At 46.6% G+C, this 117,779-nt stretch overlaps 2 protein-coding genes across 2 annotated transcripts; both read left to right on the top strand.

Annotated features, from left to right (window-relative positions):
* The first annotated feature begins 22,949 nt into the window (after positions 1-22,949).
* On the top strand, positions 22,950-92,323 carry LAMC1 (laminin subunit gamma 1). Its single transcript, XM_074151881.1, has 28 exons — positions 22,950-23,352; positions 66,840-67,144; positions 69,053-69,183; positions 70,928-71,094; positions 72,238-72,426; positions 74,435-74,552; positions 74,653-74,751; positions 74,856-74,992; positions 75,850-75,972; positions 76,060-76,249; positions 76,519-76,631; positions 77,937-78,158; positions 78,250-78,438; positions 79,848-80,093; positions 80,422-80,575; positions 81,023-81,165; positions 81,896-82,074; positions 82,236-82,392; positions 84,735-84,940; positions 85,355-85,434; positions 85,863-86,000; positions 86,181-86,325; positions 86,914-87,063; positions 87,476-87,590; positions 87,945-88,144; positions 88,374-88,532; positions 89,073-89,172; positions 89,275-92,323. The coding sequence occupies exons 1-28, from the start codon at positions 22,950-22,952 to the stop codon at positions 89,529-89,531; spliced, it is 4,815 nt and encodes a 1,604-aa protein (XP_074007982.1). The 3' UTR covers positions 89,532-92,323.
* A 5,894-nt stretch (positions 92,324-98,217) lies between these two features.
* On the top strand, positions 98,218-115,955 carry LAMC2 (laminin subunit gamma 2). The gene is made up of 23 exons (XM_074151882.1): positions 98,218-98,299; positions 102,665-102,853; positions 105,269-105,398; positions 106,342-106,440; positions 106,648-106,784; positions 107,138-107,260; positions 107,390-107,579; positions 107,932-108,044; positions 108,364-108,582; positions 109,460-109,639; positions 110,148-110,381; positions 110,627-110,763; positions 111,095-111,248; positions 111,355-111,560; positions 111,831-111,910; positions 112,370-112,507; positions 113,302-113,446; positions 113,697-113,846; positions 114,181-114,295; positions 114,383-114,582; positions 115,157-115,315; positions 115,404-115,503; positions 115,705-115,955. The coding sequence occupies exons 1-23, from the start codon at positions 98,218-98,220 to the stop codon at positions 115,953-115,955; spliced, it is 3,531 nt and encodes a 1,176-aa protein (XP_074007983.1).
* Positions 115,956-117,779: the final 1,824 nt, after the last annotated feature.

Here is a 117,779-nt window from a genome sequence, read left to right as displayed (position 1 = left end):
GTCACGCTTCATTCTTCCAAATAGATGCGAAAGAGAGCAGTTCTGTAATTAGAATTCATTGAAATTGCAGCCTGTGGATTCCAGGCATTCAAAGCTCAGCTGGCTGCTTTCTTGCAGAAGAATATCGATGCAGAAGGGATGAAAAGCCCTCCAGCGAGATGTGGTTTCCTCTGTACCTCTCAGACTAACACCTGGGAAGTGACTTTGGAGCAGGGGTGGATGACACTGGGTACCCGCATTACTCTCAAGGATTTTTTTACGGTCAGGCTGTGTTGTGCAGGAACACCTGCGGGAACAAGACGAGGGAAGCACTGCAGTTGACAACAGATGTGTGCGTATGAATAGTTTCAGGGATTCTTTTGGCCCAAACTCCCTTACCTCTCTTACAGCACGGCCACAGAAGCAGCTGTGCTGGCCTGGGGCAGCAGCAGGCAGCGTGTGCCTCACACACATGCTTTGTACCACAGGGCCTCAGCAGCACAGGAGGATGTCTGTGAGCACAGCTCGGCATGAAACCTGTTACATCAGTGAGCCTGGCGAGATTAACCTCCCCACTAATCCAACTGGGACGCTTATTTGGAGCTCATAATCGGAAATGTTGGTGTTCGAGTGAAGTTTAAAGCAAGTCCCACATTTTTTTGTATTTCTGATGAAGAGTTCTTAAAAACTAGGTAAGGGTGAAGCACTGTTTCTTTAACCAAAACTGCTGCAAGCCAAAAGGCACATGAAGGTCAGGTACCCAGCTATGAACTATAGAGATATCTTTGATATTATCACGTGTATCTGTATTCATCTCCAAACTTAAATCTGGGATTCATCTGGAGTGTGTATATTCTTCTGCATTGTCAATCCTTTCTGCTGATAAGACTCTTCTGTAGACTGAAGAACGGTCACTCAATGCCATCAGTACTGTGATTATTTTTCTTCTCCAGGAACAGCCTGTTACGGATCAGAAGGGATGGATGTTGGAAGATGTGCTGTAGTGTTAGCCACCTTCCCTTCCCACAGCTGAATTTACTGCATCCAGACAAAACTTGCTTTCCTTGGCTTGCCCCTCAAACATTGTGTTATCTCAGTTGTGTTACTGACGCAAAGCTGGAAACATGAAGCAGATGTCCGGTGGTTTTAAAGAGATTTATACTTAACTAATCTCAGTATCAAGCCTGCAGATCTTAAATATGATCTAACGTTAAAGCTAATTTCCTCTCTAACTATTACCGGTCTTCAAAAGAAATCAGTGTTTGAACAGGAGGCAGGAGAGATGGGTGCAAGATCAGCACAGACCAGAGCTCAAGGGGGGCCCTGCAGCGATAGGCTGTTCAGCTCTGCCTCAGTCTTTACGTGCGTGGAAACAGAACTGGAGATACTGGAAAAAATTCGGATGAACTCAGGTGAGCTGGCCTCCCTTTAGAGAGCAGCTCGGCTGGCGTTTCCATGACTGAGTCCTGCTGTTTCAGGTAAGGTTTGGTTCTGATCAGGTCTTCCCTTTGCCACAGTCTGCTTTCAACTACATCATTACTGTTAGCTTTTCCCTGCTTCTAATGTGGTAAGTTTTAGGAGGTGGAATAGGATACCAGGGGTTATCAAGTATATGTACCATGTGCTATGATGCTAGCTAAAAATCATTTTACTGGGGGTATTTTGATGTTAACTCCCAGCTAAAGAAGTTCCCTTTTTAGACTCAAGTTGATGTTTCTCAGGTAAATTTACGGAAATTATTCCAACTTGTAACTGTAAAGCTATTGTCTACATTTACTGGAAAAAAGACTGTGAAATATTACCTTAACGTTAATACCACCCAGGCTGGGATGTGAGGTCTCGCTGTACTCGGCACTGGTGAGGCCTCACCTCGAGTACTGTGTTCAGTTTTGGGCCCCTCGCTACAGGAAAGACATTGAAGTGCTGGAGCGTGTCCAGAGGAGAGCCACCAAGCTGGTGAGGGGTCTGGAGAACAAGTCCTATGAGGAGAGGCTGAGGGAACTGGGCATGTTTAGTTTGGAGAAGAGGAGGCTGAGGGGAGACCTCATTGCCCTCTACAACTACCTGAAAGGAAACTGTAGAGAGGCGGGGGTTGGCCTCTTCTCCCAAGGGAATAACGACAGGACCAGAGGAAATGGTCTGAAGTTGCGGCAGGGGAGGTTTAGATTAGATATTAGGAAGAATTACTTTACTGAGAGAGTGGTCAAGCACTGGAACAGCCTGCCCAGGGAGGTGGTGGAGTCACCATCCCTGGAGGTATTTAAGAAACGTGTAGACGTGGCTCTTCAGGGCATGCTCTAGTGCCCGGGATTGTTGGTTTGTGGTGGGGTGTTGTGTGTGGGGTTTAGTTGATGGATGCTGCTTGCTTTTTTTTTTTTTTTTTTTTTTTTTTTTGGGGGGGTGTTGTTGTTTGTTTGGTTTTGTGTTGTGTTTTTTTGTTTGTTTGTGTGTTTTTGTGTTTTTTTTTTTTTTTTTTTTTTTTTTTTTTTTTAATGTGGTTGGACTCGATGATCTCAAAGGTCCCTTCCAACCGCTAAGATTCTGTGATTCTGTGATTCTGTGATTCTGTGTGATTCTGGTTGTGGTACTATTGCAGTGCTGAATTTTGTAGCTCTCTAAGATGGCTGCGCTTTTTGGGTACAGCTCAACACCACAGCCCTGTTCATTAACAAAAAGATTAAATCTGCTTTCGTGTTGCTTGTTAGAATTGTTAAAAAATTAATTGGCGCTTAAGAGTACAGGCAGGTGTAATAACGTGTGCAATTGTGTAGGTCACATGCCTGCGTCAGGAGTTGGTGCTGGGGTGGATCTTGCAAGGATACCCGGCCCTGAGGACTGCGCAGGTCGCGGGCTGTGGAGGGGGAAGGTGACGTGGACTATTTAGCATCCACAAATTACAGCCAAGTTGGTTTTATCTATGTGCCTAGTGGTTTACATATTAAGGGGCATCGAGCATGAGAATACTGCTTAACAATATTCAGTCTGGGTTTTAACATCTAATCCATCAGGGCAAGTTGAGTGGGAAAGCAATAATCCTCACCTACGCTTCCCATGCCAGAAATGAACATCGCAGTCTAAACAAGGATTGGGATGCTAACGAGGAGCTTAAACAGCCTGGGTACAGAAAACTGAAGATTAACCTGAAATGACATGTACGTTTTCACACTAAAAGCTGAGATTTCGATGAGTTTCCTGAGTCAGTAAATTGATCTGTGCTTGTTTCAGAAAGCCAGCTTGTCAGGGCGCTCACATCTCTCGTGCAGCAAATTTAATTATCTGAAATTCAAGAAGAAAGAACTACCTGAGCTCCAGTAACCTCATCACCTGTGATGGTCAGAGAAGCCCTAGTGAGCGCAGACGCCCGAATCAGCAGCCTCGACACCACTGACTGTTCTCTGCTGTTCCGACCGAAGGTGTGTTAGTTTTATATCTTGGGGGTTTTGATACCACAAAGCTGTCATGAGGGGGCTTGGAAACAATCACGGTTTCTTCTGGTTTTCCAGTTCCAAGTGGAAAAGGAGAAGAGTAATAATGACAATAGTGTCAAAACCATAATATGAATCCCCCATGGCAGGGGGGTTGGAACTCGATGATCTTTAAGGTCCCTTCCAACTCTAACCATTCTAGGATTCTATGAAGGATAACACTTGGTTACCTGAATTTTCACCTTGCTTGGTTTAAAACTTCCCACATTAGCGATGCTACCAACAAGTTACAAAGCTGCCATTAAACGCACTTTTAATCTTAATTTCTGGACCTCCTGCTTGCCTGCCTGATTGCGTGCACCAGGCTGCATTAAACAAAACGGGAACGTCGTTCATGCAAACTTACTGCTTGGTTTCAACAGCCTGGTGGGCAGAACAGAAACCACAGAGGCAGAGATTGTGTATCTCCGTACAAGGGAGGTGAGAAGCACAGCACGGTCACTATTGTCTTTGAGGTGATATTTAGAGTCAGTCACGGAGGAAGGCTGAGACTCTGCCCTTTCTTGCTCTGTTAGAGTAAACGTGCAGAAGATTCATCCCCTCTACGCGGCAGCACGTCACATAACGTACTCCAGGGTGGGAATTGAAAAACGTCTCTAACTGTAGGGAGATTTCCATCAATGGAGAGAAATTCAACAGAACTACCTATGGGAAGGATAGAATAAAGAGTTGTATCGAAAGCTTGTGAAGATGACCTGAAATTGTGCCTTTTTTTGCTCACTCACCCTGAGCAAGTCATAGGCCGAGTAAAGGGACTGTCCGGGGAGTGCTCTTTGTTTACCAAATTGTCCAACTCTGAGCACTTTTTGAAATGGCCTTGAAAAAGCGATGGAGAAGGTGGGCGAAGGGATGGAGGAGGTCAACACTGAAGTTGGCTGAATAGATTATCAGTCAGTACACACATGAATTTGATGGTTGGACTAGATGATCTTAAAGGTCCCTTCCAACCTAGACAATTCTGTGATTCTATGATTCTACTCTGAGATCTTTACTTGGAGAAAGTTTAAAGGAGAACCAAGTGGTCAGTTGTGGCATCAGCATTAATGGTATCCCACTGATCTCAAGACCTCCATTCCAAGGAGGATGAGTCCTCTTGAAAGGAAAACTTTACTCTTAAGATGCTTCTTTATAGGGAGATTCTTTCTATGGAGTTACTTAAAAGCATTTGTGCTTGATCTGCAGAACCTGTGTTAAAAGTGTGCCCGTACTGAGTTTGTTCGTAAGGACACTGACCACATGAGCATTGCAGTTACCCAATTGATCTCTTTTCCTGCCTCTAAATCAAAAATGGGGTGAGGAATGCCAGCCAGAGGAAAGCTGATGTCACAGATAACAGCTTTATCGAGGTGGGTGGCTTAGCATGCAAGATAGTGGTGCCTTACCCATCTCTGGAAAAGAGATGAATAAGTGTTTAAAAACAGGAAAAAAAAAAAAGATGAAGAGATGAATGCTTCTAATCAGAAGCTCACCTGGAGCTTTGGCAGGAGAAAGACCTGAAAATGGCTGCCTAAAATAACTTTCTTGGTTCAAACACTGTCTGTTGAGTTTGTGGCTGTGGTGGTGTACGCAGCAGGAAGGCACGCTTCACTGGCACACATGAGCTCTAAGATTCACTGGTGTTTTCTGTCACCTCATTCCAAATCTCCCTCCTTGCCTGCTCCCTAGCCTCCTGGTGCTCTTCTCCTGAGATTGTCGAGAGCTCTGAAACCTGCTTGGTGTTTCCTTGTTCTCAGCAGTAACAGAAAGCTGCATTAAGGCATCCTTGAAATAAGATGAATTAAAAGTCCTCTCCAGCAGGTTTGCATGAGTCCCTGGTTTTTAAAAGCAGGTTGGGTTTAGAAGGATGAGGAGGTCACTTAAAGAAGCAAGAGATGCTGCCTTAGTGTTGGTGAAGCACATGCATTTTAACTGTATCTGTGCCTGGGCAGAAAAGGGGGGGCTAAAAGACTGAGGTACAAGAAACGGTTTCAGTTTACCGGTATTTCCGCTGGGAGGGTTTTTTTCACCGGTCAGCACAAGCCTTCATGATGCAGAAGAGCCAGATGTAGCAGGATGTATTTCAGTGACCCTTCTCCCCTGGAGGTAACGCACATTAAGATGGCACACCAGAGCTGAGGGGCAGCTGAAGGAGCACTTTCCCATTTTTGTCAGGACACTGAAGAGGATAAAAAATTAATGGAGTAAAAGATAAACTCGGGACCCGATGTAATTTGCAAGATGCCAGCCCGTATGATGGGGTAGGCATCAACCTGAACAAGGAAACGTGCGCAAGTGAGCGCGGGCATTTAGATAAATGATGCTTGGAGGCTTTAAATCTGCAAGGTGTGGTTTGCTGAAGCTTGGCTGGGAAGTTTGCTGTGGAAGTGTTAAGTGCAGTGATGATGTGGATGTTCCTATAAAGACACCTCCCCCTCCCCCCCCCCCCCCCCCGCTCCCCAAATCACACCTTTCAAGAGCCATCAGACCTGCCTACTTTAGAGGTGCTATTACTGCTTAACTTCATGCTGCTTTAAAATATGTGTATTTTATGTACACATATGTTTTATGAAACTGATTTTCCACTGTATTTCAGTTGCACAGTATTTTTGCCTTAGGTAGTAGCTAAAATATTATACTCAGCTGTGCAGAGTATATCCCATTAAAAACTCTGGAAAACATCCTTTTCCCTACCATTTGCGAAGAACCATTAATCAGGACTGCTTTTGAGCTACAGTTCATAAAGACAGAGGTGAATTATAACAGTATACAATACTAAGGTCCAATAATATTGTCTTTAGTTAACAGGGATAAGTTTACGGCCTCGTTGTCATGATTTCGGCTGGGATAGATTTAACTTTCTTACTAGCAGCTGGTGTAGTGCTATGTTTTGGATTTAAGATGCAAATAATGTTGATAATGCTTCTGGTTGTGCTAAGGAGCCCAGGCCTTTTCTGTTCCTCACACCACCCCACCAGCAAGTAGGTTGGGGGTGCACAAGAAGTTGAGAGGGGACAGAGCCGGGACAGCTGACACCGACTGACCAAAGGGGTATTCCGTACCATGCCATGGCTGCGTGGTGCTTAGTTGTGGGCTGGGGTTAAACCACAATACTGGTGTTCTCCTGGGAAAATGACTGTGTGGTCTCCACTGTAACAACTTCTAAAGCCACGTTTAAATTAACATGTTGCTGAAATAGAGTGTCCATAGAAAAAATCTTTTACCCATACAGGAAAGAGAGAGCACAGCTTCCTACTTGTGAGCAATCTGAAAAAAAAGCAAAAGTAAAGTTTCAAATATAAGAGCAATTTAAAAATCTTCTGCCCTATTCCATTTCCCATAGTTGGTTGCTTTTGCAAAGAGCTTTTTAGATATCAGGACTGTATTTTGGAATTCCAAGTTTTCCTCCCACGCTGCCAACTGCAAGGGGACACTCAGAACGACTATACTGGAAAATACATGAAGAACTGTTCTTTTTTTTTTTTCCTAGCTGCTGTTTTTGTGCACATCTAAGCTCCTGACCTATAGTCAGTGTCTGGTGTGTAACTTCCCTCTCTTCCTCTTACCTTCTACTAAAGGAATTAGTTGCTCGGTGTAGCCAACTGTTTTTTTGGGGAGACGAAGGGGAGTAAGCGTTGTCTCAACTGCATCAGCACTCTTTCCAAGGAAAGAAATTGCAAGAAAAAGAAAATTCTCAAGTATGTATGAGCAGAACTAATAATACTATATTTATTTGGTCCTGCAGCTTTGTGCCATCTGCCACTGTTACTGATGGCTCAAATTTCTCACCTACTGATGGAGAACAAAAAGTTAAAGGTCCAGTCCTGAAAAGATACGTAGTTGGTGGTACCTAGGAGTTTAGGAAGGCTCCCAAGGAAGAATAAAAAATATTCCTCTAGAGTTGGGGTTTTTTTTGATGATTATTTGATGCTTATTGTAAAGCATCTTAAAAGATAATTCCTCCTTTAACTGATTGCCCATTTTCATGCTGCTCTATGGATAATTCCAGTGCAAGAACCGCTTCAGTTGATTATTCCTTTTGACCTCGTATGCTCAGACCACCTGCTTGCCACATCCAAATCCTCAAAAATAAACTGTAGCTTCGTGAAATGTCAAGGCTCCGGGTTTTGACACATTTTGAAAACAAGTGCTGGAGTCTGAACACCGCTCTTCCAGCGTTAGCTGCCTTTATAACGTTTGTTTGACAAGCTAATACAGCTAGGGCCAAAACTGCTTTGATGGAGTTTAAGTATCATATGACCTAGATCCCCGTTTCATGGGTGGATGTATTGTAGTTTTAATTCTGTGCTTTCTTACACGGGACCTCTGCACGGATAAGTGACATTCCTGAAGACGTTTTCTACATCTGTTTTCTACTTGTCCACCACTTTTCAGCCCTTTGCTCTGTAGGCCCGATCAATTCTGGGATATGGTGGCAAGAAAGAATTTGAGGATTTAGGATGATCCAAACTCTGTGTGGTGGGAATCGTATAAGCATGGCCTGCCGGATGCTCTCAGAGCAAAAAACTTCTGTGAGAATCTCCCAGTGATGTAATATTTTCTAAGGCACCGTTATAAACTTTAATTTTTTATTTTTTTTAAATCTTCGAGTGACTCAGAAATCTGACACTGTGCAAAGTACGAGCTTTGCTGGCATGAAAGGAGCATCTGTAGTGGGTGGAAGGGTAAATTTTGACATTAGGAGTTCTCCTGATCCCACTGAAGATGAATTTAAGGAACCAAGGTGGAAGAAAGAATCGATAAATACCAGGTGCTGATCAGAGCTCAAAAGTCTCAGGACAACCAAAGACCATGGATATAAAAGTTAGGATTAAAACACAGTACATTAGCTAATACAAAGATACATTATGGTAGAAAGCAAAAAAATCTATTATACTGTGCCAGGTAACAAATAGAACATTTTGCCCAATACACTTCTGCCCTACTACCCCTCTTAAAATGTAATATATTTCTGGTTGTGGGTACTTCTGGTACATAATCACTCAAGTCACAATTAAGGAATTTATATGCTCATTTACATGAGAAAGGAGTTTTTTTTCTCCCCGATACTGCCAGATTTCCCATGTAATTCCAGGCAGAAGATCAGTTAATTTAATCAAATTAATTGTACATTCTTGATGTTCTGTGTGCATTGTGCAAAGCATCTGCATGTTAGCCCATGGTTAGGCAAGCAATGAAAATTGAAATTTTCTTTTTTTCTTTTTTCCCCTAAATTTTCAACTAGCTAATGATCCAGAAGGGTTACTGGAGATGTAGGCGTCCTATTTCTTCAGCAGTTCACGTAGCACAGTACATTTTCCAATATTCATCGGCTTCAACAGCTGCCAGTTCTTCTTTAATGCTACTTGGATAATGAATTAACTCCAAACACAGGATTTTATAATTCTCCAGATGTTTTTAAAGAAGTGGTGACCCACCGCTGCATGAATAGTTTCTCAGCTGGAGCTGACTGTTTCTCACAATTTTCATCATCATCCCAGTCCCTCCATATGACGTCAGTGAAGAACGTAAAGGATATCTTCATGTTACAGTATGATAGAGAGCAGGAAAAAGTTGTCTTTTTTTCTTTTTTTTAAACTCAGAAAAGTTTGCAGGTAATTTTCCTAATATGGAAAGACTACAAATAATATAATTAGATGAGAAAAAACTCTGGCATGGCTACCATTTATGCAGGCAAAGGAAAGAGTAGGGAGCACTCCAGGACAATAAAACTTACCTGTTCTGCAGAATGTAATCGGTAGCATACAAAAAATGCAAACCTTTCCTAAAGGCAAGAATTTGAGATTAGTAGCATTATTGGATGTTTCAAGCCAACTCCCAAATACATTGCTGCAGAGAGACAAGGCTGAAGGAAATGAGAACATTTAAGCACATTGCAAAAAATAACTGTGGAAGCAGAAGGAAAGGGCTACTAAACTCATAATACGAAAAGTAATCACAACAATGGAAACAGCTTGGTTCTGTTCTTAGGAGAAGCCAAATTAGAGGATTTCTAGTACATCCCTGACTGTGAAACAACGTTAGACTTTTAGATATTTGTAATCTCTTGGAATGCCCCCATGCTTATAAACAAATGAAGACAAAAAGCCATGGACTTTGCACAGATTTATGCAGGAAAGGCAGAATGTGTACTTTAAGACAAAGGTTTTCAAGTGCTATAGGTCTTGAGACCCATTTCATTTGAACCACCAGTCTCAAACTAGATAGAACAGACCCAAGTTATTCAACTAAGTTTTGCAGTTTTGCTAATTCTCTAGTTTGTAACCTGAGTCTCAAGGAGCCAGGAGAGAGCTTTGAACTGCTTGTTCACGCGCACACCACGCACCCATCCAAACTACTTGGATCAGTTGGGACAACAAACGAGCAGTAGCACTGGTGTTTACTGTGTGACCTTTTACAGCTGCCATAAAATGGTTTATCCTCCTCCCTCAGGGCTAATGCAGACATTTGGTTTGGCTAGTGGAGCTGGCAGGCTGCTCACAGGGCTAGCCAGAGACTCCGCAATGCTTCTGGAACGCCGTTCGGCTTTGCTTATCGTTTGGGCAAGGCAGCAGTCTGCCACAAAAGAGGAGAAAGGGAAGAGGGGTTAAAAAGCACCACACCTTTGTCTGTAGAGGCCAGTTCTTCTGGTGCACTCGGGTAGGAGAGATGCATTTGTATGAGCCCAACAGAACCCGGGCGGCTCTGCTATGCTGCTACAAGAAGATGAGGAAGGGCGATGAAAAAACAGATGGGTTAAGCCATGCTGACCACAAAGAACAAACCTGAAAATAGACACCAGTGTCTGGTAGCGATCAGGGAAGTGATGGTGCCTCTGTACTGGGCACTGGTGAGGCCTCACCTCGAGTGCTGTGTTCAGTTCTGGGCCCCTCACTACAGGAAGGACACTGAAGTGCTGGAGCGTGTCCAGAGGAGAGCCACCAAGCTGGGGAGGGGTCTAGAGAACGAGTCATATGAGGAGAGGCTGAGGGAACTGGGCATGTTTAGTTTGGAGAAGAGGAGGCTGAGGGGAGAAAAGTAGTCTAAACAATGCAAGTAGCTTACTTAGCTTTCCCACACTACATAACTTAGAGTTGCTTCCAGCTTCAATGGAGCCTTCATTTTCAGACTGAAACTTTCCAGGTTCAGCCCTGGTAAAGGTGACCTTCAAACTCCGTGTGGAGACACTTCAAAAGAGACCAATGGAGGAGGAGTTGCTGTAAACTTAAATATGGACTCAGGTCTGGTTTGTTTTGTTTCAAGTAAATGATCTTTGTCAGGAAAGCAAGTTTAAAACCAGAGCTGCACAGCTGACTACTTAGAAAGCTATCTCTGAAGAGGACTTAAAAATTACTGTAAATAAATAAGCCAACAAAAAGATGTGAACATATAGTGGCTGCAAAGACATGTGTGTATAAAAACATTTCTATTATTTCTGCATATGCTAATGCAAAGATTATTTCTAAAATGTCCCCAATTCTCACATCCAGCATTTTTACAGTGTTAAAAAGTTGGAGACAGTTCAAAGTGATCACAAAGTATCCAAGGCCAAAAATAGGTCTAACTAAAAGACTTCAGGGTAGTTAGCTTATCCAAGAGAAGGCTGGGAACTTAATCTTGAGTTGAAAGTGTTTACATAACAGAAGTCTCAAAAGAGAACATTAGTTGTCTTTCTAAGAAAAAAAAAATCTCTAATCACAACACCCTGTGCTGAGTAATGCTCGTTTTATCCCATGGAAAGATAACTTCCTTCACTGAGAGAGAGGCCCCTGGTGAAGTTCTGTTATATTAAATACACTATATAAGTCATTAGCCTACTGATTTTAACATGAGTCTTCATGGATCATCAGGATGCATATCATCATGGACAGCATTACGGACACACGAGACAGATCGCCAGAGAACTTACCTAACGAGTGTTCCAACAGAAGGTGTAATCGCATCTTCTGAACTGGTGATGAAATGCTCTGGTTTAGTCTTGCAGATCCCAATCAGTTGGTTTCCTTTGTCTTCAGTTTTTCCAAAAAGTATTACCCATTGCATCGCCGGCACCCTCTGCCTATATGTCTTCTGCTGCTCTGCTGTTGTATTAATCAGGTGATATCTCACTATTTCAGGACCAGTACAAAGGCAGGTTCTGCCTCTTGATGGCTCCAGGACCACACGTACCTAACCAGCATGCTTGTTTCATGCCATTCCTGGTCATCTTTCTTCAAATCAGCCATTTACTGGAGACTTCCACCTCCACAAGCTCCAGGAAATGTGAAAAAAGCAGGAAGGTATGGTGTACAGCTACAGAAATCATAACGTGCTTGGAGGAGTCTTGATGGCACCACACAGTGCCATAGTTTGAACGAGCATTATGGTTTGGGCTGGGACAACAACAAAATAGACAACTGGCTATCTGTCCTTATTGTGAAGACTGGAAATCTTTCTGTCCAGTTCCAAACAGCACAAAGGTAGCGAGCACGGCGTTGTCTTTGACACAGCCAATCTATCAGCTCATGTTTTTTTTTCTTTTCTGAATTGCTATATTCTACAACACATACTGAGTTTTCGTTACTCATGATATTCAGCTGAAGGGTATCAGCTGTTCTCAGCACACTTCATCAAGTTTTTTCTTTCTATTACAACCCTATTAAAATTGCCTTGTAATGTCTCAGTATAAACCTGTACGTGTCTTATCTACCAAAGAACATTGAATGTCTGTTGTTGTTGATAACACAAATCAGTTTATAGAGAACTACCATTGATGAGTCCCTAAATGCCCCAAATATATAGCCAAAAAAAATATTAATGGCATGTTAATGACATACATAACAATATGTATTGAAATGTTTTTTCCAGTGCCCTTCCAGCCACGCAGGACAGCAGGAGGCATCCTTACTGAGAGCAACTGCAAGTTACCTCTTGTTTTGTGCCACCAGGTCTGCTCCTCATCCCTTCACATTTTAGCTTCCCTGAAGCAGGAATCCAAGAGAAGCTTGTAAAATTATCTCATGTAATTTGTAGCGGGATGAACAATCGCTTCATTGAGCTAACTCCTGTTTATACTCTGGAACCTAAATAAATTGGCAATCCCGACCGCAGGATGTGAGGAGAATAACACAGTGGGAGAACATCTGCTGTCCCAACTGCGACCTGGAAGGAAACTTGACCACAAGTACTTGGGTTCAGTATGAGAAAGATGTTGTACGCTTCAGGGGACTAATGAAGTTGTGTGTCATCTGTTTGTGCAGCATTGTTCATTCTTTTTTCTCTGTTTGGAAAGCCAGATGTTGCTAAACTCAGACCTGGCCATGTGGCTTCCAGTGACTGAATAGTTGTTATTGCCTCTTGTCCTGAGAGATGGAATTTGGAATTTGTTAAAACGGTGGGCACCTGTAGTTGTCCACAGTTGGGCTGGAGATGAGTTGAAGACAAGAAAAGTCTTCCAAGCCTGACTTCTACAGGTTAACAAACCAGGAAAGTCTTCTGCAGCTTGGCTGCTTTGGGACTTAACAGCCTCAGATCCAGGCAGGGCAAGGAATGTCTGGAAGACATAAACACAAGGTGGGGAAAAAAAACCCAACAACCAACTTTAAATATTTTCCCAAATTAGGGCAAGCTGAAAAGAACTCTTAGTGATTATGTGGAAGCTTACCATGCTTTCAGGTACTGTGTGGGGAATTACGTTTTTATTTGCATAAATGAATGGGAAGGGAGTACCCTGGAGCGATATCCATCTGGCAAAACTCATTAAAACCAATTCGCCCATTATACAACCAACTTCGTTGTAAGAAGAAACACAGGCGGTTTGGCAAAATGAAAGCAAAGCTGAATGTGTCTGTGGGTTTGTAGAGGCCTCAAAGGAAGGTATAAAATTAATAAAAATGGTATCCGGTGGAGCCTGATAAAACAGTAACATTCAATGAGGCAGCCTTCCCTACTAATGTACACCTCCAGGGACACTTCTTAGTTTTAAGTATGGGAAAATGTGGGAGCGAAGAAACCTGTACAAAATTTCAGATACTATTTTAGAGCTTTGGGAGCTGCACTGAAGCGTTGATGGAAATGGTATGCTAGGTATGTATTACTATATAAAGATGTTTATGTTCTGGAGCCTTTTTGTTTTCTTAACCTTTGAAGTTAAGCAGTTCGTGTGGCAAAAACTCAGTTGCCACAAGCCAGTGGCTGATGGGGAGGTGTGAAATGTGTTTTGAGAATGACTGAAGCCAAAAAGTGGATCAACAAAAACTACATACTAAGTTAAAAAAACACTGGGCAGTCACAATGAAGTGCTATTTCAAAGAGCATTCGGTGATTTAAAATCATGTAAGAAATAACTTTTGAGAAGCGTCTTCTGGTATCTAAATTTCTAATGTCAATTTAATGCTAATTAAAATACAACAGCCTTTCACTGACAGGTATCTGAATCTTTGCAAGAAAAGAGGAGCAGGAGGGATTGACATTACTGTAAAGTTGTAGCCTATCCTCTGTACCGTCTCCTGGTGCTTATTGTAAGTTACCCCAAGGCAAACAATCAGAATTCATTGTTTAATAAATCAGCCCACTAAATCTTGATTTTAACTTCTTCATATGATTTTAAAATAACTTGCTTATAGCTGGAGGTAAATTAATGTATCAAAAATGAACTGTCAGATAAATGCTGCAGTTGATCTACTTGGATAAATGCTTTTAATGTAATTACATTCTCTGATTTAATTATTTTCCTGAGCTCTTCCAAAATGGAAGAAATTAATAACAATTGCAGAGACTAGAGATTCCCTATTCTTTAAAGATCTGACAAGTAAAAGAACAGGATGCAGGCTGTAGAATTTCTCATCCCTTTGCAATCACTGCATTTTCCTGAACACTTGACTTTGTCTTTCTGGTATCTCCATGAACTGAGCGTCAGGGATGAACACGTGGGTCGTATGTTGAGGCTCCCAGCAAGCAAAATGCGGCTTAGGGCTATGAAAACTATGGTTTTTCGTGCCTTATTTTCTTATTACTTTATTTTATTATTACTTATTTCGTTGTTATTTTAATACATTTTCAAATCTCCTCCTTAAGTAGCTCGCTACTGCTACTTGAAAAAGAAAAAAAAAATGAGAGATTTAGCAGGAAACAGTCTATTTATAAGGCATTTTAGACATTTTTCCATTGTTTATGGTACCCACTGATGAGTTTAAAAATGTCATTTCCTTCCCTATCTTATTTTTTCTCTTTGCTTTGATAATCCATAAGTAGCAGTGTGAGTGTTTACACAGCATTTTGCATGCTTCATGCAAAGGAGGACGAATTCTCTCATTATTCAAAAAATTATGGACAGAGAAGGAAACAGGAATTCAGTTGCCCCCAACGAATGAGGTTCCAACGCTCTGCCTTATGGATCAGGATTAATCCCTAGTCACTGCAAAATTAGGGTATCTGCCAGTCCTGTGATACCTATGGGCGACAGGACAACCAGGGAATGGTCTTGCACATTTATATTCTTCCCAGTTCCTCCTATGATTGCGAGATCATAAGACTTAGCATTCCCAAGAAGCTGTGATTTGCCCTCTGCTCCAGCTGAGGGCTTGGTAGGGTAGACGCAGCTCTGGCCACAACCTCTATCCTCCCCAGACTGTATCCTCTTTCCCACAAGACCCAACCTTCTGGGTCTTTGGAGAATCTTTTGTTGACTCAAAGAAAAGGGAAGGAAGAGTAGGATTTCAGAGCCTCGGGCATTTCTCCCAGCTCTTTGCAGCAGGAGTTGCAGGTGCCCTTCAGAAGCTGATTAGATCCCCTATCTACCTGCTATTTATTTGTTAACTACCAACAGAAGGCTTAGCAATTATACAAGAGGGAGGAGTCCTGACACTCTAGAGTCAGAGAAAGGAAAAGTAATACTAAGTCAGTAGTGGTACTGTGTTATCCCACTGAATGGGTCCATCTTCTGGCTACCTACTACTCAAACAGAGGTAAAGACATGCTGGAAAAGTTGAGTCTCAATAGACATGACAGACTGTGGGGGATGACAAGTTTGGTTTGATTTGATTTGCCCAAGCGCACTTAGCAGGAATAGTGACGTGTTAATAGATAGGTATTAGATGCTTTTATGGTCCGGAAGGAATGAGGATAACGTGTTTAAGTGCTCTGCCACGGAACAGGAAAAAAGTCACCACTACAGTGGTGATGCCAAGGTGGTGATGGAAGGTCAAACTGCTAGACCATGCGCCCTTTTCTGCTAAAATAAAATCAGCGTTCCTTATTTTACTGTAAACAAAGCTGGTAGCACTGTCAAACGTAGCATTTTCAACCTTGACTTTTCCGCTGTTTGTAATTTCACAAAATTGACTCTTTTTTTCCCACTGGAACTGCATATGGTACGTGTCTCATGATCATTGTGTTTGTTGAGGTTTTTATGTTCATTTTCAGCTGAGAGTGATTTGGATCAAACGAGAACATTCGGGAATACTACAGTGTGCAACTTAAATCACAGCCACTGTATGTATTTTTCACTGTGACACTGTTCTTTTGGAACAGTAGATCAAGGGATTGATGTTTGAGAAGGGAATGGCCTTGATGTCAAAAAGAAGCTTTTAGTGTTCTTGCAAACATCTACCTAAACACGGCTGAGTTACAAACCTCTGAAAATTGTAGTTCATGTATCCTTTGTAGCTTTGCAGAGACTTTGTAGAGCTTAATCGTTAGATTTTTCAGAAGACTCTGTTCATTCCAAGTATTTCTTTTTTTTTTTTGGCTACAGGGGCTGAACGGATTTTCCCTGAATTGCTTCTTTTGTCTATTTAGTCCTCGGTGACAGGAGGGCTTTGAGTACAGAGAATGTCTTTTCTGTCCTCTCAACAGGTCATCGTCTGACCATCAACAGACACGCAGGCAATGCAGGGGAGAATGCAGTGATCTGGGGGGGTGTGTGTGTGTGTATCAAGACTAGAGATGGGGCACGCTGACAGTTGGCCAAGAAGAGGCGTGGGTAAGTATCCCAAAGCTCTGAAGGTCAGACTCCTTGTAGCGCCTCACCATTCACTGCATGCTCCAATTCATGCGACGGGGAAGCAGCTCTGCCCCAACTCAGCTCCATGTGGGAGCAGAGACAAGTTGCTGAGGAGCTTCAGAGGGAGGAACAAGCAGTTGGGAGAGATCAGTGAATCTCCAGATCCCAAAATGATGTGCTGGAGTTGTCATCCTCCAGCTGGGCATCCAGGTGTAACTCTTCTGGCGTAACAACATATCAAACTGCAGCTTGCTAGTCGAGACAAACTACTCATGGCTCTCCATGGCCATCTTGTATGAGGAAAAGAAGGGTTTTACAAATGATAAAAGAGCAACACAATTTACTATTAATAAAATAATGATCATGGTAAGACTGATTGGCAGACTGTGCTACAACAAAACAGTTTGTGACCCTAAATGACAGTTAAGAATTAACTGAGAAGAAAATTTCAGCCATGTTGGCATTGGGCAAAAGAAGTTATCCAATTTTCTGTTGAAAACAATCTTGGGAATTCTGCTGGAAGTTCAGGAAGGATATTTGTTAAACAACTTCATGGTGGTCACACAGGTCAACCCCCTTCGTGGTGAGATACCCATGACCACCCCCAACACACACACTATTTTCTAGTATAGTATTTTATCAGGCTTGGAGGATAGTTCTGCTGGGAATGTTTTACAGTTAGTGTAAACAGCCCCAGCTCACGCATGGGAAGGATTTGCATAGCTATGCAAGTTGGTGAAGAACAGGGCTCAGACATTATCCAAATGGATCTGGATAAACAAGTCCTACTCTTTACAGAGAGAACTTCATCAGCCTGTCGGAAACCTAAATACTGCTGGAATTTTTTTGGTGGCAGAGCATCCATCAGCGGACCCTGTAGTGCAAGGATGAAGGTGGCACTGGGCCCGAGAGTACTTCTGGTGAATTTAATGTCTCTATACTATAGAGATAATACCATACAGAAATAAATTTAATCAATCCCTCTGGCCCACTTTCATCCATGCAGTGCACTGCTGGTGTACTGAGTGAGAATGGGAGTGCTAGAAGGGAAGAAAAGAAGTGCTGAGGAAAGTCTCATTTCCAAGAAGCCCACTGGGTGTTTCAAGGCTGAATGCACCCACCCATGCATGTCCCCTTCCCAACGCCCTCATCGGTGGGCTTTCCAAAGGCAGCTGTTCATGGTGGCATTGGACAGGCGAGTGGAGGTCTTAGAGAGGGGAAGGAAGCACAGTCAGGGCTGGCTCAGGTCCTTCTGATGTTGCTGCCATGGTCTAATGTAGGCTGCAACAAGCTGTTGCTATAATTCAGCACAGGACTACACCACAGAATAAAAAGAGGGAGTAAGGATAAAAGATAAAAATCTTATCTGCTAGGAATCAAAGATTATGAATTCATTTTGTATACGCCATCAGACATCCACTAACCAAAATGGTTTTTGGTTAAAAGGACGGGCTGTGTTTGAATCCACAACAGGAAGATGAAAAGCTGCACAGTCTTTTCATGTTTAATTTCTGTTTTAGCATATTTCTTCCCAACATTATAGTCTTAAGGAGAGAAAATGAGGATACATCCCAGATCCACTTCAGAAAAGAGATAAAATAATCGGCTTATGTCTTTCATTTCTCCTGGGTTTGCAGAAACTTGTAAGAAGCAGATTACCTCTCATGAGCACGTTGAGAGATACTTTTTTATTCACCTACCAGTAGTTGCTATATAGGATTATTTAGGATAATCTGCAAAAGAGCAACTAAGAAAGTCAAAATTAAATAAACCGTTTTACGAAACCCTTCCTGCTTTCATGGCTAGTAGCTCTCTTTTCAGTTTTATTTATGAGATTACAGTAACTTTCTGCTTCCATAAAATTGTAATAGGTATGAATATGTAGTAACTAGTATGGTCCTCTGATGTTTTCTGTACTGTTACTGGTAGAAACAGTAGAGAAAGATTGCGCTGAAACCTCAGACATTTGCCAAACTAATTCACGTTCTCTATCCTTGATTGCGGAAGGTCTTCTCTAAACAGGATGGCTTTCAACCACACCTTAATTTTAATACAGAAGTGCATTTCTTATGCATTTGTAACATTAGTCCTAAGCTGCATTTGTTGCATGGCATGTGGAAAGAGATCGTACGATCCTTAACCCAGCTCTACAGTTTCTGCCATCTCTGTTGAAATAAAATGTGAGATGCTTTAACTCTGCTACAGCTTTTCTCTCCCGTTTTAAGACATGCCTGGAGGCCATTGCCTGCAGAAATCAACCTTTTTCATCATTGCTGTTGATGCTGAGGCTGAAGCAGTGCCCAGCTGGGAAGAATGGAATTGAAATCCCCCCTTGCATAGCACACAGGCATCTTTGATCATTCCCCTTTGGACACTAGAAAGATGTGATGGATCAGCCAATCAAATTTGTAGTCATTTCTATGCTTTAGTGGAATCACAGAGATTATCCCAGCTGGGACTAAGTCAAAATATTTAATCCAACTGAGTAAAATAAAGTTTTAAAGCAAGATAAGAAAACAAGTAAGCCTAAAGCTTGGTTTTTATCTTCATAAAAAGAAACGGTTTAGAGCAGGTTTTTTTTCCTGCATTCCCCAATGCACCACTGCAGACTGCAGTGTGGTTTCTTTTTGCCTCCACCTGTAAAAGCATCTGAATCTTGTCACCCAGTCTTTCTGAATTTTTAGTCTTTTGCACCAACTCTTTGATGAATCTGCTGACTCGCTCACTTTCTTTTAAGTGTTTCTGGTTATTTGGTGGCCGGGGAGGGGATGTCTGCTGCGATTACTGTTGTTTTGATTGCATCCACTGAGAAAAAGCAGTGGGGCCCGCAGGAAGCCCCTGCGTGATGGAGGGCAGGGCAGAAAACTGCTGGAAACTTCTTCTTACGTTGCCCAAACCGGGCCAGATCGTGACAAGGGACATTTCCTAAGGTTGCTTGTGTGCCTCCTCCAGTGGCTGATGACTTTGTGAAGCCGATGGCGAGTATCGGGATTTTCTGTCCTTCATTTTTTTAGTGCAAACTAACATATATGTGCTGGTAGTGAAATATTTGGCTGTAAAACAATTTTCATTTGGGGATCTTCAAGCTATCCATTTACTTTTATTAGCAAACGCGGGCTGTTTTTCTCTGCGGAGGTTGCTTTTGCCAGCCTGTTTTAATAATTGAACCCACAGAGCAACCAAGCTCCGCTATCACAGTCTGAAACTTCTAAGCAGTTTTCCTTAGCGTATGCACTCAAATTTTGTCCGTGAACAAATGCTGATGCTAAAGCAGTATGGGAAGACTGACAGTTAAAGTTCTTGATGCCCCAAGACGCTTCTAAAAACGTTCTGGACCGCATGAGCCCCAAATGAGTCAAATATCTTAGTGTATAGGTGTGTTAGCGCTTGGTTTGAGCTGCTATAAAAGGATAGAGACTAACTGTGCTCTTAATTTGTTATTTACTTTTTTTTTTTTTTATCAAAAGGAAAGAAAATATTGCTTTTCTTTGTCTTTTTTTTTTTTTTTTTCCTAAAAGAGGTCTGTTGGAAGAGTGAGACTGCCGACCTCGGGAGTTCTGGCCTTCCACAAGCTGACAGAATTTCCTGTAAGAGTTGCTTTTATAAAGGCTGTTTCCTTTCAGGTTTTTATATTGCTTTTCCTTCTTTGCATTTCTTCTCTTTGTTCTTACTTTCTCCTGACTTGTTCTCATTTATTTAACCTGATCTGCATACTTCAAAAGAGAATTGAAATAGTAATGTGCCGATTTCTATGGTTAACCACCTCTTTATGAAACAGAAAGCAAATTTTCTTTCTTGAGACTTGATATCACTCTGATCAGCACAATTCGGGGCAGTGAGTGCTTAAAGACCTGCACCTGCTTTTGAAGCAGCAGCTATGTCATTTTTCCACTGTTTCATTACGCCTGTGTCGTCTAAGCCCAGCACAGTCACGAAGCTTATCCACAAATACTATTCTTATTTTCCAGATGGTTAATTGAAAGTTTCGTTGTTGTGCCCATCGTATCTATCTCACCGTCCTTCCTTCCTTTCAGGCCACTCCTGCCATGCAGGATGACTCACTCCGCTTCGTGGGAATTTCCAGTCCTAAGAATTTATTGACCGAGGTGTTTTTACTGTTATTCACCCCTGCAAGCATTGCAGAGTCAGACAAGTTATCCGGGTTCTGTGCTTTTAAGACACGGTTATTTTACATGAGGGTGCTTTTTCCTGTGTTGGAAAGGAAATGGGTTACAGGGAATATGCTGCAATGCTTCAATAGAGTGTTTCAGCAGGTAAGACATTTAAAAGGAAAGCACAGGTCATGCATTTATAGGGATATGAGATTTAATTCTGGTTTTAGTTAGATCTGAGTGCAAGTTTACCGAATGAAATATGACTGCATCACTCGATCTGTCCTAGTACATTAAATATGTATGTCAAAGATGAAACGGACATTATGAGTGTGAAGTGGATTTTGATGGCAAATATCAGCAGCTATCTCTTTCTCAGGATTTCTTTATCAGAATCAGTAACCTGGACAAGAAAGAAGGGCTTCACATAAACTGTTGAGGACGGTCCTACGTACTTTAAAATGTTGGAAAATTATTTGTTAAAAAACTCAAGCAAATTATTGCTTTTAGGTACTAAAACTGAGTATCTTTAAACTCAAGAATTCTGCATTAAGCTGAATTTTTTCCATTGTCCATGGGAACCTCCCACACGTGGACAGACAATCCCGTTGCTCCACCGAGCGGGATTTGTGGCAATACCCTCTGGTCCTGTTCAGAGTCCTTGCTCCCTTCTCACCTCACCTCTATCCTAATCCTTCCCTCGCTCACATCCATCTGCTCCATGTGGCTTCCTCCTCCCTCGTTCCTTGTTGCCTGCCCTGCCGTGTCCACCATCAAGTGCCAGGCATCACTTAGGCTGCTACTGAACCTGAGAAGCTCCATCAGCACGCTGTTTCCAGGGCTTCTGCTTTGATGGCATCAGCTCAGCATCACTTTCACAGCAGCTGGCTTGTTTTCAGAAACTGAGGAAAAGGGGTGTGGGGGGGAAGTGGCGGAAATCAAACTTTCCGCTGGAGATGTGTAATTCCAGCCTGAGCAACAACCACGCAGCGATGGCTCTGTAATGCCCCTGCGTCCCTTCTGCCGGTGCTGGAGGTGTCCGGGGGACTCTCGGCACAGGGGCTATCTATCTCATCATGGCCAGGGGAACACTCTGCTGGGGAGGCAACAAGAACCACCGCACCGATGTGTAGCGCCGAATGTAATAACAACATCTGCCAGCAGCCGGATAATTTCCAGGCTTGCTTCCAAGTATGTGCTGTGACGACCCTGTGAATAGTCCCATGCAGGCTCTTAATGCAAGAAGCGAAGGGTCGGCTTCTATAGGATACGTGTTTTTACTTCAAAACAAGGAAGGGCATCTTTTTCCCAGAACAGACTGTATTTTTTTTTTCTGCTCTTTCGGCCACAGGCTGCGTTCAGGCTTTCTCAGAATATACCCAACACCGAGCTGACGAAGCCTTCCCTTGACTCTCCCATCAATTTCCATCATGAGGACTAGTTTCTCGTTTCCTGAGCAGGCTTCTGGAGGCACTTTATCCTACAAAAGCAGTTTTGGCTTTACGCGATGCCTGCATTTTAATCTTTACGCAGTTCCTCAACCCGAAAAGGTAGAGGGAGACCTTACGGCGATAGCTAAAAATCGTAACTCAGTCTTTGGTCAAGTCTGGCAGCGCCAATGCCCCTGAGCACCGCGGAGGCCTGGATTTAGATATGAAAACAGCTAGAAGTCCATTTAAAAATTACAGAAGCTGAGGTGGCAACACGGGTCCCCCTCAGGCCCAGTTTCAGGCCCGTGCCCTCGAACCGCACAAGACTATCGGGCTTCAGGGCGGTCCAACCGGGAAAGCACAATCAGTTTTCTCACATTTCTTGAGGAACGTGAGAATGAAACTCGATTATTGCCTCCCCCTCCGCCTTGAAAAAGCCTTTAAAAGAAAGAAGTGGGTGGCTCCTGGGGGGGTTCTGACAGGGCGGAGGCGGCCCCTAACCCCGGCGCCATGAGGGGAGGGTGGAGGGGCCAGCCCGGGCAACGCCACCGGTGCCCCGGGGAAGATATTCCCCCCTCAGCAACGGTATCACAGAGGGGGTCGCCCCTCCGGTGGCACCACCAGCAGCCCAGGCGCCCGCTGCGGTGCGAGAGGCGGCAGCACAGACCGGCGCAGGGCGGGAAAGGAGCATTTCCCCTCACGGCGGTGCGGACCCCGCCGCCGCCGCCATCGCCCCTTTAAGCCGGCGCATTCCAGGAGGAGGGGGTGGCTCCCGGCCCCGCTCCGCCGGCGGGACTCCGCTCCCGGCCTGCCCCGCGCCGGCAGCCCCGCCTCACCTCGCCCGGGCCGGGCCCATCCCATCCCAGCCCAGCCCGCGGCCAGGCGCGGAGCGGCGGCAGCCAGCGAGCGAGCGAAGGAGCCCAGCCAGCCCCTCCGCCGGCTCCGCGCCGCTCGGGCCAGCCCCTCCGCCGGCGGCCGGAGCGCCATGGGGGGCGGCGGCGAGCGCCGGGCGCTGGCGCTGTGGCTGGCGGCGCTGTGGTTGTGGTTGCGGTTGCCAGGGCGGTGCGGCGGCGCCATGGACGAATGCACGGAGGAGCGGAGCGGCCGCCCGCAGCGCTGCATGCCCGAGTTCGTCAACGCCGCCTTCAACGCCACGGTGCTGGCCACCCACACGTGCGGGGAGCCGGCCGAGGAGTACTGCGTGCAGACCGGCGTCACCGGCGTCACCCAGTCCTGCCACCTCTGCGACGCCGCCCAGCCCCACCTGCGCCACGGCGCCGCCTTCCTCACCGACTACAACAGCCCGGCCGACGCCACCTGGTGGCAGAGCCGCACCATGCTGGCCGGCGTGCAGCACCCCACCGCCGTCAACCTCACCCTCCACCTGGGTAAGGGGCGCCCGCGCACCCCGGCCGTCCTGAGGGGAAAGGGCGCCAAAGCCGGTGCGGGGGTGTGTGTGTGTGTGTGTGCGCGCGTGAGGGACCGCCCCGCTACGGTGCCGGTGGGGGTCCTCGTTGGGGCTGAAGTTAATTAATAGGCGGCTGTAAGTAGGCCCCGGGGGGGAGGAGGGGGGTAGGCAGTGGCCGAAGCAGGGTTTTGGGTGGGTGGGAACGGGAGATGCCGGCTGGGTAGGCAAGAGGAAACGACCTCATGTTGCGCCGGGGAGGGGTTTAGGTTGGATATTAGGAAAAATTTCTACACTGAAAGGGTTATCGAGCATTGGAACGGGCTGCCCAGGGGAGTGGTTGAGGCACCGTCCCTGGGGGTTTTTAAAAGACGGGCAAATATGGTGCTTGGAGACATGGAGGTTGGAGACATGGTTTAGTGATGGCTTTTGTCAGTGTTAGGTTGGTGGTTGGACTCGATGGTCTGAAAGGTCCCTTCCAACCTAGACGGTTCTGTGGTTCTATGATGCGCTTCCTCTCACATCAACCCTCCCAGTTGTGGCTGGGGTCTTCTCGGCCACTGCTTCTGTCCCACGGGACAGGAGACAGGCTCTTCACCCCCTCGGCTGCTGGTGTGCCTTCTTTAGGGGTAACTGTAGCTGCAAACCAGAGCTTTGTGAACTTGAATCACGGAATTGTCAGAGTTGGAAGAGACCTCTAGGGATCATCTAGTCCAACTCCCCTGCTGAAGCAGGATTGCCCAGAGCACATCACTCAGGACTGCATCCAGGCAGGTCTTGAAGATCTCCAGAGAAGGGGACTCCACGACCTCCCTGGGCAGCCTCTTCCAGGGCTCTGTCACCCTCACTGTAAAGAAGTTTCTCCTCATATTTGAGTTTCAGCCTTTTCCGCGGAGGCAGAGCGAATGTGAGTGTCGCGAGGGGGTTGCTTCCCAGGAGCCTGTCTTGGTTGGGCTCTCCAGAGTTTGCCCTCGTCTCCTCCCCCCGGCACCTCGGATCCAGGAATCTTCCAAACAGCAACAGGCTGAGGATTCGGGGTGGGAGAGGCTGGTTTGAAAAGTGGCAAGCGCTGCAGGAAAAGGCGTGTGTGCGGGGGCACATCTGCTCTGTGTTCTCTTATACTGGGGCAGCGCTGTCTTTTAGATACTAAATCCTGTGTGGGTGAGGTTTGTGAGAGAGCAGTCAGCATTGCTGCGGAACATGTAACACCGAGTCAAAAAAAGGAAAAAGAGTTTTCCGGTTAATTGGCATTCCCAGAGTTTCCTTTGGGATAAAGTATTTTAGCTGTCACTTTGGTTTGTGGACAAGCTTTTTCTTTTCCTCTGTTCGCTCAGTTATTTAAGCTGTCTTGACGTGGAGAAAGGGTAATTGGTTTGGAATACAAGCCAGCCAACAGAAGGTTAAAACCACAGCTTATTTCCTCGCATCATTAAATAAAGTAAAAATTAAAAAAGCCTCAGCATAACCGTTCAGAGTTTCTATTCAAGAGCTGCTGTTGAACCTTAAGTTTTAGCATCAACACCGCATTGCGCTTTCAGTGTGATTTGGAGGAAAAAAGCCAGTTGTGTTAGGGGTGGGGGAGCTGGATCTCGGGTCACAACCTGAGGATGAGTTGTGAAAGCTCCCATCTGCGGTGGTGAAATGGAGATGATGGTGCTGAGTGCTGTACCAGGGGTCACCTGCTGACCGCATCCATCTGCCCCAGCAGCCAGGAGTGTCTCACCTCCCTGAAGTGTTTCTTTGAAATACATATACCACATAAGCATACGTAATTGTTTGGATAAGGGGAGGTAGTTACTAAGGCCTCTTTATCATCTTTTTTTTTTTTTTTTTTTTGGTACATTGGGGATTTTTATTTAGGATACCTGGAAAAAACCAGTAAGCTAAGATTTGATCTCAACTTCTTCTTTAATAGAACGTCATTGTAATTCTTCATCATCAAGGTAAAGCTTAGTTGATAGGCATGTCTGTGTTACTGCTGCCCTTGAGTCTGTGCACCTGTGTGTATATGGGTGTTCTTTGAAAAAGAATGTTTTTCCGACGTACTGGAGCAAACAGTATGCTGTGTCTTGGGTTTTGAAGAAATGTGTGTGCTTCTTTGATGAAAACAACTGCATCTTTTAAATACTGTACCATTGCAACGCGATTGCTGTCAGTCGCTTGGGTTTTGGGTTTGTTTGCAGGCTCTTGTGTCTTTGTGAGTTTGTTCTGGCATATTTTTAGGCTGGAGTACAACTTTTTAAGAAGAAGCTGCTTGGCTGACTTTCAGATATTTGAGAGTGGGTTTTTTTGTTTCTTTTTTTTTTTTTCCAGTTAGGTTTTTGGGTGGGGCATTTGTACTGTAAAGCCTTTTAAGAATGGGAAGCTAGTTATGAGCGTGGTGGTGGCGGCGGGACTTAGCGTTAGGAAGACTGATAGCAAAGCGTTAAACTATCTGTGCACGTGCTGTATGAGCAGTAAATATTCCTATATGCTTTTTTATGTGTTGCTGAGGTCGTTGCACATTGAACGACTGTCAAATACCCTAAAAAAGCGCCATTTTAGCCTCAAGTGCCCCAAACTCCTCTGCAGCATTGCTCTGCTCTGCTCTTGTGAAGACTTCAAGCCATCTTGGTGTGAGCTGTTGGGTGCCGCGTTCGGACATCAGTAAGAGAGAAGAGGTAAAGGGCTTGGCAAGTATTTGTGTACCCTGTAGGATATGAATGCATTCTGGGGCACAGAGCCCCTTAATGCAGTTAGTTCTGTGTGATCTTTGAGGATTAGGCTGTGTGCTTAAACCTGTATCCTTTTTTGAAGCTGCAGTTGCCTTTATTTCTAAGAGCATGGCTACCTGAATGGTTTGCACTGCTTTGCACCCGTTCAGGACCAGCAGCGTCGGCTCTGGGCTTCCAGCGTGCAAATGCCACCCTGCATTGAGTTTTTGGCAGTTTGGAATGTCTTGATTAACGTCCAGCAATGTTCGGTCCCTGTAGATCAGTGCAACATTTTGGAGGAGCCTGCAAAAGGTCAATGAGAACCGTGGGTCTGTTGCCAACATGTGTGACTGTGCTGCAGGAGTTCCTTTGAATCTTCTTACAAGTTGCAGTTCTGAACTTGTTTAAAAATCTTTAGTTTTGAGACTAGATGCTGTCAAAGGACTCGATATAGGAAAAATACAATGTGGATCACTCTTAGTAAGTTAAAGGCTCAGATCCCAGGAGTGTTTGGAAAGGAGGTCTGTGCCCAGAAGTTAGGGTGCTCCCTGGGGAGAGGAGAATTGGGGTAATTACCAGTCTCTGCACTAGGAGCATCAGGAGTTATAAAAGTTGTCTCTCTTTGTATGAGAGAGAGGGTATTAAGACCCTCTAAATAAAAGTCCTCCCCCAGGAGGCTTGGAGACAGGAGTTTGCTGCTGTAAATCAGGAGAAGGCAGGAGCTGAACCTGCTTGCAGGGTGGTGTCTGGATAATTAAGTTAGTGGATGAGAGGAGGGGGGAGCACCGCTGTGCCCTTTCTTCCACTTTTCTTAGAAGTATCCCTTCGCTTCCCCCATTTTTCCAGTTCCTCAGGTTGAATTATTTCCAATTTAGACTTGACCCAACCAGTCTTTTTTTACCCTGACGTTGCCCTCCCCCCACGTTCCCGTATATTCCAGGAATAAGGGACTTAGGGGCAGCGGTGCCAACTTTTAAATAGGAGATGGAAGCTGAGGCATCATGGTATGTAGTTAGTTGTCTGCTTTTTTTGAAGCCAGAGTGTCACATTATTTTTACGGTCTGTGCTGTTTGCTTCTGCTGGGAGCATTGGGATAGTTCTGGCATCTCCCCAATGCTTTGTGTGCATACGTTTTAGCACGGCTTTGCTATTTAGACCCCTAACGTGCCAAAACAAAGCTGTGTGCTAAAGATGCTCCTTTGAACACTGGAGGAAGGGGAAAAAAGAGCGTGGAGGTGCATGGAGTGTTTTTGGAGCTGGGCAGTGTTGCTAGGCAAAGACTTGTATTTTTTTAGATGTTTTATCTTTTTTCAGAGCTGATTCTCACTTCTTCCTTCTGCAGCTCTAATTCCTGTGTGTTTTCTGTTGTTTCTACTGTTTCTATGCCTTTTTTTATCCACTCTTACACGTGCCTTCCTGTTCCCAACTGTCCCCGCTAGATCCACTTCTCATTTTTCCCCACCACTTTTATTCTCTGCCCGGATCTGCTCGATTTCAGCTGTTGTGATCCTGGTGTTTTGTGCCTGGGACAAAGAGGTAGCGTCCTCAGCACGCTGGTGGCTGTTTCGTGGCCCTGTCTCTGCTAAGAGCAGCCGCGCTTTTATCAGTAAGCCCGTGAGCTGGGAGCAGTCTGGTCTGGCTTTCCCCATCTGCTGCGTCTCAGCAGCGATGGTGCCCAGGAGATGTGCTTGACCGATGATGCCGGTGGCCTCAGCTGTGAGTTCAGGACTATCTGGTAGGTAGGAAAGACTGATTCCCACCTCTTCTCTCATTGCCTGGGAAGAGGAGCTGGCATTCGGTGCTGGAAGGCAGCCTGCCTTTCAAGAAGAAAAATTAAATTGCTGTCTGCCTTCGTTAAAAACATGTCGGCTGTGTTTGTGGGCATGGACCGTGGTTAGAACCACGGATCCTGCTCTTGAATTCTTCTGAAATCCCTACTGTAGACCAGCCTAGAAACCTGTGCCACCAAGCTGGATGGTATCTTGTAGGTATAAAATAAAGAAAAACTTGTAAAAGCTTCTAGTTGTTAAAAATGGATTGCCCATCTCCTTCAGCTCCCCCTTTTCTAACTGCTCAGTCCTTTATTTGGCTTTGAGGAGAGCGATCATGCTTGGTTATATATACTTTGTCCGTGAAGTGTAGTTTGGGGTATGACTGCCATTTGAAGGCATTTACAAGGAAACCCAGGCAAGATGCCAGTTCTTATGTTCAGCTTTGGCTTGATTTGCCAGTTTTTTTGTAGCAGAAGAGTTTTTTGGTATTTTTTTTTTCCCTTTAGTACAAAAAAAGCAGCTTTTGTGTAAAGGGAGGTCTGTAAAATGTGCCTGAATTTGAGTATGTAGTTTGTGCCACTGGGATGCAATTGGTTGCTTTGTTTTATTTAGCAGAGATGTGCTGTTAGTTTGCCGGTTATCCTATTAAAACTTTACGAGGCTGCGGTTCGTTGCCTTCCCAGGGAACCGCTGTGAAACCAACGGCGAAACAAGCAGGACGTGCGCACGTGAAGTTTTGCATAGCGTAGCTGCAATTTAAAAACGGAGAAATGGTAATTAATGTGTTGGGAGAGAGCGTTTCCGGCACTTAGGCTGGTGTTACTTGGGGTGTGTGTCGGGAAGCTCTCGCAGACGTGCTGAGCCCGGGCTGCGGCCCCACGCCGCAGTGGCTTCACCGTGGTATTTGCGGAGCCCTGGGGGGACTCTATTTTAGTTGGTCTTGCAAAGGCTTGATTTACATTTTGCAGGTTTCAACACGAGTAGTTAAGAGATCGGGGCTTTTAATGGCCAGCAGTTGTTCAGTGCAGTTATATAAAGTTGCTTTAAAGCTCTTTATCGCTTCCTGCATACCCTTTAAATTCCCAGGTTTTCTCCAATTCCTCCGTCCTGTGTCTTTTCTGAGACGCCGATGCTGCTGCGTGACGCCTTTTGGGAATACTATACGTGGTACAGCTCTTATTTTGGGGGATGGAGAGAGCTGGGATGGTGTGGTGTTCTGCTGCAGAAACAGCTGCTATTTGTGGTGCTTGTCCTGAGTTGCTAGAAGGATTAATCGTGGATTTTGACACAGTCAAATAGTTGCTGTTATAGGTTTAAACCTTGGAAACTGTCGTTTGCTGCTCAGAATTGTTAGCTTACCGAAAAGTTTTTAGCTTATTCAGTAGCATTAAGTAGCGTTTCTCTTATAGCCTGAGGCTTTGGGAGACTTTCCCGGCCTCCCTGACTCTGCGAGTGAAAATGCCAGGCTGCTGCTTCCCACAGAAGTGAAAAATGGGATTTCTCTGCAAACAACACGTAGAGAAAATAAATTCCAGCACAGATGGATGGGATGGGAAACTTGGTTCTCTAGCTCACCATAATTCTGTGAGCGTCGTCCTTAATCATCCAACGCTTGTCAGACGGAGACCTCCCGCTTGTGTCCTCGGGGCCCTAATTCATCACTTACCATTGCCGGTGATGCTGTGCTGAGTGATTTCGTGCTCACTGTCTGGCTCTGTTTTCTACCGGTGGGTTAGCTGGGATACGACGTCTGGCGTGTTAAATGGAATTAGTCACATCTAACCTCACCGTCTCTGGTTCGTAATAACCTTCGAAAGCTGAGCCCTTGTAAGCTCCTGCCCAAGAAGAACTGTTTCAGCCTGATTTTACGAATCTCTTAACCGTGAGATCTTGCTTATTGGTGGCTACCACAGTGTGTTTCGATCAGAAAATAAGATGGGTTTCATAGAGCACCAATAAATTGCAGAAACCTTGCTGGGTGTGCTGTCCTGCTGCACAAACAGGAGTATATTGGGTCAATCCATGCCCCACCCCAGGTACAGGGTACCCTGTGTGTGTGTCAAATCAAGCTTTACAGGCTTCAAGTGAGGGATAAATGTGGATGGCTTGTGTTGAGGACCTGTGCCATCACTAGCTGTGTTTAAAAACCCTTTGTAATATTAGGACAACTTCATAACGCCGAGCTGTTTGCAAAGGATGTACTTGGGATTGCTCTCTTGCTCTGTAGCATCCCTTGAGTAATGTAGGGTTTTTAGCAGTGTGCCGGTAGGATGGTGGTGTTGGCTGTGATGTCAGCATTGACAAGAGCTTCAGGACAGCTGCTAACAAAGCAACTGCACTGTGAGATTAGAGTAGATATGTACAGTTGTCAAACGGGACTGGGAATATTGAGCTGAGAGGCTGCCTTTTGTAGCCTGCCAGGTTGCAGGTGCAACTCGCTCTTTGCCTTTGTGGGGTGTGGTAGGTACATTTGAGGTAAAACACAATGATTTCTCATTTTTTCTGATGTAGAGGCTCGGAGAATGGTGAAAACTTGTCAATTGTAAAAAGGAAGGCAAGGTAATTTTCTTTAAATTAAAAAAAAAAAAAAAAATCACCCCCAGTCTTGAATCTCTTTTCTACCAGTCCAGCCCTATTTCAGAGATCACTTACCATAAACACCCCCTCCCACCCTGACCAACCCCTTATATATTATTCAGTGATCTTCAGCATTTTGTTTTGAAACTGGGTGGCAAAGCACTTCTTGTTTCCATGCTTCTACTTGTTTTAGATATTCCAGTGTGATAGTCATCAAAGAGCTGTTTCCAGTGCTAATCATGCCTACGGTTCTGACACAACACAGCTGTGTTCAGTAATGGAGAATTTCAAAATTTCCTCTTTTAGAAATAGTATCCAAAACCTATTATTGGATTTTTTTTCCCCGGTAGGTAAGCTAGTACCATCTTGTACATGGGAGGTAGACTTCCAGATAGCTTGAGGGCGTATTTGCACAGTTGGTTTGGGGGTTTGTTGTTTTTGTGGGGGAAGGAGAAGATTATTTATTTTATTTTTTTTTTTTTTAAGGCATTTGTAAAGATGGTATATTGAGATCTTGCAAAGACCCAGGATTTGTGGGTTCTCTGGACAGCTTTCTGTTATGTTCTTCTGTCTCTGTTGCGGGCTTTGGTGAGAGAGAGAATTGCTTGTCTGACTTGACTTTGTAGCGGGTCCTATGTTTTACAGGAGATTACTAGCCCCATGGCAGTGGGGTAATCCTCTAATTCATCTTTGTGGGATTGAGATGCTGCTCTGGGAAAATCAGGGTGCAGGATTGTTAAATGGCTTACGGTGTGGCAGCTGCTACCCATGGGCTGAAGTGGAACGGAGTAAAATTTGGCCCTTGCATTGCTCTTAACCCTTTATAACTGAAAGACCGGCTACATCTGTGGAGTCTCTTAGAAAAACAAAAACCAAAATCCCAAACAAAAACCCACGACCCAAAAAACCTACCACACATCAAGACCTGCCTGTTAAGAAGGGTTCTTCCCCAGCACGTGAGTGTTCAAGCGGGCAGTGGCTGACCGTGGTAGCGCTTGACCTGCCAGTAGGTTGCCCAAAACACTCGTTCCTTGGGTGCTCCGTGGCTGAGGGAGCGCTGTGGAGTTTGAGGCTGGCACCAGCCCAGTTCTAAGCATGTTGCTTTCATCTTGCAAGTTATTTTTCAAGGTCTGCTTTATAGTTCAACCCACTCGACATCAGAAAAGACCTCATTCCCACCTGGGTGAGCTGGTGCTCATACAGCATGTTTTGCTTAGGCTGGTTTGGGTTTTTCGTTGGGGGAAAAAGTCAAGGATCCTGAACAGATTTTTTTTTAAAAAAAACAAACCAAAACTCTTTATCTTTCCTGCATATTTTGTTTCAGGAAAGTGAATCTTTCTAACCTTCTTTGAGTGCATCTCATAGAGTCTTTAAGCAAATGGTTGCATTGAACCTCTTCAAGGGGGATAAACGGGCAGTTTTCGTGGTACTTTATTATGCTGTACTTAAAAGGTTGTGGAGTATAAGCTACGTGCTCTGAAAGGCACGGTTTGTGCTGGGTGTACCTTATGCTGAGATTAGCGGAATGAGAGATCAGTCCCTTCTGGAAAAAATACCATCAGATGCTTCTTGGTATCGCAGCGTTAAGTGAACTTGCTTGACTGAGCAAAAAGATGACGTTCTTGTCCCAGGACTTCTGATTATAATGATTATTTATAGTCCTTTCATCTGCAGGTCTTTACATGCTCCCATCCGGTGGGATTTTGCAGTGGGATTTTCTTCCCGGCAGCTTGCGGGGCTGGTCCCTGGGGAGCAGCCGTGGAGAGGCTGCCCTGCCGGCCGCCCTCGCCTCCCAGCTTCTGAAAAAATGTGGTTTATTTGCAGGGATCTGGCTTGTATCCCTCTGCCTTGCCTCCTGGCTGTGGTGGTCAGGGTGCAGGGGTTGGTCCAGCAGCCTACTTTTCTTTTATTTCAGCAGCTGATGCCTTCCTTCTAGCTGCCTTCACAGGTCTCATGTGTCCCGCTATCCCGCTTGGAGTAACGGAGGACAGCAGCTGCTGGGCGAACTGCTTAAGAAGCTGATGCTTAAGGCTGTGGTTGCTGTAAACTTGCAGAACTCCTGCTTCCTTTAGTTGTGTTTTCTGGCCCCTCTCCCTTTTCCCCCATGAAGCTCCTTGCCTGGGCTTCACCTACCTCCTGGTACTGAGGCGTTCCTGGGTGGTGCCATTTGGGAAGGTTTCCCTCTCCCTGGAATGGGGTTGTTCAGCTGAGATCTCCCCGCACTTCTGGTCACAGCAACAGCCTCGCGGCCCCTGTGGGGTAGCGTTGCTGCTGCCCTCCTATGCTGGCTGCTTTAGAACATGTCTTCAGATAAGAGGCTGGTGGTTTTCATTCCAGTCAGAGTGCAGCGATGCTCAGGTACAGTGCAAATTCAAAATTGTTAAGTGCTTAGCGTTATTCTGTAGTTTCTCCTCTTCCACACGTTAGGATTTGGGGTGGAAGGAAGCCCCTCACTGGAGGACAGGTACAAGTTTTCCCAAGTTAAAGGCATTATTTTGTCAGTAAAAACTGATGGTTTTTGCTGCTGATTCCCAGCATGGCTATGAAGAAGATATACAAAGTGTGGAGTTAAAGAGATTGGGGGCTGCGGGGATGGAGCGGGTGCTGGAAGGGCTGGTGCTGCTCCCAGGTGTGAAACGTGAACTCGCTCACTATTGTCATAGAATCATAGAGTTGTCCAGGTTGGAAGGGACCTTTAAGATCATCTAGTCCAACCATCAGCCTAACTCTGATAAAAACCATCACTAAATCGTGTCTCTAAGCACTGTCTACCCGCATACGGTGTCTATTTAATGAAATCTAGTTTTTTTTTTCCTACTTTGCCTCTCAGCCTGCTCCCTCTCCCGTCCCCCTTCTCCTGGGATTGCCGGTGGAGCTGGGAGGAGTGCTTGGGACTGGGATGGCTCTTGGGTCCCCTCCATCCGTGCTCTGCAGGCATGAGTTAACTGATTAAATTACTGGCATTACACGAGTCACTGCTCTTGTGCTTTCTAAGCAGGGGACTCTGCGTACATCCATATGTGTGCGCTGCCCCTTTCTCACAGCCGGTGGCTTTCCTCCCCCCCGCCAGCCGTCCCCGGTTGCAGGGGCTTGAGCAGGGCCATCCCTGGTGCCTCCACCGTGGGGCCAGCTAAACCTGAGTTCCTTGTGGAACAAAGTATGGATTATTTTAGAGGTAACAATACAGAGATGAGCTTTTCCAAGAGCGTCATAGCACTTTGGGGAAATAAGGGCCTTTTTGACTTCTGTGGTAACTATTATAAGAAAGTGTATTTGGTGCTGTCCGTTTCTTTTTGGCAATTTGTCTGAAAACATTGCAAGTAGGGTGTTGGGGTGCCAGAGTCCTTGACTTCTGGTTAGGAAGGGAAGCTTGTGGCTTTCGTGAAGGGTTGATATTTCAAATCATGGCAAATACCTCTAGGAAACAATTAATTGACTGACAGAACTACAGCTCTGCAACCACAGTTCTCTTGCAAGTGACCATAGTTATTCTTGTCTGCCAGTATCCCAAGAAGACAGGAATGAACAACGCCTTTTTCCTTTTCCAGAATTGAATTTCTTTAAAGCAGAGAGTCAAGGCTGTTGGGTGAAGGTAAAGTTGTTAGAAGTCGCCAGTGTAGATGATGAGTGAACATCTGGCTGAAAGTTTGCAGGATGAGACCGTATTGTGCTCTCCCTGGCGAGCAGGCAGGAATAGTGGTTATGGGTTTTGGTCAACTTAAGGTGTATTTTCTCTTCCACAGGTTTCCTTGTAGCCTTATTTTTCTGTGCTTTCTTTCCTTGTAAGATTTAAGGGCTGTGTCAGGAAGCCCATAACTGCTTGGAAGATGCTGGAAAGGCTGTAAATCCTGAACTTGGGGCACCCCCTGCACCCCAGGCTGGTTCTCTCTGTTCCCCAGCAGGCTGCTGCTGGTCTTTTGAGTACTGAAATTATCCAAGAGGCACTCTTAAGACCTTTAATTTGGTATCCACTGATATATTTAGAAATCTCTAGGAAAATGCAGTTGTCTGCGGCTCGGGAAGGACATCAGGAGATTCCCAAAGTCAAGTTTGCTGCCTTTCTGTGCTTTGATTCTCTGCAAGTTTAAGCAAAAACATGGCAGTAGCAATACCCCCCCCCCCCCTTTTTTTTTTTTTTTGAATGACAAATCATGTTTTAATCCTAACTCACAGCACCTACCCACGGTGTTCAAAAATCGCCTGGAGCAGCTGTGATGCAGCTGTGGCACTGGCCACTCAAGAGTACCGCAGTCATCAGCAGAGATTGAGACTGTGGCTACAGCCCTTGTAAAGCTCCTGTTTGCATCAGGGAAGGAAATGGTCTGGTGTTCTAGTGCATTTGAAGTAGTTGGCTCTGGTCTCTTTTGTACTTTCTTATTCATGAAATTAATGGGTAATTAACCAAGGATTTGGATGCGCAGTTACAATAGTGCTATCGGCTGGGCTGCCGACACTGATCTTTGCCTGGACCGTGTCACTAGATATTACATGGAAGAGGCTACAAATGCTTATAGGAATCTCAATTCTTCCTGTTGCAAAACCTTGTACCAAATGTGTCTCCTTGTTAATTTGTCTGAATTAATCACCTTTTTTCATGTCATCCATTCGGTCTGTTTTGCAGCTCCAGGACTGCGGCATGCTGTGTTGGGAACTGCATGGTAGTAAATTAACATGCTGCTCTGGTGGATGGGAGGGACCCTGTCTGCCTGCCGTTCTGTCCACCAAATCTTGCTTTCCTTAAATCTATTTTATTGCTTTCACCCCTAAAAAGTTGACATGAGGTTGAAAACAGTGGGAGGGAATGAAATGAGTTTTGAAAGGGTGATGCCATCGGTGGGAGCGGTACTGAGTGCCACAGGGTATGGAGAGGGGTTGTGGGAAGAGAAGTGGTTCAGCAAAAAAAGGAATAGAGTTAAATCTGCATCACTGGCACTGTGTACCAGAAAGTTTAAACTGTGCCTGGCTAAATCGCACGAGTCTTTGAAATTCACAGCAGCGCTGGCAGCCCCGCTGGCTTTTGTCCTTCCTGCAAACACACAGCTGCTTGGTCCAGGCATCCCTGCTGCTTCATCCAGTCCCGCTGCAGAAAGCCACTCACAGCTTTGGGAAAACCACAAGAGTCTGACTGGAGGAAACCTCAAGAAGATGAGTTCGTGTTGCCTTTGGACTCTGGCAGGATGTGAAAGTGTAGAGTGTTTGGTTCACGTCTGTGCGTAATTAGCGTAATGCGGGGAAACTTTTTTTTTATCACCCCCCTCTGAGGAGTGATGCGTGTCCAGACTTGCTTAAGAGATTTGCTGGTAATAGTCCAAACTGCAAACGGAGTGTGTGCTCCCATAGGGTTACTTGGTCTGCAGAAACGCTGGCTTTGTTCAGGTAGCTGGGCTGGCTGCTCAAGGGAAGCTTATCTTAACACATACAGTTGAAATCTATCAGCTTTTGCTTTTTGCCTGCTGACATTTTAAAGCCAGCTTTCAGCACAGGTAACTCAGCAGAAAAGGTAATGGATTACAAGGTTTTTGGTTGGAAAGCGGGCATGGAGGCTGTGAAAAGTGTTTTATATGTAGCAGTTAATCATGAAGTTATGTGATGCTTTGCTACCCTCGGTAAAGAAACGGCAGTTGCTTCAGGTGCTACCCAAGGTGTCTTGCCAGTCTAAATAAGGATAGCCTTACTTTGCTTTAAAAAAAAAAAATAATAAAAAAAAAAATAAATCCATGGTGGGTTTCAGACTGTCCTGCTCCTTGAGGTAGCTACTAAGACTACTTCTTTATTCTCGCATCTGTCTTCTGAAATGAGATGGGAAAGACAAAAGCCTCCAGGACACGTGGTGATGGTTTTGCATATTGTGGAACATCATACTCTTTCTATTACAGAGTTAATGATTAATTAATTAAGTCCTAGTAGCAGAGGCTTGCTTTAAAGTGTAAACAATCATTCGTAGTTAAAAGAGTGTGTAACTCCTAGATCCATGTGCTTGTTTGCACTCTTGAGAAAGGCATGTTTAAAGATTTTGAAGGGGAGGATTTTTATCCTTTTGGAAAAGATTACTGGTCATTCTGAATCGACAATTAAAAAGGGATTAATAAAAAATTGATGAGGCACTCCTGGAACATCCTCTATCTACTGTGCCTAACAGACACATGCCGCTTTGTTTCTTTGAAGAATGTTACCAAGGTAAACCAACCAATCCACCATTAAACATCTTCCTTCCTCTTAAGAAAAGTGGGGACGGACTATTTAGTAGAGCCTGTAGTGATAGGACAAGGGGTAATGATTTTAAATTAAAGGAGGGTAGATTTAGACTAGGTACAAGAAAGAAATTTGTTACGCTGAGGGTGGTGAAACACTGGAACGAGTTGCTGAGAGTGGTGGTAGATGCCCCATCCCTGGAAACATTCAAGGCCAGGCTGGATGGGGCTCTGAGCAACTTGGTCTAGTGGGAGGTGTCCCTGCTCATTGCAGGAGGGTTGGACTAGATGACCTTTAAAGGCCCCTTCCAACCCAAACCATTCTATAATTCAATAAAACAAAGTATAAGCCATGAGGATGAGCTGTAGGAATCTCAAGCTTTCTGTTCTGAGCTTGACTAACAAAAAGTAGTCAGGAGGTGCTCAAGTACTTGCCAGGTATCTCTATCTCGTTTTTATCTTGCGCATCTGCTGCTTCCCCTCTTTCCTCTTCCACCAGCCCCAAGGCTTTCATGCTGACAGTCTTGTGTTTTGTGTGCAGTTGCTGTGACAACAGATTACAAGGCAGAAGCGTTTTTGTGTGTGTGAATCACAGTGTCCTTGCAGAATAGCTGTCCTGTGGCTCAGCGGGATGCTTAAAATTTGGGAGGCAAGGAATGAAGGTGTGGCTTCATGGTCTCTCAAGGTACATGGGCTTCTCTCAGCCCTGCTGGCTTCACCACAGCTGGGGGCAAGGAGTCATGCAGCCCTCAACTGGTTGTATCAGCTTGCTTGATTAATTCCCAGCAGCTAGTTTGATGGTAAGATAACCTTTTGGTGGTCTTGGAGATACTGGGGTGTGCCTGGGGCTGTGTAAGTGCTGGTTGGTGGGAAGGACGCACCGGGGATACGCAACCCAGGGATGGGGGATAGACAACACCAGTTGCAGCCAATTTTGAAAATAAGCTAAAACATTTTTTTAGAAGGACCTTTGTGATAAGACAAACTCAAAGTGAGGACTTTGGATTATGGGAATCTCTGAAAGCTCAGGCTTTTGTAAAAGGAAGGAAATGAGCAATCTGAAATTTCCAATTTTGTGCCTTGCACATGCATGCAACTCATTAGTTGAATGAAGAGACCTAAGAAGAAGATTGAGAAATATTAGAGAGCATTTCTAGGGGAGGATTTTTACAGAGAAGACGTTCATGTATGTGTTTAAGTTAAAGCACTGAATTCTTGTAGAGTTTCACTTTATGCAAAATGCCTTTATTTGGAGATTCAACTGTCCTAGCCTTTTTTAGCTGACTCTGCAAGAGCAGGAATGGTGGGACTTGGTTTTTTTTTTTTTTTTAAATTAATAAACCACTAAAATAAGTGGACAAACTGATATTTATGCAGCTGCTCGACTATTCTGGAAGCAGATCCAAGGGCAGCAGACTGCTGTTTTTTTTTCTTAATAATTCTTTGTGATTAAAAGCTTTAAAAAAATACAGAAGAGCTTTAAAAAATACTGTTTATCAAGTGATTTTCCACTATAGATCAACGTGAAACTAAATCCGATTTTCATAAATGATGCTGAAGATTGAGATGGTGCATCCCAATGGAATTAAATTTATAGGCTTACTCATTTTAGAATTAATAACACCATAATGACTTGCTTTTCTCCTTATGGTCTTGGAGTTCCCGTAGTGAGGGATGAGATAGAGCCCATAAAGGTTTCATAAAGAGGAGGCTGAAGTGTCTCAGCTATTTGGGTTAATTATTAGAGGAGCAGCTCCTGCAAAGTTACTGTTCTTTACGTGTCAGGTTGGCCAGGCTGATGTTGCATCAGCATTTCTTTTGTTGAAAAGCTTCCCAAGATATCAAAAGTTGGCATATGCATCTTCCAGGAGGAAGTTTTCCTGCAAGTCATCTGCCACCTGTACAGAGCTGCTCTTCCAGCAAACAGAGTCAGCCGTTGAATGGTGATAAATCTTTGTAGAATATAGATACATAACTGGTTATGCCTTCTGTTTTTGGGGACCGAAAAACTGCTCTTTGGTCCTGCAAATGAACTGTATTCATTAGTCCTAAGGAGATGTGTGTTGGTTTTTTCTTAATGAAACTTTCACCTACTTGTTTAATCTGCGGGTGCCTGGAGGAATGCAAAACGAGTTTAGCATACCTGAGGGCTTTTCTTACAGAGGTCTCCCTTCAGTATGTGTCCTGCCCACACAGAGATAAAGATGAGCAGGAAAACCCCTAGAGCGATGCATTTTTTCATGGGTATGCAGCAGTTCCTGCCCAGGCTACTCTTGCTGGAAGGATCCAGCCCATCTGCTGGCCTGGAGCTGCCTCTGACGTGCTGGGAAGAGGTACGGTAATAACCAGTGGGGTGTTCAGGTTTTGGGGGCACTTGGGTAATTGTTGCACGGAGATAATTTCTATTTTATCCCTGCAAGGGTTGTACAGGTAGTGATGCCTGAAAGCAGAGCACCAGGACAGATGCTCTTCCATCGGATCACTGAAAGCTCCTTTGCAAGTGGGGACACAGCTTTGTAGTGTAACTTCATCTTTTTTTTTTTTTTTTTTTTTTTTTTTTTCTTCTTCTCTCTGCCATTTGGGGGAAAGGTGGTGAATAGTCAACTCCCTCCTCCCCAGATAATGCTTGAAAGCTGTCCAAAATGGGCTTGGTCTCAAAAGTAGCATGAAGTCACTGGGGTACGTAAGCTGCAGAGTCCTGCTGGGGGTTTTGGAGTGCTCAACCCTTCCTTCCTGCTGGGGGAGAGGCTGAAAAAACCTCTGGGTCATTTTATTTTTGATGCTAAATGCATAGTTTCCTTCCAGCGCAGCAAGTTTGTGACTGTTTTGGAGCAGAGTGTCTTCAGCCTGAACACAAGCCGAATCCTGCCAGGAAGGCAAGCAAAGGCTTGTTTGCTAAAGATAGTGTGCACGCGTGTACATAGTCCAGGTTTTTTTTAAGGTGCTGAGTGCTCAGATTTGCAGTGTGATCCTAGGTATCTTAAAGAAAATTAAAGGGATCAGATACACTTAATGAATAACAAGCTATTTAAGGTCAACTTTATCCTTTATAGCGCATCTTCTCCACGCAGCCATATCAGATGACACTTACTCCATCACACAAGCATGTCGTGACCGACCTTTGCATCAGATTCAACTCCATCATGTGCTGTTGTGCTCCCAGGTGATCGGGCATCAGTTTTTGGCATCTCTTCTGCCTCTGAGGCCAGTATACGTTGGTAATTCACTAGTCCCTGCAACGCATTTGGGCTGCCTAAGGTTATAGCTTGTGCTCATATTAATTGTGCTGGCCCCGACAAAAAGTTCTGTTCAGCTCTCCTTTAGTTATGCTTCCTTTAGATTTATTAAATAGTTATCCTTTGCATGGATGGAAAATGTTAAAAATAGAAGCGCTTAAGGCAGGGCTATTGTGTTGGTGTTGACAGGTTCTCTGGAAGCTGAAGCATGCCTTGTATTTTAAGAAGCACCAGGTTTTGGAAGGGGTTGCTCTCTGATGTCCTCTTGACCCTGCACGGAGGATCTGCTTTTTTTGAGCTAAGAAAAGACTGTCTTTTGGATAAATTAAGTTTTTAGTGTGCTACCATTCTCTAGGTAGTGCGGTTATTGCAAATAATAAATCGAGATTGGGATTTCTGAAGAATTGTTGCCTTTTGTAATTAAGGGGCACCAACTGCAAAGCTAGTCAGTGAAAGAACCCGAAATAATATCTAATAGCCCATTTGCTTTTTGGTACCACTCTTTCCTCTACTAAAAATCATCTTTTCCTTGTCCCATCGCTGTGCAGGCGTGCCCATATATATGTAAGGGAATAAAGCACAAGTGATGTTACGGAGGAAATAATGGCGCTGTACTGATCTGTACCATGCAGCAAATAAGTAAGTTTCTGCAATTTCCCTCTCCTCACTAACTGTAACCACTGTAAAAACAGAATGATTATTTTCAGGACCCCTAAGTTTGCTGAGCTTGCCCCAAACCACAGGCAGGCTTTTCAGAAGAGGCACACAGGACCTTTATTTGGTGGGATTCATAGAATTATGGTATGGTTTGGATTGGAAGGGACCTTAAAGATCCTCCAGTTCCAACCCCCCTGCCATGGGCAGGGACACCTCTCACTAGACCAGGTTGCTCAAAGCCCCATCCAGGCTGGTCTTGAACGCTTCCAGGGATGGGGCATCCACAACTTCTCTGGGCAACCTGTTCCAGTGTCTCACCACCCTCATGGGAAAGAATTTCTTCCTAATATCTAACCTAAATCTCCCCTCTTTCAGTTTAAAACTGTTACTCCTCGTCCTATGGCTACATTCTGTAACTATGGAGCTGTGTCCCCAAATACAAACCTAAACCATGAGCATCTCTGGCCAGGGTGGTTGCAGAGATGATCTTTCAAATGTAAATAGTGCATGAAATGATGGTGAGCGATTTCCCGAGTCCCCCGTCTCAAGTTGGCTTCTTTATAGTAGCAGTCAGCTGTTGATATCTGTGTTTTGTCATTGTGGAAATCTAACGGTGACCACACAGATTTTATTGTGCCGTTGCTGATGGTGTTAGCAGATACACTGGTTTATCTCAAGCCTGCACAACGCTTGCCAGGTATTCTTCTGTATCCAACTGTCTCTTGTGCAGCTGTGAAAGTCATCTGTAACTTGTATAGAGCTGCAGTTCTGTGGGAAACGAGGACATAGGACAAACGTAAGGGAAAGGTAAAAAGCTGTGGGGGTGTAATTTTTTATTTTTTTTTAGGTCTCTTAAAATGGTAGGAATAAAGGGAGGGTTTTGCTGAGGTTCAGTTTTTTGCAACATAGGGATTACTCCTTCCTTTCTTCCTTTACGCTGCACAAATACTGTTTTCCCTCCCTTCCTCCTCACGTGATTAGGATTCCCTCTGATTCAGTAGGATCATCTAATCTTCAACACCAAGCCCAGCAGGGGAATGTGTATTTTGATAAGGAGCAATTAATGGTGCTTCCTCACTCAGACTTGGAACGATCCCAAATCAGGTCATACGTCATTGGGAGGATGCTGGTCTCCATGCAGCTTTGCATCTTGTGCAACAGATGGTCATAGTAATAGAAAGAGATCCCAAAAAGTGTGTGTGTGTATATATATATATATATAAAAAAAAACCTTCATAAAAATAACTGGTTTATTTCATGTCACTTGCTGGTTGTGCCTTTATTTCAAATGTGTGAAAGTTCATTGTTTTCTTGGATGTGATAGGTATGTGGCAGCGCTGGGGCTGGAGCGTGGTTGGGAACACCCCTCCCTGACTTCACACAGTGCGTAGCTAAACGGTGTTCAGAGTGAGTGCATGCATTTACTTACCATCTTCAGAAATTAATTGTAAGTGTTGGCAAATGATTTTAATATTTCTGGAGGCTTTTAGTTGAAGAACAGTAGTTTTCAACTTCCTTTAAAAAAAAAAGAGACTATATAGATTTATTTTTTTTCTTGTGAGGAAATACTGTTATGCTCTGAAGCTTTTATGGTGTTCAAATGAGTAGTGTGCTTCTATAGGCTTTTTTTTTTTAAGTTTCTATTTATCGTTGTGGTTGTAAGTTAGGAAATATTCACTGTCATAGGTCACAATATTTCTGTGCTAAATTTGGGAATATAGCTGGCAGCTTGCTTTTTCCCTGGGAACTTTCTTGTCAGGTTGGTACAGAAAGCTTTAGCTACTTAGCTGTTGGGGAAAAGACGCTTTTAGTCTCATTCTTTTTTCCTTTTTTCTTCCATTGTTTTTGTCCTTCTCTGCCTTTCTTCCACTGGAAGAAATCAAGACTGGAAGTGGTTGAGCTGTCGCAGCTACGTGTTTTTCAGTGTCATGTTTGTCTTGCCTCTCATGTGCGAGGCTCCCTTTCCTCTTTGTGGTTTCTCATTGTTTTCTGCCAAACCCCTGGATTTCAGAGCTGCTTCCTGCTTTTGTGGCTTTGTACCAGCTTGGGAATCTCCACACGGTTGTTCTTTGCTTTTCATGTGCAATAAGGGCACCGCTGCATGGGGCGTGAAATTGTAGAAAGTGATGAAAATCTGTCAAAGATTTCCAGGGTTTTTCTGGTTTTCTTTCCAGCATTTTAAAAAAAAAATAAAAAAAATCACACTTTAAAAAAAAATATGTTTTTCCCTATGGTATTATAGCTAGTCAACCTTTTTATTTAAAATAAAATAAAATAAAAAAAGGCAGAGCAAGAGATTAGTGATCTTCACCTGCCTGCTTGTGCCTGGACCTTGACCACCATGTCAAATGATGTAGCTTCTCTTGCAAAAGCAGTAGGAAAAGCCAAGCTGCTCTTCGTCCCCTTCTCTTCTGTTCGCTGGTTGTTTTCCCCAAAATCAAATGGTGCTGACTAGAAGGAGTGCTCAACACAATGAAGTATGTGAATTTTGACCTCTTTAGGCAGGGGCTGTGCAGCACGCCCAATGGCCGGAGGATGGCTGGGTTAGTGTTTCCAGTTAGTGCATGTCAGAGGTAGCACGTGGTCCAGACTCGAGTGCCCTGGGATGCTCGAGCACAAGATCTTTTCAAAGGCAATCATGTGAACTTGTCATGTATGCAAAAAGGGTGGAAATGGTACCGGCCCAGCCTGAAATCTCAAGGCAGGTCCTTGCTATGAGGGGATGGTGCCCGAGTCGCATGATGTTGGAAGTTCAAGTGAGCTGCAAGAAGTTTCTTCTATGCTTTGCCTGTCCCTGGGCTTTCCCAAGGTGGCTCTTGGCTTCTACCAGCACTGTGATACACACTTGAACAAAAAGCACCCAACACCCCCCCCCCCCGACTGGCTTCACTTCATTCATAATGACATACGCAGTGCTGCCTTATGTTATCTGGAGTACCTCTTCATGAGTTCACCTCTGTGGAATGGCCCTGTTTGTCTTCCTGATGTCTGTCCGTCTGGCTTATGTTGGCTGGTGGGTTACAAGCGGTCGGAGGCTTGCAGGGTAAGTGCTCCAAGGGTCTGCTCTCCAGCCCAGCTGGTCTGTCATACTCCCATTGCAGTGCTGGAAGGTAATATGCTTCTCAAGAGGATTTCTTAAGCATGTGGACATGAAACTTCTCCCCAAAAGCACAGGGAAACAATTGGTGGTAAAACTCAGAGAAGGCACCTGGCTGATCCTATTGTTTCTGGAGACTACGGCTTTCCTGTTTACTCAGCCTGGCTTTCAAATATTTGTCCCGCTCCTTATGTGTAAAGCACTTTTGCAGTCATTTGCAGGGTTTTTGCCTGTCCCTCTCCATGCAGCTTTTGATTTGTCTCCTGTTTTTGAAAATACATCAGTTTGGAAGTATCGGAGGGAGACCTCTCATCCCCTGTCTTTGAGCAATAGCCCATAAAAGAAAACAACAACCAAACAAAACCCTCAAAAACCCAAACCAAACAAAAAACCACCCAAAACCCAACCAAAGATGGTATTAGTTCCTGTTCCTATTTTGTTTTCCAGCAGTTTATATCCAAAGTGCAGCACAGCCCCTTGGAATGAGGGTTTGCAGAGCTAGAAATTGGTAGGCGCTGATTGTCAGTGGTCTTTCTGATGGAGGCTTGTGGCCTTTGGGGTGAATTAAAATGTTTCAAAACTTTGTGATGGACTATAAAACTGTGATATTAGTAAGTCGTAAGTGATAACTGAGACTATGCTGCCTGCTGTTTTAATATGACACAGCCAAAGATTGCATGACAAAGAACAGAATATAAGCAATAGTTTATAAACCGCTCCTTGAAGGTAATTATAAAAATAAATCTTTTATATGTATGTGTTAGGATTGACCTTCAGATTCATTGCCTGTGCCTGCTCTAAAGAAGTTTAATGGCTAGCTGGAGAAGTAGAAGATTAAACGGACAGCTATGTTGATTGTGATGTCAAAGTATGAATCCAACCCACTGTTGTCACTTGGATTTATCTGCCTTGCAAAGATGTGGGGCTCATGCGTTTGGTGCCAGAAGCACAGGCAGGGGACCCTGTGTGGGGACTGTGCCCAGCATGTGCAGCTGTGCTGGTTCCTTTGTGAATGCAGTGTTTTCTCCTGTGACCTTGAGGAACTGGGAATCCCACTGGGATTTGGGGAACACTGAGGTGGTGGCAATTCCTGGCTGGTCGTTCCACAGAGTGTCATGCCTCTGCAGCACCCTTTTCCTTTCTGTCCTACGTGGGTCCGCCTGAAGCCTGGAGATGTTCTTGTGTGTGTGTGTGAACCTTTGGAACCTTTCGTTTGTAGCACTGTTTGCTCTGAAAGCGAATTATTTTTCAGAGAGCAGACATAGCTCTCAGCTAGATGCTTCCTTCCTAACCTCTTGAGAAGAGCAAAGTACTCTCAGCTAAATGAAGCATTCTTGCTTAAATCGGTATATCACCTGGAGTGCTTCTGGCTTTAAAGCTTTATGAAGAGAAGTTGGTCTGGACACTGTAGCCTGATAACATTTTTCTTTATTTTTTTTTTTTTCTTAAAGCACAGACCTGCATTGCAGAAACAGGGTTTCAAGTTTTTGATCTGAAGTGAACTGGTAGGAAAGATGCCAAATTATTTTTCTTCAGCGTGTAATGTTTTGCATCTCTACCCAGCCTACTCACGGGGTGATGCCCCTGGAAGGGTGCTAGTCAGTCCCCTGTGCCAAGGTGGTGATTTCCAACTCTGATAACTTATTACAGTTTTGTTCCTGAAAAATGTCAGGGACATTTTGTTTCTGTCCCAAAAAAAGAACAGAAACAAACTGCAAAACCTTGGAGGTTGCTATGAAACAGAACCATCTTCCCCTTGGCTCTATTAATAAAGCCTTTATACACTTTTTCCTGAGTTCCCTTGCTACTGCTGGTGGGGTATGGTGTATGTCTGGTAGGTATGTCTCTTCTCTTGTAACCAAACGGTTCCTTGGCTGTGGATTCATTGAACTGTTTCAGGCAGAATTAGGGTGCCGCATGCTGCTTGTCCTGTGGTATTGGTAACAGAGCAGGCTTGTTTTCCGCTTCTGTTTGGGTGGAAGAAAATTATTTCAGTTTTTAAGTCCTTCAATATTTTTTGAAAATATACTTATTTTAGAAAATACGGCTCCCTGGGCCTTCACAGTTTCTTTGAAAGGGTTTCTGATTTTTTAGTAACTTCCCTACAGAAAACTTGATGCTGTTTGCAGAGAGGACCATGTACCAGAGATGTTGCCGTGTCCATTCCCTGCAAGGCCCAAGGTTAGCTGATGGTGCCTTTGCCTCTGCCGTGTCTGCCACACGCAGTCTTCCTGTGCGCCCATTTTTGTACAGCAGAGCTTAGTTGAGGGACATGGAGCCAACCCGGAGGACTGCGGCATCTGTTTCCACTTGTGGTGCTCAGCAGCAGTCCTGTTCATTTGGGATAATTTGTGTAAAACATCAGACTTAGACAAGTCTATGCTATGAAGGAAAACATCCCAAATGAGGAAACCCCTCTGCGTGTTTCTAAGACCTTTTGGACCCCTGTGTGTACCGAGAAATCAGTCTTCTGTATCAAAGGCTGCAGCAGCAAAGCATGTGGGTCTCCAGCTGTAGTATGCTCTGGCTATTTTACTGGGCGTGGGTCCTCTCCCAGTGGTGGGTGTCCATGTGGAGCTTAGGTGTAGCTTTTGGTCAGTGAATCTTGAGAGTTCACGGCCTGACTGTCTTTGTGTCTGCACTAGTGTGATTGTTCTCCAAAAGTCTCCCAACTGCTTTGACTCAGGTACCATTGACTATCATAGGAGGTCAGCCATGTATATTTAGGTGTCTGAGTTTGTCTGTAGCCTTGGACCTTAATCCCATTCTGCTTCTGTTCATAGAAATGAGGTTAGGAGGGACCTCAGGAGGTCCTCTAGTCCAGACTTCTGCTTGGAGCAGGATTGATGTTGAATTCGGGCCAGGTTACTAAGGACTTTGTCCAGTCTGGTTTTGAAAACTTGGTTTCTTGCTAATGGCAATCTTGCTTTTCCAGGTAGTGATGACAAAGCAGACTGCTGAGCCTACTTTGTCTTAAGCATCAATTATAAGCAGACTTCTCAGAATACGCTGTTTCGGGTGCCTGCATCCATTTAACATGGAGATAGTGCCTTAAGAAAAAAACACTAAGTGTCTGGAAAGAAGAAGGAGACACTGAACTGGCTTGCTAGCTTATTCATTTTCTGTAGCTGGCAACTTGGGAACATCTCACTCAGTGGTCGTGCTGGGTAGGATCAAGGGATGGCTTGTGCCCCTGCTGTTCCTCTTGGTGGGACATACTTGTATTGAAGGTCTGTGGACTTGATGCTTCTCTTTCTGTAGATTTTCTTATTAATTTATATTTTCTGCAGAACTTTATACTTTCAAGGAGTGAACACCTAATTGGTAAGATTACAAAGGTTAAGAAATGAAAAGTGTCCCTCTGTTTGGGTGCTGTGGAAGCCTCAGTTGCAGTATAGCAACTGTGTGTATAGAAGGTGTGAATTGGCCTGTTCTTCTCAATGGGTTGTTAAAACCCAAATCTGAAAGATGCCAGTGGTGGTTGGGCCCTAGAGCAAGGGACTGCTTCTGACACGTAGAGACTAACATGCAAGATGAGTTTAAGAACACATGGAGTTGACCCCTCTCATGAGTTAGTGTGGTGGAACAGCTATTGCATCCTGCTACAGGAGCTCCAAAAGGTCCTGAGATGTCCTGTGGTACCTAAAAAGCCTTATTTCCGAGTCTTTCTTTAGAGCTTTGAAGTTTTAACATGGTTGAAAGTAAAAGGAGATAGGTAGGAAAAAAATCTTGAATGAAATTTCCCCTGCAGACAACCATGAAAACCTTTGCCCACCAAGTCTTCCCTGGGTTGGTTTTTACTACTGTCAGTAGCAAGCTGAGCTCTGTATTTGGGGTCTTCTGTTTTGTGAAGTGTAAGTTGTAGTAGAAATATATTGCAAGAAGAGTAGGCTGGAGGGGTTACATGTGTGTGCCAGGTGCCTGTGGGTTTTTTACGTAAATTGACATGTCCTCTTTTATCTTCTTCCCTACTGATCCAATAGCTACAGTTTCTGGTTATATTCAAAATCTGAAGACTGGTAGATTTATTTGTTTTAATCTTCCATAGTTCCATAGGATGTCAACGTATTGAAAACCAGAATAGGTCTAACATGCAGCTGAAGTTTTTGTAGCTGATTTTTGAGTATAGGAGAGTGAGTGTTTCCCATGGAGTACTTGCAGTTCTGCACCAGTTCAAGCAATTGAAAAAGCTGAAATCCCACCAGCTCCGTGACAAGGGACGGTCATCCGTATGTGCAAGAACAGCACAGAGATTGCAGCATCTCGGGCTCATAAATGTGGTGCATTTGGGGCAGGAAATCAGACGGCATGCACTCATTTTGTCCACTTACCTCTGCAGATGGGATGTGTCCTAATGCATTGTGTGTGGTTCGTTGGCCAAATAAGCCATTATTTCGTGTGTGTGTGTGAAGGTGATTGGTGGTGCAGAACGCAACTCTCCGCTCTGCATCGCTGAAGCCTAGTTCAAAGAGCTCATCTGAGCTGGAAGGGTAGGCAGGGGCAGTCAGAAGGAACAGATGGTGCTTATTTCTGAATTTACAGTGTTTTCTCCCCTGCCCCCACCCCCTGCAGACAGAGAAAATATTTTATCTTATTAATTCCAGAGACTTCTGTAAACAGAATGTGTAAATACATATAAACATATGCTTGATCTTCTCTGGTTTGCATGTCTGGGAGCAGTGGTTTACAAAACTTGCTCCCAGCCTCTGGGTAGAGGAGGAGGAGGAGAAGGGGCTCAGGCATGGGTCGCTTCTTATCTTTGCTCGAGTCCACCTCTTCTGAAGCAGGGCCCTGAGCTGGTAGAGCAACCCTGGGTCCCCAGGGCAGGGTCACACCGGCTGGGCTGGGAGGCTTAAAGCTCATTTGCCTTTTTGGAGCTTGGAACAAAATGGGCTATTGTGTTGGGGTGGGGATGAACCTTAGTCATGGTTTTGTTCTTACATCCTCGGAAGCTAGTCCCCCTTTCCAGGGCAGCATCCTTGGTTTTGCTGATATTTTGTTTAAAGCTGGCAATGTTGAACTCATGAAGTGTTGGTGCTATCAGTTAAGTGGGTTTCTGCCGCTCTGCAGTGGAGGGGTTAGGAGTAGCCCCACTGGGCATGCGGTTGGGTATTTGGGTCACTTTGGTGACCGTCTCATTGGAGGTTTGACCTTGAAGAGCTGATGACACAAAAGCCATTTTTTGCACTTCATTGCTGAGCTTCGGGTGGTAAATTTTGCCAAACATCAGCATCGCCAAGGGAGGGCACTCACTGCTTCTCCTAATGAGTTTAACAGGGTTTGGATGGAGTTGCCCATCCCAGCTGTGGTCTGGAGAAAACAGCAGCATCAACCTCAAAGTGAGGGCAAGGTGTGAGCACAGAAGCTTAGCTGGGAGGTGGCTGAGCTACTAATGAATGCTTCAAGCTCTGAAGTTGTTGTTCCAGAGGTCTTAAGGCCTTTCAAAATGAAGGAAAAAACTAGTCACCCTATTCATATTCCTCAACTGCAGCCAAGATGGTATTTTGGTGATTGGCAGGTTTTTTGGGAGAGAGTAAGGGAAGAGGTTCATGGTCGTGTTGGACTGGGAATAGGATATAGGGCAATCTGTATTGGTGCAGTGATGCTCCTGGACTCAACTCGCACCTTTACAGTGAAAGAAAATAACAAGTTGTCTAAAATGCGTTCCTAGGATTAAAGAAAATAAATTATGCGAGCACTTGCTAGAGTATGGGGTAGGCTTGGAAAGCTTTTACACTTCAGGATTTGCTTGCGGTGAGGACGGAAAAATAAGTGCAGTCACTTTTCATCAGAGGTTAGAAATAGGATTTCTCAAGAAACTCTGTTGGCATCTGTGGTTTTTAATCTCTTTAAAAAGTGAGGAGGTAATATTTTCAGATGACACAGCTACTGAAGTTAGTGCTAATGAAGTTGGTTAGGTGGTTTCAGAGGAATTTCAAAAGGCTGCAGCAAGATCAGTTTATTCAATAGCACCACAGCAGATGAAATCCCCCATGGATGTGTTTAGTATTGCATGATAAAGGGGAAATGTTTGTGCTATTTGCTTATATTGATGCAATCTGAATTAACTGGGAAAAACACTTAGCCGTGTGTTATTGGGTGTGTCTCCACCAGCAGATGGGACTAATTGCATCTCAGCTCTTGTTTTAGTAATGGAAGATAGAACCAAGTGAGAATGGGAGTGTCCAATGGCTATTAAATCGCTATGACTGCTCTGCAAACCTTGTGTGAACTCAGTGACTCTTGAGACCTCTCTGCTGGTTGGAAATGGCGATAGAATTTAAGAAGTTATGGAAGAAATAGGGGGGGCTGACAGCATGGATTAAACTTCAGGAAGCTAGAGAAGGGGAGGAAAAATTTCAGAGGTGGAAAGACTCGAGATGGGAGAGTTGGAGTAGGAAACAGCATCTGTTGCTGTAGATAACGCCGCTGCAGGATGGTTTTGGGAATACTGTGGTGAAGTTGGATGTCACTGCAGCTCCACTGCTGAGGTTACTGCGCTCTAGTGCAAAATAATCTCACTCAGCGTGAGCCACTACTGTAGATCACTTAAGCTCTGTGGACTTTATGCTGAAAAGCGGTTAAAGCTCTTTGGATTGTGGTTTGGATTTTTTTTTAATTTTTGTGAGAGAGTGTGTCTATACAGTCTCAAAACCCCTCCCTTCCCTTTTCTGAAGTTGGGATCGAGTGAGTAGTAATATCAATACTTACTAAAAGGAGCAAAATATTTTAAAACACTGAAGAATTCTAGCTATTAAGCCAGCAACACAATGTTTTAATTTACTGTTGGATAATGCCCTAATAAATTGTAAATATTAAGTGCTCAAATGATTTAAAAAAATCTTCCATTTATGTGCTTTTTTTGGGAGGGGAGGGAGGGCGAAGGTCTACTCCTCCATCCATACACACCCTTATACATCAAAGGACTTAGCCATTAATCATCAAGGGCAAGGACAGAAACTTCTCTCTGCTGTCCTGGCACCGATCTCAGCAAGGTGCAAGCCTGGAGCATACTTTGTCTACCACACTGGCCATTTTCTTTCCCTCCCTTCAGTTCCACAGCCTGAAAAGGCTGCGGCTCCCTGCGTGTTTGGTGAGGACCTGCAAGCTGGAGCAAGAGGAAGAGAGAAGAAGCAGGTGCTTCTTATGGGCAGGAGAAGGATGGGGCTTGTCCTTCCTGCTGACATCTGTTTCGTTTAATCCTCAGACAGGCTCTTTTGAAGAACAGGTGATTTATTTGGCACTGATTGCACTTGATAGTTGACCTCTGAAACGTGGTTCCCCTGCTGCCAGGGTGGGTCCTGGACCCTTGCGTGGGAAGCTTTGGATCTCATGGCTCAGTGCAGTGGGGTCAGCCATCGATTTGGAACTCCGATGTGTGGGCGTCCAGCACATTGGGGGTGGAGGAGCTGGACTTGCTCTATGTGCTGTTCTGCAGCTTGTGGCCCAGTGGGGCTTCTGTGATGAGGAGAGGCTTCCCACTGCAGCTGCAAGTTTTAAGGGGTAAACAGGAGGAAAAACAAAAATGTTAGTACAGTCTGTGCTCAGTTGGGCCATCCAGACACTGAGCGATCGAATGGGAGCAGATGCGGCGTATCTGGTTTGAGTGGATCTGGCAGTCATAGTTCAGGAGAACAACCCTTCTCGGGGCTCGCATGCTCAGCTGGATGCAGAACACTATGTGCTTTCCCCTTTATGCCTCACCACAGACCTGAATTTTGTTAATCTAGTCTTCCTGTCTTAATGCTTTCCCTTTGGGAGATGGAGAATGGTGACCGTCTTGAGCAACGGTGGGGGCTTATCTGAGCAGTTTTCATAAGAATAAACGCTTGCATGTAACAGAAAAACCCTAACTGAGCATCCCCAAAGCTGTGCAGGTGCCACTGTGAGATGATCACCTGTCCTCCAGTCTATGGTAGTGCCAGAGGACTTCAGATGCAGTGCGAGTATTAATGCTTTTCTCTGTTTTTAGCATTTGGGCAGTTAGTGGAAATAATGCTCATGCTGAAGATGTTCAGTTATGCAGCTTGGGGGGGGGGGAGAAGTCTTAAAAACATGTTGTAAAGGGTGTGCTGATGTCTTTTTTTGGAAAACAAACTTGGGAGTTTAATTTTGAGTTGGAATTGAAGCATGAAGTAGCATCCATGCTGTTGAAGATGACACACATCCAGAATCACTAAAGAAAGAGGGATGCCTTGAAAAATCTTGTCATATTTTGATTTCAGTTGGGAGATATCTAATTCCCCCCTCCCAGTTATGACAAAGAAATAGTTTAGACCAAGGACTAAACCAACTCTTTGCCTACAGGTTTGTTATCAAGCTTTCACTATTTTATCACTTTATTTTACATAGATTTGAAGTTTTGTTGTTTGGGGGTTTTTTTGTTGTTGTTTTTTTTTTTTTCTTTTCTTTTTTTTTTCTGAATGGTGTTTTGTTTGAATACACTTTTAAGATTTGCAGTTAATGGTGGGTATTAGGATTTGAGAGATTATCCCAGGAGCTGTTGTGGTACTTCATTGTTAGATCCGGAAGTGGGAGCTGGGTAAACTGCCTGCTTTTAAAAGGGTTTAAAAGCAGTGTGGGAAAAGAGAGAGCTGTAAGCTTTCTGCATGCTGGCGCTGAGCATCCACCCAGGCTTGGAGTATAAGCTTGAAGATCTCACAACCAGGAGTTACTGGTTTGGGTTTGGTTTTTTTTTTTTCAGTTTAGTGCTCATTAAATACTATGTGGGGACAATCCTACACAAATAGACTTGGCACAGCTTCAAGCTTGTTTGCTATAGAGATACAAATATTTAGGGAAACTTTGCTTAGTAAATACACGAGTAAATCCACCTTTTTAAGCTGTAAAATGGCTTGTGTCAGAGAGACCTTGAAATATTCAAGTGCTGTGTATTTGGAGGAAAACAGCTGAATCTTGAGAAGAATTGATTACAAAAAAAGATATTTTTCTGAATTGCAATGTAATATATGACTGCAGCTAGACAGCACAATGTTTTTCTTCTGCATCTTCGTGCTCACAGCTTTACCCACTGAAGTTCATCTTATTTCCAAAGCTTATTGGTATGTCCATGAAAAGTCTGGGAACAGCCTGGCTTTGTTTTCCCATGAGCTGTGGGAGAATGAGCTGGGGGAAAATAGATTACTCTTTAACCAGCAATTCTGAGGGAGGATATGCTTGTGTTAGACAATGTGGTTTAAATTTGAAGGCCATTACTATCTGGTCACTTGGTTAATGAAGCGCCGAATAATTTGTGTTCTTAATATTCCTGGGAGATTGAAATGCCCTGAAAAAGTCAATCTGTCCAATTGCCCTCTCATTCTACAACATAAAATAAAAAAGTAACCAGATCTAGTTAGGCAATCAGCTCAGTAATACTTGAGAAAATGAAGCAGTATCTGATCTGTGTAGTGACTATTTATTTAGCAGTGACCTTTGCGTGAGTAAAAAATACTTTGATGTGTACAAGTTTTTAGCAGCACTCTCTCCAACTTTCCAACTTTGGTATTTTGTGGTGTGGTGTTTTTTTTTTTTTTTTTTCCCCTACTTGCTAACATTTACTTACCTTCAGTACTTAGGGGGTCTAGATAAAGGAAGATTGAGAGGAGAAAGGAAATGGCGCTCTTCCAGCTGAAGTGAGAGGTAGGAGATAAGCATAAATGCATCCTAAAACTCCCTGAAGGTCTTTTCCCAGGTCTCATCTAAAGTAAGTTCTGCTTACTCTAGCAGCATTTTACCAGAGCACTTCGAAGTATAGGGAAACTTAGTCCAGCAAAATCAGTTATTCCAGGAAAATCCCCCTGGTTGTCAGCACTATCAATTTCTTGTCTAGGATTATGCATCTTCTCCACTGTCATCGCTGTGTTTCAGAAATCAGCAGCACAGATCTTGATTTCTTTATACACTTGTTATAAGAAATGGCCATTCTTGGTTTTTAATCAACTGAAAATTAACTTTTTACTGCTACCCTTAACTTTGCAAAGAGTGATTGAGATTAAAAGTGCCAATAACTTCTTGCAGAAGTATCCCAGTGTCCTCTGGAAGTGATTATGTTACTGGTGGTATTGATTTAAGTCTCTCTTCTTGTCATCTGTGTGAAATCTAGTGCATCTAATCATGGGCAAATAACTTTTTTTTTTTTTCCCTAATAGCAGTGCTTTTCTTTGCCCCAGCTTGTATATGGAGACCTGAAATAAAACTAGACTTGATGTACTTGAGCATTTTTTCTTGTGTTCAGAAAATCCAGCAAGTAGCGGAGTTAGCATGCTGGTAGTAGAAATGAGCTTAAAAATTGCTTTTTACTGACTTTAAAGGAAATGGAATATAGTTAATGAAAGGAATTTTTCAGATAAAATTTAAGTTTTTTGTAGTAATGCAAATAATCTACAGCAAAATATAGGGTCATCAGACCTTGGTGAAAGGAAACCTGAGTGTGTGTGCAACTTGTCCATGCGTTTGAAGTACTTCAAGTGTTCTTCTTTTTTGGGAGTAGAAACTGGTAATGAAACCATTTACTAAAACTGCTCTCCAATACGTTGGAGGAGTGAGACATCCAGGAAGGTTGTCACCATCCATTTGCTTATCCAGAGGGAGGCTGTTATATCTGATATTGCTCCATTAACTCTGTATGTTAAAGCCTTGTTCTGACAGTGTCATGAGAGGCTCATGGAATTTTTTGCAATGACTCAGGAAGGCATGGCTGTTAATTTCCTCTTTGCAAACAAGAGTGAGTTATGTTCCTCTTGCTGGAATGCATTGCCCTATGGAAGTAAAATGCACCTAAGAATTCGGTCTGTGCCCCATCATGCCCCACATAGTTTCTGAACCCTGTGCTCTTCTGCTTGGATGGGTAGAAGGAAGAAGCTCTCCGCAATAATGACAGTTCTTGTTAGTGTTATGGAAAAGGTCAACCAAAGAGGGAGCCAGGATTCAAACACACATCTTCATCTCTCACAGTTTTTGGCTTCTGCAGTCAGATGTGACTCCAAAGATATCCCTGTCGTGGAGTTGAGAAGATGCAGGACTTCCCTTCTAAAACTCAACCAAGAGGATCATGTATAGGAAGCCTTATGTTATTAATTCCTCTGCTCGCAGTTCTCCTTCTGTTGCACCCTTCCTGCTTTAGCAATATCAAAAGTTGTCTGTCATTCTAGGTGAAGTGACTTCAAATGTCTCACTTTACCCAAACAGATATTGACAGCTGTTAGTTGTCCTTCTGTGTGTCTTGTCTTTGTATGCTGCTCTATGGTAACAAAATGCCTTGCATTTAAGACCACTGATAAAGTCCTTGGTAAGCTTTTAATCTCTAGCAACTTTTTTTTTTTTTCTAACTAAAAACACTATAGAGCAACGCTTCTCACTTTTCCTCATAGAGCTTCACACTGAATTAAAAGTTTGAGTGGGTTTGAAGGTAGAAAGCAGCGTTGGTGTTGTATATGCTTCTGATGAATTAAGATCCTCAGCTCTGTGGGTTTTTCAAATGATTCTATTTTCCAACCGAGGTAGCTTTGGTTTTACTTGAGCTGTCCACACTTAGTCCAAATTTTCATCTCTTACAGGCACCTTGACATTTCAGAAGTGGTCATATCTGTGAAGATTAACATTTGGGCTTGTGTGGTGGTAGTTTTCCTTTACATCTGAATGAGGTACCTAACTAGGCAACAGAGAGACATGGGGATACTATGGGATCTTGAAAGTCTGAGCTTTTGGAGAAGAAAAGCCCTTATTGCTGTAACTTAATGGTAGATTGAAGAGCCTGATGCTCTTCAGCTCTCTTGGAGTGTCTGTAGATTGAAGGAGCCACAGGTAGCTTGGTTTGGGTTTAACCTATCACCAAACATAAGGATTTATTGAAAAGAAAGACTTGAGAGTACTGTATTGTTTGAGACTTCACAAAGGCAGCAGCTTTACAGACAGATTTAAGTGGCTGTTTCTTCTCTGTTCCCCCTCAAAAATACTGTCAAAAGAGTCAGTATACATACTGAAGACACTGAAAGCAGAGGAAGGAAGAAATAGCTTGACTCCTACTTCACGGTCAACAAATTACTTGAAGTTTTAATGTGTGATAGTTTAGTTTACTAATTGAGGTACAAGAGTATCTTCTGACTTCAAAAAAGGCTTTTTCATTCACTAAGTATTCAACATCTTTAAAGGAATGTCACTGCCTTAGCAGTACTAATCAGAAAATGAATTTTTAATAGTCTCTCTCCTGAGAAAAATACTTTCTGGTAGAGTTCATTTAGGCTTCACAGCGGTGTAGCGTCCCTGAAGAAAATCTCATTGTTTGGCATTCAGTGTGAACGGTTAAACTAATTTTCTGTGTAATCACCCTCTTTTAGGCAGTGCTGTCACCTAAGGAAATTTTGAACTATTCTTATGTCACTGAAGAACGTACGTGTGACTGGGGAGGAGGGGAGGATGTGGTGTGATCTAACAAGCAAGTGCCTCTCAATGTGGAGCTTGGGGACAGGAGGTTGGTCTTCTGATGTGCAACATGTTTCTTAGATGCTTGCTAGAAGGCTTCTTGCAGGGGTCCTCTTCTGCAGTGACCTCACTGGAAGTGTCCTCTGCAGCAGTCCAGGGGATGATGATCCTACTTTTTGTGGAGTGAGTGGGTTTTCTGTTGCCTTGTCTGGAGTTTGCTCTTTAAGTGTTTCTGCAGCTGTTCCTAATCCACGCTTTTTCTTTTTTTTTGACTTAAATGCAGGTCTGAGTTCTTGAGCACCATGACCTCTGACCATCTGGGAATAAAATGTATTTCTTTGCATAGCTTTTTTTTTTTCTTTTCCATCAGACTCGGTCTGTTCTTCACAGCACAACCACCTCGCTTCTCTACTGCTAACAAGGTCAATTAATTGCACACCCAGAATTATTAGGGTTCAGTTGCATTCCTGCCCCTGGGAACCAGGTGCTAACATTTAGCTTCATACCATACTGTATGGCCTGCGTTTCAAGATCATTAGGGAAGCTTAACAAATTAAAGTCCTTGTGGAAGGTCTTTTTTAAACATGTTAATGTTTAAATTTTTTTTTGTTTCTGCTGAGGCTGTTGTAGGAAAACCTGCCTTGTAGGAAACTTGTTTGATGTTACACTGTCTCAGTGGTATCCCTGCTGGTGGTCAGTCCCACTTCAGCAACTATGTTGGTAGTTTCTTTTAAATTCTTCCTTTACAAAGGAGCAGCAAAGTAACGCTGTCTCAATCTGCTGATCTCCCTCTTATGCAAAATGGTAAGGAAAGACTGTGTGCTTATCTTTTCTTTTTTTTTTTTTTCTTTTTTTTTTCTTTTTTTTTTTTAATTTTTCAGTTTCCTCTGTTCCTGGTTGGGCAGCCTTTAGCCCAGGTGGAAGGAGTTTCAATCTACAGATAGCTTTCCAAATCTAGATCTGGTGTGGATACAACGATGTGTTTTGGAGCCTGATGTAAAGCAGATTTGGCTCTGTTCTAGTCTTTGAATTAAACCAAGGGCTTCAGATTTTGCAGCTGGAAGTATTGAGAAGCCTGGAGTTAGTATTATCTTTGAAGGGTCAGCAGAGAGCATCCAGTTTAATTTTCTTTGTTCGTGGTGTTCCAAAATAATCCTAGGGGAGTCCCTTTTGTGGGAGACCAGTCATGCTAAGCCGTGATACCTTCTCAAGTACCTGTGGTTTTCTGCTAAACTCTCTTTCCTTAGAAGTAGCCACTGCCTTTAGTAGTTCCTTGTTCCTTTGTGTGTCTCCAGCCAGAATGTGTGGATGAACGTGCACCTGCTCGATTGTGTGTTTAATGCACCTTTGCAAATTCCATGGGCGTTTGCAGTTTGTGTGCTTTATTCTCCAGAGGCAGAGTTGAAGGCACGCGCTGGCTGTTACTTGTGAGTTGAGAACGGGAGTGCAATTCCCCTTCTGCTTCAAGAAAAATTTGGAAGAGCTTTGCTTCTGACTTTCCAAAACATATTTGAAACATAACTCAGTGGCAAGCTTTGTTTTGGAAATGGCCTCGCTCCAGCAATGGTTTTGTCGAGTCTGTTTATCCCAATTCCTTCCCTGGCTTAATAGGCTGAGAAAGTAAAACTGTTGTGTGGGTGGGTGGCTGAAAATGGTCCATATGGATATTGCTATAATTTTTGTTTCATAAATAATGGTAGCTTGTGCATAAGCCTGTAATTGACTGAAAATGCATTAAAAGATAGCATGAAGGCATGTAAACTGCTACTTAAAATCCATAGCGGGAGTCTGTTGGGAGGAGGGGGTGATTTCTCAGTGGGAGATGGGGAGGCAGGAGGCGTGCAAACTCTGTGCAACATTAAACAGCGCGATTCAAATGTGCTAAAAGTTAGTTTTCTTAAATGTTTATTGAAGAATGCAAAACTTTTAAATACTTGAGTAAAGAAAGCTGTCTTGTCTGCTCTGGGGCCAGGTGATGGATGCTAATAGCAACAGTATTATTTCCAAATAGCTGCGGTGTTAATTATGACCTGTGTCTGAAAAAAATCTGTGGCTGGTGAGTGGGAAGGGCAGGGGCGGGAGGGAGATTAAACCATCAAAATTCCAGAGAATTCAGTGTTTTGTGTAAGGAACATTTCTGGCCTCTCCATGGCTGTACAGCCGGTGGTGTGGGAGCTAGTCTGGAAGGTCATCTTGCTTCCTGAGCTGCTGAACTTGCTGCTGCTCAGAACGCTTGTGTATAGTTGTATCACTTAATTTGTTCTTAATTAGGCTCAACAATGTGAGCTGTGTGTTTTTGATATCTGATTCAGATAGGAGCAAAGCCAGGTGTTAGAGCTCTTGCAGGCTATGAGCACGTATGGAAGAGGAGGGGGGCGAGTGGGGAAAGCTCTGCCTTTCAACAGGCAGGGGAAAAGGCTGCAAAACATTATTTAATAGAAACTAGCGGCTGATTATCGTGGGCGATGGAACCGTTGAACAGGGTCAAGAGGCAGTGCTCTGGTGGGAGCTGGTCTACCTCCCCTCCAGGAGTGCTGAGGCTGGAGCAAAGGGTGTCTGGCGTCTCACCCACACATGCGGACACCGTCCAAAATAACTTCCATGCTGCCTTTGGCCAGGACGGTTTTGACTCTGGTCATTTGAATTTGCTGAACTTCTTAAACTGAAGCATTGCGCATGCTTTGAGTTTAGGTGTGCTAGTTGCAAGCATGCAAGGGAAGGGCATTGAGCTGCTGGAGGGCAAGGCTCCTGGGAGGGCATGCAGACAGAAAACAGACCTCAGGAAAGCCTGCTAACATTCCTGCACCAAATATCCCATTTGCAAAATGCTTTTTATTTGAAATTTTTTCTTTTGTCACAAGTCAGTAAAATCTAGTTGTCCTTTGTATAAGTGGTTTTGTAAATCTCACCAGATTATCTGATATTTAAATTTGTTTGCAAGGTACTGCACTGCAATCAAACTTATTTTCTTTTTACAAGAAGTCATGTGTTTGCCAATTGGCCAGATACCTCATGTAAAGAAGCTGCAACTTCATTTTTGTTTAACTACTTAAACTTCTGCTTTGGAGTTTGAAAGTAATTTTTAGTCTCTTTTTTTCCAGTCATTCTTCCATCCCCACATCTTCACCTCTGAAAAGATACAGCTGGAGCTGAACATCAGGAATATTCCCTCCCACACCTCCTACTGTCAAATTAAAATATGAGGGGAAATTAAAACGTAATGTGATTTGCTCTTTGTTTTGTCACTTGAAGTTAAATGCTATGAGAATGACTTGAAGGTGGCTAAGATTTGTTGCTTTGTTGTGACTCCTTTGGAGATGTGATCTCACAAACAAAACGTTCCTAAGAGATGTCTTGCTGTGTTGCCAAGGATGAGAAGCATCGCATTGTACAATCCAATTGAAAGCTTTTTGGTGGATCTCCACTGGCCTGCTGCTGCCACCAGCTCTGATCTTCTGGGGAATGTGGTGGTGGTTGCTTGCTTTGTTTTTTACTGGGTGATAGCTGTATCTCCAACGTGAGGAAGACTCTTGGGAAAACGTAATGTTGCTGGGGCACTAAGGCCCCACAGTGACTTGGAATGGGTGGAAACTGCCACTTTTAAAGGGCTGTCATTGCTGAAGTCACTATTGGTGGTATCATTATGGGCTGTTGGTGATGAAATGATGATTTCTGGGTAATTACTGTTCATTCTTCTGCTAAAAACAAAGGGCAAAAGACAGCTTTTTTTGGTCTTTTCTGGATAAGTAAACTCTTCAGACCATTTTCTTGGGTAAAACCCCCATTTTGGGAGAGCAAGCCTCCGCTTTTTATGTGCTCCTTCAGCTGGGGGAGTGACTTGGTTTTACCCATACCCATTGCGTACGGGCCATGGAGCAGCTTCTGGATGTTTGATACAAGCAGGTGAACTTCCCAAGGATCCTGACCCACCATAACCTAGATCCCACTCATCTCAGTGCCCACAGTGGTGGCAGGAGATAGCTTTGCAGTCTGGATATGTGAATGAAATGGAGCCTTCCCCAAAATGGCCCGTGTCGTCCTTGATCATCTGTGATCTGACTGGGCTTGCCAAGTGTAAAGTGCCTTTTTAAAACGAGCTTTTATCATTTGTGCTGAAAAAGGACTTTGAGGCTTCCTGTGCAGATAGGACTTTTTGTGTTATACATGGGATCTTTCCAGTCCCTAGTGAATAAACACAGCTGGCCGTTTTGGGAAACGGACTTAACATCTTTGCATCAAAGCTGTACAAAGAAGGCAGAAAGCTGTACTGAATTATTAGACAACATTTTCTGACTTTTACACTGATTTAGGAGTGATCAAATGAAAAAAACGCATTTCTTAGGAGGCTGCCTTCAGCCTCTGCGGGGGGAAATAAGTTTCCCTTCCTCCCCCCTTTGGAAACATGACTAGAACAAGCAGCCTTGATGACTTATCAATCTCGGATTATCATGCAATAATTTACTGGACAGCCTTTCGCTGTCCGGAGCCGCCCACGCGCGCAAGTCAATGGTGCCTTTGTTCGGGAGCGCTGGAAGAATGCATGATCTAATGGGGTGGTGGGAGTTTGCCTTCATTCCAGTGCGCTCAAGTCTGTGCTCATTCCCCCAGTGTCCCAGACCCGTTTCCTTTCTCCATCCCCATCCTAGTGCGGGCACCCAGAAAAAGTAACCTGTGTTTGTATCTGTTGGGCTTTCTTAAAGCCCTCGTGCCTGTCTGTGGTGGAGCTCTGCATGCCAAAATCTTTGCTATGGTGGAGCGTGGCTTGTGATGAGACTGTGTTAAAATCCTTCACACATTTCTTGTTCATGACATATGTGCCTAAATCTCCAGGCTCTTTAGGTGAGGACAAGAAAATAAACCTAAGGTTTATTAATACTAGGTTATGTTCCAGTAAGGGCCACCACTCAGCATTTGAGAGCTGTCATCCCTGCTCCTACGTGGAGTTATTTCCCCACTGAAGAACATCAGAAAATGGGAATCCTTCAATTTTATTTTTTTTTTCAGCTGCTGGATATTCTATTTGCTTGTGTAATACCAGTGCTCTCATCTTCCTCCTCCTCCACAAATTTTCCCAGAAAAGCTAGGGTGTAGTTGTAAAGAACATTTGCTCTAGAACTACAATATTTTCTTGTGTTCTGTCAGAAGTTTGGCTTTTTCATGTGCATGTGATGCAAGCAACATAATTTACCGCTTATGTGTCTTGCAGGTGTTGGACTGTTGTTATTTAATAAACCTTTTTTATTCCAAAACACCAAATTGCTCAGGATGTTTCTCAGTCTCCTCTCCTCCTTATAAACACTGTCCTGCTCTTGTTGCCCACCTGCATGCTGGAAAATCTGGTCCCATTCCATGGGATGGGATAACTCATTCTCCTTAAATATTGAGGAGTTGAGGTAGGAGTAAGGAAAGATGGGCAAATGGCATGGGCCACATTCCAGTGTAGTGAACTGGGAGAGCTGGCCTTTCTTCCTGGGAATGGTGGAGAAACAGGTCAGACGAGAGCAAAATGAAATGCCAATGGTAGTTGCTTGTTCTCTGTCCTGTCACTGCAAAATGGAAATTAAATCCAATCAAAAAGTAAGAAGTATGCTGGTATTTGTTTTCTATTCTTTTAACCTTTACTTAAAAATAGGTTGTCAGCAGGTACCTGTGTGAAAAAAACTGCCTTGAACAGGAGCCAACCAGGAGAAACAGAGAAAGTTTAACCATTTCATTACTGCCCAGTGAATTTTGCTGAAAACAAATCTGCATAGGCTTGGTTCTTTGCCCAATACGGTCTTCTTGGGTGGATTTGTTTTTTCCTGGCCAGCAAAAATCAGCAGCCATATTTTAAAGCTCGCTGCTGGGAAGATGCACTGAGGGATTGCAGAAAGTGCAGAAGAGTTAGTATGGTTTCTTTCCGCACGCAGGGGATGTGAGGGAACCAACAATGAAGGAGGCAAGTGTCGTCTGGGCTTATCTCACCCAGGCATCTGCTCACAATTCAGCGCTTGTAGTTGTCATGCCAGCTGGCGGGACGTTTTCCTGATGTAAATTATCCATCCATTCTGAGGGGTCCGAATACAAGGAGGCCTTTTGTGTGTCGGAACAAATTCCTAACTTGGGGGAAAAGGGAGGAGTTTCTAAAGATCTAAATAGCATTTGATTACATTTTTCCAGTCTATGGTTTTCAGCATGGTGCGTTTCCTGGTGGACCTTTGGGATACAGAGTTGGGCAGTAACCCTGCTGAGGAAGGGCTTTAATTGCTGATGATATCTGGCAGCTGTGGTCAGCCCGGCAACGTGACCAGGTTCTTGGGCGAAGCATCCCCTGCGCTGAGCAACGCTGAACATTGCCAATGCCACTGCTGCCGCCTCTGCAGGCACCCAGACTTGCTCGCTTGGTTTAATCTGGAATTGCAGCATCATCCTGAAGGCTTAAACGCGTGCTTACTTTCTTTAGAGAATGATACTAAATGGTTTTCTACGTCACCTTGAATTATCAAAAGGGGCTGGTTATTTTGTCACCTTGTCACTTGCTAGTGAACAGCCTCATGCCTTGGGAAAGATGCAGTTTTAAAATGGGGTGGGTCATGATTTTGAGCTCTGGATGCTTTAAAGACATGTGAGGTTGCACTCCTGAAGTGCTGAGCTCATGGTTGCCAATTACCACGTCTTCTTCCTCCTAACGAACTTTTATAACAAACATTTGGAGTCTTTCCTGCAAAATAGTCTTTCTTGCCAGTTCTCAGTACACAGAGGGAAGTATTATCCAATACTTGACAGTATCAGACACTTCTAAGCTGTCTAAGAGATCAAAATAATTACCGGCTTCTGGGAACAGTAGAACAACGATTTTTTTGTCTTCCAAGTGAAATGTTTAAAACTGCCTTTTACCTGGTTATTGCTGTCGTAGTTCTCGCTGTCGCCGTTTCTCAGCGTAATAGCAGTATATGTTTATTTAGCCCCGAAAGACTTGAAAGCAACCTAGGCAGCTTATCTTCGCTAGAAAAAAGGCTCTACAACCTTGAAGAGCTGTGCTGGCTGCCAGGCTGCTAAGCACAGCTTTTTACGTTCAGTATGAACGGTTGAGGGGGGGGAAATATGCATTTCAACACTCTGTCAGCTGGTCCTGGGCGAGCTATTGTGCCAGCAGTATTTACCCACGGCAAGCTGATACGGCACTAGCGCACAGCCGCTCTGTGTGCATTAACTGCATTCCTCTTTAATGCCATTAACAGGATTTCTCAAGTAGTTACGCTGCCAGCTGAAATAAATGTCTTTTTCACCTGGGTTGCTCGGTCAGAAGGGTTTTGAATGCTTTTTCTTTGGCCCACGGTGTAAAACTGAAGATGAAAAAAGGGAGGGTCCTTTCCATTTAGCACAAGGGACTTCTGTGCTCTGCCCAGAGTGCAGTTTGCGTGTGTTGTGCTGTTTGCTGAGCTGGAATTTTTGAAAGGAGCTGTAGGAGACCTTGTCAGGAAACAGGAACCATAATCCAGTTGCAGTGAAGAGGGAAGGAAAAAAAAAAACAAACCACACTTCTTTGTTGGGATGTGCAGGCTGTGACCTGGCCTTTCTGCTAGAGCAGAAAGTTGTGTGTTTGTGGAGTGAGAGCACATACCCGGCCCCCTCTTCATTCCCAGGATTCTTTCGAAGCATTTCCTCCCCAAAATCATCTTGATGAAGCCTGAACACAGGGTTTTGGCTTCACGCAAGAGGAATGCAGTACTAGTAGAAGAAAACTAACCACCCCAAGTCAAAGTAGCAGGGTATTCTTGACAGTTCATTTGACATGAATTTAATTGAATGATCTTCATGCTGTTGGCTCTGACTCTTTGTTTTTTCCCCTCTTGACTTATGGAATGGGCTGCTCTTGCCTGATGTCTTCACTATTTTCACTGGTGATGAAAATTGCCCAAAGAAATCTCACCAGGGCAGCGACTTCCAGCCTCATTTTGTTTTATTCAGTGCGTGAGCTCAAAGAAAACTTTCTCGTGAAGCTGATAATGAAGGTTTTGTTAGAGTTAAATCATGATAGTAGGTCTGGATTTAGTTGCTGCCCACCCAAGGTGTTGGTGAAGTTCTCAGGCTGGCAAGTTGCAGGTCAACACATATACTGGGGTCTTCCAGCAGAAGAACGAGGAGATATTTGCTTCTGGGGCTCTTGCCTTTATTTGGAGAAGATGGAGAGTGTTTCTTGGATTTGTTTAGCATGGGTCTGAAAAAGGTATTTGTGCGTGTCTATTGGCTTGTGTCTGGTGTGCTCACCTTGGGTTTCCCTGTGTGTGGGCTCTTCACCTCTGAAGCATGCTTTGCCTTCAGTGGGGAGCTCTCTTCTTGCGAAGAGACCATGTAGCAGGAGAAGTGGGAAACCTGGGAGGGTCTGATTTGTAGTCCTGATGACTGCTGCTTGTCTTGCATTGAGATTCATGTGAAAAATACTTCCAAATAAACAAACAGGATTAATCCCCTCTTGTGTTTGGCAGGGAGGAGAGGGTAAGCCTAAGCTGTGTTACAGTGTTAAGTGTTGATCCCTTGGAGTTTCTAGCCCTTGTTGAAGCAGTTTGGCATTAATAGCGTGATTGCTTCTCGCTTGTCTTCTGTGTGTAAGAAGATCTCGTTAAATAACTTGACCCCAAACCAAAAGTGAGCTAGTAATACTGAGTAAGAGCAGCAGATTGTGAATGCCTGGCTTCCAGTCTTGTGCTTAGGTCATGTGTAATCTCACACATGGTATAACAGTAGAGGGTATTTTGTGGGGAGTATTGAGGGGTTTGCCTCAGCTGTCATGCACAGATAGTACCTTTTTGGTAGGTTGGAGTATTGGCTTTGGCTTTAAACACAAGATTGGTTGGTTTGTTTTTTTTTATCCTTGGTACATGCAGGTACAAGTTTTTCAGGTGCTATGTGCCTTGATTTTTACTTTATTTTTTTTTCTGGTATAGAATCACAGAAGTATCTAGGTTGGAAGGGACCTTTCAGATCATAGAGTCCAACCATCAACTTAACACTGACAAAAACAATCACTAAACCATATCTCTAAGCACTATGTCTACACGTCTTTTAAATACCTTTAGGGATGGTGACTCAACCACTTCCCTGGGCAGGCTGTTCCAAGGCTTGGTAACCCTTTCAGTGTAAAAAATTTTTCCTGATATCCAATCGAAACCTCCCCTGGCGCAACTTGAGGCCATTTGCTCTAGGTTGATTTCTGGAGTCTTTGCTGTGCTTCTCCTGCTGCTTTGGTGTTTCCAGCAGCCACAAAGGACAAAGGTTCCTCCCTCGCACTGGCAGGGCTCTGGCCGTGATGTGCCTAATGCAGGCCAGTCCTGGTCTAACCGGCGGGTGACCCGCGAGTGAGAACCATGGTTTGTGACTTGAGCCTGGTTCCTTGCAATCAGTTTTTGCGTGTGTGCTTTGAGAGACACACTGTTCTTGTTGCCTGGTGCTGTCTGTTCTGCTTTAACTTATGAAGTGAGCCCCTCTTCAGCAGGTGCAAAGCCTCGCGTTAAATTTTAACGCAGCGGAGTTAATTCATTTTACAAGTTGAGGTTAAATCCGCGTGACTTCTACGGGCAGAGAGAACCTGTTTCTCAATCAGTTGAAACTCTTCTAGTAGCTTTTTTTTTTTTTTTTGGTCGATGAAGGGACCAGTGACGGCTGCAACCTCTGCTTAGAGCAGTGTTTTTCTTGGAGGTGGTGGGGAGCGTAAAAGATCGTGTCAGGGACTAAACGCCTGAGGTTTTGTTCCAGACAAACCTCACGTTGTTTTAGCAAGTTCCCTACGTGCGCCGGGGTACTTGCCAGGGTGTCCTGATCGTACACAGTCTGCTCGACTAGGTGGAGCAAGAACAGCCGGCACGCAGCTGTACGCCTCCTCCTGGGAACGTGTCCCTTGGCCGGTGGGGATGGTGGAGAAAGGTGGCTGAAGCGTGCTGTGGCCCTTTTCCCCTAAGGGCTTTTCTCAGGGGTGTTGTATCCCTGGTGGTTGGTTTATGTGCACGGGCGTAGAGACTCAAGTCACTGGAAAAGAATCCATGAGAGCAAATGATCTGCTGATTGCCACATACCTGTTAAGAGGTGAATAGAGGGCAGGGAGGTGGGTTTACATTTATCCTCCTAGGAGAGGGAGAACATGGCTTGCTTGTAAATCATTGCATTTTGATCTGAAAAGTGTCTTGGAGACTTCAGTCTTGTCTGGGAAATGTAAACCTTGTTTTGTCTTTCCCAGGGAATGAGTAGAAGAGGATGTACTCAGTAGTTCACTGCTGGAGGAGAGGCTTTATTAGTAGTAGAAAGAGTTTGGGATATTGTCTATTTAGGGAGGAAGCAGAGGTACAAAACAGGCTCTGTAGTGTGACTCTTACAGCTTTGGTTAACACTGTTTCTCCCATATGTGTATTTGGAAGAAATATTATCAAATGGCATGGTTAACTTGGACCGGGCCTCAGATACACACCAACTGTGGCACTGATGTAGTATATCATCTGCTGGGGTAAGGACACTGTTGTGTGATGTCTGATGTCTACAGAAGAGAATTGCAGCTTGTAAGATGTGTGTTTGGTTGCGCAGGAGTCTGGAGGTCTGTGTATTGATCTACTCAGTCTGTCCTCAACTTCTGCCTTCAGTTCCTTCACCTTGTTTTTGCCAGGAGATGCAGTACATAGGACTGGCGGAGATACTTCTGGTGCAACTGGACACTGCTTGTCCTACTGGATGGTACTAGAGGAGGTGTTTCTTCTGAACGGAGGACTGCAGTGCAGCTCTTGCCTGCAGCACAGCTCCTGCCACTCTTTCTGGTTTGTTTGAGTCTTTCTCATGTCTGTCTCCTCTCATCCGCAGGAAAGGCCTTTGACATTACATATGTGCGTCTGAAGTTTCACACCAGTCGGCCGGAGAGCTTTGCAATCTACAAACGCACCAGGGAAGATGGCCCATGGGTGCCCTACCAGTATTACAGTGGCTCCTGTGAGAGCACGTATCACAAAGTCAATCGGGGCTTTATTCGGACTGGGGAGGATGAGCAGCAGGCGCTCTGCACGGATGAGTTCAGTGACATCTCCCCTCTCACTGGGGGCAACGTGGCGTTCTCAACACTGGAGGGGCGTCCCAGTGCCTACAACTTTGACAACAGCCCTGTGCTACAGGTATGTGAGCAGCACTAAGTCAATCAGGTAGTCAGAGTTGGGTCTTCCTGTCTAGTTGTTGTAGATGATGGCTTGGTGCTGACCACGGGCTGCACGACAGCCCTTGCACAAGTCAGTTGCGACAGACAATCCAAAGAAATGGTTTTGAATGAAGAGTTGAACTCTTGACTGTACTGTTAGTAAGTTTATGATACAAAAAGCAAAATCCGTGACATCAAGATAATTTGTTGTTAGGCATCATGGGAGCCTTTAGAGGATGGATGCAAATCTCTGCCTGCTTAGAAAGCAGTGGTGGGTATTTTGCTGTTGTTTCAGATATAAGGGCAGAGGAAGGTAAAGCCTAATTCAAATGAACGTTTGAGGCACTTGTATTTTGAGCACAAAAATTTAAGAAATGTGAGATTGTTCTAAACAAACAAAGGGTTATTGGAAACCCTAACCTGTTCTTTTATGTGTCTGTTGGGGCGGGGGAGCTTGATCTTATCCGCAGTATTTGGTTTCTCTTACAAGAGGCTTGGGGACAAGGTTAGGTTGGATGGGTTTTTTTGTTGTTACCATTCACAACACTGGTTGGGCAGTAGTCAGGAGCAGACTGGGAGCACCAGTTTATCCAGTTTACTTGCCACTTTTTGTATGCTGCTTTATGACTTCTCCAGCTTATATTGCAACAAGGAGCTAAAGCTGTGGGATTTGCTCCCTTGGGGCTCCTCTCCTTCCTTTTGGAGCTATGATGGCCACTTCTTCCTTTTCCTCTTCGAGTAGCAGGAGTAGACTGAGACATGATCCCCAGTCAGTGGGCAGGAAAGCAGAATCTGGTGGGGCTTGCTTCTGTAAGTGAAAATAAAGATTAATGGGAAAGGGAGAAGAACTCCTGAAATGGCAAAGAACCAGTTTGGCCACCTTGTTGGTGTAGCTAGCCCTTGCAGATAACAGGGTCTAATCATTAAGGTGAACAGAGAGATTTCAAGTTAGTGATACGGTGTATAATTTTCTGATTAACTTCTCTATGTAGGGAATAGAGACCTCACTGCCAGTTTCCTGAAATAGGTACAAACCTTTGGTACTGCTTTTCACAACTGAAGTAAACATGGAAATGCTGAGCACAAAATACATGTGTTTATGCCAGTGTTTGTAATTCAGCAAATCTTCTTATTGTGCTGGCTGAGCAGCAATGCAGCTGCAGCGCATTTGTACAGGCAAGGACGTTTTTCCTGGTTTTGTGGTGTGGGAAGGAAAATGGCGTTGCAAAAGCTGTAATAAAGCCAAGGAGGCACTAATGACATCCACTGGAGAAGGTGATGTGAAATTTGGGGACAGATTGCGTTTGCTGTCTCTTGCTGGAGGAGGGTAGGGTAGCGTGTTGAAGATGCTATATAAATATTATGAAAAGCTCTTGTGTTGTAAGTCGGATCTGCCTGTCTGCTTTTCTTCCTCAGCCTCCCCCAGCCTCGTTCATCTATCTGTCTGTGTCTTTTCGTCTGGTGGGATATGTCTGCAGACAAGTGCGCTCTAAAGCTTTTCCCGTAGGTGCTGTATAGCTTTGCAGGAAAACTGCAATCAGGTAGATATGTATGATTAGCAAGCTCACATAATTGCCTGCACTGGGATTTTTGCTGGAGAGGTTCCCCACTATTTCCCAGCTGAGAGCAGTCAAGGAGTGAAGAGGCATGGGAAAGGGTAGCCAGAGAGGAGCAGGGTCCAGAAAACACATTTGAACCAAGAGGATGCAGTGTAAAGCCTCTCGGGCAGGGATGTGTGAGCTTCCTAGGTGCAGAGGGAAAGATGATGAGGAAGGAACTTGCTGATTGATGAATGACTTCCTAAATACAACTGCTAATGATGCAGCAGTGGTGCACTCTCAAGGGGGATGTTTGATGTTTAATCTGATGGGATTTCTGTCTGCTCTAGGAATGGGTGACGGCTACAGATATTAGAGTGACCCTCAATCGTCTGAACACGTTTGGAGATGAAGTTTTCAATGATCCAAAAGTTCTCAAGTCTTACTACTATGCGATTTCTGATTTTGCTGTGGGTGGTAGGTGAGTAGACAATAAACCTCTGTACTTACTTAAAGCTTTTGGTCAGGATTACTCGAGTGCCTTAAAGATTTTGATTATGCTCGCATGGTACCATTAGGCTCCAGTCTTTATTGACTGTCCTAAACCAAAAATGCAGTGGAATGAATTTTATGAAGCTTGCAAATACTGTGTATAATCTCTTGTGGCTATAATTTCAGAGCAGAGAGAGATTGATTTTTTTTTTTTTTTTTTTTTTCCCCCTTCCTTGATTAGACCAAATGTTAAGTGATTTGGGAGGGTGGAGGGTGAAAAGAGTGACAAAAATGTAAAACTATAGGAAAAAACCTGAGTTTTTTCCTACACTGACTTTGTGTGTTTTTAACATGTTATTAATTGTTCTCTGACTATATCTGTAGCCTAGAATTACAGTAAATAGAAAATCTCAGTGTCTCTGGGTCTCTCATATTTTGAGAGCTGTCTCCTATGAAGATCTGAAGCATTGTACAATACCCTGGTTGTCCACTCCTTTTGCCAAAGCGTATTGCAGAATGCTTAAATCTTAAGTTGTTGATGACAGAAAGTTTTCATAAACAGAGCTGAGACCAGTGTAGTGTTTTGGACTGTTTGCAGAGAGCAGTCCTTATACTGGGATTTGACAAGGTGGGGATTTGCATTGGCTGCACCCAGTTGTGGTCCCTGTGCTTCTGTATTAGTCACTTCTGCCATTGAATTTCATACTGATACAGCAGTGGCATGTGGCCAGCATGCATACCTTTTCCTGGACTCTTCCAAGAGAGAAGCTATGGAAAACACACTAACATAAAGCCAATAAAATCTTCACTTCTCCTATTCAGCTAATTCTATTTTAGTAATGGACTCTGAAGGAGTTGGTTAACCTCGTGTTTCTAAATGCCTACCTCAAGCATGCTACACCTCTTTGTTTCATAGAATGGTTTGGGTTGGCAGGAACCTTCAGAGATCATCCAGCCCCCTGCCATGGGCAGGGACACCTCCCACGAGACCAGGTTGCTCAAAGCCCCATCCAGCCTGATCTTCTACACTTCCAATGATGGGGCATCCACAACTTCTCTGGGCAACCTGTTGCAGTGTCTTACCACCCTCCTAAAACATTCCTTCCTGTCCTCTAGAAGGACAGGGAACTGCTGGAGAGGGTACAGCAGAGGGCTACAAAGATGATTAGGGGCCTGGAGCATCTCTCTTACAAGGAAAGGCTGAGGGACTTGGGTCTTCTTAGTCTGGAGAAGAGAAGGCTGAGGGGGGATCTGATCAATGCTTATAAATACTTAAAGGGTGAGTGTCAAGAGGATGGAGCCGGTCTTTTTTCAGTGGTGCCCAGTGACAGGACAAGAGGTAACGGGCACGAACTTGAACCCAAGAAGTTCCATCTAAACGTGAGGAGGTCCCTACCAACCCCATATCATTCTGTGATTCTGTCCAATCTAAACCTACCCTCTTTCAGTTTAAAATCATTGCCCCTTGTCCTGTCACTACAGGCCTTGGTAAAAAGTCTCTCTTCAGCTTTCTTGTAAATGCCCTTTAGGTGTTGAAAGACCTCAGTAAGATCTCCCTGGAGGCTCCTCTTCTCCATGCTGAACAACAGCAGTTGTGTTCTCAATTTTGTTGTGACCTTTGAATCTGTCTCATCTCAGATGTTCAGATCTGGGCTTTGTTTTTGGGATTACTCTGTGAGTGACCTGGATCCGTGGAGCTTAAATACTTGTTCCTTGTCTCTCGTTAACAACAGGTGCAAATGTAACGGGCACGCAAGCGAATGTGTGAAGAATGAGCTTGGGAAGCTGGTCTGCAACTGCAAACACAACACCTTCGGGGTCGACTGTGAGAAGTGTCTTCCTTTCTTCAATGACCGTCCGTGGAGAAGAGCGACAGCAGAGAGCGCCAATGAGTGCTTGCGTACGTGCGGCCACGCTTGATGGGAAAACCTCTCATGGGCTGGGTCCCCTGCCTCTGTTGGCATCCAGAAGCTGGCCCGGCATGGTTCTAAGTTGTCTCAGTTGCAGCTAACTAGTGCTAAGCACAGTTCTGGTGTTTTTCAGGAGACAGTTTGTGGGACTGCTGGTCATTCCGTTCCTATCCTGTAGGAGCTTTTTGGTAGATCCCCAGAAAGGGGTATCTCCTTTCTGGAGAAGGATGGGAGTGACCTTTAGGAAAGAGGTGTGCTGCAAGAATGTACAGGCTTGTACTTTATGGGACCCATAGAAAGAAAATCTGTATTTAGTATGCTGGAGTATAATTGCCCTTTAAAAAGCTCCTCATTTAGCATTGGCTGACTTCCTCTTTTTTGGGAGTTACTGGATTTTGCAGTTAATTTTTGACTATTTCATCCAATTTGGAGGCTGACGCAACAGATCTGGACTGCAAATGCGGGTCTCTGTGACCAAGTGCCAGTTTATTTTACTTGATTTTGTGTCTCAGACCACAGCTCCTGGTAGTTTACTTTATAGGGAAGCTTTTCAGACAGAAAAGCTTTCTTCCTGTCTGACCCCTTTGTGCATTGATCGGTCCCAGCTGTCTGGTCAAGACCTGTGGCTTCCCTTGACAGGCTGGTGAAACCCAGAACTCCTGCTCCCTAGACAGAGAGGGGATTTGTAATCTGTCTACCTCCAGGGGAGAAATTCTCCTTACAGCAGGGAGTCAGACCTTGCCATTATTGTTTCATGCTCGTTTGCATGACCAAGATTGGAGTTGCTGTGTGGGAGGGTGGAACTTCGGCTTCTGACATAGAAGCGAGTAGTGTAAAAAAGGCTGGTTTTCTTCTGGATGTGGATGAGAATGGTCCTGAGGAGCCTGTTTCATCATTACAGCCTTGCGTCCTCCTCCCCACGTTCAACCACCACAAAAACATGCTTCCATCTTTTTCTTCTCATTGATGCACAAATGCCTTAGGGGGGGGTCTGTGCGTGGGTCTCAGGATGGTTAAAGGCTCTTACTCCAGCTTCCCTACAGCTTAATATCGAGCTTTGCTTAGCGGGTTTTGTGACTCTCGGGGTCAGATGGCTGCACATGCTGATACCGGTGGTGGCCTTGTCTTTGCAGCTTGCGACTGCAACGGGAGGTCGCAGGAGTGCTACTTCGACCCTGAGCTGTACCGCTCGACGGGCCACGGGGGCCACTGCACGGGCTGCTCGGATAACACCGACGGTGCCCACTGCGAAAGGTGCAGGGACAGCTTCTATCGCCTGGGGAGCGAGGAGGGATGCCTGCCCTGCAGCTGCAACCCTGTCGGTAAGTAGTGGCAGCAAACTTTTCTGCTTGCAAACTTCCATGCACAAAAGCTAGCTCTTCTCTCCATTATGCAGCTAAAAGAGATAAAAAGAGGTATTTTTGTTTTGGTTTTCTTTTCTTTCTTTTTTCCCCTCATGCAGGAAATGTTTATTGGGTTGTATTTTGCTTTAAATTACCTTTGGTGCAGATGTTTTACCTCTGCAGCATTTACTCCTTCAAATGTGTTCTGAAATAGATTTTTATTTTCGTTTTATTCCCCCTCCCTCCCCTGCGTCTGTGTTACCCTGGACACTCCCAGTACTAAAGAGCTCATTTAAATTCTTAATAAACGCGATGATGTGAGTGGGTATTTCTGGAAGTTGTTCATACTGAAGAATTGTAGCGAACTTTAGCTGCATCAGTTTCTCCTACTGAGTATCCAAGCACTATAAATACAAACCAGTGAAAACTTAAACACAAAAGGGGGTGGGGGTGAGGAAAAACAAAGTAAACTCAAAATACGTAGTTAAAAAAAAAAAAAAAAAGAAAAAGAAAAAACCCAAACAAAACAAAAAAAAAAAAACTTCACAAAAAACAAATGGAAAAAATTCTGGCAGGAGAACAAATCTTATTGTCAAGGGAACCACTTGACCTGTATGGAGTGATCCCATAATTACACCAGCCCACAGCAAATAAGGGGGAAGAGACAAAAGGGTAACAGATAGTAAGATATGATGTGAGGTTCCAAAATAGAGTAGCTGGAATAAGTAATTGATTGCAGCATGCCCTAAAAGCAGCCAGCAAGAGGTCTGCCAGGGTACGGCTCCTATCTAATTTGGTCAGAGAGTTGTACAGTTGTGAAATTTTTGACCAAGAAAGGTCTCTTTCTTCCTCCATCTGCTCTTCCAGGTCCTCATGTCGGACCTTATTTTAAGAGGGGTGAGGGTTAGTGTCAGCTGAGACAGTCGAGAAGAAGCAGTGAGGTGACTTCTTAGGTCTTTAAGGATAAATTTTCCAAGGGCTTTATAACTTAGCCATCAGCTTGTATCCCGTGGCACACTGGGATCCAGGGCGTATTTGAAGCTAGATTTAGATTGCTACTTTTTGTCCAACTACAGTTTTTTCCTAAATAATCATAAGTGGGACTGTGAAGGGGATTTGCACTTTGGCTGTATATGGTAAAGGTTTTGTGAGTTCTTGTGTCCTGTCCAGCCTAATCATCTTATAACTCTTCACTTTACTATAATCTTCTGGTGTGGATTGAAGTGGAAAGAAGCAACTATTTTTGTATATTAAAATACTTTTCTCCTGGAAGTTAACTCTTACGGTGCTGACAACTCCTAGGCTGCTAACTACACTGGTGCTTGGGAGAAAGCATTTTGTCTGCCGTGGATTAAAGAAACCAGCTGCAGCTTTTTGTGCATATTTCCTTGCACAGAGCAGTACTGGGGAAGATGTCCTTCCAAAAACGAGAGTTTTGCTGAAGAGTTTGGTAGGGTTAACAGTGGCACATGCTGCCTCGCTTTGACTAAAGGCTGTTTAGTCTTTAAATCCACCTTGGGAATCAAGGGAGGAAATCGGAACATGAAAGGGAGGGGTCAGGATATCCCCTGGCAAAGGAAGGATGGTGATTAGGGAGAACATGAGGGATTCAGGGAATAAAATCTTAGAAATGGTGCATTGCAGGCTAACACAGGCATGGAATTAGAGGCGTGCGAAGGTAACATTGAGGGTGAAACAGGAATAAGGATGAGAATGTAATTTGAAATTAAAATTATATTTATGTATAAAAGCATGGATTGGTAGGAATACTTAAAGCTGAATATATCTCTCTAGAGCAGAGCTGGTAGGGGATAATCCCTGTGAACTAGAGGCAGTCGTTAAGTAAGCTGTAACTCATCAGCTTGAAGCTATGCTTCCCATTTTTCTTTTTCCTTATTTCTTGCCCGTTTTGTAAAGTTGAAAAAATTGCAGGCTAATAGAGCTGCGGGGGGGTCTGCTGAGGTGTCTGTCCCTGCTCTTCCCGCAGGCTCCCTCAGCACGCAGTGCGACAGCTACGGCCAGTGCAGCTGCAAACCCGGCGTGATGGGTGAGAAGTGTGACCGCTGTCAGCCAGGTTTCCACTCCTTGTCTGAAGCTGGGTGCAGGTAAGGAGGACTGCTGCTCTCTAAAATTAAAACTAGGTGCATTTTTAAAGCTTTCTCTGTGTGGCTTTTAATGAGTTGTCCTCTCTCCTGGCTCTTTCAGGCCCTGTTCTTGCAATCTGGCTGGCAGCACAGGGGAATGCAATGTTGAGACAGGACGGTGTATGTGCAAGGACAATGTTGAAGGCTTCCACTGTGAGAGGTGAGTTTGTCTTCCTGTGGCTTTGTTTCAAGAATGAGAAACATTCGAGCGATGGCCAGAGGTATGCGTCAGGGAAATTGATTCTCTTTCCTTTGCATCTTCAGATGCAAACCTGGATTTTTCCATCTGGATTCCTCCAATACAAGGGGCTGTACCCCCTGCTTCTGTTTTGGACACTCTTCAGTCTGCACCAATGCCATGGGCTACAGTATCTACAGTATCACCTCCGACTTCCAGTTTGGTAAAATGGAGCCTTCCTTTGTATCTCGGGTTGGGCTGTAGACTCAAGTCAGAAGCAATTAAAAAAGAAATCCTGCTCCTTCCCTGTGCAAGATCGCAAATCTTGGGCAGGCAGGTCCAGGATCCCTCCTTTGGAAGTGATGAGTTACTGCTGAAGTTACTGGGAGCTTCCTGGTTTTCAGCTAGGGAGGAATGAATTCACAGCTCTGGCCTCGAGCACCCAGTGCTAATGTATACCATGGAGGTGCAAACAGGAATTGTAAATGTAAAACTTCTGTAGCTTGAGAGAGGTGCTGGCAAGGGGTTGTTTTCTTTAGAACCAAATCAGGAGTTCCTGATTGAGATGATTATAATCACTTTAGTTTTGGGGTTTACATGGCTGTGAATAGAGCACGGTTGTCTTTCCAATGGGTCTGTAAGCTCAGAAGAAGTCTCTTTTCATACAGTCGGTTTCCTACATGTGCATGTTTTCATGTTGCGTAGTCTGAAAAGAACGTCTTTTTTAATAAAAATTCCACTGGAGAACAGTTTGTAAAAAGGCTGAAACTCAAACTCTCATCAAGTCCTAGAGGACTTCCCATCTCTGCCTAAGCTGTTTAGCAAAGAAGATTTTAAACAAGTAGTTGTCACGGGGTTCAAAGTTCAGAGGGTTCAAGTCAGCATTCAAGTTAGGGGTTTAAATTGGAAAGATGATGTTTGCTATCTATGTTCTTCTGCACAGCTACTTTCTGAGGTCTGTTGGTGCCAGTGTACGGACTATAGATTAGTTACATATGAGCAGAGTGCAGTATGACGTGAGAAGTGAGCGCAAAGCTACATCTTCAAAGGGCGCTAATTCTTGCGTGTTTGATTTTTCAGGAGAGGACGAGTGGCGTGCTGAGCAGCGTGATGGCTCGGAAGTCTTACTCCAGTGGAGTGCAGAGACCCAGGATATCTCTGTTATCTCAGACAGCTACTTCCCCATGTATTTTGTTGCACCACGTATGTCATTCAAGAAGCAAACCTTTCTGTGCTGCTTGTGCCCTTTCTGTTCTGTCCCCTAACTGTGAGGATTTCTTACCCTTTCAGGCAAGTTCTTGGGCAACCAGCTTTTGAGTTATGGGCAAAACCTGACCTTCTCCTTCCGTGTGGACAGACGGGACACACGCCTCTCTGCAGAGGACCTGGTGCTGGAAGGGGCTGGGCTGAGAGTGTCGGTGCCACTCATTGCCCAGGGCAACCCCTACCCCAATGAGAACGCAGTGACCTACACCTTCAGGTGAGTGGACTCTCCAGGCGTGGTGGGAGCAGCCAGGACCTAGCCTATGGTGCCCCTGGCCTCTAAGCTCTTGAGAAAATAAACTGCATTAATTTTAGCTTGGAAGAGCAGTCTTATCAGGTTAATTTGAAGCTCGCTGTCTAGCGGCATTGCCTAAGTGTATGCAAAGGATGTTGCAATAGCATACTGCTTTTGGAAAGGGTGCTTTAAAAAGGCACAGCTGTTAGCATCTGAAAGCTTTGCTGATGATGTGTGGCTCTTCTCCACAGGCTTCATGAGGCTACAGATTACCCATGGAGGCCTACTCTTACGGCATTTGAGTTCCAGAAGCTTCTCCACAACTTGACTTCTATCAAGATCCGTGGGACGTACAGTGAGAGAAGTAAGTTGCTGGGCAGATCCATTCATCTAGTGCTTGGGTTGCTTTATTGTAGGGCCCAGTCATAAATAGCTGGGCAGATTATTTGGCAAGGCCTGTACCGATTGCTTTGCTCCTGGTTTTCCTGTGTAACAGCTTCTCCCAGACCTCCTGGAGAGGAGATGGGGAAGAAAGGTGCTGCCTTTGAAAGTCTGAAAACTGAGCACCCATCACCTGCTGATTCTTTGACTCTAAACATGGGGTTTTTGCTGTGTTGCACAGCCAATGTCTTCCGGATTGGAAGAAATACATAGCACAGAGTCCTGAAGGACACAGTAGAAGAGATGTAGGGAGTTTACAAGATTTGGCCTCAGTTTTTGCTGCAGTGAGAATGGTTACATCCCCCCTGTTTCCTGGTCTTGGCCTTGACATGACGAATGGGAAGGACGAGGTCTCGAAAGCACTGCCTGTGCTGAACTTGAGGTAATGAAGGCTTATAAAAGTTGGGCATGAATTAGGAGCAAAAATATTGGGTAAATACTGGTTATTGTCACGTGAAGAAGAATTTTTGCAGAAAGGTGCAAAGGATGAATTTGTATTTGGGGAAGATGGGAAAGCTGCAAAGTGTTTTCAGTAGAGGTGACTTGTAAAGAAGAATGTGGGGTTTTGAAATGGAGGGAACAAAAGGTGTGGAGCAAGCCATCCCCCGAATGCTGTAGCCGCTGCTAATATGCTGGAGCTGTGGCTCTGCTCGGGTCTCTCGAGCGGCTGTGGTGGTACAAACACACTGCTATAAGTTAAAAAAACAGCTATGTTGTGTCCAGGCTCAGTTCTGCTCCAGGGAAGGGGCTGGGTGGAGAGGAGGAAGCTTTCCTTTGCCAGACAAAGGAATGGCTTGAGAGAAATAGCTGAAGAGTTTGCCCTGAGGCATGGTTTGCAGACGCTGTGTTAGAGACTGTATATTAATGAGATGGTCTGTCCTCCCTAGAAAGACAGGAATTGATTTTTGGTATTTGATTTGGAAATGGAAACCATATGCGTGCAAAATATAACTTATTTTAACTGACTGTACTTGTTCACATGCTGTTCTCAGCATCCTCCTCTGTATTGTTTATTCTCAGCTTTCCTGCCCTGCACATGCCCTCTGTGAGCTATGTTGCATCTTTTCCTATCTGTTTAAACCTTCCTGAAGGGTTTTACTTCTTGATTCACCTTACCAGCTGCGAGCATCCACTTGTCTGTCTCTTGTCCCATTCAGATGTGTGTTTGGTGAAGCAGTGATGAGAGCCTTTGTGGTTACAAAGCATTTCCCCTCTCGGTGCTTTCTAGGTGCCGGTCACCTGGATGATGTTACCATCACAAGCGCTCGCCCTGGACCTGGTGTGCCTGTGGCCTGGGTGGAAAGCTGCTCCTGTCCTGTGGGATATGAGGGGCAGTTTTGTGAGCGCTGCTCCTCTGGATACCGGCGAGAGACACCGAGCCTCGGGCCCTACAGCCCCTGCGTGCCTTGTACTTGCAACGGGCACAGCGAGACATGCGAGCCCGAGACAGGTAAGAGGGACTGATAAAACAGGGAGCAGCAAGAGGACGGCTCTTTCTGGGTTGGATAATGAAGCAAACCCCATGTCCCTCTCTATTCCAGGCATGTGCAATTGCAGGGATAATACGGCGGGGTCTCACTGTGAAAAGTGCAGCGATGGGTATTACGGAGATGCAACAGTGGGCACAGCCTCAGACTGCCAGCCCTGCCCGTGCCCAGGCAGCTCAAGCTGTGCCATCGTGCCCCGCACGAAGGAGGTTGTGTGCACCAGCTGCCAGGCTGGCACTACAGGTGTGTTCCCCCACAAAAAAGTCTCTTTTTTTTTTTTTTTTTTTTTCTACACCCCACAAGCCTGTGGATATGTGTCTTCTGCTGCTTCTGGGGCTCTGACCCTCAGTGAGCAGCACTGAAAGCTGCTGTTTCTTCTGGCTCAAATGCTGCTTCCTTCCTCAGCCCTATTTTCTGTCCTGTGCGAGTCTCAGGGTTACCCATGTTCTTTGTGCCTGTCTCTCAAGAACAAAAGAGAAACAAAGGCTTAATCTGTGCAAAGTCTGAATGTTTCTACGCTACATAGGTGAACCGTGCTAGCTTCTATTAGACCTCTGTTAATTGCACAGTGTTGGGCAGAAAATAGGATAGATTTAAAAGAGCCAGGCGGGCAGGTCAGGCTGAAATAAAATTAGAAGATGCAGTTTGCCAGCCAGAGAGGCACTGCGGGATGCTTGCAGGGGAGGGGCAGTGCCCTCCCTAGGAAAAGCAGGAAGGCTGCAGTGACTCACAAACACTGCCCAAAAAATACAAGGCCAAATTTGTGCTCAGCAGTTTTAAAGACTAATACGTTAGCAGGTACATGTCTTTTCTTCTTAGCCATAAACCGTGAAGTCCAAGCATGTAACTGAGTTGTTAAGCAGAGCCTTTTGTTCTGCCTGCAAACAGCAATGAAGCCTTAGGATGGCTGGCAGCCTCCATGCTTCTCTGCTGATTTTATGCTTGACAATACTTGGCATGGCAAGAAGGGGCTTAGAAAAGCCCCCCACCAAGCCCTGAGGCAGTTCATGGGGGCTCCCATGGGTGCCACTGCTTCACGAACCAAAGCGGGGTCCAGGTTCCCTGCAGCTCAGGTTTCAGCACAAGCTCATCTTTACTTGTAGGTATGTGGTCACACAAGAGTTCCTCCTGTCTCCTGCTGCCTTCTTGGGATGTGAGGGGAAAGGTGATGGAGAAGAGTTCTTGCATGTGCAAGAACTGCCTAAGAAACAGAGCTTATAGCTGGCTGGGGAGGTCAGAGCTGCAGTGAGTGTAGGGAGCTGCTGAGTTGGATGCTTCAGTGGCTGCCCGTGGAGGTTTGGCAGATCTTGTTGGCAGTGGAGCTTCCTGGAGCAGTGATGCCGCATGGAGCTCTACCTTCTTGGACTCTTAAATTAACAAGAGATTACAACAAATAGGTTTGGCTTAAAGGGATAGGAGGGAAAAGAGGAGCTGAAATAATTCATAATGCAAAGTTCCAGTGAAAAACTGCTTAAATGTAGAGAAGAGGAGGGATTCACGTGTGGTTTCATGTACCTTTCCGGCCCCAACAGAAGGATGAAAGGGGAGGAAGCTGGAGAGTTTACTTTTCAGAAGGGGCTGCAAAGGGGGTTCAGGTGAGATAGTAGCAAAGGGCTTTCTGCTGCCACACACGTGTTTCTGTCATGTCCCAGGTAAGAGGTGTGAGCTGTGTGATGATGCCTATTTCGGAGACCCACTGGGTGAAAACGGTGCTGTGAGGCCTTGCCGCCTCTGCCAATGCAACGACAACATCGATCCCAACGCCGTGGGGAACTGCGACCGCCAGACGGGCGAGTGCCTCAAGTGCATCTACAACACTGCCGGCTTCTACTGCGACCGCTGCAAAGATGGCTTCTTCGGGAACCCCCTGGCCCCCGATCCTGCCGACAAGTGCCGAGGTGAGAGCTGGTTCTTCTCGCTTTTAAAAAAGGTTTTGTCCCCAAGAGCTGCTGTTTCCTGGTGTGTTGTTAGGACACAACGTCAGGCTGTTGTTCGTACCCGTCAGCAGCGATGTGTGGCTTTATCCTGGTTTGGTGGTTGCAGCTTGCTAAAATGCTTGTGTTTGTGGGTGCTTACTGCCATCGAAGCAAAAGCATTGTGCGATGCAGGGCCTCGGCTGCTGCGTGTTTTGGATCGAGGCCCGTTTAGGGACTGGCTAGCAGAGTACCAACAGCAGAAAGGACTTCTAACTTTCTGTGTATTTCCCCATCCCTTTAATTTTTGCAGCTTGTCACTGCAATCCCTACGGCACTGTGAATCAGCAGACGAGTTGCAATCAAGTGACTGGGCAGTGCGAGTGCCTGTCTCACGTCGTGGGAAGGGACTGCAGTGCCTGTGAGCCTGGCTTCTTCAACCTCCAGAGCGGACGCGGCTGTGAGAGGTGACGTTCACCTTGGATTGGGGGCAAAGAGCCTGGTTTTGGGTGGTCTGTGCTTACCTTATGCAGGAATGTGATGTTTGTTTGAAGTAACTGGTGTGCCTCGATGCTGCTATGGGTGGGGAAGAGGAGCAGTCAAGGATCAGCTATGAAGGCTGTACAGAAAGCCTGACTTTAAGCTTTATAAATAGCTTTAAATCAGGGTTTTAAATAGAAAAGCACCACATGACTGCGCGATTATTGGTAGCAGGGGCTTGTGGGTTCCTTTTTTTAGTGCAGGCACCAAATGACCTTGCACGAGTCAAAGGCTCAGCGCCTCGCGTCCTGCATCTGCACGGCAAGAAAAGTGACTTTTGGTAAATGGAAGCATTGAGCTGTGCGCGCTAAGGCTCCTTCGGAGAGGTGCTTCACCCGTGCCTCCCCTCTGTGACATGTGGCTGCCTCCCCCAGGTGCAACTGCCACGCGCTGGGCTCCACCAACGGCCAGTGTGACATCCGAACCGGGCAGTGTGAGTGCCAGCCTGGCATCACTGGCCAACGTTGCGACACATGCGAGGTCAACCACTTTGGTTTTGGCTCCGAAGGCTGTAAACGTAAGTCTAGAGGCTGGAGCGGGACAGGTGGGAAGGATGTTGCACAGCCAGCCTTGTCTTTGCTTTCCTCCTGTCTCTGGGAAGGTACATTGTCACCTCGCTCTTCATCACAGCAGAAGTTGGCACTTCTGTGTCCACACCCTACATGGTGAAATTTGATCTCAGCTTATCCCCTTTATCTTTTATTATAATTATTTTTTTTTTTTTTTTAACTGGATGTAGGCAGAACTCCAACTTAATAGATATACCCACTTCTGTCTGGTGTAAATACTTCTCTGAGTCTTGTCCTGCGACAGTCCTGTTCCCTAATGTTAAATCTCTGCACAGCTACTCTGCAGATGGCCTCGAGATTCTGTCTCGAGGAGGAACACATCTTGTAAATGTGATTGAAAAACAGGATGATCCAAATTATCCTCCTCAATATCCCTGCCTGTAAAGAGCAGAAAAATCAACTGCAGTTGGTTACAATGAAATGGGGTAGAAAATTGTGTTGCTTTGTGGGAGAGGCAATAGTAACACTGCGAACACGTGCCATGAATGTTGTGTCCAGCCAGACGCAGTGTCCTGCTGTGCGTAGAGGCACCCTGATAGGGAGCGGGGCTCCAGCTGTGGGTGTGTGCCCTGCTGTTGCTGCAGACGTTTTAGGGTATTGAGGGTATGCTCTCGCCCTGTGGGTTTTAGGGTATTTCTGCTTCTCCTCCAGTCTGACTGAGGTTTAACTTCCCCGCAGCCTGTGACTGTGATCCCGAGGGTTCACGCTCCCTGCAGTGCCGGGAGAATGGTCGCTGCGAGTGCAAGGAAGGCTTTGTGGGGAACCGCTGTGACCAGTGTGAAGAAAACTATTTCTACAACCGCTCATGGCTGGGCTGCCAAGAGTGTCCAGCCTGTTACAGATTAGTGAAAGATAAGGTAAGGCCACAAGTGCCACTGTTGGTGCGGCTGGAGACGGTGGCACGTGCCCGCCTGTGCAGTGGCTTTTTACGCCCGTGGCTGGCTGATGCTTGCTGAAAGCAGAGAGGTTCAAGGGGCTTTGCACTGTGTCGTAGCTGTGATCTGTCCCTCTCCTATAGGTGGCAGAGCAACGAGAGAGGTTGCAGGAGCTGGAAAATCTTATAGCAAATCTGGGTACGGGAGAAGACACTGTAACCGATCAAGCCTTTGAAGAGAGGTTGAAGCAGGCAGAAAGAGATGTTATGGAGTTGCTCCAGGAAGCACAAAAAAGCAAAGGTGAGTTGACCTGATCAGGCATGGACCAATGGGAAATGAGCTTTTTGCTTGGTGTTCCTGTTCCCTTTGAACACAGCGTGTTTTATTTCAAGCCTGTGCTGTGCATCAGGACAGACAGCTATTTCAGATAGCGCTGAGACAGTGTATCTTACTGTCAAAACAATGGTGGCTGTGCTTTTATCCCTGTTGTTCTCCCAGTGGTCTCTGTTGTATATGTAAAGATCTGCCTTAAGCTGTGTACAGGTGTGTTTTATGTTACCCTCCAGATTTAAAGGAGGGTTTTACTTATTGTTAAACAAGCGTAAGACTTTCCAATATACTTATTTATTATGCTTATAAATTTGCTCAGACTTCTTGGGAGAAAGCAGGTCTTGATGGGTTGTCATCAGTCATGAAATCCTGCTGGCAAGCAGGATTTATCCCACCGTAAAGTGTATAAAGTTCTGAAATGTGCTGTTGTGGTGGCCTTTAGCTATTTTTCCTGTTAAACTCCTGCTTCAAATTGATTCTTGTACTGTCACCTCTACCATAGGATGTCTTTGAGCAGGACGTTAAGCAACGTGACAGTGGTTTGTCCTTAGGGTCTTTTTAATGTGTAAGCTAATGTGTGTTTTGGAGAAGAGCAACTTGAAGATGTCTATTGACTTTACAGTGAAAGATGTTCCCCTGGGAGTTGGTTCAGTGATTTCAGACCACTTCGGAAAAATCTGTCCCCTTTGTGTGAAGCTGCGAAAAAGCTGATGCGCATCTAACGCGTTTGCTTGGGAAGATTCCTGCCAGTGGGAATGATCACTGAAGCTCTTCTCAGTTTTACCTGAGGTAGCTTTCTGCTGCCTGCTTGGCATCTGTGCCTAGATAATAGTCCCATGTAGTGGAATAGGAGGGTGAGGATTGGAGAAAGGTGAGGAAATGCATTCGTATTTAGGTGGTATTTTCCATCTTTCTTTCCACCTCTTAGAACCATAGAACCATTTAAGTCGGAAAAGACACTTAAGATCATCAAATCCAACTGTCAGCCTAACGCAGCCAAGTCCACCACTAAACCATGTCCCTGAGCACCACGTCTACGCGTCTTTTAAAAATCTCCAGGGATGGTGACTCCACCACTTCCTTGGGCAGTCTGTTCCAGTGCTTGATAACCCTTTTGGTGAAGAAATTTTTCCTAGTACCCAATCTAAACCTCCCTTGGCACAATTTGAGGCCGTTTCCTCTCATCCTATCACTTGCTGCCTGGGAGAAGAGGCTGTCATCCACCTCGCTACAAACCTCCTTTCAGGTAGTTGTAGAGAGTGATAAGGTCTCCCCTCAGCCTCCTTTTCTCCAGCCTAGACAACCCCAGCTCCCTCAGCCGCTCCTCATAAGACTTGTGCTCTAGAACCTTCACCAGCTTTGTTGTTCTTCCCTAACTAAGAGGCAAGTTAAATGCAACAAAAACTACCTGTACAAAACTCTGTGCACACATGTAAGCACTTATTTGTGTTTTTCTACTTGATAGGTAGTTTGTAGTATGTTTTTGAAAGGTGTCAAACATTCATGTTCAATACTTAAGATGTGCTGCAAGTTTGAGGCAACGTATTTGGGAAAAATACCAATTTTGGAGTCCTGCAGGCTTCTGCTTGTACTTCGTCTCTTAATAACGCTCCCACCTTTTCAAAAGTAGTTGCCCCTGGTCATGAGGTACGTACCTGTGCTTTTATGGCCCCATTACTAAGATGCTGTTGTGGGGAGTTACCCGGTGGTCCAAAAATTTGAGGAAGGTTTGAGGGAGCTCATAGGTCCTACAGATTGGAGAACCAAGGCTGTATCCTGTCAGTTGTTGCCATCCCTTTGGTTTGGGGGGGAGTTTGGAGTGGGTTTGTTACTCTGCACATCTTCTAGCTGCTCCGTATGGAGACCGGCTCAGGAGTAGCCACCATTGCCCAAAGGGGGGAATAACGTACAGCCCCACTATTCCTCCATGTCTACTCAACTTCTAGGAGTTAAGCTAAAGAGAATTCACAAAGCAAGTGTTTTGTACCTCTTGAGGAGCCGCTCTCTTGTCTTTTAAGTTAATGATAGAGGTGAAACATGATTCAGAACACAAAATCCCCCATCAGAGTCAGTTCCAACACCCAGCAGGATTGTCTTATTAGTAGTTAATGACTTTTCATTTCTCATATTTGGTGCACATTCTGATGATGACTTTGATCTCAAGCTGACTAATTTATGAAACGGCTTTGCTAGTCCCCTTTCAATAAAGGATTAACCTACCAATGCGTTGCCTGCAGCGGTTAGCTGCTGCTCCAGCTTCTTTTCCTGCAATAATTAATTTTGCTTCCTTTCTTTTATATCATGTGCTTCAGACGTAGATCAGGACCTCATGGATCGTCTCAAAGACATCAACAGCACACTAACGAGTCAACTCAACAGGTTGAGGAACATCCAGGGCACGGTGCAGGAGACGGAGAACCTGGCAGAGCAAGCCCGGGTGCGGGTGGAGGACACTGAGGACCTGATCAGCTTAGCTTCTGATATGCTTGAGAAGGCAAAGATGGCAGCTGACAACGTGGTGAGTGTGCTGCCAAGATCCCACGTGGTTGGGAGAGGGCCTTTACTTTCTAGGCCCTCTAATGTGTTTCTCTTGCTTGTTCTCTCACTCATATAGCAAATTTGCAATGGAAGTATCTTCTTCCCTACCTAGGATCATGGGAAAGAAATAAAGGAAGTCTATCATAGATTGTATCTTAGCCACTGCTCAAAGAAACCAACATAAGAACCCCTAAATATATATAAGCACCTTTATTTTTAAGGGATAGGCAGTGGTGGAAACTCCATGGGCTTAAAAAAAATACACAGAGAAGTCAGAAGTAGGCTAGACAAATCTCTAAGCATTTAGATCATGACAATAAATATTTAAAGCAGAGATGAATAAAAGATGAAGAAAGAACTTTAAGATTTTTTTTTTCTTTCTTTTTTTTTCCAGTCCATTACACCTCCAGAGTCAAGCGGGGACCCGAACAACATGACTCTATTAGCAGAAGAGGCCCGTAAGCTGGCTGAAAGGTAGGCTGTGGCAAGACGCGCTCCTGACAACCCCCATCAGGGCCCTGCTCTTCCCTACAAAGGGGAAGCAAAATTTAATTTGCTTGGTACAAAACATATGCCCTTTGTTGAGCAAGAGACTGGCACTGTGGGTGCATGCCCGTGTGTCATTGAGGGCAAACGATGGATGTGCGAGGGACACGTACAGCCGTAGCAGTACCTTTCAGCTGATCTTGTGAGCACTGCTGGAGTGATGCCTTGCTTGTAGAGATGCTCTCAAACATCTTCTGTTGCAAAGGTGTCGGCATCTTCCATTGGCAAATTTGGGTGAAAGAAGGAAAAAGAAAGAAAGAATAAAATCTGGAATTACATATAGAAACCACTGGCTGACAATTCTAATGTTCTGTTTTTCTTTCTAAATTCTCTTTTTCTTCTGTAATCTTGTCCAGACACAAAAAAGAAGCTGATGAGATTGTTCGCGTAGCTAAGGCAGCAAATGATACTTCCACAGAGGCATATCAACTGCTGCTGAAGACCCTGGCTGGAGAAAACCAAACCGCAAATGACATTGATGAGCTCAACCGGAAGTGAGTCAGTAGCAGAAAATTGTTTTTATTTCCGAGCTTTAGGGGAGTGCTTAAAACTAAGATGCCTTTTGTAGCGTAGTATGCTTTGGGTTTTATGGGAATTGTCTTTCAATTTCTTTGCCTCTGTACTCTCTTAGTAAGTTCAAATTGTAATGTAATTGGATCCTTGGGGCTTTTTAGGTATAATCAAGCAAGGAACATTTCCCGAGACCTAGAGAAACAGGCCAACAAGGTGCTTGCAGAGGCAGAGGAAGCTGGAAACAAAGCCCTGCAGATCTACGCTAATCTCACCAGTCTGCCTACTGTGGATTCCACGGGGCTAGAGGTATGTGCAGGAAGCATCACGCTCGGTTTTCTATTGATCAATGAGGGCAAGCGTTTTAGCAGTGTGCCAGGTTGCTGACATACCTTGCACGTGCTCTGCTAATGTTTCTCTGCATAAGAACAGTCTATGGAATTTTTGTCCATCTTAGGCATAATCCAGACTTGTGCCTTTCAGTTTTTATGCAGGGAACTAAATATGTAAACCCCAACCTCCCCCAATGGCTGTAGGACAAAAAAAAAAACCAAACCCGAACAGTGAAATGTTGTTTGCCAAACATCTTGGCTTGAACAGAGCAGTGCAGAAATTTCAGTTCCCTCTGAAGCCTGCAGAACTGCTCCCTCTCCTGCGCTCACTGTAGTGCAGTAGATTTTCTTGCACGTGGAACTGTTTGCAACCTCTGTCCTTTATTGCACTGACCCTCTGGTATTCAGAGCTTTGAAGGCAAAGTTACAACTGTAGTTGTAAGAGATGGGAACCCATCATAGCTTCTGACTGTTTGGCTGTTAGAAACTATACAATGTTTTGCCACCTGTTCAGAGAGTCTTTAACGTTCAGGAATCTGCATTTATTTCTGATTTCCACCTACAGAATGAAGCGAATAAGATCAAGAAGGAAGTGGAGGAGTTAGATCAACTAATTGCCAGGAAGCTGAAAGATTATGAGGACTTGAGAGAAGACATGAAAGGAAAGGAACTAGAAGTGAAGAACCTCCTGGAGAAAGGGAAAACTGAGCAGCAGGTCAGTTCTGTTTTGTGCAAGCTTTTGTTCCCTGGAAAAATAAAGGAAAACAGGTAACTGGCCAGATGTGAAAGATTTGGTCTTAGTCAGTCTTATCTTAACACTGTTTGTTATTTACAAGAACACTGAAGAATGGTCCCGGAAAGGACATGCAAAAAGCTGGTAAAAGCAATGACATTGAGGGTATGTGGGAGAATAGAGGATGTTTGCCAGGTGTGGTGTCTCCTTTGTATTCAGAACAGTATTCCAAAAGTACCTAAATTGAGCTGGTTTCAGAGGAAGTACTGCCACTCAGGGATGAACGCTGTTCTGTGTGGCGTTGGTGTTTCAGGCTGAGCAACGCTTTTTGATACACCTAGATGGTCATCCTTCAAAAGCTAAGAATTTGTTGATATGTATCATGTCTCCTTAGACTGCAGACCAGCTGTTGGCTCGAGCAGATGCAGCAAAAGCCCTGGCTGAAGAAGCTGCTCGGAAGGGCAATGGCACACTACAGGAGGCTAACACTATTCTCAGTAACCTGAAAGGTAAAGAGAAAGCACTTGCAGTGAATCCTTCAATTCCTGTGTGACAAGTCACTTGGCAGTAGGGTATTTTGGTTAAATGGGCCACGCTATTGCCAGTACTTGAGTTTTGGGTGGGTTCTTTTGGCTTTTTTTTTTTTAAATAAAGAAAAAAATAGAAATGCTTTTAGTGATTAGAAATCTCTTTTTGTTTAAGTTTTTTATTTAGTGTCAGAAGACATATAACAGGGAGAGCTGCAAGCACATACCCCTCACACTCCAGAATGTCAAGGTGGCAAAGCCTGGGTAGCTTGGTCAAAGAAACATCCCAAGGCTCTTCTGGAGCAAGTAATAAGAATCTGTTTTGCCTTTTCTTAGATTTTGATAAGCGGGTGAATGATAACAAGACAGCGGCGGAGGAGGCGCTGAAAAAGATTCCTGCCATTACCCAGACTATTGCTGAAGCCAACAATAAGACACGCCAGGCGGAGCTGGCGCTTGGCAATGCTGCTGCCGATGCCCGTGAAGCCAAGACTAAAGCAGATGATGCTGAGAAGATCGCCGGTGCTGTTCAGAAGGTGAGTCTTTTGCAATTCTGAAGCCACCCTTCTAAGATATTGGTCTATAACTGTATAAACTCCCCTGTTCCAGTATTTCCTGGTGGGCCCCACGTGCTTTCTGCTGTAGCCCCCACCAGGGAATGAAAGTGTGGCATGGTAGGAAATTGGTGCATTTAGATGAAAAAGATTGAAGGAAGTTCTGCACCTTCACCACCTTTTCCCATCCTGTTCCCCTTGTTGGCTGTAGAGTGCAGCTGCTACCAAAGCCGAGGCTGACAAGACTTTCGCTGATGTGACGGGGCTGGCCAGAGAAGTGGATGACATGATGAAGCAACTGCAGGATGCAGAAAAAGAGCTGAAGCGGAAGCAGGATGATGCTGAGCAGGATATGATGATGGCAGGCATGGTAAGTAATGCTGGCAGGTGGTAACACTGGCAAGAAGGTGCCTTCTCCCTGCTATCCTGGCCATGCAAGCTTTTTTTCTCCGCTGTCCTCTTGCAAAGACGGCACTGAGTCCAACCAGTATTCAGTCTTTTCCAAGTTTTAAGTGGGATTGAAGACATGAGACTAGCAAAGGAGCTCCTCTGGTGGCGTTAGCATAGGTTCCCTGCTGGAATTTGAGAGCCAATTTTCTTAATGCAACACTTCCCTTTTATTTTAACTGAAACCTGACTGTAGCCCTACTGACTCTGTTCTGACTTTTCCTGCAAAATCCTGCTCATTTTCCAGGGATCCCCATCCTGAAATAATCACAAAACTGACTATTTGAAGGTTGTCAGTCTTTGCCAGTGCTGTGATAAAGATCTCGGTGCAGGGGTGTTATCCTGGAGAGAGGTGCCAGGGATGTGTGTGACTAATTGTGCTTGGGCAGACGTGAAGAGGAGAGGCAACAGTTTCGTAATCCCTACAGCCTTGTTGTGCTTTCATTTTTTTAATACCGTGCAGGCCTCACAGGCTGCCCAAGAGGCAGAAGACAATGCAAGAAAAGCAAAGAACTCTGTGACCAACTTGCTTGCCATGATTAACAACCTGCTGGATCAATTAGGTAAGGCTGTCCTTAATGTGCCTTACGCCTTTGAGTGTTTTCCTGCTGCCGACAGCAAAACACTCTGTTTTCTCTGTTCACTGTTTGCTTCTGGCTTTTCAGGGCAACTGGAGACAGTGGACTTGAACAAACTGAATGAGATTGAGGGTACCCTGAACAGTGCCAAAGACCAGATGAAAGAGAGCAACCTAGACCAGAAAGTGTCTTTCCTCGAGAGAGAAGCCAGGAAGCAAGATGATGCAATACAGGCCTACAACAGGGACATTGAAGAGATCCTGAAGGACATTAGCAACCTGGAAGACATCAAGAAGACCTTGCCATCTGGCTGTTTTAACACCCCGTCCATTGAGAAACCCTAAGGGTGCGCTGGGGGTGGGGGGTATTCCCCCGGTGAGCGGTGGTTTGGCTATGGAGTGCCTTAACACACATTACCTTCTTCAAATCCCCAGCTCTTTGCTGCTCACAGCCACTGTTTTCTTTTCAAATCAGGATAAGATGAAAGGTTTTTTTCATTGTTTTTTTTGTTTTTTTTTTTTTTTTAAGAGAAGCAAATTAAATATCCGTCTTTGGGCATCAAAGGGTTTTTTTATATAAACTGTCTTCCTGAGCACTCCACCTTTGCCCCTCTCTCAGACACAGTTTCCCTTTGATTAGCGCAAGGATGGTAGATGCTCTGGACTCTTTATGGTTCAGAAATAACCATGTGAACTGTATACAGCAAGGCAAAACTAACTCTATTTTCTCTCCTCTCTTCTCCTCTCAACTGTAAAATCCTCGATCCCAGAGCTCTCTGTCCCTATGAAGGAAGGGGATGGCTACCAAAGTATTACTGTAATGGCCAGTATAGCTGCACTCATTCAGATCCCTCTTCCCAACTTCTAACCCTGTGAATTTATATTATTTTTTTTTTTTTATTGTTAACTAGTGGCCAATCGACAGCGTTGGTAGCCTTTGACAAAATAGCCGAAACCTCTTTCTGAAATGCTTTCTGTGATGATGCATTGCTCTGAGAGAAACGCAGCCTCTGAGAGGAGCTCTGTGGGAAGATTGGGATACTGATGGAGTGGTAGGTCTTGCCAGCGCCACTCTTGGTCAGTGGAGAAGTTTTGGGTCTGGTCTGTGAGCTGCTACCTTCTGGGTAGTCCAGTCTGGGGAGTGTGGAAGCCATGAGCTGTGTTACCATCTGTAGGTGTTGCTATCTAATTGCCAGAGAATCTTTGTTTTTTGGACTACGAATGTCTGGTTGACAGATTAGTTTGCTCAAGCAGCAGAAGTCTTGCTGAAGAGGAGAGCTGCCATCCAGAGGGCTCTGACAGCTGCACTGGCCTTCAGGCGCCAAGTCTTTGGGTGGGGAAGGAAGGGGGAATGCAAGAGGAAAGGAAAAGGTCTTTCTCCCTGTCTTTTCCTGAAAGAAGGACAGTGGCATTCTTCTATCTACTGGCATTGCTCTCGCCTTTTGCCTGTTTTTAAGCTGGCAGAAAGTGCTGGAGTTTACCAGTGCCCTCCTTTCTTTTTGCCTACTGTTCTCCCGGTCATAGTAAAGTCACCACAGCACAGGGACTTCAGGCCAGGCTCAGGTGGCATTTCTGCCTTTCTCACCGCTACTGCCACCTCCCCGGCAGGCTCCCTCCCCAGCTAGTGCCTCCCAGCTGCTTACGCCGCTGCTGGGCAGGAGCAGTGGGGAGCCCCTCGCTCCTCCTCTGGCCCTCCTCTGAGACGAGACCATCCTCTGCGGCTTCCTCCCTGCCTCCAGCCTGGCATCCCCCCCCTTCCTGCCCCCTCCTTGAGATCCAGTATATATCTATCCTTAAACACTATGCAACTTTGTACGTTTGCGTAGCGGGGAAGAAATTATTATCTGACACACACTGGTGCTATTAATTATTTCAAATTTATATTTTTTGTGTGAATGTGATTTTTTTTTTCCGTTTTTTTAATCATGATTATAGTGTGAGGAAGTCTCTTGTGTGTGCGTATGTGTGTGTAAATATACTCAGCCATATTTCCAGAGTGGCACAGCCTGGCCTCCTCTATGTGCTTTCCCCTATAGCCATCGGGGCACGTGAACCGTGTATCGCTCCCTTAGAGCTCGGTATTTGTCCTACCTGGGCTCCTGCTTTCTTCCCTCTCCTGTATCCTCAGCACCTGTATGGGCATCAGCAATAACCACTTTGCCCGTTGGGCAGATGCTTTCCAGCCCTCCCTCCAAAGCCAGCCCTGATGCGTGGTGTTGACAGCAGCCCTTTTTGTGTCCCTTGTCCCTGGGGATGTTGTGCCAGGAGGAGAGGAGAGCAGGGGCTGCGGCTTTGCAGCTGGGCTGCGAGGAGCTGTAGCGCTGTCGGGAGGCTGGACCCAGCGTTGAGGTGGTCAGAGAGCTAGATTCGGGGACGTCTTGATACCACTGTGCGAGGCAGGAGGCTTGGTGCACCCTCGGGAGCAGCGCTGCTGGGCAGGGGGTGTTCCCAGCAAACCCCGCTTTCCCCACGTCCCTCTTGTTCCCCTTCTCTTAGAGATCCTTACAATTTCCCAGTCTGGGATTTCCCTCCTGTCCGCAAACATACCTAGTACCTGGAGGAGAGCTTACCTGTGCTCGCCCACACGTGTGGGACGTTGAGGTCAGTGTCTCGGCCGGCTGCTCTGGTCAGATGGCTGGCTGTAACCGTGTCACCTCTCTGCCAAGGCTGTGAGAAGAGCAGATGCGAAGATGCACGCATGCCCTGGCTGACCTCAGGCCTAAGGTTTCCTGCTTTCTTCTCTCCTTTTTTTTTTTTTTTTTTTTTCCTTTCCTTCTTAAACTGTTTTTAACAGAATTTTATTTTTAAATAAAAAAAAAAAAATCTTTATAAGCGATCTCTTAATCACTACTGCATTACAGCCATTATTCATTGTATAAGTCCAGTTATTTCTTTTACGTAATGTGATGATGCGCCGGGTGCTGGTGGAGTGCTGGATGTCACAGGCAAACGCGTGACAGTCCCTTCATCACCTTATTCCTGACTGTGGCCCCCTCAGTACGTGCCTTCACTCCAGCTTTTTGCCTTAATCTGTGGTCTTGCTGTCTGGGGCGGTGAACAAAATGCAACACTTCCAGTTTTTATGTATAAAACAGTATTTCTTATTTATAATAAAGTCTGAATATTTGTAACCCCTTATACCTGGGCTTTCTTTTGAATATTGCTTTGGGGCTGGGGGGGGAAAGTGTTTATGGGGATGTGCCTGAGTTGTAAGATTCACTGCTTGCTTAATTAATCAGATGGGCTGGATCAGGGTGGTAGAAATGGAAAATTTGGAAATTCATGTGGTGGGCTGCAGATGGCTATAGTGATTGTGGTTTCTCCCCATGTCCACTGCTCCTTTGCCACGGCCACAAAAAAAAATAATAAAAAAAGATGATATTGATGCTGATGGTGATGCTGTTGGAGCTGTACTGTCCTCCTGGAAGGCCAGGAGGGATTGAGGGGTGTTTCTTTGCAACGTAAGTGTAAAATCCTTTCTGCTTTTGGCTGGGCACATAGAAAAGGATGGGGCTCCTGGTAAAAAAAAAACCCACAAAACTCCTAAATAAAGGAGCTGAAATTTCTCTACCAGGAACTGCCATAAATCTGGGCAGTCGGTGTTGTTCCGTGGGTCCTGTCTGAGACTGCCAGAGCCCAGGATAAATTTTATTCCTGAATTAAGCAAGTTTTTAATGTCAGGGCAGATTACTGTAACAGACTGGGCAGCTCTGCAATCACACCCGTCTTACAGCTGCAGACTGGATTTCTTTTATTTTTCTCAGCTGAGGAAAATGCGTGTCTCATTAACTTACATCAGAGCTAATCCCCTCTCAATTGGTAAGTTCTTTCCGGTTTTTTTTTTTTTTTTTAAATTTCAATTTGTCCGGCTTCAGCTTTTTGTTCTTCCGCTATAATTGCCACTAATGCATGTTTTCTAAAATTCACCCCCTCCCCCTTTTTTTTTTTTTTTTCTTTTTTTTTCTTTTTTGGCCAACACTGCTGTTGAGTAAATCCCAGCTGGTAAAACCTGTCTGGTGTTGGAACCGGACTGTAGGTAGCAACCAGAAGGGCAGAGAAGCGAGTGGTGGGAAGGTGCTGACCTGGTCTGGGCTGTAGCTTGACATGGAGCCTCTCACCGTTTTTCGGGCTAAAATACTCAGGAAGCGAGACTGTGCCCTTTATTTCATCTTCAGGTCACACAGCAGCAGTGCCTTGTCCTGTGAAGCCTGGGCGAAATCCCAAATAAAGATGAAGCTACAGGCTTCTGGAGATCTATGCTGGGTCTCTGAAATGCTTGTAGCACACCCAGCTGAAACCAGAGAGTTTTTGAGGGCAACATGTGCCACTGTCTGCCGCAGGGAGGAGCAGACCCAAGGGAGCAGAACTGCTGCTTCCAGCTCACTGAAGTGTTTTTGTTCATGTTTTGAAGTCTAGGTAGAGAACATCCTAGGAGGGTTCTGCTCAGCGTGGGCTGAGCTTGACCTCAAGGTGGAAGAGAAGGGACGTTGCTGAGGAGTGACCAAACCATGCACTGGGGGCTTTTTTTTTTCTCCTCTGATTTCCAGTGCCTTTTCTCGCTGTCCAAATTCAAGCTCCATCATCTCTTGTGTGCTCTCTGGAGAAGCAAGAGGCTGGCAGCAGTCAAGGGGGGGAGCTGAGGAGCAGCTGGCAATGGGAAGGACTTGGACGGAGGGGTCAGCTGGGGTCTTTGCAGCTGGGTAAAAATAGTTGGGGTGTTTCTCTCAGCAGAGTGGGAGAGAGCTGCCTAAGGAGGAGGGCTTGGAGGCTTCATGGGCTGTTCTGGGGAGGTTGAAATTCAGAGGACCTGTCCTCATGGGTCTGCTGAGCCAGGTTCTCTGTTGCTGCTGGGGAGAACGAGGTGTTGTCGGGAGTTAATAAGTGCTGGGAGCAACTGCTTGGAGGAGGCAACTCTAGTGTGTCCCTGTGGAAGGAGAAGAGGACACACAGCTGTTGTGCTGAGCTGGTGGTTGACCTGCGTTCCCCATCTACAACCGTGACATCTCGCACCACATTCTGGTTAGTTAGCCTGTCTAGTTAGCTGCTGGACCAATACGTTCTGTGTGCCCCCATCCGAGAAACATCAGAAACGCAGTGTAAAAAAAAAAAAATAATAAAAAAAATCCACTGAGGTCCCCAGGGAAGCCCAGCAGCCCCCACTGCAGGGCTGGAGCCAGAGGGGGAATGCGGTGGGACAGCACTGCTCTCATCTCCATCTGTCTGTCTCACCCCCTGGCTGGTACAGACAGGGCACAGGAAAGGCAAGGCCAGACACGATGGTACTTCCTTGCTGTGCCGCTGCCGCCCGGCCCTGCCCTGCTTGCTCACCGTGACCTGGGCAGGTCCCTGGTGTCCCGCTGCCTGTCTGCTCCCCTGCCTGTCTCTGCCTGTTCCGGCAGAGCCTCTGCCTGACTGATGTCCTCTGCTCTGGGTGGCCCTGGCTGACGGGAGGAGTTTCACCACCCCTGAGCAAGGGCTGCCCCCAGCTGTCTGTAACTGCACCTCCAGACCCACCAAAAACACCCATAAAACCAAAACCAGTGCCAGAAGGCGACGTGTCCTGAAGGAAGCTCATGTGTTCCTGAGCAAGGAAGGGTGTGTGTGTGTGTATATGTGTGTGTTTGTTTTTTGATTGTTTTTTTGTTGGGTTTTTTTTTTTTTTAAAGGACCAACTGATAATTTCACTGTGCTTTAAATCCTGAGTTATAAACCAGACTCTCTGTCTGGGAATAGCGCTGCACGAGGGGAAACATCTCCGCCCCAGCACGGGGAAGGCGGCAGCATGCTAGCCCAAGGCCTGCCTTGAGAAGCCCAAGGCACCCATCTGGTGAAGGCAAGACTGAAGTCCAGGCTTTATCACTGTGCTGTGTGTTTGATGATATCAGCGTGGCAGGATCCCTGATTTTCCCCGCCGAGGAAGTCCTGGGTGGCTGGATAAAGGTCTGCTGCCAGGCTGGAAGAGAAACTCCTCAGGCTCAAAGAGAGCACCCGCGGCTGAGCGGGTGCACCTGCCTGACGACGGCAGGAAGGACAGGGGGGCGAGCAAATAGAAAATAGCTCGAGATAAGCTCCTTCTCAACAAACCCCAAAGGAGAAGCGAGGCCACCCGCAGAAGCAGTCCAGGACCGGAGTTGCAGGAGGACATTGCAGCTCAGAAGGTCCCTTGCAGAGGGAGGCTTGGGGGTGCCAGGGATGAGCTGGGCTGCAAGGACATGTACAACATTCTGGTGTCATTTATTTGTCAGGAGCCACCAAAATGAGTTTTATTCCTTGGTTATGTAAATAAAACTACTGCTTTGAGGTTTTCACACATCCATCACAGGCAACCATCAGCAAAATTCAGATTATTATGTAGATCCAAACTATCTTTGCAGCAGCTAATTCTGCCATGGCCATGTCCTCAAGGAATGATAAACTTGCCAGGTGCTGCAGTGGTCTCCTTGCTGTAGCGGCTCTCTTAGCTCCTTTATGAAGAATGAGCGTAGGATACCTTCAGAAGGACACTTCTCACGTTGCAGATTAAAGGGGATGGGAAGACCCAAGTTGTCCAGGGAAGAAATGCTGTTTTGTTGCAATGTCTGATGAGTGCTGCATCACTTCATGCCTCGCATCACTTAGACTTTTGCTTACTCTAAAAGGTAACATTTCTGTTAACCATGTTTACATGAGACCTTTTATAAATGGTGCTGCTGCAGCTGTGGATTGCTATGGGCAACATTTGTTCTGTGGAGGGTTGTGGCCATCAGTGAGGGTGATGGGCATTAGTTTGTTCCAGACCTGGTGTGTTTAGAAAATCAGGGCCCCAGAAAATATATTTTTGGGTAGTCTCATACGTGCATTCATGTGGTTTTCAGAGATGATCTTGAAAGTTGTTGGAGGATGACGAGGTAAGAGTAACCTAAGTAAATATGCAGAAATGACTGGAGAGAGAGCTGTGTCAGTGCATTGTTTGTAGAAGTGAGTTAATAGGTGGGGTGATAACCGTGAGATAGAAGGGACCAACCCCATGTTATCCCTTCTCCCAAGTCACAGGCAGTAGGACAAGAGGAAATGGCCTCAAGTTGCTCCAGGGGAGGTTCAGATTGGCTATTTGGTAAAATTTTTACGCGGAAAGGGTTATTAAGCATTGGAATGGGCTACCCAGGGAAGCGGTTGAGGCACCATCCCTGGAGGTATTTAAAAGACGGGTTGACATAGCGCTTAGTGACATGGTTTAGTGATGGTTTTTTATCAGTTAGGTTGATGGTAGGTGATCTGAAAGGTCCCTTCCAACCTGGACAATTGTATGATTCTGTGGAGGAGCCAGATAAGGGAAAAGCTTCCTGATGGTGAAAGCTTGTCTTCCAAGAGAGAAGTCAGCCAAGGACTTGGGCTGGGCAAGATCCAAGGGAACCACTGTACTGACAATGCTGCTGGAGATGAGTTTCTCGAGCAGAGGGTTATCTGCGGGTAGGAAGGATGAAGCAGAGGTGTTTGAGGCAAGTGACGAACTTCAGAGCAGAAGGGATTAAGTGTGTTTTGTTAGAGGAATAAGCACAGGGAAGGCGGCAGCGTGCTGGCCCGAGGCCTGCCTTGAGAAGCCCAAGGCACCCATCTGGTGAAGGCAAGACTGAAGTCCAGGCTTTATCACTGTGCTGTGTGTTTGATGATATCAGCGTGGCAGGATCCCTGATTTTCCCCACTGAGGAAGTCCTGGGTTCCTTGTCGTGAACTATATTAAGATCCAGCCTGTGAAATTAAAAGGAAGCAGCCCATTTATAGAAGAAGTTGACTCAAACAGCAGAGGCAGATAAGCTTGGCAAAGGGAGGTGCAAAGATGTGGTGAATTTGGGCTGGTTGTGCCCATGAGATCACCAGGAGCTGTAGAGGAAAGCCCTCTGAGTCAGCTCCAGGTGCACAAACGTCTGGAGGCTGTTCTGATGGGGACGTAAATATTAATCACCCCGGGTCTGTTAGCTCTGAAACGAGCAGCATGTCAGCACCGTTGTTTGTTGAGTTGTGTTTCAGTGCCTGATGCAGAAGGTGACCTGAAAGGCAACCAGTCTTGAACTGGGGGCAAATTTGATGGATGTCTTCATTTCATCTAAAGGTGTTGGTGCTCATGGACCACTTGCAGTCATTTGTGACACTAGGTGTCCCATAATAGGAAGCAGGGGAGATGTATCATCATCCCAGCTCCACCAACAACCAGAGGCAAGCCTTTTCCCCTCTGTCTCCGCTCCTCATCCATTTTCTAGCATGAAAGCAGCTGTATTGGATCAGGCCGAGGACCCATCTAACCTCACTGTCTATCTTGGGAGCGAAAGCAGACAAAGGTGTGTGGTGATTCCTGGTCTCCACCCCATTTCTAGGTCTGGGGATTTCCTGAACCTGATGCTTTGTCTTGAAAATCCTGATGGATCTGCTTCCTGAGTACGTGTCCAAGCTGTCCTCAGGGTCTGTTCACATCCCCAGCAGCCCTTGGCTGCGAGTCCTGCTGGTCACCTCTTCTGGCTGGTTTTGAGCCCTGCTCTTGTGGGTTGGTTGGTTGGCTGGACCAGGCTTGTGGAGCTGGCAGTCCCCATCCACCCTCCCTAGGCCTCCCATGAGCTCATCGTGTTTCACTTAGCTCCCTGCAAGCCTCCTGCGTGCCCGGGCAGCCCCGCTCTCCCCAGCCAGCACCCGTGCCCTGCCTGCGGAGGCAGCGACAGCGGGGTGGGATGGAGCAGGACAGGCAGGAAGGGCCGCCTGCAGGGACTGCAGCTGGATTTTATTCTCACCCCGTGAGCTAGCACTCTTGGGGAAGGGTGCAGGAGGTCCTCGGGGTGCTGCGTCCCCTCCGTGCCTCTCTCTGCAGGGACGCGGGCGCCTGTCTGCGCTCCCTGGGCTGGGCTCTCCCTGCTCGGGGTGAGTCAGCCCACGGCACACGTGTTCTTCCTGTTGGGAGTGACTCAGGTGGAGCAGCCCCGATAAAAACCACCTGAGGAAAAAAAAAAGCAAGAAGGCAGCTGGTAGCGAGCCCCCTCGTCGCTTGTGCTCCCCGGCACAAGAAATGGCTGGGTGCTGGCTCCTGGCCCTGTGCTGCCTCGCCGCATCCCTCCTGCCCGCGGCCCTGAGCGCCAACAGAGGAGAAGGTGAGGCCTCGGGAAGGTCGGCTGTTCCTGTTTTCGCGCTGACATGCAATCCCGTGGGCGGCTTCGCTCGCAGCCCTGCCCCAGTGCCGGAGAGAGCTGGTAACTGGGAGCCGGCTGGGTGCCGCAGCACCCTCCTAGGGCGCTCTCCCCTCACGCCTTTGGGAATAGGATTGGACCTGTTGTTGCTTCTCCTTGCGTTTCCTCCGTGGTTAAATATCCCATGAGGATTTAGACTTTGGTGGTTTTTTCTTTTTTTGTGCTGGCATCCCTTTTAAATAATGTATTTATGTGCAATTGCTTTATTGCTTTCTGTATAAAGCCTGGCTTACTTGGGTGGGACTCGGGCGCAAGCACGAGCATCGCCCAGGGAGCAAGCGGCTCATCTGCCCACTGCTGCTGCTGTAACCAAAACCTTCCCTGCTGTAACCAAAACCTTCCCCAAGCCCGAGGAAGAGCTGGAAGCATCCAGGATCCAGTTTGCTGTAGCCACATCTGCGGTGTTTGTATTTTGTGCGAGTCCGTGGGGCTTATGAGGTGCCCCTGGCTCCACCACGTCCCGTGGGAGGCGGTGAGTCTCCCACGGTACAGGGACTGATGGCGAGCTTTAAAAATCCAGAGGATCTTCTTGCATGTGCAATTGTAGCAGGGAGTGCGATGCAGGGATGTTTAAGCTCACTCAGCCCAGTGGTAATTCAATATCGGGGTTTCGGTCGGATCGGCGTATAGTCTGGAGATGAGTATGTTTGGCCAAAATCAGGTTTTCACATCTATCTTGTAAATACTGAGTGATTTCAATTTTTTTTTGTCTGCAGTACTGGTGTTCTGAAATACACTCCCTGGCCTTGAAGTTGGCCTTTTAGCAGTTTTCCTTTAAGTGTGGTGCAATGTGATAGGGGAAAAGCGTGCTGAATAAGTGGGTTTAAAAAAAAAAAAAAGAAAAGGAAAAAAAAAAAAAGACCTGATTTGCTTTACATGCTATTCGGATAATTATTACGGCAGCCTTAATTGCATGCAGGTTTTGAAATACTGATGTAGATTCTTCTCCCCCTTGCCCCTTCCTAGCAGCGTGTAGGCAACTGCTGCTTTTCCAGGGACTCTTGAAGCTATTTCTGTGCCTGTGTAAGAGTGACAGTCGATAACCAGCCATGCTTTTATGTTGTAGCAGACTTTCTGCGTTGGTTCGTGGCGTAGGTTAGTCTCCCATGCTGCTACTCCTCCGGTCCCAGCGCTAGATGTGGGCTTGTAATTAGCACACGCAATCCCGTTTTGCTTGCAAATGAACTGCTTGAGTCACAGTGGGATCGTGTATGATCTGGTCAAGCGGCAGAGGTCACGGCGCTTGTGCTCTCAACCGTGCGGAGCCTTGGGGAAGAGTTGAGGTGTGGAGGTCAGAGCTCCACTGTGCCAATAAGGTGTCTAACTCAGTGTGTTGGAAAGGAGAAGACACCAAATGGCAGCTTTTGGCTCCTGGTGCGTGGTCTCTCCTTGCCGATGCTGATGGAGACCCTGGAGACAGAAGCAGATCTTCCTGCAGGGAGAAATCTGTGGAGTTGGGTGATGGGGAAACCCAAGACTTGGGGTAGCAGATGGGACAGCCTTCTGGGTCACTGTCCCAAAAGCGCAGAGCAGGGAATGGCTTTTGTTGTCATGGAGGCTTCGTTGCATGCAAAGCTTTTTACTGATCTCTTGACGAAAGGAGCAGTCTTTGCAGACCAGCTTATATGTACAAGGCTATCAGATCTGTTCCTCACAGACCCGGGGCCAACCTCATTTTCTGGTTTTGTGAATTTAAGACAATTAGAGAGGCCCAAACCTGCCTGTCTCCTTCTCCAAGCCTTTCTAATGTGGGAATTTGCCTCAGCACAGCAAACAGACATTTTTCACACTTTATTCTGCTGGGCGAGAGCTGGGAGAATGATGTCCTTGCTTGTGTGTGTGCCACAGACGTCCTTCATTCCATAGCGCTGAAGAAATCCAGCTGCAAAGCTTCTCTTCTGTGGAGCCTGTTCTTCTCCACAGCTGTCCAAGAACTGGATGATCTCAGGGCACCTGGATACAAAAATAATTCTGTCCTCAGTTGCTCATCATCTGCAAGCATCTCCTGGGCGCTCCATCTCATTAGCAACTCCAGTGCCTCTCTCTCTTGGTAAAGATTAACTTGCCTGAGCCCTCAGGTTTCCAGGAGAAGACCAGCAACAGGAACAGCTACAGCGATGAGGTGGTGGCAATAATCTGCAACAGCATCTTAAATGGCTTCGGATTAGTGAGACCTGAATCCGTGCCAGGGCTGGAGAACTGGCTCTTAACGTGCTGCAGCCTTAGAGCAAGACCTGAAAAAAGGTTTTTTGTTCCCTGGGGGAATGGTGCTCGTGCCTGTAATTTAGCAACCCAGTAAATCCTCCGGATTACGTAGATGTAGGGCGTTGCATGGGTAGAGTTTAACTCGATGATCACTATGGGTCCCGTCCAACTTGAGGTATTGTAGCTTTAGCATGGAGGGATGGGGAGTGGGATCGACTGGAAGCAGTCCCACTCTGAAGGTGAGCACAAATACCCTGAGAAAGTCCCACGCTGCTGCTCTCGGTGGGTTGTTTGTATTGTCTCTGCCTTTTGGTCACTGGTGGTGTCCACTGGGGCTCTAGATGCTTTCTCATACCCTAAGAAGCAGGACTTCTGCACCCATAGGTTGCCTCCCAGCAGGTTGGGGTGGCAGAAGACCACCTGCAGCTGGGTGTCTCGGTCTCCTGGCAGCCAGGCTGCAAGGGAATAACCATGTTTGCTGGCGCTGGAAAAATCTCTCTCCCTGTTTTCTGGCGCATGAGGTCATCTCTCTTCTTGGCAGCAGGCTTGGCTACCACTTGCTGAGTGCCTTCGTCTGGTATGTGGGTGTCAACGGGTGTGTGCAAGGCTGGCAGGCGGTGCCCAGGTGTGAGCGCTGGGTGTTACGTGCTTCAGTGGTGAGCGCAGGAAGCTTCTCCTGGTCCCGGGAATCAGATGCGGAGGACAGGAACTTTGTATCCTCGGGCTAAGCTGTGCCAGAAGAGCAATGGGGAGGAGGAGACTCCACGTGTACCAAGTACGACCTGCCCTCTGAATCCATGCTGCAGGTTTCTGCTTGCTTTTGGATTTCCTCCACCTGCCTGTGCTGTTAGAGGTTACCTGAGCTGGGTGTGGGCAGCTGGGGACCACCTTTCATGTCCCAAGGAAGTCAGCGGTGAGCATAGTTTCTTGGAGTGAGGTTGAGGATCCCATGGCAGCATAGGGGTGGTTTGGAGCAGCCCATCAGCAGGCTCTGCACCCCTGCAGAGACTGCTTTTTCCCTCAGGGTGTTCCTTTCTCCTGTCCTGCCTTTGCCAACCATTCTCTCAACTGTGTCTGCTCTCCTCGGTGGCACTGAGGAACTCGTCCAGAATAAAGGTCCTCAGGCTTAAACACTCTCGTACTGGTCATTGAGGGCTTAGCAAGTAAATGAGAGGTGGCTTCAAGAGAAGACCTAGGCAAGGCAATGAAAAGTGCTGGAGCAGGCATGTCTGGCAGGATAGCTGCCAGTCTGCTCTCCAGAGGTCCCATCTGCCCTGGCTGTAGTGGGATGAAAAATCTCATGCCTGTCCTTCCTGGCATTCGTCATGCAGCGATGTGAGCAGCTGTAGCTTTTCTTCCTGAGGAGTGGGGTGAGACGACCTGCGTAATCCTGCCAACCCCTTTTTTTTTTTTTTAAATCTACCTCTTGGCTTGCACGCTTCTGCTGAGCTCCTTTGGTCACAAACCACTCCTCATCACCCCTGCGCTTGGCTGGGAGGACACTTGCACTGCAGATCTGGATGGAGGGACCTGGTGGAAGTTCATTGAGCTTTTCCTTCTGGGCTCGCTCCTGGTCAGAGGCCAGGTGGAGCAAGATGTAACCTCAGAGATCCTTCCCTTTTCCCTGAAGTCACCAGCAAGGTTTCCCATGCTTTTCTGAGGACAAGGTTAGGTTTTTTTTTTACCATCTCTGCTTACCCAAAGACCTCGTTGTGTTGGAAGGCCTTTGAAAGGATGGAGAACATCCCTGGCACCGTGGAGCTGGGCTGCTTGCCTCGTGGGATTTGTTCATCCTGAGCTGTGTTGTCAGTGAAATCTGACATCGTTCCAAAGCATGGGGATGCGGAGCACAGGGTGGGCACTGGTGGCACAGGGGTGGCTGATGGACACAGACGCATGGGGGAAAGTGCAGAGACATGGGGACAGGGCTTGTTATTAGCAGATCAAGAAGGGGAGGTTTGGGTCACCTGGGCTTGTTCCTTGGCCAGCTGGGTGGGTTTACAGCTTCATAGCTGGTGTCCTCATCTCTAAGCATCATTTGAGACGTCTCTCTCCTCTCCCCAGTCTGCAACTGCAACGGAATGTCCAGGCAGTGCGTCTTCGACTGGCACCTCCTGAGGGAGACAGGGAATGGGTACCGCTGCCTCAGCTGCCTGGGCAACACGGAGGGCGCCCACTGCGAGCGCTGCAAGGAGGGCTTCTTCCGCCAGCGGGAGGGGGACTGCTGCCTGCCCTGCCGCTGCCACCCCCAGGGTAAGTGGCCACCAGCTGGGAGGGGATGGGGTTGGGTCAAGGGTGTAGGCGGGCTTAAAGTGCCTGCTTAAAATGTGTGTCCCTAGGCCCTGCTGAGCACATGGGTTAGGTCAGGCTCTGAGTCCCCGCATGCTGGACCAGAGCATTAGAGGAGGAGAGTGGGGCCAGCTTGGCTCCAGGTGGGATTATCTGGGGAGATGCCAGAGCCCCACTGCTGTGTTCCCACACCATAAGTAGTAGGAGCTTCTCCTCCTCCTGGGTGCTTCACTGCTTGGTGCTGGGAGTTTCAAACCTCTCAGCAGCTCTAGGCTGCATCCAGGCTTCAAGACCTACCTGCCCCCCAAAATAATCACGGACTCACAGAATGGTTTGGGTTGGAGGGGACCTTGAAAGATCACCTCGTCCAATCCTTTTGCCATGGGCAGGGACATCTTCCCCTGTATCAGGTTGCTGAGAGCTCCATCCACCTGACCTTGAACACTTTTGAAGATGGGGCATCCACAACTCCTCTGGGTGACCTGTTCCAGTGTCCCACTACCCTCACCATAAAACATGTCTTTGTTCTGTCCAATCTAAACCTCCTCTCTTTCAGTTTAAAACATTTGCCTCCTGTTCTGTGACTACAGGCCCTGTTAAAAAGTCTCTCTGTCATTGTACCACCTCCCCTCCTGATACACAACGCTATGAACTCAGGAATTATCCTTTCACTTTTATGATGCAAATAGAAGCCTTTGTGAACTTGCCTTTATATATTGAAAGGCTTCAATAAGGTCTTCCCAGAGCCTTCTCTTCTCCAGGCTGAACAACCTCAATGCTCTCACCCTTTCTCTGTAGCAGAGGTTTTCCAGCCCTCTGACCGTTTTCATGGCCCCCTCTGGACCCACTCAAACAGCAGGTGCCCCAGAGCTGGATGCAGTGCTCCAGCTGGGGTCTCACAAGAGCAGAGTAGAGGGGGAACACCAACCCCTTGACCTGCTGGCCATGCTGCTGGTGATGCACCCAGGACATGATGGGCTTTCTGGGCTGTGAACACACATTACCGGCCCATGTCCATCTTTTCATCCACCAGTAGCCCCAGATCTTTCTCTGCAGCTCTCCATCCATCCATCCATTCATTCATCCATCTATCCATCCCCCAGTCTGTACTGATATTGGGGATTGCCCTGACCCAAGTGCAGGACCTTGCACTTGACCTTATTGAACTTTATGAGATTCACATGGGCCTACTCCTCCAGCCTGTCAAGGTCCCTCTGGATGGCATCCCTTCCCTCCATCATCAATCCCTGCCTTAACAAGAGGGACCCTGCTCCGCTCTGCACTGAATTTGGCAAGTGGCCATGAACCTGGAGCTGCACTGTGTAGAGAGCTGCTTGCCCCTCCCAGCTGCCATCCTTATCTCAAGGATGGGGCCAAACCCCAACGCGGGGAGCGGTGGCTTTTGCCAGCTTTGTGAGTCAGGCTGATGCTTCCTGGGTGTTATAATGTTTGGTGGGCTCCACAAAGGCTTTTAATTGCCTTGTAAAAGCAAAAAGTTAATTCCTGAGCTCGTGGTGTTGCGCCTTGGGAAGGGAGGTAGTGCAAAGTGCCGCTGCGCTTGGGAACAGACAGGAGGCTTCAGCCTCTCCAGCTCCTCCAGCGGCTTTTTGCAGGTGGCAGGGCTATGAAATGGGATTTCTAGCTCTGGGGTGTTTTCCGTGGCTCTTGTGGTGGTTACACAGTAGATGTGAGGGCTCCTTCATCCACATCAGGTTTCAGCTTGCTCCGCATGTAGGTAGCTCTTATATCTTGCACTGAGGTTCTATATGATATTCTATTCTATTCATATCGAAATGCCTGTTGGTCTCTGATGTATGAAGATCACTTAGAAGCACCACCTGAACATGAAAAACAGGTGGCAAGAGGACAGAGTAATAGGCTTTAAGGTGGTGGAAGGGTGAATATACCCTTGGCTGCCCCCTGTGCTGGCCTGCAGGGAAGGCCTAGCAGCAGGACGGCTGCTGGTGGCTCTGGCATCCTCTCCCCTTGGTGCCTGCATGTGCACAGCAGTAGGTCAGAAACCAAAGATCTTGCCACGGCCCTGAGCCCCATAGGATCCTTGTAGAGGCAGCAAAATCAATCTCTGCTAGCGTCTACTAACAGAGGGTCTGGCAAAGAAGAAAAAAAATTCTCTGCTTGGTTTGTATGTCCTGGAGTCTCTCTTGTCCTTCACAATGACCTTTATGGTAGGGAAGCAGCTTTAACAGCCAGACCTGGTGTCTCAGCCTTGTGCTGGGATCTCAGGGAGGGACCTGTTTCTGGACCTGGATTGCTGCTGCAATGATGGTGTGGTGCTTTGTTCCCCTGTTCCACCAGCAGCATCGCCAGGAGGGCGCAGGGAGGTGCCCATCCAAACCTCTCCTTTTCCTCATTCCGCAGGCGCCCTCAGTCCACAGTGTGACAGTGATGGCTGGTGCAGCTGCAAACCCGGCGTGATGGGCAAGAAGTGTGACCAGTGCCAGCCGGGCTTTGAGTCCCTCTCTGAGGCTGGGTGCCGGAGGAGCGGGCAGTAAGTGCTGGAGACCATCAGTGGCATGGGGACAGCTGGAGGGCCAGCCTCCTGAGGTCTCTCAGCCGCTGTGAAGAGCCCATGCTGGCTGAAAACCACCCCGTGGTAGAGGAGAGGCAGTTTGGTTCGTGGCAGCACATAGATAGCCTTAGGCTAACCTCACTGGGAGAGAGCAGCCTCTACGGGGCTGGACGTCTGGTCCACCCTGCAGAGCTCGCTGTCATGCGATAGCATCAAAAGCTGACCTTAACCACACTCCGGGGCAATTGCTTTATTATCCAGAAAATGCCAAACAGGCAACAGCTGGGCAAGCCAATGTAAAATAAAACCTGCCCACGCGTGGGTCTGCCTGGTGTTGGTGCCACTTGGACTGCCCCCATGCAAAGCTGTGCATGCAAAAAATCAACCCCTTCCTTTGCATGAAGCCCTGTTTAAGCACCTTTCGAAGCGTTTCTGGTTTGGCTTCCTCAGCTCTGTGTCCTCATCTTCCTTCCTTCACCCTGCCGTTTCTCCTTTGGGGCCCCCAACATGCAAAGGGTGGGGGCAAGGGATAGCTGCCTGAAGCCGTGCTTCCGTGCCTGGCCTCCTGCCCGAGTCTCCCCGGGGTGTTGCTGCCTGTTGGAGCTCTGCCAGGGTCTATTAAACTCAGCTGGGGTTTATCAAGCACAGCAGAGCTTTGCTTTGCTCTTGTAGGTGGGTCTGGTGATGCCCTGGGATGTCCTGGGGCTGTAGCGCTAGGCATCGTCTCAGCCTAGCATCCATACTGCTGCAGCTGGATTGCTTAGAGAAATGGCTCTGCTGATTGTTTTTCCTCTTCTAGCATCAGACTGGTAGCTGGGATGGGGGTGGGGGTGTCTCTGCTGTCTTGTATAACAGCTGGGGGCACTGAGCTCCCAGCCTGAGCTGGAAATCCAGGTAGAGGTTCCCACTGTCCCTGTTGCAGGATGCCACAGTGCGAATGTGACCCAGCTGGCAGCACGGGGGGCTGCCTCTCCGGCCACTGTGTCTGCAAGGCGAGAGCTACTGGAGAGCGGTGCGAGAGGTGGGTGTCAGAAGCACTTGCCAGACCACTGTGTGGCGTGTCATCTGTCTCCCTGACAGTCCCTGGCAGTTGCCCATCTTGCCATCCCAGCCTGGCGATGACCTTGAACGATGGCTGTGTTGCACAGCTGTCCTTAGAGGGCTGATTGTGTTGGCCAGGAAAAGGAGAAAACAAACTTGAATATTGTTGCCTTCTTGCGTTTCCCAGGTGCAAGCGACACTTCTATAACTTGGACACCAGAAACCCCGCGGGATGCTCCCCCTGCTTTTGCTATGGGCACTCATCTGTGTGTGTCAGTGCGGACAACCACAGCATCTACAACATTACCTCCACCTTCCAGCAAGGTGAAGCCCAAGCAGGACGTCCCCAAGGCTCTTTAATGCGCCGGAGGCTGGTTTGCAGCCTTGCTGAGAGTCCCTGTGCTTTGATGGGTGGGATGGCCTGATCACAGGCAGAAGTAGGGCGCCAGGGTGAGGGGGGGTGTAGGCTTGCTTCATCATGTCTTTCCTGCCAGTCTGGCATCATGCCCAGCCTGGCTTATGTACAGATCTTTTGGCACAGGGATATCTATGCAGCCCCCTGGGAGGTCAAGGGGTAGGAAGCTGGAGGGTTTTGATAAGACACAGCTTGAGAAAGTTGCTGGAGTCCTGGAAGCGCCTTCCCTGTCCCTGCTCACTGCTCCTCATTGGTGCTCCAGGTGCCGAAGGCTGGCGAGGTGTCCACGAAAGCGGCTCCCCAGCCCAGCTCCAGTGGTCCCCGCGCCATCAGGATGCCTTCATAGCCGCGAGGAGACCGGAGCCAATATACTTTGTGGCACCTGGTAGGTGTGGGATCGGTGAGGGGGAGAGGTGCAAAGGTCCCCTTTGCTTGATCTGATCCTGTGAACTGAGCCTTTAGGAGGAAGGCAAGATTTTAAGCCTTTAATTTTCTCCCTTCCTTCCCCTTGTAGCGAAATTTCTTGGGAACCAGCAGCTGAGCTATGGCCAGACGCTCTCCTTCGATTACCGCCTGGACCGAGGGGGACGCCAGCCATCTCCTCATGATGTGGTCCTGGAAGGAGGTGGCCTGAGAGTCACTGCCCCCTTCTTGCCCCAGGGGAAGGTCCTGCCCTGTGGTGTCAGCCAAACATACACATTCAGGTAAAGGGGGATGCTGGGTTGTTTGGGGCAGGGTGAGCAAGAAAGGCTGTGGCTTCAAGGAGTTCAAGGATTCAGCTGTGATCCCTTGGAGGTGACAAAGTGTTGCCTGGTTTGGGCTGGATGCATGTCAGGCGCTTTTCTCCTGGATGAGGAGGTTACTTCATGAGAGGGGCAGTAGAAAATCTGGCTTGAGGTTGGTCTGGGTACTGTGCTTGGGGTCAGTCACATAGGTGGAGGTTGTTCCCCAAAGCCCTGAGCTCAGGAAGGAGATGGGTGAGGGCTGCTGCATTTTATTGATGAGGCATCTCATTTTCTTGAAACCGGTTCCACTTCTCCCCTCTCCCACGGGCAGGTTGGATGAGCACCTGAGCAGCAAGTGGAGCCCGCGGCTGAATCACTTTGAATATCGAAGGCTGCTGGGAAACCTGACGGCTCTCTGGATCAGAGCCACCTTTGGGGAGTACAGTAAGTTGGGGGAGAGCTGCGAGGGGGTAGCACAAGGTTGGCTTCTGCTCATTGCTGGAGATGCCAAGTCCCCAGATGGAGACAACTTTGCTAAGAGATATTAAATAATAATAATTTAAAAAATGCCCTAAGATGGGCAAAATTACATTATGAAGAGATTGAGCAGGGTGATAAACAGTGGGGACAGCAAAGCCTTGGCTCCAGTCCATCTGCCCACAGGCATTGTAATGAAGCGTATGACCTGTGCAGGTCCTGGGTGCAGGGGGCTTGCAGGTGGAGCTGCTGTCCCCTGTGGGTGACTAGCTCTATCTCTCTCCAGGCACCGGCTACATCGACAACGTCACCCTGGTGTCGGCACAACCCGTTGCCGGAGTCCCCGCTCCCTGGGTGGAGCGCTGTGAGTGCCCAGCGGGGTACCAGGGGCAGTTCTGCGAGAGGTGTGCCCCTGGCTACCACAGAGATGCTCCTGGCCTGGGGCCGTTCAGCATCTGTGTGCCATGCAATTGCCAGGGGGGAGGAATTTGTGACCCCGACACTGGTAAGGAAAACTACAACCGCATTGTGCTCGTAGAACCTATGGGATGGGAAGGGAGGCTACCTGCGCCCTCAGAATTGAGCTACGGGGGAGTGTGGGGGGCACTGAGCAGGGCGAGATCCCTGGCCTGGGGCACTGGAGTGCAGGGAACATCACAGATAAAACTCCCCAAAGCCTAGAAGCACTGTGGCCAAAAATACAGGAAAGATGTGTTGGGATCAAATCTCATTTAGATGATCCTCATTGGAGAGAGAAAAAAACATCTCATACTGCTTGGATAGCATTAAAAGCTTTTCTTCTGACTTTTTATTTTAAAAGTAATTGTGGTGTCGGCAGATATCAGTGATGTAAGCATGTTTTACTGCCTGTCTTGTTAAAATACCTCACAGTGTTGCCATATAAAGTCAAAGTAATGCAAAGTAATGCAAACTGTCACTATTTTCCAAGTCTGAACTGGAAATTAATTTCAAATACGTGAGCATTGATCAGGAGGCACAAAAGGCAATGTGTGGCTCCTTGGGAGCTCTATGAGCAGTGAAAAACGAGATCCAGCCACCTTTGGGTGGCGATGGCCCACCTACCATGGGAGCCTTCCATACCATGGGATGGGCTCCTCCATGGGGGTCTTGCTGGGCTCCTGTTGCAGGAGCAGGGCACAGTCCTTCCTGCATGGTGGTGGACTGACAGGCGGAGAAATGAAGCAACGTATGGGCAGGTGTGGGGATCGCAAGGGCTCTGGGGGAGGGTGCTGGACCATGGGTGCTTGGGCTGCTGTGTGTGGCATGGACAACAGTGAGGAGTGGCCAGGAGGTGGGGTGGTGGAGGGTATCCCACCAGGGGTGAGAGCAAACTGCCCTAAGCCCTCTCCTTCCTTCTTCAGGTGAATGCTACTCGGGAGATGAAAACGTGGGCAATAGTGTCAGCTGCCCCTTCGGTTTCTACCAAGACCCCCGGCAGCCGCACAGCTGCAGGCCATGCCCCTGCAGCAACGGCCAAGGCTGCTCAGCGGTGCCAGGCAGCGAGGAGGTCATCTGTGACCACTGCCCTCTTGGAGCTGCCGGTAATGCCCTTCTCCAGCTTGCTTCTGCTCTGCATTTCTCCAGAGCTTCTACCCACTGTACAGGGAGATACAGGCATGAGCGGGCCAGGATGCTCAGAGCCAGGCTGATCATCCAGTCTTCTCAGCCCAACTTGCCTATGGCACTGTCGCTCCTGCCTGTTTCAGCCCCGAGGAGTGTGTAAGCATGCATTGCCCCGTCCTGGGAAAGGTTCTCATCTAAACAGATAACATGGATGGAAAAAGGATGGGTGGAGAGGGAGGGGAAAAGAAAAATAAGAAGAAACTCCACCAAATAGGAAACAACTTTCCTGAGGTCAGTTGTTGCACCCAGCTTTTGAGAACCTGCCAGGTGCATTGTGTATTGGCCGTGGTGGCAAGGAGAGTGGAGATGCTGTTGTGCTGACCCTGATGGGGCTGAACATCCCCATTTCTGTGGGGCAAAAGCAGTGAAGGCAGCCTCTGCCTTCTGGGCAAGAGCATGAGCTTCTCCTCATCTCTCCTTTCCCAGGGAACAACTGTGAGTACTGCGCCGATGGCTATTTTGGAGACCCAGCGGCTTCCCGGCCCTGCCAGCCGTGCCGGTGCAATGGCAACGTGGAACCCAACGCTGTGGGGAACTGCGACCGCCGCACCGGCGAGTGCCTCAAGTGCATCTACAACACTGCCGGCTTCTACTGCGACCGCTGCAAAGATGGCTTCTTCGGGAACCCCCTTGCCCCCAATCCTGCCGACAAGTGCCGAGGTGAGGGCTGGGCATTGTTTGAACTGGGATTGAGTAAGAGCAATCCATACAGGTGCATGGGGTGGCTTGATAGGAAGGACGATGCTGCAAAAGCCAAGGCTGGAAAGTGGGGAGTGGAAGGCAGGGACCAGAGCACTGGGCTTACGTGGTGGGAGGAAAGCTGGGAGAGAGGGTGGATGGAAGTATATGGTGAGACTTAAGGGTGGGGACAGGCACCTTTGAACCTGTGCCATTCCGACCCACAGCCTGTGCCTGTGACTCGGCTGGTGCTGAGCCCTTGAAGTGTGGGAGTGATGGGAGCTGCATCTGCAAGCCAGGCTTCGAGGGTCCCAACTGTGAAGAGAGTGAGTGCCCGGCTTGCTACAGCCAAGTGAAAGCCCAGGTGAGCAACTCTGCCAGCTGTGGGGCCCCTGAGCAGCAAGGGGCACAGAGATACACTTACCTTCAAGCATTTCCTCCTGGCCTCCTCAGCCATCTCCTGATGTGAGTGAGAAGTGATTTTGCAGGCTGTGCCTGAAGTTTGGGTTTGTACCTGATTCAGCCAATAAAAAGCCAACGACCTAGAACTGCTGGCCAGCTGTGCCCCATCCAAAAATGAGCCCTGGCTTTGCTCTCCATCCTCTGCTTGGACCATGGACCCGATTCCCACCCTGGTCTTTCCACTATGTGCTCGATGTCCTGATGACAGATGGCCTGGTCTGCTGTGGTTGCAGGTGGACCTGTACCTGCAGCAGCTGGTGGAGCTGGAGCTGCTGTTCTCCGAGGTGCAAGCTGGTGGTGGGGCTGAGAGCCAGGAGCTGGAGGGGAGGATGCAGCTGGCTGAGGAGATGCTGCAGGCTATCCTCGGGGAAGCCCTGAGCCTCCAAGGTACCACCCGTCCTCTGCCCTCTGATGGGGCCATCTGTGCCCTCTCAGGGGAGGATTTTGCTCAGTGATGAATTTCTCTTCACCCTCTCACTTTCCTTCTCACCAGCCTCTGACAGATCTCTGGAAAGCCGCGTGGCCAGGATGAAGGGGCAAGTGTCCAACTCTCAGAGCCACTTGGACGAGATCAAGGCAACGGTGGAGAGGCTGAGGTCTCTTGGGAGGCAGTATGAGAGGCAGGTGCAGGACACCCGGCAGCTGCTGGAGAGAGCTAGGCTGGACCTGGACCGTAGCACAGTTGCTCTGCGTCGGGTGGTAAGAGCATCCTCATGTGACGCTCTCCTAGTCTAAACCAGGAAAAAAAATCCATGGAGAGAGCAAGATTTTAACATATTCAGTTATTCCATTCATTTTGAGTGCAGAAGATATTCTGGTGGCTTGTTCTGTAGGGCTGGGACCTGGAGAGGTGCTGGCAGGGGTATTTGGGGGGCTGTGGAGGTTTAACGTGCTGCAGTCGCCTCTTTCACTGCTGAATTGGATGGAGGGCAGGGAAGAGCACTCATGCTTCTCTTCCTCCCTCCTCAGACCATTCCTGTTTCAAACCTTCCCGGGGGCTCAAATCAGTTCTTGATGCTGGCCCAGGAGGCTCTGAGACTGGCCAACAGGTGAGTTGCTCCTGAGGGGAGGGGGACTGAGATCTTGCTGAGTACCCAGAAGGTCCCTTTTTGAGGGTTCTTGCCTTGCTCTCAGGCTGCAGCTGCCATGACCTCTGTGGCAGCCCTGGAGAAGGGGGGTGGTGTGTCTGCTGGGCTGACTTTGCTGCCCTACAGAGACATCCTCAGTTGCCTTAAAGGGGGGTGTTGGGTATATTTTAGAAGTAACTTTGGGGTCAGAGTTTGGTCTGAAGATGCCCAGTTGCAACAGGCAGCATCTGCCTTCCCCTTGGTGCTCCTCTACCCTTAGGAGAGGCAGGAGGGACAAGCAAAATATGAGTCCTCTTCTCAAACATGCTGCGTTTCCCGGGAGGATCTGACCCAGCACCACCGAATACAACAATAAGGGAAGTTGGTGGAGGAAACTCCTGTGGGAAACCTTTCTCACGCGCCCCCTCCTGTGCTTTGCAGCCACGCACAAGCTGCCAACACCATTGAGCAAGCCGCGAAGGCAGCGCGGGAGGATGCGTGGCAAGCGCTGGAGTTGGTGCGTGCGGCTGCTGGTGGAGAGGAGGCTGCCTCCGGCTCCCTGCGAGGGCTGCTCGGGAAGTGAGTTGTTGCCACATCCGCCTTCGTGTCTTGGGGGGACATGGCCGGGGGCGGGGGGGGGAGGAGAGGGGAGTGGCCGAGCATCTATGCCTCCTCTCCTGTCTCCCCAGCGGAGTTGCAGAAATGTGCAGTTGGAGGCAGGGCAGGCAGGGACTTGCCTGGACTTTGGTTGCTGGCATGTCTGAGTGGTGGAGAGGGAGGGCTGGCAGCTCTGCGGAGCATCTGCTTCCCATCCCACAGACGGTGATGCTCCCCAGGGGCCTGCCCACAGCAGGGGGAAGGGATTTAATGCCGTGTGTGTGAACAGGCTCCCGGGGACGACTCTGTGCCCAGTTGCAAATCTGGGCTGGGTTTAGCCCAAGGGTAGATTTAGCCCCACGTTGTCTGGTTGGAGTGGTACCTCTCCAGAGCCCACCACAGTTGTTGGGACTTTGCACACCACTGGTGGGGTGTGGACAATGGCCCCGAATGACGTTAAGGAGCTGAATGGGGACGTGCAGGAGGAAACATCCAGTGGCAGGGATTAGCAGAGCCACTGTGGAGCCTGTGAGGGTTCAGCTGGTGTGAAACACCTTTGGATTTTGGAGCATGAGTGAGTAGCCAGCAGATGCCCTGCTTGGTAGAGGGGCTGGGATGAGGCAATTGTTTGCAATTAGCTTTTCCAGCATGATAAATCTGTGTGGGGCCCTGGAGAAGACTTGGGGAGCACGAACAAATCAATGCAGGAGGCAGCATTAATTCTGTGGTGGGGCAGCTTGTTTGGTACTGTGGTCTTCAACCTCACATCCATGCAGGTATGAGGAGCTGAAATCACTGGTTGGAGGCCTGAAGACTGAGGCTGATGGGATGGCCTCTGAAGCAGACAGGGCTTATCAGGGCAGCCTTGTACTCCTTAACTCCCTGTCACGCTTGACGAAGACCGACATTGGCTCCTTTGAGGTGAGGACTTTATGCCCGCAGGACCAGGAGACCGCCTTTTGCTCTCCTCTACACCCTTACTACCAGCAGCTCAGTCCTTCCCAGGGCTCTATTTCCATTGGGGAGCCATCAGATACGCATCTTCTCATCCTTTTGCTCTCATAGCTGGCCACAGCCACAAAAAGCAAGAGACAAGCATCCGTTGCTGCTTGCTGTGGTTCCTGAGGAGACATTGGCACCCCCAGACAGTCATCGCATCTCTGTGTTTCAGGGGGAGGCAACCCGGCTGAAGCAGGATGCCAGCGCTCTCCTGACCCTGGTGGACACCTACATGGCACAGTACAGGCAGCTGCAGAGCCGCACAGGGCGCTGGGAGGAAGAAATCAAGCAGCTGCTGCAGAGGGGAGAGGGCGAGAGAGCGGTAAGAGGTTGGCTGGGGGTCTGCGGCTTGAGTTATCTTCAGCATGAGCTGGAGCCCGGGTGAGATGCCCGTGGCACCACCGCTACTACGTGCTGTCCGAGCCTGTTCACCTTCCTCAGAAACACAGCCACTTGGGACTGGTCTTCTGGAGCCGGTGGGAGACCTCACCATGTGTGCGGAGCTGCTGGTGCAGGGTGTCACCAGCACACCTCCTCCATTCCTGGAGGAATTAAAACTAAGATCACTCATGATTGCTGGAGCTGGTTAAGGGACTATCTGATGCTCCCGTACTGTGTCCTTCATCTGCCTGTTGTGTCCCTTTGGTCTGTCACAGACACTGACGCAGCTGCTGTCCCGAGCCAACCTTGCTAGGAACACAGCCCTGCAAGCCGTGAGCGCTGGCAACGGTACCTTCTACGAGGTGGAACAGATCCTGAAGAGCCTCCGGGGTAATGTCCTAGAAACCTTTCCTTTCCCCTCCCTTGTGGGATCTCACAAAGCTGGTGCAGCTTCATTTCCACATGCATTTCTTTCAGAGTTTAACCTGCAAGCAGATGACAAGAGAAGGGAAGCCGAAGATGCCATGAGAAGGCTACCGATTATCAGTAGCATGGTGGCAAGTGCCAAGGAGAAGACAGACCGAGCTGAAGCGATCCTGGGAAGTGCTGCTTCTGAATCCAAGGCAGCCAACAGTGTGGCAGAAGAAGCAAAAGAGATCACCATGGGGATCCAGCAGGTGAGGGCAAGCCCTATTGTTGGCAGAAAAGGGTTTGGAAGGGAAAACCATGGAGGGAAGAGGACATGGTTGGCAGCTCCAGTGGGTCTTCATAGTGGACCTGATGCGCTGACTTTTTGGCTGACATTTGTCTGTAGTGGATCCTGCAGAGATAACAGTGTTGGCTGTAGATGAGTGGCTGCACGGGGGTCTCTGCAGGCATGTTTGTCCAGTGAGGATCTCTATGGCATCTCTCTGTAGCCACCTTTTGGTGACCAAGGAGATATTTTTACTTCCACAGTCTGAGTTGCTGGCAGTCTTGTGAGCTCCCAGACTTGGCGTTGCTGAGTTTGACTCCCAGACTGTATGTTGTAATTCCCAGGGGATTTGCTGATATCTGTAGGAGGGGTTGAGCTGTAATCGTAGAAACAATGCTCTAGAGCAACAGGTGGGAGCACATGAAGGACGCAGGAAAGCCCGTGTTAATTTTGGGTCCCTGTGGAAGGAACCAGTTTCCACTAGCTCCATGCCCCAGTGCACCCAGACCAATTTCAGCCATGCTCTGCCCCTCTGAAAGTCCCTTTGCATTCTATAGGAGATCACAAGGCTGAAGGTGGAAGCCAACAAGACGGCTGACGGTGTCCTGGCCCTGGAGAAGGCAGTGGCCACCCTGCAGCGTGAGGCCAAGGAAGAGGATGGTGAATTTAAGAGGAAGCTCTCGGAGGTTGAGGCAGATGCCGCTGTGATACAGGAGGTGGGTCCCTATGTCCCCCACCTTGTCCCCTTCCCTCTTTACATTTGGGCAAGACTTCACCTTATAGCTGCCATCTTGCCTTCTTTAGACAGCACAAGAAGCTCAGAGGGTCCATGCTAAGGCTGGCCAGGCAGGAGTGGTCGTGCAGGAGACATTGAGCGCCTTGGAAGAGCTGCTGCATCTAATGAGTAGGTTTTGAGCCCCTGCTGTAGGGTGTGGATGGAGACAGGTCCCTGCTGGGGTCTAGGCAGGGTTGCTGGGAGCTATGTGGGATGATGCCTGTAAACAGGCTGGGCAGCAGGATGGAGATGAAGTATTTGGAAGGATCTAGTCTAATCCTCAGTCTCCATCTATGGTTCCCTCTTTCTTGTTTTCCTCCTGTGCAACAGACCAGCCTGGTGCTGTGGATGAGGATGGCCTGAATCAGCTTGAGATGAATTTTAGCAAAGCTAAAGCCAGAAGCAAACAGCTGAAGGACGAGATGTTGGAGCTGGAGCAGACAGCCGCTTTGCAGAAGGCCCGGGTGCGAACACTGGAGAGCAGCATTGATGAGATCCTGGCGGATATTAAGAACCTGGAGGATATCCAGAGGAGTCTTCCTCCAGGCTGTTACAACACAAAAGCCATCGAATTGCCATGAGTGGGCTCTGGAAAGGCTTGCAGCACCTGCCAGACTGTGATGGCAGGAGAGCCTGGTCCAGCTGCCCTCCCCAAACCCGGCAGGACTGGCTGCATTTGACTGTGGTGAACTGATCCTTACCCTCAAGTTCAGTGTGGCAGCTGAAGTTCTCATAGTCATGCTAGCCCTGGAGAGTCCCTGATTTTTCAAAGTGGTCCGTCCCTCAGTCATGAGAGGAAGGAGACTCCTGGTTGCATGAAGGTGCTCCTGGCTGAAGAACAACCTGTTCCTACAACAGTTGTCTGACGTGCAGGTGGGAGTTGGCTTGGTGTCAGCCTTGGGAATTTGCACAGTTCAGAGCCTGAAGTTCACAACCTTCACAAGAGGTTCTCCATCCCCTGTGGATCCCCCCTCCTGGTCTGGCACACACAGAGGGACTACAGTCTCTGTCCTTACTTTTGACATTACCACCACCACCTCCTACTCATGTTCTCCATGGGATCTTCTGCTCAGGAGGCAGGGAGCAAGCAGCATGAAGTGGCAGCTGAGGGAGATGAATTTTGATCTGTGACACATGGCTTTCTCCTCCCAACCTGCCCAGTCCTTACCTTGCTGGGAGTGGTGCTAGTGTGGTTTTGTTGTGTCTCGGACATTTGGCATCAGATGCCACTGATGACCCTTTTCATTAAGCTGCAGGTCTTCCATGCTGCACCCCAGTTGAGGTAGTTATGATTTTTCTAAAGGGGAAAGAAAAAAAAAGTGCCAGCTGCCTTTGAGCTCAGGGTGATGTGTGGATGGAGGAAGAAGGGGATCCCAGGCTAGGAGGGTAGCAGAGGAAGAGGGAACTGCTGGGGCTCCTCAAATGCTCCACCTGCTTCCTTCAGCCAGGAGGAGAGAACACCCTTTCTTTCTCCTGCACTTCTTTTCAAGTCCCAAAGTCCCTCACAAATGACTTTCTTGTCAAAGCTCCTCCTGGGCAAGCACAGGTGTCTCTACCATTCCCTTACAAGGTCAAGCACAACCTTTCCTTCCAAGACCAGCTAGTGTGGTACCAGGCAGCTTCCTGGTTCTCCCAGACTCCGGGAGAAGCAAGGTAGTGTCCTCTCTGCCCAAGCACTCAGGGCCCTGTAGCACCTGTTACAGGAATGACGGCTTTCTCCAGGGATTTGCAGCCACAAGCTTTCATGTCTGAGAGCCTGGTCCCATACTGCTGGAGTACCAGTGTCCTCATTCAATCCATTTAAAAATCTTGACGATGTCTTGAATGTGTCTTCATCTCTCGTTTGGTGCGCCCGTTTCCCCCTCCATCCATCCCTCCCTCCCACATGGTGCTGGATATTTCTCAGGGGCTCAAACCCTGCAGTCTGCAGGGTTTCCCACCATACACCTGAGCAGAGCTTGGAGGAGTTGAAGATTATGGTGCTTGCTTCACCCACCCACGTCTTTCCTGTGGATCCAGCTCCAGTCTGACACTCCTCCCAGCTTCCTTTAGATGCCATTTCAGGGGAAAAAAAGAGCTAGCAGGTGCTGAAAGTCAACTCTGCTGAAGCCCCCTAGCCTGCATAGTGGTGAAAGAGGAGGACCTGGATGGAGGAGGACACTGTAGGACATGCTCACCCCTCGTTAGCTCTGATTCTCTGATAAAGCAGCACCCATGCTTTTGCTTGATAAGGATATACCAATGTATATGTCTGCCTTACACTTGAATAAGCAAGATGTATTCTTGCCTCTGGCACATCTTCCTTCTCCTGCTGTACAGCATAGGGACAGGTATTATAGACCTGACTTCATTTTTCTGTGAGTTGGGTTTTTTGAAAGGGAAGATGTAAATAAATAACGAATACT

Source organism: Numenius arquata, chromosome 8, assembly GCF_964106895.1.
Source record: "Numenius arquata chromosome 8, bNumArq3.hap1.1, whole genome shotgun sequence".
Classification (NCBI taxonomy): domain Eukaryota; kingdom Metazoa; phylum Chordata; class Aves; order Charadriiformes; family Scolopacidae; genus Numenius; species Numenius arquata.
Note: the sequence above shows the minus strand (reverse complement) of the source record. Positions and strands in the feature narration are given on the sequence as shown.

Excerpts from the sequence above, each read along its gene's own strand:
- LAMC1 (XM_074151881.1), top strand. The coding sequence starts at position 22,950 with ATGGGGGGCGGCGGCGAGCGCCGGGCGCTGGCGCTGTGGCTGGCGGCG. Across the intron at positions 84,941-85,354 it reads AGATGGCAGCTGACAACGTG|TCCATTACACCTCCAGAGTC; the intron begins GTGAGTGTGCTG and ends TTTTTTTTCCAG. Across the intron at positions 87,591-87,944 it reads TATTCTCAGTAACCTGAAAG|ATTTTGATAAGCGGGTGAAT; the intron begins GTAAAGAGAAAG and ends GCCTTTTCTTAG.
- LAMC2 (XM_074151882.1), top strand. The coding sequence starts at position 98,218 with ATGGCTGGGTGCTGGCTCCTGGCCCTGTGCTGCCTCGCCGCATCCCTC. Across the intron at positions 107,580-107,931 it reads AGCCAAACATACACATTCAG|GTTGGATGAGCACCTGAGCA; the intron begins GTAAAGGGGGAT and ends TCCCACGGGCAG. Across the intron at positions 111,249-111,354 it reads GGAAGCCCTGAGCCTCCAAG|CCTCTGACAGATCTCTGGAA; the intron begins GTACCACCCGTC and ends CCTTCTCACCAG.